Genomic DNA, 143,848 nt, shown 5'->3' with positions numbered 1-143,848 from the left:
TTTAGAAGCTTGTTTAACCAGCTTTCGCCACATCTTCCCTGTCGGGCTCCTGTACCTACCTGCTGGCCGAGGGGAGATGTCAGAGGGGTGAGCTAGTAAGTGCTACAACTAATTCCTACCTATTCTCTCTTTTTCACTCCCACTGTGGATAATGACTCTGGATGGGTTTATGAAGTGAGTTGAGTGAGAAACAGGTTTCTAGGATTTGTACGTTCTCTGCTTTAGCCAAGTAATCCCAACTAAGCCAAAGAGGCGTCACCAGGATAGCTTGTATTGCTAAAACACAATATTTTGAGATAGACTAACATGAAAAAAAGGATGTCCAATGTACTTTACCTATTAGCAAGTATGCAAAGAACAGGAGAAAAAAAGGAGAGTAAAATATGGTCAAAAGGTTTAATAGAGATGACCCCCAATTGATAGTGACAAGTTGGATCATCATAGCTCACTCCATACAATTCACACACGTTAGAACTGCCCTCTGAGATCAGTATATTTGAAGTCCTAATAAGACCACTGTAAATGCTAGAAATATATTAGTATAAACTGAGGGTATTTGATATAAATGCATAAGTCCACTGCAAAACAGAGCTTTCATTGTTTTGGGCAAATAAAAGTCGATTTTAATTATTTGTAGTAGTTAGGTTCTGTAAGTTACCTCAAACACTGACTTAACGAATCCTGAAGCACTGCTCCTAGCGGAAGTACAGGATCAGGTTCCTTTGAGACTCTGGACACATTTTCATCAACTGATCCAAGTTTTCCCACATCTTACAGCCCAAAATCAGGCCGACTCTTTTCCTCTTCTTCCTTGGGTGCTGGCATGGCCAAGCACCAAAGGCTGGACATGGTCAATTTTCCCATCATGGGCAACAAGGACTGGATGGCCAATAGGTCAGGAGAGGTCCAGGCATCTAGTAGTGAAGAAGAGTCAGGAAAAGGCCCAAGCACCCAGGTTGAAGATAGATTGGATGGCAGCCATCAAGCTAAAAATTCCCACTGGAGAACCCATTGCCTGGGCAAGCTGGTTTGCCCTTCTTCCTTCTGCACAAAACCAGAGATCTTCTAGTGTGCAAATATGATCCTGTCACCTTGTCTTTAAAACCCTTTAAGTCAGGGGTTCTTAACCTTTCTTGTTCCATGGACCCCTTTGCCAGTCATGTGAAAACCATGGACCCCTTACTAAGTCCACGGTATATTGTGCATTATTTAATAAATACATCCCACCCACACCAATATGTCCCCACAAGAATAATGTTTTTTTGAATCTCAATTCAAGCTCACGGACCCCTTGTTAAGAAGCCCTGCTTTAAGTGACTCCCCGTTCATTGTTCTAACAATTCCTTCATGACCAGGACTTTTTCTGCCTTTCATTAGCTTCCACCTTTCTACCCAATACTCCAGTCAAACGGAACTTCACTCCCCTAACTTCTGTGCCTTTGCCAGGCTGTTCCCTCTGAGTAGAATAATATCCTACCCCATCCTGCTCTGCCCGTGTCCCCATCTAAAGCTGACTAACTCCTACCCAATTTCAGGTCTTCATTTAAATGTTACTTATTTTAGATGATCTTCCCTGATGCTCTAAATCAGAGTTTCTCAAAATGTAGATCTGCAGTGCTTGTTTAAAATGGTATCTCTTGACCCATTCCATATTAACTGAATCACAATTTCTGGGGCTAGGACCCAAGAAATTGAATTTTTAGCAAGCATTGTACTTATTCTGATGTATACCAATTACACTGGCTTAGACCTTGGGATGATATTGTAATATTAAACAACCCATTTAGTACTTTATTCAACTCATCAAAATGGACATAAAAATCAACCAGAAATGATGCCATGACCAATTAGAATGGTATATATACATCAACAGCTGTATATATACTAGCGCAGACTAGCTAACTAACCAACTGCTTCCAGTATATGTTCACTGCAACCTGTCCTTCCTCTGACCTGGAATATACGGACTGATAATTATTGACTTCTTCCTTTGTGCCAGATGGTGTTCTAAGTACTGCTTACATAACCTTGCTTAACTTTCAAGACAATCCTATAAGTTAGGTGCTATTGATATATTCATTTTGTAGATGGCAGGACTGAGACACAGAAATGTCAAGTAACTTGCCCAGTGTCACACAACCAGTAAGTAGCAGAGCTGGCGTTCGAATATGGTCAGTCTCGCTCCAGAGGTCTGTCCTGCACTGCACCTACCCACAGGATGACCAAGCCTTTAGGTTAAATGCTGGTTTGGTTATTTGTCTTCCCACTACACTATCATCTCTGCAGAGCAAGCATGGTACATAACAGGCTGTCAATAAACGTGTGGAGAATGCATGAGATAACGCTAATACAGTTTAGGAACAAGGGAAGTAGAGGAATGAGAGACTGACTGATTGCTTGGACTGTCTTCTAGAGTTCTGGTGCTTGCTTTTAAGTCTTTAAGAACAAAGAGCTTGGGAGGTTGCAAGAATGTAAATGTACCAATCATCTAAGGCCACAGAAATTCATGTACCTAAAAGGTACCAGCCATAGAATTTGCTCTTTCCTGATCCAAACCTGTTCATCCAAAGTGATGAAAATGAAACTCTTGTGCATCCATATTCTTGGTCAGCAAAACCATGCCAAGACAGAGTCAACAGGTTTTCATATATTGTATTGCCTTTGTTTCCTAAGGATGCCATAAAAAACAAACTGGCTTAAAACAACAGCAATTTCTTCACTCATAGTTCTGAAGTCTAGAAGTCTGAACCAAGGTGTCAGCAAGACCAAGCTCCCTCTGAAACCTGTGTGTGGGGTAGGATCCTTCCTTGCTTCTTGCAGTTTCTGGTGTTCACCAGCAATCCTTGGCATTCTTTGGCTTGTACATGCATCACTCCAATCTTGGCCTCTGTCTTCACAGGGCCTTCTCCCCTGTGTCTGTGTTCAAATAGCCTCTTCTTTTAGGGACACCAGTCATAGTGGAACAAGACCCACCTTAATTCCTGTTTGACCTTGTCTAAACTAATTGTGTCTTTAAAGACCTTGTTTCCAAATAAGGTCACATTCATGGGTCTAGAGATTAGGAGTTGAACATATCTTTACTGGGGACTCAGAATTCAATCCACAAACATCCATGGAATTAAATTCTGAGAAAGCCTTTTCAGTATGCCTCTTAATGGAGTCAATAAGAGTCCAGGGCCTTACTATGGAAACCAGGTATATTAGTCAAGGAGCCACTGAATAAAGTCAACAGACAAACCCACCCAACATTTTTTCTCCTAAAGTATAAATTTGGCTTCTTCTCTCAGGTTGTTGCACTGTGATTGTCATTTACAATAGCCCCAGTTATTCTTTTTTTTTTTTAAGGTTTATTTTTGTTTTATTTATCCCCCCCTCCCCCATTGTGTGCTGTCTGCTCCCTGTGTCCATTCACTGTGTGTTCTCTGTGTCTGCTTATCTTCTTGTCTTTCTTTAGGAGGCACTGGGAACTGATTCTGGGACCTTCAATGTGGGAGAGAGGCAATCTCTTGAGCCACCTCAGCTCCCTGGTTTGCTATGACTCCCATTGTCCCTCCTCTGTGTTCTCCTTTTTTTGTTATCTTGTTGTACCAGCTCTCCACACAGGCCAGCTTGCTTTCACCAGGAGGTCCTGGGAATCGAACCCAGGACCTCCCAAATAGTAGACAGGAGCCCAATCACTTCAGCCACATCCACTTCCCCCCAGTCATTCTTAAATGTGGCCCTGCTTTGAACTTTCCATAATTGCTGCAACACAAAAAAAGTCTTACCTCATTTCATCATCATATCCTTCTTACCTTCTCTAGACCTAGGTCAGCCCCACCTAGATTTTTCTCCAATGTCTTCCATCAACCCCACTTTTTATACCCTCCAAACCAAACTACATTCCTGCTAGATAAATAATCTTTCTAAAAGCCTCCCTTCAATCAAGTTACAATACTTTAAAAATCAATTCAAAACAGTAAATATTGGGGAGTGTACCAATTTTCTGCAATGACTATCATTTTCATTTCCTCATTTTAAAAAAATCTAAGTATGGAAAAATGTCAGAACTCACAGCAGGCTCCAGAGAATGGTAGTGCATGCTAGCCTAGGACTGAGGCCTTTTCCCAGATTTACTCTATTTTTAAAAGGATAAAAATTTTAATTTTCTTAGCTTAAGATTTCATTTAAAATAATTAAAGTGGGAAACGGACTTTGGCCCAGTGGTTGGGGCATCCGTCTACCACATGGGAGGTCTGCGGTTCAAACCCCGGGCCTCCTTGACCCGTGTGGAGCTGGCCATGCGCAGTGCTGATGCGCGCAAGGAGTGCCTTGCCACGCAAGGGTGTCCCCCGCGTGGGGGAGCCCCACGCGCAAGGAGTGCGCCCGTGAGGAGAGCCGCCCAGCGTGAAAAGAAAGAGCAGCCTGCCCAGGAATGGCGCTGCCCACACTTCCCGTGCCGCTGACGACAACAGAAGCGGACAAAGAAACAAGACGCAGCAAATAGACACAGAGAACAGACAACCAGGGGAGGGGGGGAAATTAAATAAATAAATAAATCTTTAAAAAAATAAATAAATAAAATAAAATAAAATAATTAAAGTGCATTAGTATGTCGAAAGCCACACAGAGCTAAAGGATTACTCTACTGTTCTTGCATTAATGGATAGTCGTTTAACTCATTTAAGTTTCATTTTCTTTATCTATTAAATTGTGATGCACCCAAAAAAAATCAATTCAAAATCAATAGTTCATTATTACCTTCAATGTAAAGTTGATACTCTTCAGACTCGCTTTCAAAACCCCATATAATTTTTACCCTACATCAAATAGAGCCAAAGTTACCACCCCACCCCACCCATGAAGACTTTGCAACATGAATCCCCACTATTTGCTCCCAGCAGCTTTGGAGCCTGTGCCACTTAGAACTACGGTCTAACTCGGCGAGGATCAGGGGACATAGCTTATCTAAAAAGAGAACTTTTATGTTAGGAATAATTAATATTAGCACATTAAACTGACATAAGCGAATACCAAAATTATAGAAGTTTTTTTAAGAGTGGGACTGTGTTGCTTTCACAATTAGGAAGAGAGCATGTGCAAACTCTAACGGAATCATCCAATTAATGAAAAAAATCTAAGGAGATTTATAAGGAACATAGGTCTATCTGGAAAGATAGTTACAGTTTTTTGAGTCTGATTGTAAAGTACACATTTCCATTACAATGCTATTCACTGTTTTTAATCAATTACTTTTTTCACAGGTAGAACAAAGATTAACTGAAATTGAGCCCATGTTTAAATTGCCACAGATTTTCCATCCAAGGTCTGAATCAAAAGGCTTTCGCTCTAATAGTCAGTGAACCAGGGAAACTCAACACTGTTGTAGGGACAGTGAATAAGAAGCCCCAGTACAACTTCAGCTCTTTGGTGATTCCCTCTTCTATAATATCCACCACCATCCAGAATCTGCATCTCAAGGTTTTTCTTGCTCAACCACAACAATATTTGGCTGTCTGTTTCCAAAAGACACTTCCATTTCATACATACATTTAATATACATGTGCCTTTTCAAAAGTAAGTGGTTATAATGAAAAACTTAGATGCATACATTCAAGGAGTGCTTATGAGCTTCAAATTTCATTCCAGTAGAGGGTTGTTGACATTGCTAAACCACTCAACTTTTGCTCTTTTAGTTTACAAGGTCATTAGGCAAGTTCAGTGGAACTTCAGGCATTATGTACTGTGGCCACATTTGAAGACCTTCATAATTTGTCAATAATTAGACTCCTCCAAAGAAATATTTTACATTTATTAAGGATTTTTTCTGATTACATGATACACAGTAAGAGTAAAATCTGGGCCCTTTGTCATTGTCCCTAAGCTTTCAGCCAAGAGAATAATCTTTAAGGAAGATTAAAGATTATGAATCTTTAATTGAAAAGTGGCTCTCTTATCAGGATATCAGATGAATTGGAATTTCTAGGCTATCCATTTGAATAGAGGTACAACTGAGAATTTTTGTTGTTGTTGTTAATGAAAACCCTGGAGTATCTGAGGGAAGAGATCGAGCTAAAGGACAAAAAGTAAGACCATTTAAGACTTAAATAAATACCTAATTAATGTATGAACAATATGCTATATACATTATTGTCACATCCAGTATGGCTACTTAAATGGCAGTTTTTCCAATTGTGTTTTGGCCACTTCACTCTCTGAGATCAGAAAATCAGCTTTAACATTTAAAAGAATCACAAGTAATAAATTTAAGTTCCCTATCTTGAAAATGTAACTCCCTTTGGGGAATTCGCATGGTTTTCTTGGATTCTTGCCTTCACTGACATTTCAAAAGGGTCACATCCATGAGTAAGGTCTTGGAAATCTGGTAACCCACTGATTTTTCATGACACGCTGTAACTCCCTTAGCAATATGGTGCTAAGACCAGGAAAGTGACATTTCCTCCATCGTCTCTGGCTGTAGCTATGAGTTTCCTTTCAAAGAGACCGCAAAGCAAGATCTAACCAGTTTAAGGAGTGGAGCGAGCAATGTAATGAGCATGAGCAGAGAGGCTGGGGTGGGGGGGGGGGCGGATAGAAGAGAAAGAGGCTGACATGCGGGGGCCAAGACAGCCAGCCTCCAGCATCAATTTTACACTGTTTTATGAACCAGGATATTGGGGAAGAGGGCGAGACTGAGACTAGGGGCTGGGAGGAAGGGTTGTTTTTAATATAGTGTTTTCCTTTTAATCCTGTGGTGTTGAAAGCCCAGCTTTTTACAAAGACAGCCTGACCTGTAGTCAACATTATAAATCACTCTCCTAACCTCATAAGCTGAAGGTCTGCAATGAAGATCTGTAATCAACACTGGAACTCATTCTCCTAACCACATAAGTTAAAAACGAAAAACCCTCTAACATCCTTACGGTCAGCTCTATGAAACAAACACCAAATACCAAGACATACGGCGCTTTTTTTTTTTTTTCTTTTTCTGAGAAAACTTTGTGTGTACCACCGCTCAAAGCTATTGCATGGACATTTGGAGCTCAATATATTAAATGCGAATGCCCACTGACACTTACTAAAATCAATACATGTAGGTGCAAAGCCATGAGTATATTATTAGTCATTGGTTTATCAAACCACCTCCAAAGTTTAAAAAGAATGAAAGTTTCATTTTTAAAATTCTCAGTAATGTAGTCAGAGCTTTTCCAGTTATCTTGAGCCATTCCTGTATGCAGCCTTTACATCAACCTACCAACTGACTAGTAAATAGACCAGTCTCTGCGCTTCTCTTAATATACCAGGCAAAGCATGTATCTGTAGGACAGGCTGCAGAAAACTAAGACCCAGAGTAGCTATCACTAACATTTAATAGAAGATTTCCATACGCCATTTTTGCATGTAGGACGAAAGGGCCATAAATTTGGTTGGACTGGACCACACACAGAGGATAATTCAAATTCCCTTGCTCCTCAGACTCTCTTTTCCATGTCACTAATTAATCTACTTGGTTATCATTTTTAACATATATTTATACCCTCATTATAGACAAGGATATACTCTCTCCGTTAAATCCATGTCCTTGGATGCTAAATGTTTTAAAAGCATTACTGTCCTGCTATATCAGGCTATAGTTTTAAAAGTATTTTTCCATTGTATTTAAGGAATGACATAATGGGAAGTTATTTGAATTATTTAAATTAATTCAAGTTCTATTTGATTATTTGTTGGCAAAAGCCCCACTATCATCAACTACTGATTATATTTATTTATCCCCACATCCTAATGACTGTTCCTATAGTTGGATGCAAGCTGAAAGAACCATAAAAACCATTCATATTTAGAATATAGATGATATATATTTTTCTCTATCCCCTTGACTTGACTCATTTTTCTTCATAGCACTTATTACTTCCTGACATTTTGTGAGAGGTCCACAAAACTTTATCCAAAACTCTTAGGACCAATTGTGTTTCAGAATTCAAATTCTTATTAACAGATTTTTATACAGGTTTTATGGTAGACTCCCATCAGGGACTTGGGCAGCTCTCATAATCAAACATGAATATTTCTTCAATGTAATGCCTGAAGATTCATACTAAATGGGATAAATAGAGACTATAAATAGCTTCACCTTTCTTCAGGTCAGGCTTTGTTGCCAGATGAATTCATGTCAGGTCAGTTTTCGCTGCCAAATGAGTTAGGAAATATCTTTCAGTTCTAAGAGCTTTTTGTATTTCAGAATTGCAGATAAGAGATGATGGGTCTTAAATATTTAACTTTGTCTATTTTGTCCCTCCCCCCAGCTAGAATTTAAAAATCATGGATATCTGAATTTTTTTGTCTACCTTTTTCTTTACTGTATCTGCATAGTCTACTATAATGAATAATGCAAAGAAGGCACTCAATAAATACCTGTGGAATGAATGAATGAATGAATGAATGAATGAATGAATTATATGGCCTGGCATGAGAGCTCTGCCTAATAGGAAAACTCTATTTTGTACCAGATCCTCTCTCTTAGGGACCCTAGAGAAGGAACAGACTATTGACTGATGCGGAATTGAAAAGCAAAGAAAAGATCAATACTCAAGGAGGAAAAGGATATAAGCAAAAGCAATGATGTAATAAAAGATCTAAGTATGTAGAAGCCATAAGGTAGAAGGAAAGAAGAGAGGGTTATTGATAAGAGGTATTGGAAATAGCCAAAGCAGCAAAAGAGAGAAGGCTGAGTTCACACAGTGATGGAGTCCAGACTCTATCAGTGGAGGTGTGTACCAAGAAAAACACCAGGTGAACAGGCTGAAAGGGAGTGGCTGCGCCTAGAGCATCACCAAAGCTAGCGAGGCCACTGAGACAGTCACCTCTTTCTCTTAGAATAACTCCAAATCAAGGAATCATCAAGGCGATGCTTTCTTCCTGGAGACAGGCATTCTGGGGCTGGCTGGGGGTGGTCCTCGGTCCTCCGCTCCTCTGTCACATGGCAATGCACATAGTGGCCACTCCTGGCCCCTCCCTTCCATTCCAAGTTCCACTGACCTTCAGCCTCTTGCCTCCCATGGCTTTCTTTATCTTTCTGAATTTCATTCTGCTTATAAAGGACTCCAGTAGTAGGATTAAGACCCATCCTGATTGAGCAGGGCCACACCTTAACTGAAGTAACCTCATCAAAAAGTCCTAGTTAGAAGGGGTTCTCATTCCACCAGAATGGGTTAAGTTTAAGAACATATTTTTTGAAGGTACATATCTCTCCAAACCACTACTATTTGTTTTTTGCTTTATTTTCCTTACAATAAACTTACCGTAACTTGCCATTAACTTCTATTAACTAAGCAGTTGTATGACTTTATTCCTTGCAATGTAAAGCAACTAACACCCTAGGTAAATTGCTCAACTTCTGTGGACCTCCAATCTTCATGTATTAAAAGATCGGACTGGATAAATGATGCCGAAACTTCCTTCCAACTAGGATAACTGCATATGGCAGTGGTTCTCAAACTATACACCCGATCCGCTAAAGAATTTGTAAAAGTTCAGAATGCTGGGCCCCACTCACAGATTTCTGATTCAACAGTACTGGGCTTGGGCTTGAGGACTTATATTTCTAAGGTGAAACTGATGCTGAGGCTGCTGCTCTAGGGACCACAGTTTGAAGACCACTGGTCAACTTTATAGCAATAGTCATTTCTCAAGACATATGTGAGCCATTAACCAAATTTCAATGCCCTCTGCAAATGTTTTGAGTTTCTCCATCTGCCAAGGCATGTCTATGTTCCCATCCACTCTTGAATATTCAATTTTATTTCCAATCCTAAAATACAACCCTTCTAGGGAAAATATAAGAGAATCTCTTCTCACCCATGAGAATCTCTTTTAACCATGAAACTGAATTCACCATAAAATTAATATGTTTTGAAATTAATTGAAACTCATGTTTAATATTGGCCCACAGACACCCAGAGACAGTCCTAAAAGAAGAGAAATTTCAGTATTCCTATTCCCTTTGTACCCATTCACATAGTTGCTTATTTTTAGCTGCCGGAAGTCCTTAATTCCAAATGACATGGTCCAGGCAATCTAAGTCCCAACAGAGTTTAAGGCTCTAACAAAGCTACTCACTTTCCCAGCAGCGAGTCTTTATAAACCTAAAACTTCACAGAATAATTTTGATTGTTCTTACCAGTGCAAAAGAAAAGCCACACAGCTTGAATTTTTTTTTTTAACACTCAGACCAAAATTACCATTAGGGAAAAAAAATCTTTCAAATGTGGCAGTTTCAAAAGTCTCCGAAAATCTAGAACCACCACTAGGATCAAGTACAAAGAAGTTCTTTGGGCATAATTACACTTCAAAGAAAAGAAACATCATTACTCACAAGCAAAGACAAGAAAATAGGTGCAAATCGCTATAAGTGCTTCATAGCTCCCTGGAAAACTTATTGGAAAAATATTTTATTACCAAATGACGCCTTAGCAAAGCTATCCACCCAGCTTTCCAGTGGGAGGAAAATTGTGGGGACAGAGAAACCCTGGGGCAGTATTTAGGTGATTGATCCATGGGTGATTAATTATTATGTACAAAGATGGGTGTGACAAAGTATATAAAAGGCCTTCAAAGTGCACATCTGGGTCACTTGATGCCCTTCTAGAAATGAAGAATGGATCCCTGAAGACTGAGGTATGCATGGTGCCACAGTCAGGAAAAAGAAGATGGAAAAGGAAGGATTAAGAGGTTGTCAGTAGGGTTTTCTTTTTTTTTTCTTTTTTTTCTGAAGCTAATTTATTTTTCTTTAAGCTGAAAGGACTCTGCCTCCAGGCTGGTGTATGGCATAAAACAGCCATTCCAGGAAGCCACATTTATCACACCAAGGAAATGGACCACAAACGAGACAGCATGACAAATACCTGCTTTCAGGATCCTAGGATAGAGTGTCCAGAAATGAGGATAAGAATTTATTTATCTCCTTGAAGCCCAGGCTCCAGCTCACCTAATATTCTCAACAAAGTTCACCTCAAAATATCCCATCTATTCGTTGGTTTAAGGCATTCAATATATTAATTACTTGATGCTTCATCATATTCTAAAAAGGCTTATAGAGTTGTTCTCTGATCTAAGACACACCACACATGCAAGTTATTTGTTATGGTGATTGCTTGCTTTGCAGAGTTGGTGCCCTTGACCCAGCCCCATGGATCAATGTCAAGCAAAGTGAGGTCTCTAGCAAGGGACAATATGATCCCTGTCCCCCAAGGTTTGGCTTTTGAGACTAAAAGTTGATCCTAGATTCTGGGATCAGACTGAACTGGGTTTGAATTGTATCTCCAAACTTAAAACTTGTGTTGCTTTAAGTGACTTAACCTCTGGAAGCCTCAATTTCCTCATGTGTAAAACGAAGCTAATTATAAACCATGCCTCATAGGACGTTTGTAAGTCTGATGTGAGATGTTATATATAAAGGTCTGGTGCATGGTAAGTACTCAATAAATATTAGTCACATAATTATTTGTTTTTCCTCTTAATGATGTTCAATTAACTAATTTGCCAGTTTAACTAACCATGCTCTCTATTCCTTCTCTTAAACATATTGACTGATGTTCATAGAATTCTAAGTTCTCTCAACTGAAAATGACATCCTAGATGGCCTGTATAATACTGCTCATGCAATTAAATAAGTTTATGTAATTGATTTAATAAATATATAGTTTATACAATACATAACAATTTAATAAAGTTAAATATGTTTATTCCCAAACCTTTTTTGTGTACTATGTAATTATTATTGGAATTTCATAAATATTATGCAAACTGATGAATCATAAGAGCAAAAACAAAAAGTTGTGATCTCTATGAAAACTAAGCTGAACACCCTGGAAAGGTAAGTAGAAAAATGATTTCTGCCAAACTAAGTGTGAGGGACACAAACAAAGGTTAAGAAAATAAGCACAATAATCTAGAAAGCACAGAACTTAGGTTGCCTCATAAGTGTCTTTAGCATTTTTCTTCGTTATAAAGAACATGGAGGTGAAAAATTGTAAGGGATGCATTTTGGGTGTTGTTTAGGGAAGTAAGACACTGCAGAGCTCCACTTGGAAGGCCACTAAGCCAAGAAAAGGTGCTGGCCCTATACCGAAATATTGAAAATAGAATGTATGTCATATTCTGTAAATTAAAAGAAAATGTTTGATATAGGAATATACCATTTTTTCCCTCTTTTAAATGGCCTTTTAGAAAGTAAATGATCATTGCTGATGCCAGCTAAATCAGATAAAAAGGTTCCTGCTTCATTACACAAATACCCTTACCCACTAAGACCTTTCTTAAAGGAAGAGAAGTACTTTGGCAAGCAAGTAGGATTTGTTTTTGTGATTTATCCACAACCATCTTCAGTCACATAAAAGAGCACTTCCTGCAGTATGTAGGAGCCAGAACCAAAAAGTATGGTCATGAAGTAGGTGAGTAGAAGTTCTCAAATGTTGCTCCACTAACTGGCTGCCTCAAAATCATCTGGAGAGCTTTATAAAAGTTCAGATTCCTCAGACTCATGTCCAAGCATTCTGATTTAGGAGCTCTGGCTTGGTGCCCTGGACATTGTTGTTTTTTTAAAGTTTCTTAGATACTTCCAGTGGATAATCAGGTTTGAGAAATATTGATATAGAACAGTGCTGTCAAAAGAAATATGAAGTATGAGGCAAACTGCAAATATAAGGCACCTTTTGTAGTAGCTACATTTCAAATAGAATTTTCTAGGGACCTCATTTCAGAAAGAGAGAAAATGAATCTCAATAATCACTTTATTTAAACCAATAAACCCAAAATATTATCATTTCAACATGAAATCAATGTAAAAATTATAAATGGCATTTTCTATATACTTTTTTGTACTAAGTCTTGGAAATTTTACACTTACAGCATATCTCAGTTTGGACTAGCCCCACTGTAGGTTCTCAACAGCCATGATGACCACTGGCTACTTACACTGGGTAAGACAGATACAGAGTATAAAGGGGTAGACTGTCTTAGTGATGCAGGTTGTCTCATTGATGGTATTTTATTTGGATAGTTCACAACACCTAAGTGCTCAAGGAAAGGAGGTGATTAGGAGGGCCAAAAAGAAGAAATAAAGGGCATGGAAAATCCAGGGTGAATATCATCTTACCTGAAGATTTAGGTGTGATAAGTTAAGGAACCTCACATAAATATTCGAAGGAAAACAGGTGAAACTGATCCCAATGTGTATAAGAAGGGAGAAAGTTTGTGAACTTTAGCTAGACAAAAGTAAAAACTGTCTGCCGTGGAACTCCAGTTTCTAAACCCAAAAATAGAATTTCCAGAGTTCATGCTTACCTTTCAGAAACCCATGGGACAGTAGAGTGTGGAACACAAATACCTTTATAGAGAAAGCAAACTTCCTAGTGCAAAAGCACCTAGTAGAACCATTTCCAAATGTTTTCAGCTGCGCACACACTTCTTGCATTTAGCACACTATTATGTTAGTGAAAACACATTTTGGAGGCTGAAATAATAAGTCTGAACAAAGAGCTTAACATAGAACTGATGCACATTATCCTTTGGGAATTCAACTAATGCCGTTTTAAAGACTTCAACAGTAAAGTATTCTAACCAAGAATATCACAGCCCCAAATGCTGTAAATCAAACAAAACATTTGTGAAAGAAACCTCCTTAATTCCTCACCAAACACTTGTATCAATGAAAAAACAATCAGAATAGAACACATTCAATGTCAAAGGCTAATGGAGATGTGTGAGGTATCAGATTACAGACTTTTATTATACAATGTGCAAAAACTTCTATAGAACTCAGTGTTTAACCTCAAGCCTAAAGTTGCCCCTCAATTTACATATGAATCTAACATATTCCCTGACATAGATTTTCTCCTTTTTCCTCTTACCCAATATCTACACAGGGCACAAAAATAGGTCTCTAAAAAATGTATATTGTGGTAACATGTATACAACATAAAATGTCCCATTTTAAACACTTTCAAGTATACAATTCAGTAGTCTTGATACATTCACAGTGTTGCACCACTATCACCACCATTCCTTACCAAAACTTTTTCATCACTATGATGGTTTAGAGCTGTCGGAACCCCCAGAAAAACATGTTCTTAAACTTAATCTAATCCTGTGGGTGTGACCCCATTGTCAGTAGGACCTTTTGATGAGATTACTTCGGTTAAGTGTGGCCCAACTGGATCAGAATGGTCTTGATCCTATTGCTGAAGGCCTTATAAGGAAGGTCACAGAGAGAGAATGCCAGAGGGAGCAGACAGAAACTGAAAGTCAAAGGAATCCTGAAGGGAAAGGAGCAACCAGAAGAGGCTGACATGCGCATTGCCATGTGACAGAAAAGCCAAGCACCGAGGATCTCCAGCAGCCAGCCCCAGAACACCAGACTTCTAGGAAAAAGCATCACCTTGATGACGCCTTGATTTTGGACTTCTAGCCTCAAAACTGTGAGCCAATACATTCCCATCGTTTGAGGCAACTCATTGCATGGTATTTGCTTCGGCAACCAGAAAGCTAAAACAATCACCCAAACAGAAACTCTGCACTGATTATGCCTTAACTCCCCATTACTCTGTCTCCCTGATCCCTGGTAACCTCTAATCTACTTTCTGTCTCTATGAATTTGCTTATTCTGTTACTTTGTGGAATCATACAATATTTATATTTTGTACCTGGCTTAACAAAATTAGCTTTAAAGGCAGTTATAGGGCCATTGATGAAATTCTAACAATTAAACTTAAATCATAAATACATGAAGATGATGATAGTGACCTTCCATCTGGTGTGCATCTGTTATTTGGTCATCCAATAGAGGCATTGGGTTTTTCACTGCTCTGTCATTTAGACTTTTGCTCAGATTAGAAGTGGCCAAGGAAACTCAGGATCTAAATTAGGAACAATGAGTAACTTGACAGTAATGGCATCTGGCTTGAATATTTACATACACAAATCACAATAGCTGTATATTCTGTATATCAGTGATTAACAAATTAATAGATCAGTCTGTGATGCCTTTAGGGATAGCTCCAAAAGATATTTGGAATCCTATGAATTAACTTTCAGCAGAGTACACAAAAACTCAATTTATCTCTTTGATAGATTCAATAAATATTGCTATCAATTAATAGAGTCTAGTCACAACAACGACCATCATTTAAATAAGCAAAACAGTACCCTAAAAACAGATGTGTTAACTTATTAGTACACTGTGTTGGTGCTCACTTTCCAGTAGATGGATTTTTATTTATACTTTCAACTAATGCTTACAATTTCCACATGCAAATCCCTCTGTTCTGTGGTTCACATTACATCACACAATAATAATTACAGACCTTACAATAATTCATTCTTTATGTCCAACATGCCAGCACTGTGCATACTCACAAATATAGCCACAAGATCAATGCATGTACATTCAAAAACTATGCCATGCATTGAAAACTGTGTTAATTCCCTGGTTGCCCAGCCTGCTTTTTCCATCATGGTTGAATGTTGGATTTTCTCCAAAAAGTTACTCTGCCATAGCAGAGTTGGTGTATAAACTGCTTCCCAAATTCTGCAGCATCTCAGGCTTATTTTTTTCACCCTGTTTATTTTGGATTACTTGAGCTGAATAAGTGCCTGCTCATTTATCCTCCGCTGATGTCCTCCTGGAGCTATTTCCTTGATACAGGTGAACTGTTGGCGATATGATTGTTAATCCTATTTTACAAAATAATATCATGCATGAATATGAATCAGAGTACACAGCTGAAGGCTGGAGGTTATAAACATCACAGAAATAGAAAAAGTGAGTTACTAGCACTAGTTCATGGACCATTCACTGGGCTGGAGATCAATATTGCAGAAAGGGTATCATCAGTCTAAACTTCCTCCATATGAAAGCGAATTCATTTTTCCCCTGTTATGACTACCAGCAGGAGCTGGAACAGTCAATGCCCAGGCTGCTTTTCTCTGTTGGTTGGTGCCTAGTTCCACGAAGGTGAGAGTTTTCTGCCCAGCATGTGGATTAGCCCCTCGTTCTCCTCAGCCTTGTCTTTGGGCCTCTGTACAAGCTCCCCATAACCATCCGCCATCTCTTCTCTCTTCTTCCACTTCCTCAAATCCTGTGGCCTTATCTCAGTCTAGGTCTAACAGGAAGTGGGTCATGTACTCAAACTGAGCCGAGTGGAATAAAGGGATTGTCTACAAGAAGAGTCAGGAGGGTCTGGAGACAGTTCAGGGGATGAGGCAGGATCCCAGGGCTAGCAATAGCAGAAAGCGGTTGCAGCCCCAAGACCTGGAGAGAGAAGGGGCTGCCCTCTGATCTATGGTGAACCAGAGGGGACTGCACTCCCTGGCCGCCCCCCACCCACACTGCTGGGGCCAGTCCTTGGTAGGGCACAAGGGTGTCATACCGTCCATCCGGGCCAGTCTCTCCACAGACTCGGAGGATATTGGAGAATGGGTTTTGAAAGGCAAATAGAAAATAACCAGGACAGGTCTGATTCTAGTCCATATGACAACGCAGACCTTTTGAAAGAAAAAAAAAATTTTCCTGATGGTTTCCCTAGCACTTTCCTTCTCTCCTTGTTCAAGTCACTTCATCTAATGCTTGTTTCCGCATGCCTCAATCTTCTATCAAACCACTCCCCTCAAGGGAGGACACATCCCATCTTATTAGTTCCATCTCTTTATTTCCTTAAATGCTACATTACCAACCTCTTGATTCATGGACTACACAAAAAATTCCTCCTGCTTTGTTACAATTGTGGGCATCTGTTTTTTGGCGAATGCCCTTACCATTCTAAAATGTAACCGGAGAGGTAGCCGCCCTTATTTTGACAGATCCCACCTCCCTGATGACAAGAATCAGTTTTTAAAGGGGAGGAAGTGACCCAAGTTGGTCAGATATAGGGCTTCACCCCTCCAACTAGTCCCCTGATCCAAGAGGGCTTGTCAAAGTCCTTCCCTGCGATTTTCAAACTTTGGGTGAGAGAGATGGTCTCAGTAAGGTGAGCTGGGTCTGAGAATTGCTGGGGCCATGACCACGGCCATCGTGGGGCTTGGGTATGGAGGCCGTGAGGCCTCCTTCACTCCTGCTCACCATCCTCCCCCACGGGAGGAAGCTCTCGCCTGTGTTTTTCACTTTGGTGGAAGGATCTTCTCTTTTCTCAACATACTCAGCTCCTCTGCCATATCTCAGTTCAAGTCAAACTGAGTCTAACTGGTACTGATGAAGAACAGCAAGTAGGCTACCATGGCTAAAGAGAAGTGAGGGAGGGAGAGAAGGGGAGGAAAGATCATAGAGGAAAGAGTCAGGGCAGGTACATCTTGAGATCAATGTAAAGACCGCCTTTTACTCTAGAAATGCAGGAAAGGAGTTTGAGCAGAGGAGTGAAATGATCTAATTTAAGTTTTCAAAGGCTCACTCTAGCTGCTGTTTGGAGTACAGACTGTCGGGGTCAAAGGTGGAAACAAGGACACTGGTTAGAAAGTTACTGCAATTATCAGAGTATAAGGCGGTGATGATTAAGATCAGAATGGAAGCAGTGAAGGTGGTAAGAAATCACCACATGTTGACTACCTTTTGCAGGTAGAAACAGCAGGATTTTCTGGCAGTGCTGAATAAGGAGGATAAGAGAAGAGAGTATACAAAGATGAGTCGGGTCTGAGAAATTAGAGGGACAGAGTTGCTGGGGTGGAGAAGGATAATCTTTAGGAAAGATCAGAAGTTTGGTTAGAGAGGTCTGTTATAGACATCTAAGAAGAAGAGATGTCAAGTGGTCAGTGGGGTATGTGCCTCTGGAGTTCAGGAAAAAGATCTGGGATGGAGAAGCGTGTAAGCCCTCCACATGTACATAATGGATGAGGTCCACCAGAGAGAGTGTGGTCAGTGAAAAGAAGAGTTGCAGGGACTGAAACCTGGAGTCCTCCAATACTTAGTCAGAGACAGGCAGAAAAATTGGTAATGTAGATTAGAAGGAGGAGTCAATGCAGCAGAAGGATCTAGTAACTTAGAAGATAAGTGAAGAATGTATTTCACAGGGGAGGGCTGATCAGCTGTTGAAAGTTGCTGTGAACTCTTCTGACCAACATCTTAGCAAGGATGCTGTGGCTGCAATTAGGTACTGATACTGACTTAAAATGTTAAAACAGGATTCACACAGTGTACTGTGAAACACTATACTGATTAATTTCTCACATAACCAAAACACGTGCTTTATTCACTGCTATGTGCTGATATTGACTTACAAACTATGTTAAAACGCAGGATTCACACAGTGACTCTGAGCTTTGTGATGCTGCCCAAAGATGACAAGCAGAATGATGCCAGAAAGTTGACCAAGAAAGACAAAGACCCAGTGAACAAATCTGGAGGTAAGGCTAAAAAGAAGTGGTCCAAAGGAAAAGTTTGAGACAAGCTCAATAACTAGTCTTGCTTGACAAAGCAACTTACAACAAACTCTGTAAGGAAGTTCTCAGCTACAAGCTCCTAACTCCTGCTCTGAGAAAGTGAAGATTCGTGGTTCCCTGGCCAGGACAGCGCTTCAGGAGCTGCTTAGTAAAGGACTTCTCAAGCTGATTTCACAGCACAGAGCACAAGTAATTTACACGAGAAACAAAAAGGGTAGAGATGCCCCAGCTGCTGGTGAGGATGCATGAACAGGTCCAACCAAGTGTGCATTTTGAAAAAGAAAACTTTATTAAATAACAATTTCTTACAAGCTGCTGTGAAGTCAAGAAAGTTGGGTCCTTAGAATCAACCATTACATTTAGCAACACTTGAGTCATAAGTGACCTTGACAAGAGAAGTTTCAGAACAGAAGAGTGTTGAGAGTAAATACATGTTGGAGTGGTTTCAGGGCAGACTGATAACAGAACTGGAGAGAGGGAGCACAGACAACTCTTTTGAGGAGTGTTCTTGTAAATGGGAGTTAAAGAAACAAGAAACGCGGACAGCAGTGGAAGGGGATGTGAGAGCACATGCTTTGTCCAGTTACTCTGTCACTCTGCTGGAGATCTCCTTTCTCCTTAAATCTCCATCATCTCCCCCCTCCTCCTCATTCTGGGTGATGAGTGGGCATCCTTATTTCACTGGGAGAGAGAAACCATCAGGAGGGCACAGCCCCAGACTGGTGCCACCAGCTGCATCCTCTGTATTCCTCCGAAAGCAGCTGGCTTGGCTGTGTGCTTTTCACCAGTGGTGCTCAGCTGCAGGGGTATAGTCTGGACCAGGAGGAGTGTTATATTTCACCAGGTTGGGGTTTTGCTCAAGGAGCTTGGGACAAAACCATCAATCAAAAGCACTCAAATGATTGTAAATGAAAACGGTGGTTTTCTTTTTTTTCTTTTTTCTTTTTTAGATTTATTTATGTATTTCTTTCTCTCCCCTTCCCCTATTCCTCCCATTGTCTGCTCTGTGTCCATTCACTGTGTGTTCTTCTGTGTCCACTTGCATGCTTGTCAGTGGCACTGGAAATCTGTGTCTCTTTTTGTTGCATCATCTTGCTGTGTCAGCTCTCCGTGTGTGCCCCCACTCCTGGGCAGTCTGCGCCTTTTTCACACGGGGCAGCTCTCCTTATGGGGCGCACTTCTTGTGCATGGGGCTCCCCTACATGGGGGACACTCCTGCGTGGCACAACACTCCATGCGCACATCAGTACTGTGTGTGGACCAGGTCACCACATGGGTCAGGAGGCCCTGTGTTTGAACCCTGGACCTCCCATGTGGTAGGTAGATGCTCTATCAGTTGAGCCAAATCTTTTTCCTGTATTCTATTCTTTATGGCTCCTGAGAACATTAGAACTGCCTTACTGTCAAAGCAGGTGATGCCGGGTCAGTAGAAGGGCTCAATCCTGCCACAGAAGCCATCACCATGGCAGCTGATATTTGTCTTAAAGTTTAGAGATGATCTCAAAACACACTGCTACTTAACTATTCTTTCTACATCTTGCCTCTGGACTTACCCATATCTTTCTCTTTTCAGCCTGTATCACCTCTTAGATTAACCAGTTATCTATTCAATAGGTAGTAGCTTTCTGTTTTATTCAGTTCTTTCACAGATGAGCCTAAATGGTCATGGGAATAAGACAATGTCTGCTTAATCTCTACCATTCATGATTCTTGTTAGATTATTCAGTTGCCATCTTTCCAGACCGAGGAGCCTCCACTTTAGCTAAATGCACTTGGCAGTGCTAGCCTCCCAGGACACAAAATAGAACACAGTTCAGAGTCATTCCCTATTGTTATGGCACCTTTTGAAAAAATCCTATTGGCCATTGAGAAAAGCATTTAGGAACCAAGTTCCTTCCTTCCAGAAGCTCCTGTGGGCTGTGGAGAAGAGTGACAAGAGGAGACAATAAAGGGCAGGGGAGACAAGGCACCAGGGCAGGGAGAGCCTCACTTTACTACTCCAAGTCTTAACTGTGATGGTAGGAAAACACAAAGACCCACCAACAAAGAGCTTTCTAGGCAGAAGGTCTAGACATTGGAAGCACTTACCTGAAATATTTAAACTCATTTTGTTTCTAAGTTTAAAAAAAAAAAATCTGCAGGAAAATAAAAAAGTAAAACAATTGTGTTAAGCATCCAGTATGAAAGCCATGTGCAAAAAATCAGTGCTCTGTTTGGGAAATGCTCAGAGCAGTGCCTCTAAGAGCCACAGCAAAGTTCTGGACAAGCAGGCTCTCCCTCGGTGCATGGAGCCGCCGGTGAGCGCTGAGGCCACCGCAGGAGTCTGAAAGGCATAAACTCCCTTTGGGTAGAACAGCTTTCCATAATCTTTCCAAATAATCTTTAGACCAGCTTCTATGAACCCCTGAGGACTGGGACCCTAATAAAGTCCTGTCTATGAAGCCAATGTATAAAAGGTTACACAAATATATTGTCTCAAGCACTATAACTAAAAGCTATAATCTGTTCCTTAGGGGATATCTGCCTTTTAACAGATCTTAAAACTATCTTTATGTACGTCAGGCTTTTGCAAAGAAAAAGTAATCTGGGCATAGTCTTTTAATGCCTACACATATTCAAATCTCCTGGGACAATACTGGATCATCGTCATCATCACAACCACTGTTTGTGCTCCAGCCACGGGGGCTAAGTACTTTACACCCCCATCATCTGAGTTAATCCTCATGACACCTCCATAAGGCAGGGGTTACACATAGAATTGTGCCCCCCCCCACCCCAAAGATAAAGGGGAGTCTCACTCCCCAGGACCTAGGAATGTGACCTTGTTTGGAAATAGGCTCATTACAGATGGAATTAGGCAAGTTAAAATGGGGCCTTGCTGGAGAAGGGGGACCCTTCCTCTAATATGACTACTGTGCCTCTAAGAAGAGGATGTTTGGACACAGTCCTGGGAGAGAGACTGAGGGGAGAAGGCCACAATTGCAAGCAGGCCAGAAGAGGCATGAGACAGAGTCTTCCCTCCAGCCCTGGAAGAAAGCAAGGTACACTGACACCTTGATTTCAGACTCCTAGTCCCCAACACTGGGAGACAATAAATTTCAGCATTGAGGTTCCTGGTGTTTTGTTATGACAGCCCTAGGAGACTAAGGCAACAGGAATTATTATTCCTATCATAAAAATTGAGGCTCATATAAACAAAATGACTTCTCAAAGGACCGACTATCACAACATGGAAAAGTCAGGATTCACACCCTATGTAGCCAATCAACCACCATTTACATTTTTAAACCTAGCCATTGCATTCCCCTTCTTTGAGTCATCACCCTACAAAATGGTTCAGTATGGACACACTATAAGAGTGTGTCTACTAGGCCATTGAATGCCCAGTGGCTGGCCTCACAAATGCACCAGAGTCTCTGTCCTCAGCAACTCCCGTGGCCACTGTCTCCACATCAATGATATAATTTCTTCCATTGCTACAGTCACAATAATTCTAAAGTAGAATAAATACCAGTAAGTTCATTCTAGTCCACATGTCATTCCTCCATCCTGAGGACCCTGGGATGGCGATGCCAACTCAGCCTCTAACTCAAGACGGTCCTAGATCCCACATGGCTGATGGATGGAATTCTCCTGCTTGCAGTTGTAGACTCTCAGTTCCCTGCCATACCCCACTGAATAGACTGGGAGAGTGTGTGAACTACAATGTAAACTATAATCCATGCTGTGTAGCAGTGCTCCAAAATGTTCTCATCAAATGCAATGAATGTGCCACACTGATGAAAGAATTTGGTGTTGTGGGAGGAGTGGTGGGAGGGATTGGGGGGTGGGGGTATATGGGATTCTCCTATATTTTTTAATGTAATATTTTATATGATCTATGTATCTTTAAAAAAAATTTTTTAATCTATAAAATTAAAAATTAAATTAAAAAAGAAAGTAAAAAAAAAAAAAATAGAGTCTCTGTCAACAGTCCCATTTTCAAGTTCTTCGATAAAAAGGATGAAACCAGCCCCAGGGTCTGTGTTTACAACTATTTAACGAGGAGATTCAGTATGTTGAAAAAGAAAGGTGAAATGGATATGCCCACCCCACTCTTTTGGGAGCCCAGGATAAAGCTCTGGCTGCATCATGATTGAACATCTATGCTTTTCCTTTACTCAAACTCACACTCAGGTCATTATTTCTGATGTAGTCACCCTGCCAAGGACATAAGCCGCCAAGTGGTCAACTAAATGTCAGGTTCACCTTTGGGGCTCTGGTGAACCCATAATAGCTATATTTATGTATTTGATAGCCTTGGATTTTAATGGACAAAGAGTTAGCATATTAATAAAATGCTCTGTTTAGTACCCACAAGTCAAATTTCTGCCATTATGGAAGGACTCCTTTTTCAAAACAGGAAGAAAGGGGGGAGGGGGAATGAATCGTTGCCCAAAGCAGATTATTTGCAGGCTTGAGGAAATTAAAGCTCCAAAGTTAATGAATATGAGCAACATAAATCTATATTTTAGGGTTAGTGTTTGGGGAAATAGCTCCCGAATAAGACTTCAAAGAATAGAGAATTTTAAAATGAAGGTAAAGGAGTGCAACTTTCCAATTTACATCCATCCTTTGGATTTTTCTTTCTTAACCAGACTGAAGACCTAACATCGGCAGCAAGGAAAGTTTTCTTGTTGGGCTTTCATGGTCTCCTCTTTATTTCTCAAAGTCCATAAATTTTGATCCTCAGGGTATTATTCCCATAGCTGGTTAAAATCTCTGTGAGAAGCTAAGAAAGAATATTACATGTCCATCAAACATTTATTTACATAAGCATTTATATATTTATATATAAATTTGTTTCAGCAAAATGCATCCAGGTTATACATTACTTCAAGGATACTGAAATGGGTCTTTAAAAGGAGCTGAGTCCTTGTCACAGCCTTGCATCCCATGAATTTACCAAACCAATCTCTTGTCTCCCATGCTAAGTCATAGCAAAACATACATATATTTTTTATTGACTTGAGATCCAGATTCCTTATTCATTATTATAACATTAAGCTATATGTTTGAGAAGAAATAAGGAAGATGAGTTGCAGGCGTTCTTAAAAGTTACTACTCCATAAAGAAATAGAGATTAAAAGTCTCACAGCTGCAAAGCCAAGCTTTCTGTTATGCATGCACAGCTTTCTAAATCCCATAAAAAAATAAAAAAAAAAAGAAACCCTCAACATCTGACCCATTTCATTTTTACAAGGAAAGGGGCTATTACACTGGAAAATATGCGTAAAAATCTGCAGCATTCAGAGGCATTAAACAGTTTTATTTCACATTTGTTTCCTATGTCTCCTTCTTGATAGATGCATTGTAGCACCTGCTGCTATAACTCTCCTTTCCATCAGCTCCCAGCCTTCTCATTTGGAAGGAATCCGTTTGCGCTGCTTATTGAACAGCTGAAGTGATACTGCCATCTCCTGCTCACTTTAGAGAATGCAATGAAATTACCCTCAATTGGGAGGGGGAAAAAAGTAGAGCTGTAAAACCAGAAACTGAGGACGGTTGGCTCGTTTATAATTTTTTTCAGCCATAGATAAAAGCCAATCTTATTCAAAATGAAATGCTATAATTTTGTTTTAATTTGATAGGTGTTTAGATAGAAGTTATATTCTGGCAAAGTTTTGGAGTCTTTAAACGTTAAATTGGTAGTTCTCCTGATTTTTCTGAATATTGTTTTCATATGACCTAATGTCCATTTTGCATTTTTTACAATGTAAACATGAATGAGGCATTTTAAAACTTTAAATAATAATAATCATTTACATTGAATTTTTAGTACCAACTAAACAGCTCTCAGGAAATTGATTTCTTTCTAAAGATTCCAAATTTAGAAACCTTCATAGAGATGAAAGTACACGGAAGACAAAAGGTAACAACAGCATGGGAAATCACTGTCTTCTTTTGGAATTTTACCAAAGCATACATCCAAGAAAATAAATTAAAGTAACTTTTCAAATGTTTCTTTTCAGCTCTACATTTCAAAATCTGAAAACACATCCACAAGAGAGACCCATATCTTCAAAAAAAAAAATACATTAGTTTTTCTTTTCCTCTTGTTATTGCTGTAAATCAATAACATTGGTGCATTCATGCAACCATACTTCCCAGATTTTTGTGAACAGGAATTGCATTCTAGTCTAGTATTACTAATATGAGGGTGAGCGTCTTAAGCTCTTTTTTATTTTTATTTATTTATTTATTTGTTTGTTTATTTTGAGGTACAGGGACCTCCTACGTGGGAAGCTGGCACTCAACCACTGAGCCACATCAGCCCCCTCATTTGTTTTAAGGAATCCTGAAAAGATCCTCTCTTCTTTCACTGCAACCAACATTCTGCTAACAGCATTTCAGAAGAATGGATACCCAAACCAGTATTATTAAAAAATAGAAAAATTCCAGTGCTCGCCCAATCCATTTTCAGTGGCATCATTCCACACTTAAAGATATTTACAACCTCTAGTGCAAATTAACACTCATTCATTTAGCTTATTTGCTGGCAAAGAAAAGCAGTTGACTGTAATCTTTTGTGAAATACTCCCACATCACACACTTCAAAACGGGCTTGCTTCAAGCCAGTCTTTTCCTGACAGCTAGAGCCCCTTACCTTCTCTTCTCTTCCAGGCACCTCCTTGGACCTGTTAACTGTTTGCTCCCCTGAAGACACCCCCAGGCTCTCTGCTGTAGATCCCCATTTCCGGAGACCTCACCACTCTGCACCCCTGTTACTGGCCTGGGTGATAATGAAACAAGGGCCATTGTTTTGGGTTGCATTGTGTCCCCCCCAAAAAGATATGCTGAAGTCCTAACCCATTTATTTGGAAATGGAGTCACGCAGATGGAGTTAGTGAGATCACACAGGAGTAGGTGGGCCCTTGATCCAGCAGGACTGGTGTCCCCATAAGAAAAGAAGAGCCAGACGCTGGAAAAAGGCATGTGGGGGCGGAGGAGGCAGGGACTTGGAGTGAGGCATCTCCAAGTCAAGGAATGCAAAGGCTGGTCGGCCATCAGCAGAGGCTAGAAGAGACCAGGAACACATCTGTCTCTCCCCTCCCCCCGCCCCCCCAGGTTTCTGAGGGAGCATGGCCCTGCCAACAGCTGGATTTTGGATTTCTACCACCAGGACTGTGAGAGAATAAATTTCTGTTGTGTGAAGCCACCTAGTTTGTGGTATTTGTTATAGAAGCCCCAGGAGACGAAGACTGGCAGATCATGGAAGTTCACATGCAAAACTCCAAGTGTACAGCACTACAAATGGATGGCCAGTGGAAGATTATGCTAGTAAATGCTATCTTTCCATTGCCGTTCTCCCAAGTGTGTATGTGCCTCTGGTGGAAGTCAACTGAATCGCCACTGCTAGCTCATTTATCAGGCATGGAAAAGCAAAGCGCGCTTACAATTCTCACCCTGGTATTCTTCACAAACATACGCACATCAATTCACAAAATACAATCCGATTAATAGACAAATATATTAAACACTGAATATTTCAAACCTCCACAAAATTACAGATCTTATAATTAGTCAGTTTACCCAAAAGTCCAAGACATTTGGGAGCATGTCCTCAGACTGCAGGCCCTGTCTTCTCAGCTGCAAAAGGAGGGAATCAAACTATATTATTTCTCAGGTCCATTCCAGCTTAAAAAATTCAATTTTCTCTGTAAAAAGAAGTCTGCAATGGGAAAATACTGTCACATCAGGACTAAACCCCTGGTCCAACATGCTTTAGGCAAGAGAAAGCATCTTCTCCAGAAATATTTACTTTCCATGACATTATTAAAGAACATCATTTTGGTCATTTTGTACAACACTGTAATAGTCTGCTGGAATTCCCTAAAGTTTTTCATTTGGCAATAAGCTAACTTTGGGAGCTGATTGTGATAGATATTATAGAAATACACTGGTTTTGCTTTTGTTTTTTGTTTTTTACACTAAATGGTTAGTTTTAAATAGAGCCTTAGCATCCCTTCCCAATATACTCTTTCCTAAGGACTAAAATCAAACATGAAATGATTCAGGAATTACCTAAGACAGCAGAATTTTAGAGTAAAAGAAATATTGTTTTGCACTATTATTTAACTCTCGTGAAAAAAGAATCAAAGCTGAAATCAAAGAATAATAGAATGGCAGGGTTAAAGCCCATCCACAGGATCTCCTGCTCAGCTCACGGTGGAGTTTTCTTTTCATTATTTAAAAGTTTATATTTTGAGAGGATTTTTGGTTGGTTGTTTCCCAGTTAAGTTAAAGTAATAAAAATATTGTTAAATATACTTTTTCCTTAAATAAATATTTGCATCTCCCATGATTGACTAATGTAAATCCCCAAATTTGAATGCTTTCCTGAGAAGGTAGAGTCAAACTGCAAAGATAGGATATAATTTTTACTTTGTTGGTCTAAGCAATTTTTTTCAACATAGCAAGTACAAGTCTGTGAACTGGCACTCGTTGTAGCCACTTTCCACTTCAATAAAAAGCCATTGCAATTGAGAATCCCTGTCATCCCCAGGAAGACAACTCCTGGGGTTCTACCAAACACAATCAGAGTGGAACCAATCAGCTAATACTCAGTTCATTTATACTTATTTTCAATTAATGATTGATAACAGCAAGTGATTGCCGACCCTCCAAAATCAAAGGAGAATGCCGGCATTTGCCCTGTTTTTTAATTTCAAAAAAATTTGCTATAGAGATAGTAGTTGCCAGGGGTTCAGAGGGGAGGGGGAAGGATAGAATAGGTGGAACACAAGGCATTTTGAGGGCAGTGAAATTGTTTTGTATGATACTGTAATGATGGATACATGACATTATACATTTGTCAAAGCCTATAAAACTGTACAGCACAAAGAGTAAACCATACTGCAAACTACAGTCTTTAGTTAGTAGCAATGCTTCGACATTGGTTCATCAAGTGTAACAAGTGCACCACACTAATGTAAGATGTTAATAATAGGGGAAACCATGGATGGGGAGGGAGTGCTGTATGGGAACTCCCTATACTTTCCACATAATTTTTCTGTAAATCTTAAAACTGCTCTAAAAATAAAGCTTATTATTATTATTTTTTAAAAGTAATACATGTTCTTTGTGGGAAATTTGGAAGATACACAAAGCTGTAAAATTGAAATAAAAGTTACCTGTAATTCCACTGAAAGAAAATCACTATCAACATTTTGGTCTATTTCCTAATAAGCCTTTTTCTATGTACATATTTGTACTCATTTTTATGGATATAAACTTAAAACTCTGCATTTTTTCACTTAATATTCTGGTTATTATTTTTTTATTATTAAAGTAACCTATTGCTTCACATTTTTACTAAAGGGAAAAGGAAAAAGGAAATCAAATAATCTATAACTATCTTCCCAAAAAAATCAGTGTGAAGCAAAAATATAAATCAATAAACCCTTTATACTAATTTATAATTCCATGCACAATCTTCTCTCACACTCTCTCACTGCCTCTCTCAATCTCATTCATTCCTGCCATGCTCCTCCTTCTCTCTCTTCCCTCACTTTCCTCCGCCAGAAATACGCTTGCTTTTAAATCACGACATTTCCTTGCTGCAAATGAACTTTGCACATGTTGCTTCCAACTGGCATTATGCTGGGGTGTACCTGCATTCACAGGCCAGGCAGGTTTCCGAGTCATCACAGGTCCTGTTGCTGCCCACCGCTATGACAGGAGACACATGTCAGCAGTTTTGCTGCAGCTACAAGTTTCTATGAAGACCAGCTCATTTCTTACCTGTTTAATTTTACCATCACCCAACACAAACTAACCCAATGCCAGTTGAACTTACATGTGCCCTGTCTGCATTCTATCCCCCAACAATGAAACGCAAAATGCCGATCCTGGGCAACAGTCAAAAGAATAACAATTGTACATTTTATGCCTTGGTCATGTCATACAAAAGCCTAACAGATTGAATATGCCTGGGTTATTATTTCTTTCCTCTTCACAGGGAGCTCTGAATTTCTGCATTCTGCTTCTATATGTCAGCATCCTTCATGGTGTGTTACTTCAATGGATTCTTTTTTTCTTCTTCTTTTATTCTCTTTTTTTTTTTTTACTTTATTTCTTTATTCCCCCTCCTTGTTTGCACTCGCCGTCTGATTTCAACTCTCCGCTACGATGTGGGCCAGCCCGCCTTCACTATGAGGCTCCGGGAACAGAACCCTGGGCCTCCCATATGGTAGACATGAGCCCAGTCTCTTGAGCGACATCTGCTTCCCTTTAACAGATTCTTTTAGAGTAAAATTTTCTAGAGTCTTCACATGGCAGAATTTTGAATTATGAATTTTTGAACTAGAAACTTTTATTTCAAAATGCAGTTTGTAGGTGGAAGCAGAAAAGGTTTTAAATTCTTCCTAAAAATTGTGTGTGTATTCCCTCACAAAATAATGGTAAAACAGTATTACCTTATGACCTAAGCCTGGTTAAATACCTCCCAGCACGATACAACATGCACTCATTTAGCAAAACATTTGTTGACCTCTTGAATGCCCCAAGTATAGCCAGCATCAAATTTGAAAGAGAAGACAGGGTTGTAAATTTGTAGTATTTTGTATGTTAATATTTTATTTTCCCCTTATGAATCTCATATTTGCTTATTTTTTATGTGCATTTTGCTCCTTTTAACCTGATGGCAGCACTGTGAAATATCACAGGCCTTTTACTCAGTATTTCTCTAACAAGCCAACCAGGTACAAACAAGAATTTTATATCCGTTTGTTAATTCCAGTTGGGGGCAGTTGAGTTGAGAGAAGGAAAAATAAAGAGACAAATACTATATTTGTGCAAGGTTTATTTCACATTGCTTGAACATACTGCACTGTGGGCATATGTCTCAATAAATAGGCTTCAAAAAGAAATTATTGCAGTGTAAAAATAGTTTCCCTGAATTCACATGCTTTTTTACTGTTCCCAGGTCTCAAAATGGCTTTTAAAATTATTTTTTCAGACTCTTAGAGCAATATGGCCCCGATTGCGATAGGATCTATTTCTCTGCCCAGCTCCCCGAGTAGAGCTGGAGAGACGGGACGTGGAGACGGCTTGGCAGCACACCAGCCTAAACGAGGCCCAATTTGAGAGATTCACTTTCTTTGCCAGAGAGAAGGGGACCTGAGGAATCAAAGGATCAAAAGACATTGGGGAAGATAGGCCTGAAAACTAGTAATAATACTAATAATGAATAATAAAAGGCAGGGTCAAATCTCCTCAGCCCACAAAGCATCTCTAGGTACCTGCCACATGGGCACTGCTCCAGGCACCAGAGACGAAGCACTGCGCAGCCACTGCTTCCAGGGAGCTGCTTTGTGGAGATTATAATCTGCAGAACTATCCACAGCTGGATACTCTTTTTTTTTTTTCCAGAAAAGGCCTGTTCTGAAACTTCTTGGTCTTCAGAGAGCTTCTGACAAATTCTCAATACACGGGAAGAGAAAAGAAAGGCCTAACAAACACACAGAAGCCATTTTTCCTTTAGGACGATGTTGGAGGGTTTCAACTTCTAAGGGATATATAAAATAACTGCAGTTACCTCAGCAGACTTTCCCCCAAAGCACATGAACAAACTCCACCCTTTCATTGACCTCACCAGCTGGGACCCGTGTAGAGTTCACGTGACAACTTGGCAAGGGTCTGGTGTCCAGTTGTTTGGTCAAGCAAACACAGGCTGGATTGTTATGGTGAAGCTATTTTGTGGATTTAAATCAGTCTGTTGATTACACCTATGGCTGATTACATTTACAAAAAAACAGAGGAGATTGTCTCCAGCAATGAGAGAATTCTCATCCAAACAGCTGAAGGCCTTAAAGGGAGAACTGAAGATTTCAGTAGTTGGAAAGAATTTCTCTCTTTCAGCCAGCCACCTTCTCCAGGGGAATTCATTGAAACCTTCATTGGAGTTCCCCGATGTGGCCTGCCCTAGCGGATTCGGATTTGCCAATCCCCAGTGACCTGAGTCAATTCCTATAACAAATCTCATAATATTTACCTTATCTCTGTCTCCTATCAGTTCTCATTGCCCAGAGAACCCTGGCTAATACAACATGGAGTCTGCATTATTGAGGTAGAATGTTCAATCTGTCTTCAGTCCCTGGAATAAGTTCTCAATAGTCTGGCTTCTTCAAACCTGACAAAGTTTCCAAAATATCTAAAATGTAGATTAAGAAGTATATATTGACATTGATTAAGAAGTGGAAAAATGACCATGACACATCATTAAATGAAAAACAACAAGTTTCAGAAGCATATCTAGTTATAACCTAATTTTTGTTTTTTAAAAAAGGACAAAACCTTGTTGGAATTATCTTAAAGAGTACGAAAGGCAGAAAAACAAACAAAGAGAAAAAGTGAAAACAAAACTACACACTATTGGGTAGCAGATTTGACTCAACTGATAGAGTGTCCGCCTACCATATGGGAGGTCCAGGGTTCAAACCCAGGGCCTCCTGACCCATGTGGTGAGCTGGCCCACATACAGTGCTGATGCACGCAAGGAGTCCTGTGCCATGCAGGGGTGTCCCCCATGCAGAGGAGCCCCATGCATAAGGAGTGTGACCCGCAAGGAGAGTCGCCCCGCATGATAAAAGCATAGCCTGCCCAGAGTGGCACTGCATACATAGAGAGCTGACGCAGCAAGATGATGTAACAAAAAGAGACACAGATTCCCAGTGCTGCTGACAAGAATGCAAGCGGAGACAGAAGAACACACAGTGAACGGACACAGAGAACAGACAATGGGTCAGGGGAGGGGAGAGAAATTAAAAAAATAATAAATCTTTAAAACAAACAAACAAACAAAACTGCACATCATTTAGCCTACTATTATTTGTTGATGTTTTTAATTGTTGAATACTGTCCTTTAAAAGGATAAGAACTCTCAAAAGATTAAATAAGAAAATAGGCCAAAGAGATCTCAACAATGAGATTCACTTAATGCTCTGAATTAAGATAAGAAAGGAAAAGGGGTTGGGGATAGTATTACAGACCTAGGGAGGGAAAAGTAAAATTGACTTTCATACTGTGGTATACAACAGGCATCCACTGAAAATCAGAGGACTGTTAATATTTTTATAATTTCAAATTTTTATCTCATATGTATATATTAAGCAGAGCAAAATTAGTAATCTCTAAAGAAAGAAAATTAAAAACAGCCAATAACCCTCAGTGATTTATTGAATTCTAATTAGTATTTTATTGATAGTAAGATAATCTTTTTATTTATAAAGCTTCATTGAGCTATTTAAAATTGCATCTAGTACAAAATAGATATTCCTATGCAAGTTAAAAAATTCCAGTATCCTTTAATATTAAATTTAAATACTTAAAAGCAAATGCAACCAGTAAACTAAGGCCCAGTAATGTCTCCCAGTCTCTCTACAACTAGAATTCCCCAAGTCTTCAAAGAGAAGGGAGAAGAATCCTTTCCTGTGGGAAATCCTGGCAGTCAGCGCTTCTCACTTCATCCCTAAGCTTTTCAGGGAGAGGTCCAATGACTGGCAGCAGCTTACTGCCCTCTGCTGGCTAAGTCTGAATTCAGTCTTTCATTAGTAGGTCTGTGTTTATACAAGTGCAATTTTACTATACAAATCTATAAATACACTTGGTTCACTAAACATAAATTTTAACAACTATTATATTCATTGTACTTAAATCTCAAGAATGTACTGTATCATTATTTCATTTCTTTAGTTAAAAAGATATGTATTCCTTTTGTATATCAAAGGACTTTGTCATGAAAGTGAACAACGTACTAAATGGGAGGAAATATTTGGAATCCACATATCTTATAAGGGCTTATTATCCAGAATACATAAAGAAATTCTATAACTCAACAATAAAAAGACAACCAATTTTAAAATGGGCAAAAGACTTAAATAGACATTTCCCCAAAGAGGATATACACATGGCCAAGAAATATATGAAAAGATGCTCAACATCATTAGCTATTAGGGAAATACAAATTGAAACCACAAAGAGATACCAGCTCATACCTACTAGAATGGCTGCTATTAAAAACAAAACAAAGAGAAAATTACAAGTGTTGGAGAGGATGTGGAAAAATAGGAACCCTCATTCATTGCTGGTGAGAATGCAAAATGGTGCAGCCATGGTGGAAGACGGTTTGGCAGTTCCTCAGAAAGTTAAATACAGAATTGCCGTATGACCTGGCAATCCTACTTCTAAGTGTATATCCAAAAGAAATGAAGGCAGGAATTCGAACAAATATTTGTTCATAGTGGCATTATTCACAACTGCCAAAAGATGGAAGTAACCTGAGTGTCTATCAACCAATGAACAGATAAATAAAATGTGATATATACATATAAGGGAATATTATTCAGCCATAAAAAAGAATGAAGTTCTGATACATATGACAGCATGGATGAACCTTGAAGACATCATGCTGAGGGAAATAAGCCTGACATAAGAGGACAAATACTGTATGATCTTACCAGTATGAAATAATTAGAATAAGCAAAATCACACAGTCAGAATCTGGAGTATATTTCACTAGGGGCCAGGTTGGAGGTAGGGAATGGGGAGCTCATGCTTGACCTATACAGAGTTTCAGGGTTTACTGTAAAGTTTTGGCAACAGAGGGTAATGATGGTAGTGCAATAATATTGTCAGTGTAATTAATAATTTGGAATTATAAATGTGAATGTGGTTAAAAAGAGAAATTTTAGTTGTACATATGCTTTTATTTAAAAATTTTTTAAAAATAAAAACATAGGACTCTAAAACACAGTGAACACTATTGTAAATGAGGCACTATAGTTAACAGTACAGTTATAGTTAATAACACTTGTGGTGGTTTGAAGCTGCATGTGCCTCAGAAAAGCATGTTCTTAAATTTAAACCATTCCTGTGAGTATGGACCCATTGTAAGACCTTTTGATGAGGCTCTATCAGTGAAGATGGGACCCACCTCATTCAGGATGGCTCTTAATCCTTTTACTGGAGTTCTCAATAAGAGAATGAAATTCAGACAGAGAGAAAGCCATGGAAGCCAGAAGCTGAAGGCAACAAAACCCAGGAGAAGGGAAGGAACAGCAGATGCTGCCACGTGCCTTGCCATGTGGCAAAGGAGCCAAGGACCACCAGGGGCTGGTCTTCGGGAAGAAAGCACCACCTCGATCCTGCCTTGATTTAGATATTTATGCAGCCTCAACTGCGAGTGAATAAAGTCTCATTTTTTAAGCCAACATAGTTCATGGTATTGCTTTGTGCAGCCCAGGAAACTAAAATAGTATGATTACAAAAATGTTTCTTCATGAATTGTAACAGATATTCCATACTAATGCAAGGTGTTAATAATAGAGTGGCATATGGGAACTCTGTATTTTATGTATTTCATGCATGATTTTCTTAAACCTACAACTTCTGCAATTTTAAAAAATGATGTTTTCTTACTACAAAGCAATATATGTTTATTAGAGAGAGAGAAAAAGCAAATGAGCAAAAGGAAAACCAAAAATGTCCTAAAATCTCACCTTTCTAAGAACAGCCATTAATACCTTGCTGTATAACCTTCCAACTGCTCTTTTCTTCTCTCCTCTGCCAGCATGCTCCCTTATTTTCTTAACTAAAGACCACCTGACTTGGTGCTTCATGATTCGTTCTCTCTTCTCCATCAATAATGACAGGATCACAGACCCTCAGTGGCCCAAGAGGAACACCAGGTCTCCACCTCTGTCTTGCAACCACATTGGGTTAGTTCACATATAAAGAAGAAACTTCACAGAGACTCTTTTTCTAACAGTGAAAGCACTTCTCTCTCTTTTCCCACATTTCCTTTCAAAGCCACGGCACTGTGGAAACCCTGTCAGGAATGTCGTGAGGAGGATGGTGAGGGAGAATGGAACAAAGGGCAAAAACAAGTAGAGATATATGTCCTTAAAGGCTGTTTTATGGACACTAGGAGAGGGCTTAGAAAATTGTACCTTCCATGTAGGTGAAAAGTCCTGAGGATAATCCTCCTCCATCCAGCTTCTAGGCTTTTCCAAGCAAAAGCCATATTGTAATGCAACTTTGATCAGCAGGCTGTGATGAAGCTTGTAGGCCTTAGATGAGGCTGAATCCTCTCGCTCCGAATAAAAGATTGAATTTGGTGTGCTGATGCTATATTTGAAATGTAAGCCATGGTTTGTTTTCTAAACTTGTGATCTATTTAACACTCTGGCATGTTGAACTTTACGGTAGCCCAAGTCTTAAACACCTGATGCCCTCTGTGAGATTAAAGCTTTGGCCTCCCCACCCCGCTCCCCCAGCACCTGGCCACCAGCAGTGAGTCACACCTCACCCAGCTTGTCCCTAGGGAGGATGCGGAGACTGATGGCCTCTCTCCTGGGCCCCTCTAGCCCAGCCACGGTGCCTCCGTTGCCCTTGCTGGAACTGGGGATGGAAGTTCTAGCCCTCTTCTGGCTTGTGGTTGGGGTTTTCTGAGGCCACCTGGCTGGGAGGACAATGGCCATCCCTCTGGGCCATCAGCCTGCCCCACCCCCCCGCTGGAGCCCGTGAAAGGTGTGATCTGACTTCCCTTCTTGGCCAGTATTCTCCCCGTCCTCCTCTCCAGACCTGAGGAGTGCAGGAAGAGGCCGCCAAAGCTTGCTTATCCATTGTCTGCTCTCGCCTGTCTTGCACCTGGTGCTTCTCTTGACCCTTCTCTCTATGCCCTTTCGCTTCCCTCCTGGCTTTCCTCCTCCCTCTGGCCGCTCCACGCCCAGCTCCTTCGTGGGCTCTCCTAGTGCCAGTCGGCTGTCCCTTCTCTCCCTCTGCCTTCCTTAGCCCAGTCCCCAGCACCTCCACTTCTATCTCCAGCCCCGTATTGCCACCTGATAAATGGACAGCCTGACTGGCACATCGTGAAACCAACTCCACATACCCCAGCCTGCCCCCAGTGCCGTGACGGGCACCTCCGACCCACCTGCCACCTGCCGCCTTCCTCGCCCTGCTGCGCACTCTCCTCTCCCTTCTCTGAGCCCCGGGTCTTGTAGATTTCACTTCACAAACGTCCCTCCTCTGGCTCTCACTCCTGCCACTGCTGCCACCTGCTCCCAGGGGAGCCTCCCTCCTCTCTGCACTGCTGCAGGGAACTCCTAGCTGCCTCCTCAGCCCGGCTCTTGCCCTCCGCACACCAGCAGCCACAGGCCCTCCCGCTGTGCCCTTAGGAACCCCAAGCTCTCCACACAAGATATGGGGGTTTGTATTTTTATGCCCAAGGCAGCTATTGTAGTCAGCTTGCTGACCGTGCTCTAATACACAGATTCCTGTGTAACTTGGGGGGACGTGCTCATGCCAAAATGCCTGTCACCCCACATCTACCCACATGTGCATGTGAAAGCTACCTGTTTCCTATAAAAGTGAAGTTCCTCTTGAAGGCCATTTTCATCAAAAACATAGTATCTTTTATTTACTAAGTTGAGACATTGTGACAAGAGTCATGTGTCCCACCTGCCAAGGAGCAGAGGAGGATTCCAGGCAAGAGTAGGGTTCTCACCCTATTCACTGAAAGCCAAGGGACAGGGGACAGTGCTGTCATGGTCTGGCCCGCCATGCGTGCAATCCACAAGCCTGTGCACAAGCTGCTACTGTTTCAACAAAATATCGCCATAACTCACGTTAAATTAATTACATTAATCTAAATTATATTAGTTTTGTAGGCTTCTCCCTAGCTTGTCACTATTTTGGAGTTTCATAGTTTACAAGGGCTAAATGAAATGCATCAACTTTTATCTGGTTAACACATGTCTATATATTGAAGTTAACATTACTATAAATAAAAGTTGTCACCCAAAAAAACAAGCTTGCTTGTGCTTAGCATATTCCTTGAGCCCAAGACTGTTTAAAAGTATGCTTATCTGAAAAGGAAAAAAAAAAAAAAATACAACCTTCCGAGCTCCATCTTAGGGCTAGATAAGCCTTTACTAAGACTCATCTGTTTCTGCACTTCTCCAGGGTTCACAATACCTCTGCCATTAGAAAGCTTCCACTGCCTCAACTGTCCATAGGAAAAGGACACTTCAGGAAGAAATGCAGTGAGCTAACAGCTAAGTCAGGAAGAGCCCTGCACCATCACTTTGTTTTGTAATGACAACTCTGAGAGAAGTGTGGATGAATAACTGAAGTGAGGAGTGACTACTGGCATGAAAGCCAGTTAGGAAGCTGTTGCAATCATCTAGATGAGACACTGAGTCAAGTGCTGAAGATGTCAAGGCCCCAGTAGAGAGGAATATGTGATGTTGAGGGATAGATGATCACGTCATTTTGAAGCTTACAAAATTTGAGGTGCAAGTGGGGTGCTGATGGGGATTACAGTGCACAGGACTCGAGTTGACTTGGCAATCACTGGAATGTAATTGGACTCCAGGATGGGGGAGTCCCAAAGCACAGGGAGAAACAACAGAGGACTGAGAAGGAAGTCAGAGTTAGACGAGGCTATACAAACCAAGGTGTGTAAAGGCCAGAGAGGGGAGCAAAATTCCAAAGTGTAATGCTGGAATGAGGTCAAGAGGAAAAGGCTGTGAATGGAACCCCTGGAAGGTACTGGGTGACTGTACCAAGACCAGCTTTAGCACAGTAATGAAGTCAGAGGCCAGGTTAACATTAAAACGTGAATGACCCCACTCAGCTAACATGGAGTTGAAGGTCAACCACCACACCATGGAGCCAAGAGTGCCTACAACTGAAAGCAGGATTGCATCCAGCATCCATGTGGAATCTAAGCCCCCTCTTGACATAGATGTGGAGTGGACACAACCAATCCAAGGTTCACAGGATGGAGGAATAGAATATGGATTAGAGTGGATTTACTGATATTCTATTCATGAACTACTGTGATTAATAATTGAAAATGTGGCATTGGTGTGCAGACAGTGGCCATGGTGGCTGCTGGGTGTGAGGAATGGGAGGAAGAGATGAGATGTGGAGGCATTTTCATGGAGTTGTCCTGGGTGGTGCTGCAGGGACAATTACCAGACATTGTAGGTCCTCCCATGGCCCACTGGATGGAACATGGGAGAGTGTGGGCTATGATGTGGACCATTGACCATGAGGCGCAGCGATGCTCAGAAATGTATTCACCAAATGCAATGAATGCCTCATGATGATGGAGGAGAATGTTGCCATGAGGGGGAGTAGTGGGGTGAGGGGGGTATATGGGGACCTCATATTTTTTAATGTAATATTAAAAAAACGAATACAAAAAAACATGAATGAAAGATTTTTAGTATGATTTTGATAAACCAAGAGCAGTAGTGCTTAGGGGTAAGAGGTAAGGTCAAGGGTAGCTTTGGGTTAACACACTGGTACTTTATTAAAAAGGAAAAAAGGTAAAAGCATAGAGGGTTAGATTCAGAGGTTAGCTTCAGACTCAGGAGGGATGGGGAAAGGTTGTGACAAAAGGACCAAGTGAAAGTGAAGAGGATAACAATGTATCTTAAAAGATCAAGGAAGGTACAGACCAAATTCACTGCACAGGGATGACGAGCCAGCCAACTCCATAGAACAGGACTAGTAAGTGGCAGAAGCTGTCATTTGAATGTCATGTCAATCACCTGGTACCAGCAAAACTCCCTTCAGCTGAAGAGCTAGACTAAAAACCAAGTAGTCACTTTGATGTAGAATTGGGGATTAGAGGCAAGAGTATCACAAGGGACTTGACTATGCAAGCTTAATTTCAAAGAACTGAGGGTAATGACAAGGTCCAGCGGGTGGACATCATTACTGTCTGAAGAGATAATGGCTCTTTAAAACAGAGACCAAGGAACTGAGTTATTAAATGCAAATTCCATTCTTCTACTTCTCAAATGATTGGAAATTATTTTGCTTTCACACATACAACCTTAATATACAAGAACTGGTCGCAACTAATTTGGGTTTCTCTGTCATTTCATGTGCCCATTTGTGTACTGTTTTAAAGGAACTTGGCTTCTCTATAGTTAGTTTTTCCTAGAATACAACACTCCTAAGTCCTTAGCTAACACCTCAGTCCCAACATAGCCTCTTAACTATGACCTAAGTTTCTAATTCAACGGTCATCACAACACTCCGTTGAAGATCTTTGTGACTGGGTGACATCACTATACACTTTTTTTAAAGATTCCCTCCCCACCCCCCCAACCCCATTGTCTATTCTGTGTTCATTTGCGTTGTGTGTTATCCGCTTCTGTTGTCAGTGGCACAGGAATCTGTCTTTTTGTTGTGTCAGCTCTCCATACATGCAGTATTCCTGGGCAGCCCTCCTTTCGCATGGGGCTCCCCTATGTGGGGGACACCCGAGTGGCGCAGCACTCCTTGCACGCATCAGCACTGCACATGGCCAGCTGCACACCGGTCAAGGAGGCCCAGGGTTTGAACCACGGACCTCCCATGTGGTAGAAGGATGCCCTAACCACTGGGCCAAGTCTGCTTCCCAACATCTCCAGACACTATTGATAGAAATAATGGCCATCTTGACTTTGAGGATGACTTCTGAACATGTCATTACTTCTAGTGGCCCACACGCCAGATACAATATTGCCCCATCCTTAATCTATTTTTGCCCAGCTTTTGCCTTGACCTACTCACTGTCCTCCTTTAGGACAGCAATTTATTAATACTTACAGGTCTGACCTATTTTCCTGCCCCAAACAAAAACCCAGAGATGAAGAATGAGCAAAGTTTTTTTATTTGTTCATTTCTTGCATTTAAAATATTCTTCGATGACATCCTTGGCCTGAGATTCTTTGCCATAATCCTAAAAAGAAAAAATGATTTCTGATAAACATTTAAGAGTGTCACTGAGTTCTTGACAGTAGTTAGAGCAGTTTTAATCACACCATGCGCTGTTGCCATTTTCAGGGACCTTAATGACTTCAGTGTCCTTAAGGCTCGTAGCATGGCTTTACTATTGCCAGCCTTTTCAAAATTTCTGCAGAAACACGTTCAGGTAAGCAGAGACATTGGCTGGCTTGAAAAATTTTATTTTCGTTTTCTGATAAAGTAACTGTTTTCAAGCCTGCTGAAAGAAACTTTTTAGGGATTCTTCATTTAGCCATTTAACTTAGCATCCACACAAGATTGTGCATAGCTACCCAGGACCATTCCTTATCCCAGGGACTTACCTTAACAACCACACAACTGCAGCCAACTACTTTTCGGGGTTTGCCCTCTCTGTCGATTTTACAGAGGCCTACCCATTCGCCTAGTTTCTTGTTGTCATCAACCTATTAGAGAATACAAATTTACATCACAGTATTAGTATGAAATAATGCTACTGACAATAAAAGTAAAATCCAAAAGGTAGCTGTAAGTCAGAAATGGTGACGTGGCAGTTTTCCTCACCAGGTTCAGTAGAGGGAGCCAGTTGTCATCACGTACAGCAACAAGATCACCTATACACACTCTACCTATTTTGTACCATCAAAATTACCATCTAGTTCTGCAGGTATAAAATGTTTTTACAACCAGCTTTAGCATAGCCAACAATGTTACAGGTATGTGATTTTTTTTACACCTGCAGAGAGCAAAAGGCATGCGTCTCAGAAAAATTTGCTTTTTTGATGCAAAAATCTCTTTAACAATCCTGACACCAGTCCCTTATCTAGCCCAACTTTCATTAAGCAAATACTCTCTTGAACCTAGATAGGTAAATTACCTTAATTAGGTTGATTTGGTGCTCAGCACAAAGGGCCTCCACCAGCTTGACATACATGGGTTCATCACAGTTGGAGGCAAGCACACAAAGATGGGCTTGGCGCCTGAAATGCAAAGCTTTACTTAAGATGCCAAAATTGATGTCTCTACCAACTACTTTTGAATTGTTAGTCATCTGCACTGACCACACTGGCAAAACACATGCAAGCATACCCATAGAAAACTTAATGTACAAAACCATTTCTATCTGCTTGTTACACAGCATATTCTTTTAATTCACCCATAGAAACCCTAATCTTTATTAAACCTTGTTCAAGCTACCAGACTACTGCAAATAACTACTAGATAAAAAAGAATTTACCTTTTACTGGCCCAGACATCGTATTATTGCACAGCATTGCCAAGGTACAAATGGTGCAAAGGATTCACACCAGGACCTGCTGAAGTACATCCAATAAGGCGAGTGCTGTTTCCACTGGATTCAACTGGCCAGTCTACCAAAGTGGATTGAATTGATTTAAATTCAGCTCGTTTGAAAACCTTTAAAATTCAGTTCACATAATAACTCAGAGCATGCTGTTTTGCCAATGTAACCAGCCCAGAGTATTTCAGTAGATGAAAATATTTTTACAAAGCATACCATGTTCTAATTGGTTTCCTTATCTATAATAGCTTCAAATTCCATTATCAAAGACTCAATTTACAAACTGATAGAAAAAGGTTCCATCTGTTCTTTAATAAAAATTACTAACCCCCACCAATCTACAGGTTTGTCAGACTTCAATGTTTCACTCATTAAAAGAGTGAAGGGGTATCCGACACATAAGTCATCATACAAACGCCGTAGTTTTATTAAGTGGTCCCTCCCATTTCAAATGGGCTCTGTATATCTGAGTTCTGATGCCTCTTCCTAGATTTCCCGTAGAACGGATGCTATTCAGAACACTTTTGCTAACACCATTAACACTACAGGCTTTCCTCCTTTGGCTGAAATTTTGTTCCGATTGCAACAACCGAGAGAATTGAGACTGATACACGTACTTGTCTAAGGCTTTGGCAGCTTCGCGGATCCCACGTGCTAGGCCATCGTGGATGAGGGCAGTTTTTAGCACCTCTTGTAATGCAGTGTTGACGTCCATTACACCTCCAGCAACAATGCTGAAAAGCAAGAGAACGTCAATTTTTACCAACCCAGGAGAGACCCCGTCCTCTAACGTCTCAGACTGCAGAGCAGTGGCTTGGTTTGATCGAACGCCCTTAGACTGCCTCACCGGACAGCACAGCCCCCCCCACACCCGTCCCCATGGCTCACCCTTCCTCGGCCATGGCGGTGGGTTACGGGTGGAGCCGAATTTTGAAACCCCTACAAGAAAAGCAAAACGTTAATCAACTAAACGATCCCGCTGAGACTCAAAGACCAATCTCCGAACACAGCCCGAGATGACCAAATCAGTATCAGACAGCCGCATGTCGCGCGCCTTCTCACCTACCCCGAGCCTCCGCCTCCTCCGCGGCGGCAGGGAAAAAGAGTGCTCACGGTCGCAGAACGATATTTAAGGCTCTTCAGGACCCCCGGACGCATGTGCACTCCTGCCCACGAAAAAGGTGGCTCTCGCGGTGCCGGACCTCGGAACGCCCGTTTCCGAATCGAAGAGGTTCTGGAGTCGTCTGTCTTTGCTCGGCCCGTCATTGGGGCCGTAACAGGCATCGCAAGGGCAGCCCCAAGCATCATGGGTCCCTGCCGGGGGCGGGGCCTGTGGAAGCCCGTAGAGCACGTTCTACGGTGAGCGAGAAGGGCCGAGCGCGCGTGTGCGTGTGGGGTGGTAAGGACCCTGTACCAGGTTCCGGGTTGGCGGGGCTGTTTTACTGTGTAGCTGACCCCGCTAGGCTGGGGCTTGCAGAGCGGTACGCACTCTTCCTTCGCTTTGTAAATCCCACTTAGTCACTCCAGATGACCCTGAGTGTCGTTATGTGGCGAGCGTCATCTCTCTTTTCAAGAAAGCAAGCAATCAACGTTTCCTCTGCTCTCACGCAGAAGACGCTTTCCTCGGCTCCGGGTTTGTTCGGAAGTTGTTGGTAAAGGAAACCAGCCAGCCAGTTCCTTGGTTCTGGTGTCCAAGTAGTCGGTTCTAAACGGATTGTTCCCGCCTCTAGATAGTGTCCGGAATTCGTAGTTCAGTGCAAAACAGGATTCGTAAACCCAGTGTGCTAGGCACGGGCATACGCTCTGGGAACATAGAGCTGAAAAACGCAGTTTTAAGAAATCCGTCATTAATTCGGCATCTCGACTTTTAACCAAAGCAACGTCTTGAATTTACAGGGCGTGGTTGGATTATTCCCTGGCCCCGCTCCCAAAGCGAGCGCATGAAAGCCAGCAGAAAGTAACCGGTACGGTCTTTTTTTTAAACTTTTTTTTAGACTTCCACTTCCTACAAGGTGCGGAGCCGGTCAGCAATTATTAAGCACGTGATGAATGTCAATATTGTAGCTAGAACCGTACGCAAGAGAATGTCGGACCCAGCTGTGAAGAAAAACAAAAATGCGTGACATGAGTGCTGGGCAGAGTTGACCAGAGCAGAGCCATACTGAAATAGTAATAATTGATATGGTTCAATTTAACTCTTGCTCATGCTTTCTAATATACTGTTTTATTTGAAATGTGTTAAACTTGTGTCTTTCCATTCATCACTCATCCCCCAAAATTGCTTAATTAAGCAAATGTTTGTTAAATTTTTGCTTTAAAAAACAAAAAACAGGCCGCAGGATTTATAGAGATGAAAAGACGTACTTCTGCAGCTCTAGATTCTTGTAGTGGAATTAAGATTTGAGCCAAAGATTAGAGAAGGGCTACAGGGGAGGTATATAATGGCAAGGGAGTGAGAGAGAAGACTTCAGGCTAGTGGCAGAGTTTGAAATGGTCTAAAAAAAAAAAAAAAATGAGAGGATTCCAAGCAGGTGAGGATCAAGGAGAGAGTATTTTAATGAAATAAGGATGAAGGCAGGGTTGCCTCCTTGGCTGTTTTAGAAGTTACCTTAACAGTGTACTTGGGGTGGGAATTGAACTTGAGACCTCGTTTATGAGAGGTTTGATTAATATCCTTCAGGGAACTAATACAAAGAGAAAGCTTCTAAAATTGGATTAATAGAAACCAGTTCAATTAGTTTTAGAATTTTCAGAGCTCCTTAAGTAAAGAACATTTAATAAGCACCTTTCCAGCTATCACTCTTACAATCAGTAGATTATAGTATTTACATTATATACACAAATGTGAGCCTGAAATTAATATGAAAATGAATTTTAAAGTTTATTTTAGGGACAATAATGATAATTATAGGTAATTTTGTTTAGCACTTTTTATGTACCGGGTGATCTGCTAAATTCTTAACATGTATTTTCTTCCTTGATCATCCTACAGACCATATGCTAGTGCTGTTACCATATAAAAAGTAAAGGGTATATTATTGAAATAATAAAAATGCTCTAATAATGATTGAAGTGATGAATGCACAACTATGTGTGATTAAACCAGATACCATTGGTTGTACATTTGGATGAATTGTATGCCTTATTAGTATTTATCAATAAAATTGATTTGTTTAAAAAAAAAAAGTAATGGGCAACGGGTATAGCTCAGTGTTTTGAGTGCCTGTTTCCCATATACGAGGTCCTGGGTTCAATCCCTAGGACCTCCTGGAAAAAAAAAAAAAAGGCTTAGTGAGTTGACCAAGATCACACACGAGCAAAACTGGGAATTGATATCTGAGCCCAGTCAGACTTCAGAGCACATGTTCCTAACCCTTAAACCATTCAGACGATTACTCAAATACGGGATCACTAAGAATTCAAGAAGGAAACTTTTATTTTCTTGTTTGGCAATAAAGATGACTGGTTCTGTCCCACTGTGCTAAAAGTGTTGTATACATGCAGAAAGGGAATATTGCTGTGTTAGGCAAAAAAAGAGAGCCATGGAAATCTGTGTTTCTGAATCATCTAAGTATAGATGTCAAAGAAGAAAGAGACGTAGAACAGATTAAATGATAAAGGATCCTTGAACTGAACTGCAAAAGCTTACTTGGAAGACCAAAGCTGCAGAGGGAAGCTGGGCCAGGGCAAATCAAGGATATGTTATATCTTGGAGTGGTTGGGGCCAGCTAAGTTGAGTTCAAATTCCAGCTCACTTCCTGATCTGTGGCAAACTAATTACTCTTGAGTTTGTAAAATGGTGATAATAATGCATATTGCTGCAAGGATAAAATGAGATGGTGGTTTAAAAATGCTTTCCCTTTGTCTGTGAAGTAATTTACTCTCTGAAGAACATAATAAAATACATGGAAAGATTCTTAAATATTTCTCCTGTCCTAAACCACCCAGCACTTAATACAGTAACTTCCATATTGAGGCACTAAACAAGTATGTACCAAATGAATTCATTTAACGAAATAAGATTAAAGCAGCATCCAGGTAGATGACAGATTTCAAGGAAAGCTTGTTGATAAGCACTGTCACGTTAATGGCTGTTGTAATTTAGAGACTTTAGGTATTCCAGAAAACCATTTTTTATTTGAAAACTTTGCCCTTGCCCTTGGGGGTAGAGGCTAAATACAATAGATGGAAATGGGTGTTAAGAAATAGGAGAAAATTAAAAATAATATCCTGCTGCAGCTCTGAAGTATACAGGTCTAGCCCTATACTTACGTAGCATGTAGTTTTAAATGTGCTGAAGAAAGATTCATTAGCTGAAGGAGCATTTTGAGCCAAAGAAGATGGAATCCCAGGAGAAAAAGTAGTTGGTAAGAGAATAGAATAAAAAAGAAAGTAGATGGATTAAAAAGAGGGCAATAGTTTAATAGTAAGTAGTGGCTTGTAAAGTTAAGAGGTAAGTAAGGCTTTTAATTAGAAAACTCAATTTACTAAAGGAAAAAAAGGTTGTAGGAGAGAGTGGGACTAAATTATATAGCCAAGTATAAAGCCCATTTGTGTAATTCTTATTTAAGTTTTCATGTGTCTTAATAAAAATGTTTCCTCGTCCCTTTGTTTTTATTGTTAGCGGGTGCTGCCCAGAGCAATGTGTGTGTTATGGCTGCTAACTAAAGGGCTACTTCAGAATTTGTGGAAATTAGACATACTGAAGAAGAGTATTAGAAATGATATTTAAAGTTATGAATACCTGTGTTAGACCAGTAACAGGGAATTTATAAATGACATAAAGAAATCCTAAATTAACTTTAAATTATTCACTAGGGATACAGGGAGGGCTGTGCTTCATACAGAATAGCTCCGTTACTACCTGTATGACATTTCTTTTGAAAAACGTGTCCTAATGGTCTAAAATACGTTTGAAAGCCAAAGTTCTTATTACAGAAGCATTGGAATGGCATCAATAGCTCTGAGTTGTGATACAGGTTCTACTGTTTTCTAACTGTAGCTGTGGACAAAATATTTCCAGTCACTAGGCCTCAAGTACCTCATTTGTAAAATAAAGGATTTGGATGAGATTCTCTTAAGCATTCCTTGAGTATAGACATTCAGTGTAGTTGTTTTAAAACAATTATTTTAACTATTAATAAAAATTGAATGTCCATACTGAGTGCCATATTAATTTTCTTATACCACTGAACTTCAACCACATGGCTCTGGACTGTCATTGGCACCAGCTTGCCTGTCTCCAGGTTACAGGTGATCTCTTTTATTTGTCAATGACTGCTTTTATTATTTTGGGAAAAGTAAACATTTTTATTTTTATTTTATTTTATTTTTTAGGAGGTACCAGGGATTGAACTGGGGACCTTGCACATGGGAAGCAGGTGCTCAACCATCAAGCTACACCTCTTCCCCATCATGTTCATTTTAGAAAACTTGGATAATACTATATCGATTATAATTCTTTGCATGCAACAGAATGAGCTATAGCCAACATAAACCAAGGGAGGAGAAAAGGAATTTATTGGAATGCTACTGGATGACTCATGGAAGACTTTGCAGAGCAGTCAGGTCCAGGGAATGGTAGGATTAGGTTGGCTCCAGGGAATCTTGGTTAAAGGAACTCCTAAAAAGTCTGTTACGGCAGTGCTTCTTTAACTATTTGACTATATGACTATATATATCTGAGGAGTTTTCACCCAATCCATCACATATCATACAGATAACCATAACATTAACATTTAAAAAAACATGTGAAGACACTGGAGAGGGACCAAAAGCAGACATAAAAGTGGAGAGTGAAAAAAGGACTCTACTAATCCAGATCAAAAACTCAGCCTTATTTAGTTGGGCCATACCTTAAACTGAAGTAACATCTTGAAGAGTACTAGTTTACAATGGTTCTACAGCCCCTAAGAATGCAGATGAAGGAAAGAACATGTCCAAATGGGTACACAATTCAATCTGTCACATATATCGCCAGTAAGCATAAAAAGTCTGGAGTGGTTATGTTAACATCAGATAAAGTATACTTCAAGAGTATTACCAGTGATAGCATTTCACGATGATAAATAGTAAATTTGCTAGGGAAATGCAACAGTTATAAAATATAGGGAAACGGACTTTGGCCCAGTGGTTAGGGCGTCCGTCTACCATATGGGAGGTCCGTGGTTCAAACCCCGGGCCTCCTTGACCCGTGTGGAGCTGGCCATGCGCAGTGCTGATGCGCGCAAGGAGTGCCGTGCCACGCAAAGGTGTCCCCCGCGTAGGGGAGCCCCACGCACAAGGGGTGCGCCCGTGAGGAGAGCCGCCCAGCGTGATAAGAAAGAGCAGCCTGCCCAAGAATGGCGCCGCCCACACTTCCCGTGCCGCTGACGACAAGAGAAGCGGATAAAGAAACAAGACACAGCAAACAGACAGCCAGGGGATGGGGGGGAATTAAATAAATAAATAAATCTTTAAAAAATAAATAAATAAATAAAATAAAATAAAATATAACTTATGGGGAGTCAGTGAGCAGTGGTTTTAGCACCTGTTTCCCATGTATGAGGTTGCAGGTTCAATCCCCAGTAACCTGTGAGATAAAAAAGTATAATCCTTGAGTGGATGTAGCTCAATGATTGAGCACCTGCCTCCCATCTAATATATATAAATACACACATTTTATAACAGAGCTTCAAAAACTGACAGATGGCATAATCTCAATCATCATTGGCGATTTGAATACCTCACAGATATTGATAGAACAGTTAGACAAAATCAGTAAGGTCTAGAAGATATAAACAAAACTACCAATCACTTGGGCCTAACTGCTATTTTTTTGAGGTACCCAGGTCAAGGATTGAGCCTGGGGTCTTCTTATGAGGGAACCAGTGCTCAACCACTTGGGCCACATCCATATCACTTAATTGACTTTGATAAAACATTACAGGATATTCTTATTTTCAAGTGCATTTGGTACTGTTTACAAAGATGGAGTGCATGCTGGGCCATGAAACAATGTACAATAAATTTTTTAAAATTGAAATCTAGAATGTATTCCTTTATTACAGTAGAATTAAATTAGAAATAATTAACAGATCCAAAATACCACCAAATAATTTGAAGTTAGAAACACTCTTCTTACTAAGCCATGACTAATAGAAGAAATAACATTGGAAATAAAATATTTCGAACTGAATGACTGTAACATTACATATCAAAATGTGTGTGATGTAGCTACAACAGTATTTAGAGGAAAATTTAAAGCCTTACATCCTAATGTTAGAAAAGACCAAGGGCTCAAATTGATGATCTAAGCTTCTACCATAAGAAACTTGAAAAATACATGCAAATTAAGCCAAAAGAAGAAAAAAAACAAAGGCAAGAGCAGAATTCAATGAGCTGGGAAAGCAAATAGTTTAGAAAATTTTAAAAGCCAAAGATTATCAGAGGAGATCAACAAGATTTGATTCTGCTAGCTAGACTAAGAAAAAGGGAAGAGAATTGGATTAGTCTTCCCAAGAAAAACAACTGTACTACACTCATTCCCTGTCAATAAATAAGAGATTTATTATAGAAATTGACTCATGCAACTGCAGGAATTGGCAAGTCCAAATTTTGTAGGGCATTCTACAAGTTGGGAACTGAAGAAGGTTCCCCCAGGAGAATTCCCTAGGAATTCCCCAGGAAAAACTGGCTGGCTGAGATAGAGAAAGAAATTCTTCCTTCTGACTGCTGAAATCATCAGGTTTTCCTTAAAGGACTTAGATGCTTGAAAGAGACTTCTCTCATTGCTAAAGGCAATCTCTTTTGTTGACTTTAATGTAATCAGCCATAGATGGAATTGTGATGAGTCCTACCCCCTCGAGATGGCTCCCTCCTCTGTCTACTCGTTGCCTGCTCACTGTGTCTGCTTGTCTGTTGTGTCTGCTCCTTTTGCTGATCTTTATGAGGCACCAGGAATCGAGCCCAGGAACTCCCTTGTGGGAGGTGGGCACCCAGCTGCTTAAGCCAGATCCACTCCCTGCTCATTGTGTCTACTTGCTTGGTCTGCCCATTGCATCTGCTTGTTGCATCTGGTCATCGTCTTTAGGAGGCAGCAGGAACCGAACACAGGATCTCCCATGTGGGAGGCAAGTACCGAACTGCTGGAGCCACATCCACTCTCTTGACTAACAATTTCATCTACAAAATATCCGCAGTATCAATCAGGCCAATGTTGCTTGACCACACAACCAGACACCATAACCTAGCTAACTTGATACAAGAATCTATCACAAGAACACAAAAATATGAGGAAAGGGGGGGAGGGGAGAAGTATCACTACAGAATTATATACTTTTGAAAAAAAATAAAATGAACAATTTTAAATTCAATAAATTCAACAAAGATGAAATGGAAAATTACCCTAAATACTTAAAACTTGGCAACTGCTGGGAAGATAGCACACTAGAAAGACACAGAATTCTCTTCTCTCCCAGAAAAATAGCTAGAGGATAGGCAGAAACAGCCCAGAAAAAAATCTAGAGTTTAGGGCACCAGGGGAAGGCTGGACACCGCCCAGAAAAGAGGGAACAAAGGAAAATAATCATGATGGCAAAACTGATTGAAAAGCTGCAGCTGCTATTGCCAGCACCCTCCCTCACACTATGGATACTTGAATTCTCCGGCCTCGGGCATGGTGGCTACAGACAAAGGGGTCCCCAGGGATCCACCTACCCAGGAAAGGGAGGGGGGGGGACGACACAACCTAAGCCTGACTCAGCCTTTTTTTTTTTTAAGATTTTATTTATTTATCCCCTGCTCTTGTTCTTTGTACTCACTGTCTGCTCTGAGTGTCCTTTCACTGTGAGCTCTCTGTGTCTACTCATCTCTTTTGGAGGTTCTGGGACCTACCAGCTCAATCACTTGAGCTGCCTCTGCTTCCTGCTTTGCTGTGTATATCTTTGTGTTTCCTCTTTGTTTCTCCTTGTGGCATCAGCTCATCGTGCCAGCCCATCACACCAGCTTGCCGTCTTCCTTGTCTTCTCCAGGAGGCACCAGGAATGGAACCTGGACCTCCCATGTTGTGGGTGGGAGCTGAGTCATTTGAGCCACATCTACTTCCTGATGAGCTTTTGACCCAGAAATTTGGTCTATTGTGTCCCATGAGCCAGTACCATTATTTGCCTTGGGAGCCAGCTTAGTACTAAGAGATCCAACCCTCTCAATCTCCCCCTCTACTGACCAGGACTGGTTGTTGAGGCTGCCAAAGGGGGTGGAATTGTTTCCAACTCAGTAAATGGGAGGGAACTGCCAGCAAAGTTTGGAGAACTGCCTCTGAGAAAGTTTGAAATACGAGGCTCTTAACCTCCAGGCAGGAACCTCTAGCACACTGAGCTGGTCTGTGTTGCAGCAAACACACTTCAACCAGGCACTAAAGTGAGAGGGCTGTGAAAGACCACCATCTGCTGGCAGACCAAGGAAATGCATGTGAGGAAATTAAAAATAAGTAAGAAACTTTTTCTGGCCTTTACAGCTGCCTTCCCCAAGACCCTACAAAGTGGGTCTGCAACCCATTACTGAGTCCAGAGCCCAGTTTTGAGCTATAAGCAGGGAAAATCCAAAAGACCCAGAACAGGTTGAACCAAAAACCAAAGAATAGCAGTAACACACACATTCCCATCACTAAATCCCTACGAAAGAGAGAGATTTAGCATCTGAGTAAATGCACCATCCTAATCAGATGCCTAGACATCAGCAAAAAATTATGAGCTATGCTAAGAAAATGGAAGACATGGTCCCAGAAATGGAATATATCAAAGGCCCAGGAGAGACAAAGGAGTTGAGACAACTAATCAATGAGATGCACACAAATTTCCAAAATCAAATTAACTTGTTGAAAGACAATATGGCTAAAAAGATAAGTGACATCAGGAAAACATTGAGGGAGCAGATGTGACTCAAGCAATTGGGCACCCGCCTCCCAAATGGGAGGTCCTGGAATTGGTTCCTGGTGCTTCCTAAAGAAGATGAGCAGAAGCCACAACCAGCAGATGCTGCAACCAGCAGGTGCTACAACCATTGCAATGAGCAGATGCTGCAACCACTGCAACTGCCACAACCAGCAGTTGCCACTGCAGACAATGCAACCAGCAGGAATGGAAATGACTCAGGTGGTCCCTGGTGCTTCCTAAAGAGGATGAGCAAACAGGCAGACAGATGAAGAAGCCATCTGGGGGAGGAGGGATAAAAAACAACAACAAAAAAGAAAACACTGAGCAAACACAAAGAAGAATTTGAAAACCTGAAGAGAAAAGTAACAGCTCATTGGAATGAAAGACACTGTAGGTGAGACCAAAACACACTGGAGGCATCAACAGCAAATCTGAAATGATAGAAGAAAGAATAAGTGATACCAAAGACAGGTGAATTTGAAGAGAGAAAAGAATGGAAAATATTGAGCAGGGGCTCAGGGAGTTGAATGGTAACAGAAATGCAATTCATAGGTATCATGGGTGTCATGGGAGAAGAGAAGGGAAAGTGAGCAGAAAGAGTATTTGAGGAAATAATAGCTGAAAATTTCTCAACTCTCATGAAAGAAATGAATTTACATGTCTGAGAAGAGCATACTCAATCAGAATAAATGTGAATAGACCTACTCCAAGATGTATACTACTCAGAAAGTCAGACATCAAAGATACAGAGAAAATTCTGAGAGTAGCAAGGGAGAAGCAAACCATCACATAAAAGGGATGCCCTGTATGTGTTTGAGATGACAACACAGTTGTTATGATACATTAGGATGCTGAAAGAGGAAAAACTGCCAGCTGAGAATTCTTTATCCAGCAGAACTGCCTTTCAAATATGAAGATGAGTTTAAAATATTCATAAGCAAACAGAAACTAAGACAATTCATAAATAAGTATCTGCCTTTGCAGGAAATATTAAAGGAAGCCTTAGAGACTGAAAGAAAAAAGAGAGAGAGACTTGAAGGGGAGTATAGAAGAAAGAATATCAGAAAAGATAACCAAAAGAGTAAAAAGACAGATGAAAATAAGATATGACATATGAAAACCAAAGAATAAAATGATAGAAGTAAATAACGCAATTACAGTAATGTCATTGAATGTGAACATATTAAACTCCCCAATCAAAATATTTGGACTGACAGAATGAATACAAAACTTGAGCCATCCATATGCTGCCTACAAGGGACTCACCTTAGACCCAGGGATAAAAACCAGCTGAAAGTGAAAGGTTGGAAAAAGATACTCCACACAAACAATAACCAAAAAAGAGCTGGACGAAACAGACTTTAAATGCAGAAAAAGTTATAAGAGATACAGAGTGCCATTATATATTAATAAAAGGGACACTCCACCAGGAAAAAATAACAGTCATAAATATCTATGCACATAATTCATGTGCCCCAAATTACAATGAAATTTTGGCAAAACTGAAGGGAGAAATAAACATCTCTATAATTATAGTTGGGGACTTCAACACACCACTCACATCATTAGTTAGAACAACTAGACAGAAGATCAACAAGGAAACAGAACTTAAATGTTATGACTTAGATAAGTGAGTAAGACCTAACAGACATATCAGAATGCTGCACCCAAACTCAGCTGTTTATACATTTTTCTCAAGTGCTCATGGATCTTTCTTCAGGATAGACCACATGTTAGGTCACAATGCAAATCTCAATAAATATAAAAAGATTGAAATTATACAAAATACCTTCTTAGTTCACAATGCAATGAAACTGGAAACCAATAATAGGAAAGAGGTAAGTTCTCAAATGTGTGGAGGCTGAACAACACACTCCTAAATAATCAGTGGGTCAAAGAAGAAATTATAAGTAAAATTAGTAAATATATTAAGATGAATGAAAATGAGAACACAATTTACCAAAATTTATGGGATACATTGATTGCAGCCCTGAGAGGGAAATTTATAGCTCTAAATGCCTATATTTAAAAAGAAGAGGGAGTGGATGTGGTTCAAAGAGTTGAGCACCCACCTCACACATGGGAGGTCCCGGGTCTGCTTCAGGTGCCTCCTAAACAGAACAAACAACAAGCAGACAGTGAGCAAATAATAAGCAGACAATGAGCAAACAATGAGCAAAACCAGACAAGGACACCAACTCACAAGAGCCGATGTGGCTCAGTGGTTGAGTACTGGCCTCCCACATATGAGGTCCTGGCTGCAATCCCCAGTCCAAGCACATCAAAAAAGTGTATATATATATATATATAAATACGAGAGAGCTAAACTGAAAGATCTAACTGAACAGCTGGAGAAACTAGGTAAAACAGAAAACCATTTCCAAAGCAAGCAAAAGGAAATAAAAAATAAAAATTAGAGCAGGAATAAATGAAATTGATACCAAAATAACAATAGAGGAAATCAACAAACCAAAATCTGGTTCTTTGAGAAGATCAATAAAATTGACAAACCCCTTGCTAGATTAACAAAGAAAAAAAAGAAAGAAAGAAAGAAGATGCAAATAAATACAAACAGAAATGAAAGGAGGGAAGTTACGACTGATGGCACAGAAATAAAAAGGATCATAAGAGGATATTAAGAGAATCAGTATGCCGACAAACTAGACAACCTGATGAAATGGACGAATTCCTAGAAATGCACACCAACCTACTCTGATGCTACAAGAAATACAAGAACTTAACAAACTAATCACATTTAAAGAGATTCAATCAGTCATCAAAAATCTCCCAAAGAGTAAAAGCCCAGGACCAGATGACTTCTCAGGTGAATTCTACTAAGCATTTTGAGAAGAATTAGCATCATTCCAGTTTAAACTCTTCCAAAAAAATTGAAGAGGAGGGAAAATTACCTAACACATTTTATAAAACTAACATCACCCTAATACCAAATACAAATAAAGACAATACATGAAAAGAAAATTACAGACCAATCTCTCTAATGAACATAGATGCAAAAATTCTAAACAAAATTCTTGCAAATAGAATCCAATAGCATATCAAAAGACTTATACATTAATATGAAGTGGGATTTATTCTTGGTATGCAAGACTGGTTCAACGTAAGAAAATCAATTAATGCACTATACTACATTAACAAATTGAAAGGAAAAAAAAAACATATAATCATCTTGATTGATGCAAAAAAAAGCATTTGACAAAATCCAGCATCATTTTGTGATAGAAGCATTTTAAAAGATAAGAATAGAAAGAAAATTCCTCAATATGATAAAAGGTATATATGAAAAACCCAGGGCCAACATCATACTCAGTAGGAAAAGGTTGAAAGCTTTTGCTCTAAGATTGGGAACAAGACAAGGATGCCCACTGTCACCATTGTTATTCAACATTATGCTAGAAGTTCTAGCTAGAGCAATTAGACAAAAAAAAATAAAAGGCATCCAAATAGGAAAAGAACTATTTGTGGATGATATGGTCCTATATTTAGAAAATTCTGAAATGTCTACAACAAAGCTACTTGAGCTAATAAATAAGTTCAGCGAAGTGGCAAGATACAAGATCAACATGCAAAAATCAGTAATGTTTCTGTACACTAGTATTGAACAATCTGAGAAAGAAATCAGGGGGAATATTCCATTTACAATAGCAACAAAAAAATCTGAAATACCTAGGAATCAATTTAACCAAAGAATTACAGGACCCATATGAAGAAAACTACAAAGCAATGATAAAAGAAATTTAAAAATAAGACCTAAACAAGTGGAAAGACATCCCATATTCATGAATTGAAAGACTAAATATTCTTAAGATGTCAATCCCACCCAAACTGATTTATAGAGTCAATACAATACCAATCAAAATTCCAACAGCCTACTTTCCAGAAATAGAAAAGGCAATTACCAAATTCACTTGGAAGGGAATATGCACCCAAATAGCCAAAAGCTTTCTAAAAACCAAGAACGACATGGGAGGAATTTCACTGCCTGACCCTGAAATATATTACAAAGCTACAATGATCAAAACAGCATGACATTTGTGTAAAGATAGATGCATCGATCAGTGGAATAGAATTGAAAATCCAGAAATAAACCCTCACCTCTATAACCAACTGATTTTCGACAAACCTGCCAAAGCCATCCCCCCCACCCACTGAAAATGTCTCCCTTGTGACCTTATTTGTTTGTTTGTTTGCTAGTTGTTTGTGCTCATTGTCTGCTCATTGTTTTTTCTCTTACAAGTCACCAGGACCTGTACCCAGGACCTCCCATGTAAGAGGTGGGTGCCCACCTACTTGAGCCACATCCACTTCCTGCTTGTTTGTTTTTGCTCATTTTCTGCTCATTGTTTTTCTCACTATCTTGCTCATTGTTTTTTTGCTCACTGTTGTTTTTGTTTGTTGTCTGCTTATTGTTTTTGCTTGTCTGCTCATTGTTTGTCATCTTTAGGAGGCACTGGGAACTGAAGCTGGGATCTCCCAAGTGGGAGCCAGGCACCCAACTACTTGAGCCATATCTGCTCCCCAAAGCCATGTTAACAGGACAAAACATTTTCTTCAACAAATGATGCTGGAAGAACTGGATAAGCATAACTAAAAGAATGAAAAAGGACCCCTAACTCACCCACTATACAAGAATCAACTCAAAATGGGTCAAAGACTTAAATGTGAAAGCCAGGTCCATAGAACTACTTGAAGAAAATGTAGGGTAGCATCTTAAAGACCTTTTGGTAGGTTGTGGTTTCTTGGACCTTGCACCCAAAGCATGTGCAATAAAGAAATAATAGATAAATGGGACCTTGTCAAAATTAAACACGTTTGCACCTCAAAGGACTTGATCAAAAGGATGAAAATCCAGCCAACTCAATGGGAGAAAATATTTGGAAATCACATATCCATTAAGAGTTTATTATCCATGATATATAGGGAGATGCTACAATTCAACAATAAAAAGACTAATGACCCAGTTAACAAATGGGCAAAAGACATGACTAGACTTTTGTCCAAAGAAGAAATACAAATGGCAAAGAAATACATGAAAAAGTGTTCATCATCACTAGCAATTAGGGAAATGTAAATCAAAACTACAATGAGATATCAAATAACATCTATTAGAAGGGCCACTATTAAAAAGCTGGAGAACTACAAGTGTTGGAGAGGATTTGGAATGATAGGAATGCTTATTCACTGTTTGTGGGAATGAAGAATGGTACAGCTGCTGTGGAGGACGGTTTGACAGTTCCTAAGGAAGTTGAATATAGATTTGCCATGATTTAGCAATAGCACTAATTGCTATATACCCAGAAGAACTGAGAACAGTGACAAAAACAGGCATTTGCACACCAATGTTCATAATGGCATTATTCATGATTGCCAAAATTTGGAAACAAACCAGGTGTCCATCAACTGATGAATGGATAAACAAATTGTGGGGTATACACACAATGGGATATAATGCAGCTTTAAGAAGAAATGAAGTCACAAAGCCTGTAACAACATGCATGAACCTGGAGGACATTATGTTGAGTGAAGCAAGCCAGACACAAAAGGGCAAATGTTGTATGATTGTGCTACTGTGAACTTAATATATTGTGTAATATCATGGAGTTAATACTTTGAATATGAGTCGCTAGAAAATAAAATGAGGTTAGAGAATGGAAAGCTGAGGGTTAACTTGTGCAGAATTGATAAAAATTATGTGTGTTAATCTATGGAGATGAACAGAAAAGGTGAAAACCCAACATAATGTCTGTAACTAACAGCATTATTATGTGGGTATGAAAGAGGTTTAAAGGCAAAAGTCTAAAGTCATGTATATTACTAAAAGGAAAGATTAAAAATGTAACATGTAACTGTATAGCATAGTAAAACTGCATGTGAAATATGAATAGAGTAAAATTGAATATATAAGACTGTTTTTCTTAGAAACTGAACAAAATATATGTTAACACTACATGATGTTAATATCATACAAAAAAGACATTGTGCTAAGTGAAAGAAACCAGACATGAAGTACTACATATTGTATGATTCCATGTATATAAAATATAAATATAAATTAATTTTTAAAGATGAAGTTAGATTAGTAGTTATGTAGGGCTGGGGAAAGACTGCTAAAGCCTGTGGTTTTTCTTTTTGGAATAATGAAATTGTTCTAAACTTTTTTGTGTTAATGAATGCACAACATTGAGATCATACTAAAAACCATTGATTATATACTTTGGATAGATTGTATGATATAAGAATATATCTCAATAAAACTGCTTAATAAATAAATGCAAGAATAGCAAGAAATAGCAGCTGTGTACAGCAGGGGAGCATAGAGAGATCAAGGAGTGGAGAATTTTCTTCTTTGTTTTTTGTTTATTATTATTATTGAAATAATGAAAATGCTGTAATGATGATTTAAGTGATGAATGTACAACTGTGTGATTATACCAAATACCATTGATTGTACACTTTGGATGCTTTATTAGTATGTATTCATAAAATTGATTTGTTTTAAAAAAATTTATAATTTACCAAATCTGCCACAAGATGAAATAGAAAATCCAAATAGTATTATATCGAGTAATGAAATAAAATTCATTATCAACAACATTCTCCCAAAGAAAACTCCATACCCCAATAGTTTCACTAGTGAATTCTGTCACACATTAAAGGATAAAATAGCACCACCCCTTTAAAATGCCTCCAGAAAACACAGGAGGAGGGAAAACTTCTCACTTATTTTTTGTCCAGAATTACCCTGATATTAAAATCCAACAAAAGAAAAGACAAGTACAGATTGAAATTACTCACAACTAAAGACAGAAAAATGTTTAACAAGATATTAGCAAACTGAATCCAGCAATATATGAAAAGACCATATCTCTCACTGAGTTGTGTTCATCTCAAGAATGCAGGTTGTGTTAACATTAAAAAATTGATCAATGTAATTCATATTGACAGAATAAAGAAGAAAGACAATTTTAATAAAATGTAATGCCAAGTCATGTGAAAATCTCTCAACAGTTAGAAATAGAAGAGAACTTCCTCAATCTGATAAAAGGCACATATGAAAAGCTTACAGCTAAAATCATACATAACAGTGAGTGTTTTCTCCTTAGGATTAGGAAAAAAAGTGAGGTTCTCCACTCTTATGACTTCTCTTCATCACTTTACTTGTCATCCTAGCCAGTGCAATAAAGTAGGTGAAAGAAATATAAGCATACATTTCAGAAGGGAAGGAATAAAACTATCTCTATTCACAGAAAACATGATTGTTTACATAGAAAATCTAAAGAATCTATAAAACAATTACTAAAACTAACAGGAATTTAGCAAGTTTACAGACTACAGGATTACTATAAAAATTACTTATCTGCATATATAACCAGCAAATTATTGGAAATTTAAATATAAGAAATACCATTTTAATAGCCTCAAAACCCCAAATACTTAGAAAATAAATTTAACCTAAGGCAGGTAATACCTCTAGAATGAAAAATGCAAACCATTCCGAAGAGATATTGAAGACGTGTTAAATTAATGGAGAGATATACCATGTTCATGGATTAGAAGGCTCAGTACTTATTAGGTGTCCATTTTTTCCAAAGTGATTTATAGATTCAACAAAATCCTGATAACTATCATTCCAGGTTTTTGGAAATTGGGAGTTGATTCTAAAATTCCTATAGAAATACAAAGGACCTAGAATATTCAAACTACTCTTGAAAAAGAAGAACAAAATAAGAGAATTTTTACTACTTCAAGCATAGCAGCCTCTGGTATGTGATGGAAGCAAGTGAGGGAAGAGACTGGCTCTCCCTAAATCCACTCTTGTGAAGATGGCAGCATTCCAGAGTAGTCAGGACAAGGGGCTAGCACCAGAATTCAGTGCCTTGCTCCAGTGCGTTGGCAGTGCCTGCTACAATATGCGTGTCAAGCAGTCCTGTGGAGTTATGTGTACTGGGCATACTACATGTGTGATTTTAGGCATGGTAGCCTCTAAGTGCTGTGTATGGTCCTTCTTATGATTCTATGTACACATAACTAGTCTATAACAGATTCATTTTCTGCTTAAATTAGCAATAGTTGTGCCTGGAAATTCTGACTGTGGCAGTTTGAGATTATTTATGAATACTAAAATGAGAAAGATTATGTTTTTAAAACTATTCTTTTGTATTGTGATATCCTTTTATTATATTAAATTCAGTTGAGGGGTCTCTAATTAGATTACCTGTTAAGATTGCTTTTAGCACTTTTTGATTTGACCATTTCAGTAGGGCATGACTCAAATTGAATCCCTGCCCCCTTGCTGGGTCTGATATAAGTGGACACTCATACAGACACACACAAGAGAACTCTGTCACTTTTTATTCAGCCATGTGACAGAAAGAAGAAGGCTCAAATAGCTGAGGCTCTGGGATGAGCCATTTGCCTGATAGCTTACAGGTGACCTTGTGATGAAAGCAGGATAGCCAAGACTGATATAGGAAGCCCTAAGAGACAAGCCCTGTGCCAGCTTGCAGACGAAATCAGGAAGAAGTGGAGCAGCTGAGCCTAAGTGAGGAAACTTAGAGGGAAGGCTGAAACCTCACAGAGATGTCCCATCATCTTGCTTCAACATGTGGCAGCCGACTTTGGTGAGAAATCACCTTTTATGCTACCTTGAGTTGGACTTTCCATGGCCTTGGGACTGTAAGCTTTTACCCCAAATAAATACCATTTATAAAAGCCAGCAGATTTCTTGTACTTTGCATCAGCACCACTTTGGCAGGCTAATACACTCACTGATAGTTGTAAAAATGAAAATAAAGAAGGATGAAGGGGCAAAGAGTGGCCAGGAATGTATTTTGAATAAGGAGATTAGAATAAACTTTTCTGAGGAGGTGGCATTTGACCGAGACCAGATCCTCCCATTTTAGTTTTTAAAGAAAAAAACTCCCATGTGTGTATCCAGGTCTAGATGAGCATAAAAAGTATTAGTCGATAATTGTGGTAGGCTGCTGATGACTCCCAAAGTATGTCTACATCCTAATCCCTGGAACCTGTAAACAGTACCTTTTTTGGAGGAAAGTTCTATGCAGAAGTGATTAGACTAAAGATTTTGAGATGAAGAGACCACTCTGGATTATCTGGGTGGGCCTTAAGTGTCATCACAAGTATTCTTCAAAAGACGGAGGCAGAGGGAAATCATGTACAGAGAAGAGGAGAAGGCCCTGTGGCCATGGAGGCTGAGACTGGAGTGATGTAGCCACCTGTCCAGGAACGCAGGCAGTTGCCAGAGTTGGGAGAAGCAAGGAAGGCTGCTCTCTCAGAGCCTCTGGAGAGTGTGGCTTTGCCAACACTTTGATTTTGGCTCAGTAAAAATGATGCTGAACTTCCAGCCTCCAGAACTGTGAGAGGGTACATTTCTGTTGTTTTTAAGCCATCAGATTTATGGTAATTTGTTTCAGTAGCCTTAGGAAACTAATGTAAAAATGTATCTAACTGACACACTCATCATTTGGGGGAAAGGGAATGGAAGTAGGAGGTCACAAGTGGAAAAGATGATAGGAATATGAATATATATACCTCACAATACCCTTTATGTAAATTAAAACCTGTGAACAAAACACAAGAACATAAATATGAGAGCATATAAAATAAAAGGATATGCATTAAACATGCAAGAATAGTTGCTAATGGAGTAGGAGAATGGGAATGGGGATAGAGGGAAATAGATTGATGACAACAGAAATGAAAAATTCAGTTGAAGGATTGGAAGATAAAGTTGGGGAAGCTTCCAGTAAGATGGAGCCAAAAGAGAAAGATTTAGGAGAGAAAAAGAGTCACTCAACACCTGCCTGATGTGTTCCAGGAAGAGAGAACTGAAAAAGGGAATAATCATCAAGAAATAATTCAAAGAAAATTCCCTCTATGTTGGACGTTAGATTGGAGAGGGAATGAAGAGTTAAATGAGTTTGGAGAAGCTGGCAGGAGGCAGATCATAAAAATTCTGGAAAGCCACTTTCAGAAGCCTTCATTGGCGTTCTTACCTACTTGTCCACCCAAGAATTTTTACTTATCTTTCAAGACACAAGGTAACAAAACTACCTTGAGAAGTCATCCCAAATTCATGCTGCCAAAATAAACAGTCTTTCCAACGTGTTTCTGATACAGCACTTAACCCATTGCAATACAGTAGATTATTAAACAGGGTGTGGTTTATCTGCTGGGAGGAGGGACACTACTTGAGGGGCAGAGAATGGTTGGGGCTCATTTATCTTTGAATTCAGACTGCCTGGCACAAGGTAGTAACCCAATAGTCTTTTGTTTTGCCTTGGCCCTTAATCAAGAATTCCCTAGTCCAGAAAGGAACTTTAACCACTCCTGGATAATAAATACGGTGAAATAGATTTCGGTTATCTTCATACCTAATTTTGTGCCAGAAAATGATGTATGGGAACAAGAAGGCAGCTCTCTCATGCCCGCTTGCCAACTGCTGCCAAGCACTTGCACACCTCTTCACTAATGCTCACCTATTCACTAATCCAAGCTGCACAAATGGGGACACTGAAGTGACACACAGTTAATAAGTGCCCTAGACTGAAGCCCAGGCATCTGCCTCCAGAAGTAGTGCTTCCTCAATGTTCATAATAATTGTTACGAAGATAGATCTGGGTCAGATACTTGGCATCAGTTAATTCATTTAATCCATCACCAGTTCACTAATGTATGGTTTCGGTGGTTACAAACTGTAAAAAATAATGCACTTTTCAAAATATTCGGCAAGAGCCTAATTTTCTAATTCATCTTTGTGGCTTTCAGGATAGGAACTCCCTACCTTTTCTGCTTCTGCACGAGCTTCCTTTCTTCCTTTTAGAATAATTTATATTCATTTAAAGTTTAGGGTTTCAGCTATTTGGAATATGAACTCGTCTTTTATTTACCTAAATGGACAGCCACGATGGTTCATTAGGATAATACACTGAGCCTTAAAAACGAAAAACAGAAAAAAAAACACGAGAAAACCTGCCTAGGCCCCGCCCCAGGCTCTGCCCCCACCCCCCGCACCACGCCCCCAATGCGTCCCGACCCTGCCACACCCCACATGCCGGCCTCGCCTCCAGCCCTGTCCTTGCCCCGCCCCGCCCCGCCCCTTCTTCATCATGCCACGCCCACCCCTTCTGTGCCACGCCCCCCTCCACCCCGCCACGCCTCTTCTCCGACAGGACACGCCCCCGCCTCCGTCCCGGTCTCCCCAGACGCTCCAGGGTCGCGTGGTCCGGGCCTAGCGGGAGCAGACTGCAGCGGGCGGGGGATCGAGGATGCCAGGGCCGCGCTGAGCTGCTGTTCCCCGCGCGTCCGCGCGTCCTCGCGTCCGAAGTCGAGTCCGAGGCGCGAGCTGGAGCCGGGAGCGGCGGCCCGAGTCCGCGCTGTGCGCATGGACGCGCCCGGGGACCCCGAGGGCCCACGGCCCGCTGGAGGTGACGGGGGCTTTGGTCTCCTTCTCAGAGGCTGAATTAGCTGGGCTCGGTTTGCTTCCGCGGGGCTCGGAAAGGCCGGGCCCTGGTCGTGAGAGCCAGGTCAGCCTTTCCTTACGCCTGGCAAGGGCCTAAAGTTCGGGGACTGGGCATGGTCTCTAATGACGCTCTTCCTGTCGCTCTGCTTTTAGTACTGTGTCTAAGAGCTCCTTCGGACTGGTATGCCAGTAGAAAAACGTAAAACATTCCTTTTCAGTTCTCTTGTTGTTCCCAGCTCTTTTCGCTTCCTCTTCTCCTCCAAAAATGTTCACGGATTCTTCAGTCTTCCTTGTGTTGTACAGATTTTTCCCCCTTTCCTTGTGTTGTACAGATTTTTTTCCCCTGAATTGCAATGGCAACCTCTGAAACAATGAGAAATCTAGTATCCTTAATTCTTAATTTTTTTCCTCCCAAAACCATTTAATTTAAAAATGGCTAATGGATTTGCTGGATGTTTGATATGTCAAAGGAATTTTAGCCCAGGGAATAAATGTTAAATGAATTTATGGAAACAGTCAGTAGGTGGTGTAAAAAAAGTATTAATTTATGGATTTGTGGGGCTTATTTTCCAACAGCATACCATTCTAGGTATAAATTCACCAGTTGAGTGATTTAGCTTGTTTTTCCTATGTACATTTCGCTTACCACCAGATACTGCCCTAAAATGTGTATTAAACAGCTAACATTAAATGCTTAAAGCATTACTGAGTCCATGTAGCAAATTGAGAAAACAAGAGACACTATAACTTAGAGAGCAAACATCCTTTGGGGATCACTCTGCCCCCTCATTCTTCTTGAAAGGAATTCTTTAAAAACAAAAGAATAGGCCTTAGGTAGAAGGCAAAACAGATCAAGTGGTTTATGTTCTGCATTAAAAATCTAATAGTGGATGGTATGTGAATGAAAACAATGTATTCAAAATTGCAGGTTTATGATGTTCTGCTTGATCAAACGTGCTTTTTTGAAACTAGCCCTTAGCTCAGCAAATGTTATCTTCAGTGTGCATGGTCCTTGATCAGGAATGACCCCTGTGTACTTTGACCGGTTGTACCCATTACTTGCTTGTAATTGTAGCACATTTACATTCAAGATGACGGCCTTTCAGGAACATCAAGAGATTCTCCCAGGCGACTTTCAAGAGAACAGCTTTTCGTACTGATATCGGCTGCTTCCATTAATTTGGGTTCCATGATGTGCTATTCTATCCTTGGACCCTTTTTCCCCAAGGAGGTAAGAACTTTTTATATTCCTAAAAACTCTAAATTTTGAAAAAGCTGGAATTATTTCATTTTACAGTATGTACTATATAAAAACCTGAATATAGTGAAAATGCTGTGTAGAACTTTAGACAGCAGAGTTACTTCTTACAGAATATTTTCTACCAGGAAAAAACAAAACAAAAAAACCAGAACATCTTCTTGGAGGGTAAATGATCTAGATATAGTTGATCTTCTGAAGATTACTTCAGGTTATCAGGTACTTTGATTCATCTTTACTTGGTTTCTGTAATTGAAACGAAAGAGGGTACACTGAATAGCTGAGACTTAAAGTGTCATTGCAAATTAGACTTCTGGTCATCTAAGTTAGTGGCATAAGATGGTCCAAGGTGCTGTTCTGCCACAAAATCTTTGAAGAATAGAAATTGGCAGAGCCATTTTCCTCAGAATTCCAGAAGGGAATTAAAGGGTTGCAGTAACTGGGCTAGTGATGAATCACGAAAACGCAACTTTAGAAATGGTAGAAGGGGAGCGGATGTGGCTCAGGTGGTTGAGCACCTGCTTCTCACATGGGAGGTCCCAGGTTTGGTGCCTCCTAAAAACAAACAGACAAAAACCAAACAATAAGCAAACAAAGCAAAAACAAACCATTAGTAAAAAGGTGTGTAAGTGCTTGGCAGCAGTTGGCACTCAGGGGAACCAACATGGCACAGTGGTTGAGTGCTGGCTTCCCACATAGGTGGTAAAAAAAATGGTGGGGAAGGGAAGAGGACTTGGCCCAGTGGTTAGGGCGTCTGTCTACCACATGGGAGGTCTGTGGTTCAAACCCCGGGCCTCCTTGACCTGTGTGGAGCTGGCCCATGTGCAGTGCTGATGTGCACAAGGAGTGCCGTGCCACTCAGGGGTGTCCCCTGTGTAGGGCAGCCCCACGTGCAAGGAGTGTGCCCTGTAAGGAGAGCCGCCCAGCGCGAAAGATAGTGCAGCCTGCCTAAGAATGGCGCCGCCCGCATGGAGAGCTGACACAACAAGATGATGCAACAAAAAGAAACACAGATTCCCATGCAGCTGACAACAACAGAAGCGGACAAAGAAGACGCAGCAAATAGACGCAGAGAATAGACAACCGGGGCGGGGGGGGAAGGAAAGAGAAATAAATAAATAAATAATCTTAAAAAAAAATGGTGGGACAAGTTTCTGGCACCCATCCTGACCCCTCACCTATGCTTTCCCTGTGCAGTATCGGTCACTGGCTCTGTTCTGGAGGAAGCAGGGTAGCCTCTGTGCACATACTGAGCTGCCTATATGTCGTTGACAATCAATTGGGTGACTGCCTGAAAGTCTGAATCAGGAAATTCCTCCTCTTTGGTTTCTTCTCTAAGAACCTGGCCTGCAGAGAGAAGCAGCTTGCAGAGAGTTAAAGTACTGTAAGAAACAATTAAGTCAATGCAACCTTGGTTAAAGAGTTACTTGCTTAAATTAATACAGTAGAGCACACAGGATGGGGCAGCAGTGGGTGAGGGGTGGGGATTTCATAGGGAGTAGAAAGGGCATTGGAATTCCTATAAATGGGGAAATTCCTAAAGCCAAGAGCTAGCACAAGGCCAGAAAAAGACACATGCTCAGAAATGAAAGACAATCCTGCACTTCCCTTTCTCCTTGGGCTGATCTGCTTGATAAGAGCGCTGAACTCTGAAGGAAAGTGCCTGCCAAGGAAGAGACAATTTAAAAAGACTGAAAGATGTTTTATTGCCTTTGTTTTTGTTAGCTCCAGACACTCAAAGAAATTTCTGTCATATTAGTACCTGGATAGAAACTTACAGAAAATGCAGATTAGAGACTAAACCCCAGAATTAACACTTTCAAATATTAAAATGTACAGTGTGCAACAAAGGATAACAAGATGAACAAAGAAACAGGAAATGATCGCTCATCCAAAGAAATGAGATAAAAATCCAGAAACCATCAATAAAGAAGTCTAGACTTAACATTCTGGACAAAGCCAAAAAGAAAAACAGAAGTTCCTTAATAAGCCCAAAGAGATAAAAGAAAACATGGAGAAAGAACTAAAGGAAAACAATGAATAAACAATATAAGGAAATCTCAATAAGGAGACTGAAATTTTTTTTAAAAAGCCAAACAGAAATACTGGAATTAAAGACCAAAATAACTAAAATGAAAAATTACCTAGAGGGTTTCAGTAGCAGGTTAGAGCTGGCAGAAGAAAGAAATAGTAAATTCAAGGACAAGATAATTTATATGATTCAGGCTGAGAAGCAGAAAGAAAAAAGAAAGAAAAAAAGTGAACAGAGTCTAAGAGACTGTGGGACACCATCAAGCATACCAATACACACTGTGGAAGTGCCAGAAGAAAAAGAAAGAGAGAAAGGGGCAGAAGGAATAGTCAAAGAAATAATGGCATGAAAATTTATAGAAAGGCATATTCATGTTCAAGAATCACAGTGAAATCTAAACAGGATAAACTCAAAGAGAACTATGTCCAGAAACATAGTAGTCAAACTGTTGAATGCTACCGACAAGGAAAGAGTTCTGAAAACTGCAAGAGAAAAGCAACATGTTATGTACAAAGGAGTTCCAATAAGATTAAGTGCTAATTTCTCATCAGAGAACATGGAGGCAAAGAGACAGTGGAACAAAATATTTCAAGTACTGAAAGAAACCAAGATTTTGTATCTGGTGAGATATAAGTGAGGAAGGGATTAGGACATTCCTAGATAAAAAAAGATGACGGAGTTTGTCACCACTGAATGTGCCTTACAAGCAATGCACAAGCATTGTAATTCTTCCCACTGAAAGGAAAGGACACTGGAGTGTGGAGCAGCACAGCATAAAAATAAAGAGGTCTTTATTTTTTAAAGGTTACTATACAGGTAATTATAATGCCAGTGCTATAGTATTGTATTGTTTGGTATATAACTCCAATTTTTACATCTTCAAGGTTCTAAAATGCAGATGCACAAAGAGTTATATATCCATGGTTCTGGACATTCAATATATGAGGATATAGTTTGTAACAAGTCAACAAAAAGGTGGAGGGATGGAGGGATGGTAACCATGCATATGTATGCTATTGAAGTTGAGTTAATATCAAATCAAGCGTGATTGTTGTAGACTTAGAAGTTAAATTTAAGCCCCTTGGTAAGCACAAAGAAAATATCTGAAAAATGTATACAAAAGGGAATGAGAAGGTACTCAAAATGGTACAATAAAAAGTCAAATAAATATGAAAGTAGACATTAATGGAAGAATTGAGGAACCAAAGAAATGTCAGACAAAGACAAATAGCACAATGGCAGAGAGAAAGTCCTGCATTATCAGTAGTAACTTTAAATGTAAATGGACTAAATGTTCCAGTCAAAATGCAGAAATTGGTAGAATGGATGAAAAAGCATGATCCAACTATATGCTGTTTATAAGAGACTTACCTTAAATTCAGAAACACAAGTAGGTTAAAAGTGAAAGGATGAAAAAATATACCATGCAAACAATAACCAAAAGAGCTGGTGTAGCTATAAAATAGACTTTAAGTAAAAAACTGTTAGGAGGGACAAATAAGGCCACTATATATTTTAAAATGGGCCTACATGGGGTGCAGCGATGCCCAGAGATGTACTCACCAGATGCAATGGATGTGTCATGATAATGGGGGAGAGTGTTGCTGTGGGAGGAGTGGTGGGGTGGGGGCGGTGGGGGTGAATGGGGACCTCATATTTTTCTAATGTAATATTTTTTTTAAAAAATGAATAAATTGAGCAGAATTTGAAAAAAAAAAATGGGCCTAGTCACCAAGAACACATAATATTAATTACTATATATGCACCTAGAGGCAGAGCCCCAAAATACACGAAGCATATTAACAGATTTAAAGGTGGGAGTATATGTGGCTCAAGCAGCTGAGTGCCTGCTTCCCATATGGGAGGTCTCATATTCAGTCTGTGGTGCCTCCTAAAAAAAACAACAAACAAAACAATAAACAAAAACAAAACCAGCTCAGGGCAATCAGTGTGGCTCAGTGGTTGAGCACTTGCTTCCCATATAAGAGGTCCCAGGTTCATTCCCCAGCCCTGGTACCTCAAAAAAAAAAAAAACAAAAACCACATACACACACACACACAAAACAGAATTGAAGGGAGAAATAGATAGTTCTACATTAATAGTAGGACTTTAATACCACTTTCAATAATGCGTAGAACTTCTAGACAGAAGATCAACAAGGAAATAGAAGATTTTACCTAACAACACATATAGAACCCTTCACCCAATAGCAGCAGAGACCATATTCTTCTTTAATGCAGATGGGCCATTCTTCAGGATTGACCATATGTATGTTAGGTCACAAAATAAATCCCATTACATTAGAAAATATTGAAATCATACTATCTGTCATCTCCCTTCCCCCCCCCCCAATGGAATGAAGCTAGACGTTAATAACAGGGAAAACTGGAAAATTTCACAAATATGTAGAAATCAAACAGCACACTCTTGTACAGCCAATAGGTCAAAGAAGAAAACACAAGGTAAATTAGGAAATAGCTCAAGGTGAATGAAAACAAAAACATAACAAAACTTATGGGAAAGGTGATGCTGAGGGGGAAATTATAGCTTTAAAGAGGAAGAAAGATCTCAAAGTAGAGATCCAGCCTTATAACTGGATGAGCTAGAAAAAGAACAGCAAACTAAAAACAAAGTAAGCAGAAGGAAGGAAATAGGTTTTGAATGGAGATAAATAAAATAGAGGATAAAAAAATAAAATGAATGAAAACATCAAGAAAAAAAAAAGTTTAGTCTGACAAGGAAAAAGAGAAAGGACACAACTAATATCAGAAATGAAAGGAAGGATGTTATACTGACCCCAAATAAATAAAAAGGATTATAAGAGGATAATCTAAACAACTGTAGATTGTTGTTTAGATAACTTAGATAAAATGAAAAAATTCCTTGAATCACACAAGCTACCTACAGTGACTAAAGATGAAATAGAAGATCTCAAAAGGCCAATAATAAGTAAAGAGATTGAATCAGTAATCAGAAACCTCCTCATAAAGAAAAGCCTAGGACCAAATGACTTTACTTTTGAATTTTACCAAACTATCCAAGAAGAATTAACACTGATCCTGCTTAAATTCTTCCAAAAAATTTGAAGAGAAGGGGATACTTTCTAACTCATTCTATGAAGTCAACATCAACCTCATATCAAAGCCAGGTAGAGATACCACAGGAAAAGAGAATTACAGACCAAAATCCCTTATTAATATTGGTGGCTAAATCCTCAACAAAATATTAGCAAACCAAAACCAAACAGCACATTCAAAGAATTATGTGAAATTTATCCTAGGTATGCAAGGGTGTTTCAACATAAGAAAATAAATTAGTTTAATACAACACATAAACAGAAAAATGGAATAAACATGATCATCTCAATTGTCAAAAGGCATGTGAAAACATCCAGAACCCCTTCTGGATTAAAAAAAAACCAGAAAGCTAGAAACAGAAGGAGACTTCCTCAATATAGTAAAGGGTATATATGAAAATCCCACAGTTAACATCTTACTCCAGGGTCAAAGACTGAAAGCTTTCTCTCTAAGATCAGGAAAAGGACAAGGATACCCACTGCCACCACTGTTACTCAACAGTGCACTGCAAGTTCTAGCCAAAGCAATTAGGCAAAAAAAGAAATAAAAGGCATCCAAATTGGGAAGGAGCAAAGCTTTCTCTATTTGCAGACAATTTGGTCTTATAAATAGAAAAAACTCCCCCCAAAATATAATAAAACTAATAGAGATAATAAACAAATTCAACAATATGGTGGGGTGCAAGATCAATATGCAAAAATCAGTATTGTTTCAATATACTGAACAGCCTGAAGAGGAAATTAAGAAAAATATTTTGTTTACAAGACAACTAACAGAATGAAATATCTGGGAATAAATTTAACTGAGTATTTAATGGTCTTGTCCATGGAAAACTACAAAATATTGCTGAAATAAATCAGATAGGACCTAAATAAATGGAAAGATATTTGGTGTTCATATGATAATTTGGAAGACTAAATGTTATTAAGATGCCAGTTCAACTCAAAGTAATTTACAGATTCAACATGATCCCAACCAAAATTCCAGCATCCTTCTTTGCAGAAATGGAAAGACATTCATCAAGTTTATATGGAAGGGGTCCCAAATATCCAAAACGATTTTGAAAAAGAAAGATGTTATAGGACTTAGATTTCTCAATTTTGAAACTTACTACAAAGCTGCCGTAATCAAACAGCGTGTTACTGGTACAAGGGCAGACCTGTAGTCCAATGGAATCTAATTGAGAATTATAAAATAAACCTTCACATGTATGGTCAACTGATTTTTGACAAGGGTGTCAAGTCCATTTGATGGGAAAAGAACAGTTCTTCAACAAATGGTGCTGGGAATACTGGATATCCATATGCAAAAGAATGTAGGTGGACTCCTGCCTCATAAAAAATTATACATCATAGTTTTACGAAAGTTATGATGCAGCGAGATGAGGCGACAAAGAGACATAGTGAGGAAACACAATGAAAGACATTGTAGCTTAAGTGATTGGGTGCTCCTGGGTTCAGGTCCTTATGCCTTCTAAAAAGAAGATGAAGAGAGAGCATACAGCACAAAACAACATGGGGGAGGGAATAAATAAATCTTTAAAAAAAAATTAACCCCAAATGGATCAAAGACTTAAATACAAGAACCAAATATAAAACTCCTAGGAGAGGGACGTGGATGTGGCTCAAGTGCTAAGGCCTCTGCCTACCATATGGGAGGACCCGGGTTCAATCCCTGGGGCCTCCTGGTGAAAAAAAAGAAGAGAAATCGTGCTGAGCTGAGTGCCCATGTGGTGACCCAAGTGCCCATGAGGTGAGCTGAGTGCCCATGTGGGTGCCTGCTTGGCAAGCCAAGTGCCACATGGTAAGCCTAGTGCCCATGTGAGTGCCTGTGTGGTGAGCCAAGTGTCCATGTGGCAAGATGAGTGCCTGTGCAGTGAAATGAGTGCCTGCACGTGTGCCTGTGTGGCGAGCCGAGTGCCCGTGAGTGCCCGTGTGGTGAGTCAGTGTCTGCGCAGTGAGCCAAGTGCCTGTGTGAGTGCCCGGGTGGCAAGCCGAGTGCCTGCCTGGTGAGCTGTGTGCCCGCATGAGTCGTGGTGAGCCAAGTGCCTGCGCGGTGAGCCAGTGCCTGTATGATGAGCTGAGTGCCTGCACAGTAAGCCAAGTGCCCATGTGGTGAGCCAGTGCCTGCACAAGTGAGTCACACAGAAAGATGATGACACAACAGAAGAGCGACAATGGGGAGAGTCAAGTTGAAGCACAGCAGAGACCAGAAACTAAGGTGGCACAATTGACTGGGAATATCTCTCCACATCAGAGGTCCCCAGGATCAAATCCTGGTGAATCCTAGAGAAAGACAAGAGGAAAAGACAAAAAAGGGGAAAGGATACAGAAGATCACACAGTAAATGTGCACAGACAGTAGAAACAGCAGGGCAGGTGGGAGGGGGGCAGGGACGAAAAATAAATGAAGTGCATTTCTTTAAACAAACAAAAAAAAAAAAACCTAGGAGAAAACCTAGGGAAACAGCTACAGGATTTTGTGTTAGGAAATGGTTTCTTAGCCTTTACCACAAAAGTACAAGCACCCCCCCAAAAAAGAGGCAAATGGGACTTCGTCAAAAGTGAAAATGGGGCAATTGCCAGACCTTTTCATCCTCCACTGTCATCTCCTACTCCAATACGGGGGATGGTGCCCCCAAAGTCTACCAGGAGACATCAGAGATGCGCTCAGCACCAGGAGGGATCCGGGAGACACGGAGGACTGTACGGGACTCAGACAGTGGCCTAGAGCAGATGTCCATTGGGCATCACATCCGAGACAGGGCTCACATCCTGCAGCGCTCCCGAAACCACCGTACAGGGGACCAGGAGGAGCGGCAGGACTACATCAACCTGGATGAGAGTGAGGCTGCAGCATTTGATGATGAGTGGCAGAGGGAGACTTCCCGATTCCGGCAGCAGCGCCCTCTGGAATTTCGACGGCATGAGGCTTCAGGGGGTGGGGGCCGAAGGGCTGAGGGGCCTCCCCGCCTGGCTATACAGGGACCTGAGGACTCCCCCTCCCAACAGTCCCGCCGCTATGACTGGTGAGGGCCCTAGGCCCTCAGCCTCTCTTGTACAGACTGTGAGAGGCTGAGAAATCATCCCCTGAAATAACTTTTCCCTCTCCAACTCCTGCCCCCAATTTAATATTAAATTAACAGGCAAGCTGGCCCTCACCTCTCCCTGGGGGTCTCAGGGAGAACTTCTCACTGCCCCCTTTACCTACTTCTTCCTTCTTTAATCCCCATTACCATGATGATTCCACTTCTCCTGTATCCGCTAACTTGATTTTTTATTTTGCTGCTCCATCTTTGAACCTCCTCACCTCCCCCATTCTGCCTCTGCCATGCATTGAGGGAAGGTCTTTGGGATGAGCTCTGGTTGTAGGGCCTCCTCCAACCCTCAGCTACCCTGGGCCTTTGCCCACCTCTTCCTCAGAGCTCCTGCCACAGAGGCCTAGCCCCTGCCCGAGGCTGTGGAGGGAGAGGACTGGTCTCGTTCCCAATTCTTTCCCTCCCACCAACCAACCACATTCATCACAAAAATCTTCCCTACACCCTCCCCTGCCTTTATTTTTGATTTGTGCAACTTGTTAACTAGGTGTTTATGGAATAAAGGAGAATGGAAAAAAAGAAAAAAAAAAGTGAAAATGTTGGCACATCAAGGATTTCATCACGAAAGTCAAAGGACAGTCTACATACAGCATAGCAGAAAAAAATTGAAATCCACATATCCCATAAGAGTTTAATATCCAGAATATGTAAAGAAATTCTGTAACTCAAAAACAAAAAGACAATCCAATTAAAAAATGGGCCAAAGACTTGAATAGACATTTCTCCAAAGAAGATATACAGATAGTCAATAAGCACATTAAAAGATGCATAACACTGTTTGCCATTAGGGAAAGGCAAATCAAAGCCAGGAGATACCATTTCACACCCACTAGAATGGCTGCTATTAAAAAAACTACAACAACAGAAAATAACAAGTGTTGGAGAGGATGTGGGGTAATAGGAACACTTGTTCATTTTTCTTGGTGGGAATGTACAATGGTGCAGCTGCTGTGTAAATCAGTTTGGTGGTTCCTCAGAAGATTAAGGATAAACTTATATGACCTGGCAATCCCACTACTAGGTATAAACTCAAAAGAATTAAAAGCAGGCCTTAAGCAGATATTTGCATACTGGTGTTCATTGTAGCATTATTCACAATTGTGCAATGATGGAAGCAACCCGTTTGTTGAACAACAGATGAATGGTAAACAAAACATGGTATATATACATACAATGTACTTAGTCATAAAAAAGAATGAAGTTCTGATACATGTGACAACATGGATGAACACTGAAGACATTATGTTGGGTGAAATAAGCCTTTTGTATAAAAGGACAAATACTGTAAGATCTCACTGATATGAAATAATTAGAATTAGCAAATCCATAGTCTTGGAAATGAGAATACTGGTTACCAGTGGCTGGGATGGGGGTAGATGAGGAGTTAATATTAATTGGTACACAGTTTCTGGTTAGGATGATAGAAAAGTTTTTGTAATGATGGTACTGATGGTAGCACACATTGTGCATATAATTAACTCCACTGAATTACATATTTTAATGCGGTTAAAGGAGAAATTTTAGGTTGTTTATATGTTACTATAATAAAATAGAAAGCCCACACAAGACAGTGAGTCCTAGAGTAAACTGTGAACCATAATTAATAGTATAATTATAATAGTATTATTTCATCCATTGTAACCAAGTTACCACACTAATGCAAAATCTTAATTATAGAGAAAACTGTGTGTGTGAGGTGGAATATCCAGGAATTCTAAATTTTCTGCATGATTTTTCTGTAAGCTTACAACTTCTCTAATAAAAAATAAACTTTTAAAAGTCAATATTAAGATAGTCTCCTGGAATTTCTGATTTATTAATAGTTTGGAATATGGAATATGTGATCGACCAGATTTCCTTTTCTGTTGTGAATTTCTGATGCAGTCTAGTGGCCATGTTTGCCCAAAGGAGAAACTCTGATTAATATTGCCTAGCTCCCTTGTAATATGGTATTAGGTCTGGAAAAATAGTGCTCTGTACCTGCACTGTGCTTGCTAGATTTCAGTTCACTTTTGCACACATTTATCCCCTTTGATCCCCACAGCAACCTGTGGCAGTTTGAGATTATTTTATGAATCCCGAAAAGAGAAAGATTATACTTTTAAACTAATCTATTCCTGTGGGTATGATACCTTTTGATTGCATTAAATTTGGTTGAGGGGCCTATATTAGTCAGCCAAAGGGGTGCTGATGCAACGTACCAGAACTCTGTGGCTCTTATAAAGGGTATTTATTTGGTAGAAGTTTACAGTCACAAGGACCTAGAGAGTCCAACTCAAGGTACCATAACAGGTGCTTTCTTAACCACAGTCCTTGCCACATGTTGACTCACGATGGCAGGCAACATCTGCGAGGGTTCAGCCTTCCTCTTTCCTCTTAAGGCTCGGTGGGTCCAGCTTCTTCTGATCTCAGCTGTAGGCTGGCTTAAGGCTTGTCTCTCTTCCCAGGGCTTCTTTATTTTCAGGCTCAGCTGCTCTGGTCTCTTCATAAGGTCAGCTGTAGACTATCAGGCTCATCTCTCTTCCTGGGACCTATGTTGTTTCTATTGAGTTGTCTCTCATTCTCTGTGTTCTTCTTTTTTGTGTATCTGCTTCTGTGTGAGAGTCTGTTTTATCAACCCACCAAGGTGGTGGAGACTCAACCCTGCATGCCCTAATGACATGGTTGGATCAAAGCCCTAATCTTAACATAACTTTATCAAAGAAATCTTAGCTGAATCTAATACAGTCAAAGGGTATCACACCCAGAGGAATAGACCAGCTTACAAAATAATCAAATGTCTTTTTTGGAATTCATAAATAATATCAAACTGCTATTCTCCACCCTCTGAATTCCACAAAAGACATTACAATATTCCAAAAAACTTTAAATCAGTAAGACTGCTCAGCACAAAATCATATCACAATCAGTTAAATACTGTTTGTCTTGGGGCAAAGTCCCATCTGGTTGTAGACCTCTGAAACTTACAAAACAATTTTATCTGCTTCCATTATACAAAGGGACAGACAAAGGATAAAAATTTGCATTAGCATAAGGAGAATGTGGGAGGAAAACATGAGTCAGGGGTCCCCTACAGTTCCATAAACCTTCAAGACAAAGTTCATTAGACTTCAAAGTCTGAGAGTCATTCTCAAGAGATGGTTTCTTCTCCTTGGGCCCTCATGGGGACCCACCCTTTCCACAGGCTTGCCCACCAGCCATTTTCTTGGTTCTACCTTTATCAAGCATCTGGGTGGCAACTGAGTTTCAGACCTCACCCTCTAAGAACACTGGGGTGATGGCCACATTTTACCCAATCTTTGGGCTAGAGACTCAACCTCCTTAGTAAAGTGAGGGGGAGGCAACATGCTCCCTAATCTCTGGCCTACAGGCCCAACCCTCTCAGAGCAGTGAATTGGTGACCTGGTCTTCTCTAATTTATAGGGGGCAGGCCCACCCCTCTGAGACTTATGGGGTGTTGACCTCACTCTCCCCAACCCTTGGGGAATGTGCTCCACACTCTCTGTAGACGGGGGCTGCAAAACTCTCTCTGAATAGTGTGCTGGGACATCCACCCTCTTCAACTGCCAGGGCAAACTCACCCTCTCTGTACACATGGGTGGGGTCCATCTCTTGGCCCAAGGAGAAGTCTTAATTCCAGCCCTCAGCTTCTGTGGTTTTCTTCTTAAAGCTGTTTTCCCTTCCTTATCTCCCCTCCATGTCCCCTTTAGTCCAGGCTGAAAATGGTTTTGCTCCTACAACTCTCACTAAAAGCTTGTTGGCTTCGCATGCAAGGAGCTGGGTTCCAAGCCATCAGTCAGTAAGACTTTCCACAAGTCTTTCCTAGATAACTGCATTTCCAATCCTGATTTACAAGTTCCATGTTTAGTCAATTCCTTAAATGGGGCACTATTGTGTGGGGGCTTAATTTCCAGAGGCTTGGAATTTCTGAAATCAGTTTCTGGTTTTGTTGTGTCCAATAATTTAGTTCTCAGCTTCTCTCTCTGGTCAGGCATTTTACTGTAAGCTGCAAGGAGAAGCCAAACTGTATTCTCTGAGTTTACTTTGGAAAGTTTTTCAGCTAAATGCTCAGGCTCACCATTTTCAAATTCTGCCTTCCACAAAACATCAGGAGTTAATCTTGCTAAGTTCTCTGCAACTTTATAACATAGATCATCTTTCCTTCAGTTTCCAATATTAATTTCACCATTTACTTCTAAGTTCCTGTAAAAAGTCTTTTAGTATCCATATTCCCACCAACAGTCTCTTCAAAACATTCTAGGCCTTTTCTATCAAGCATCTCATAATTCTTCCAAGACATACTACTTTCTCATTTATAAAACCATTCCAGCATTTTGATCATTGCAAAAGCACCACCCCACTTTCCAGTACCAAATTATGTATTAGTCAGCAAAAGGGGTGCTGAATGCAAAGTACCAGAAATTGTTGGCTTTTATAAAGGGTATTTATTTGGAGTAGAACCTTACAGTCACAAGGCCCTAAAGAGTCCAATTCAAGGCACCATAAAAGGTACTTTCTCACCCAAAGTCATTGCTACATGTTGACTCAAGATGGCAGATGATATCTGTGAGGGTTCAGCCTTCCTCTTTCCTCTTAAGGCTCTGTGGGTACAGCTTCTTCCAATCTAAGCTGTAGGCTGGCATAAGGCTTGCCTCTCTTCCTGGGGCTCATTTCTTTCCAGGCTTAGCTGTTCTATCCTCTTCACAAGGTTGATTATAGACTAGCAGGCTCATCTCTCTTCCCAGGGCCTCTGCTATGTCTATTCAGCTGTCTTTTCCCTCTCTGTTCTTCTTTCCATGTATCTACTTCTGTGTGAGAGTATGTTTTATCAGTGCACCAAGAGGGTAGGGACTCAATCCTACATGCCCTAATAAACTGAGGCCCTAATCTTAGCATAATTTAATCAAAGACATCTCAGCTGAATCTAATACAATCAAAGGGTATCCCACCCAGAGGAACAGACCAGCTTATAAACATAATCAAATACCTTTTTTTGGAGTTCATAAATAATATCAAACTGCTACAGGGCCTTTGATTAGATTTCTTGATAAGATCATTTTGGGTTTTTCATTGGACTCTGTCAATGGGGTGGGATTCAAGCTGAATCTCCATCCTCTTGCTGGGTGTGATAAAAATGGAGACACAGAGAGGAAGACACAGGCAGACATAGGAAAAGGAAGCCATCATTTTTGATCCTGCCATGTGAGAGAGGACTAGAGGTGCACTTAAGCACGAAGTCCCCAAGAGGCTGGGCCCAGGGAGTAGCTAAAGAGGAGACAGGGAGCCCAGAGAGGAAGACTGAGACCTCAGCAGAGAACAGCCTCCATCTTGCTTTGCCACTTGCCAGGACAACAGAATCAAGAGTAGCTGACCTTCGTGAGAGGGAAACTCTTATGTGCCTCTGTTGAGACTTTTCACAGCCTTGGAACTATAAGCTTTTACCCCCAATAAATCCCCTTTATAAAAGCTAACCCATTTCTGGTACTTTGTATCGGCAGACCTTTGGCAACTAAAACACTACCTATAAGGAAGACAGAGTAGTGGTAGTCTTCTCATGTTGCACATGGAGAAACAGGCTGAGAAGCTCAGTGCCCTGTTCATTTCAGAGCTCTTTGGTACAGGTTTCATGAGTTCCCCTGTAGAGTGTGCCAGGTTTTGGGTGTGTTAGGGCAGGAAGAAAGGCAAGCAAAATGGCCCTGTCTTCTCTGCCCATTGGAAGAGAAAAAATACGAGAAAAAAAAAATAGTTGCAGACTCTTTGGACATCTTCTAAGAAAAGAATTATGTCCAAAATGTTAAGAGACTCCAGAGATATGAATAGTTAATTCTGTCTGGAGGAGTACAGACAGGGACGTCACAGCATAAATCTAAGGTGGTCTTGAGGGAGGGTAGTTCCCAGGATGAATAACAGAGGAAATGGTTTCCTATGTAAGAGAACAGTATGAACCCGTCACAGGAGTTAGCAGCTCCCATGGATTAAATGTTAATCCCATTGTAAATAGGATCTTCTGGCAAGGAGAAACTTGATTTAAGGTGTGACTCATCTCACTCAAGGTGGGTTTTAATCCTCTTACTGGACTACTTTATAAAAAGAGGAATAAAAAGCCACAGGCACAGAAGGAGAGGTCCTGGAGGCTGGAATCTGCAGAGGAGTGGGGAGAGGCGAGCAGACCCCCATTTGCCTGCCCTTTGTCAGATCACCCACAGTTGCAACTTAGTGAGAAAGCGTCTCTTGATGAGGTCTTGATTTGGACACTTATATAGCCTCAGAACTATAAGCTGTTTTTTTTTAAAGATTTATTTTTAAAATTTTATTTCTCTCTCCCCTTCTCCCACCCCCCAGTTGTCTGCTCTGTGTCCATTCACTGTGTGTGTTCTTCTGTGTCCGCTTGGATTCTTGTCAATGGCACCGGGAATCTGTGTTTCTTTTTATTGTGTCATCTTGATGCATCAACTCTTCGTGTGTGCGACACCACTCCTGGGCAGGCTGCACTTTTTTCACGCAGGGCGGCTCTCCTTGAGGGGTGCACGCCTTGTGTGGGGGGCTCCCCTATGCCAGGGACAACCCTATGTGGTAGTGCACTCCTTGCATGCTTCAGCACTGCGCATGGGCCAGCTCACCACATGGGTCAGGAGGCCCTGGGTTTGAACCCTAGACCTCCCATGTGGTAGGCAGACGCTGTATCCGTTGAGCCAAATCCACTTCCCAGAACTATAAGCTTTTGATCTAATAAATGTCCATTATGAAAGCCAACACATTTCTGGTATATTGCATTGGCAGCCTTTAGCAAACTCAGACAGCAATTGTCAGTATAAGACTTCAATTAAAAATGTATAGGAAGGGAAGCAGCTGTGGCTCAATCAGCTGGGCTCCCGTCTACCATATGGGAGGCACTGGGTTTGCGTCCCAGAGCCTCCTTGTGAAGGCAGGCTTGCCTGCACACCATGGAGAGCCACCGGCCAGCAAGCGCCATGGAGAGCCGACTCAGCAAGGTGACACAACAAAAAGGGACAAGTGAAATTACAGAAGTGCGTGCAGCAAATGGACACAGAGAACAAACAACAAGCAAGCCGCAAAGCGGGGGGAATAAAAAAAAATGTACAGGAAGAGCCCACTCTTCATATTATAGCTTTTAAAGTTAAAATGCCCTCTCTACCACCTCTCTGTCTTTCCTTTAATCTTCCCTCCTGTAAGCAAAAACTAAATTGGAAACTTAAAAAAAACACACACACACACCCAAGCCTGGTTTTCCTTCCTCCACGGCACCAAGAGGAAGCTAATATTTTAGCTGCGCTTGCTGAGTCCCAGCCAAGCCAGCAAATGCCCCCGACTGGTTGATCTGCTTCCTCTAGTTCTTCTCTGTCTCAATTTCACAGGCTTTTGAACCTAAATCTGCTCTGTATTTTGATAACCTCAATCTGGTCAGGTTGCTCTGTCTTGCTCACACCCCTCTGATGACAGCCCGTTGCCTAAATCCTTGTCATGCTACGGAGCGCCTCTGACGTCCCCCTTAGAGCCTCTGCCTCCCATTGGCCTCCCCCCACCGTAAGTTCCAGTCACACCACACTCTCTGCTGTGCCTTTTGTGGGGAACAGGATTCATGCCCCAACAATATTGCATTAAGAGCTGTTCCTGCTTTCCTAGTGGAAGTAGGTTCCTGTTCCAAAGGTGGCCCTCAGTGGCGGCTGAGGCCCGTGGTTCTAGGACATCATATGTCACCACCCCATTTCTGCAGTAAATGTGGGAACAGGCACAAGAGGGAAACCAGTGACTACAGTGATGTGTGTAAAGCTTCCCAAGTCTGTGCTCTCGTCAAGAAAAGAAAGCCAGTAGAAAATACATCCCACATTTAATTAATTGAAGATCATTGATTTTGAATGAAGTGTGTATATATAATTGTTGTCTGTGAAAGATCTGAAGCCCTGGCTAAAGGTTGGCCCTACCTTGGGCTCTTCTGGCCATCAGTATTTACTGCTGACTACATGGTACAAAAGAAGGATATCCTTATGGAAAGATTTCTAGGGTTTAAAATTTTCTTCAATCTTCTTTGCATTTATGTGCATGAATTAAGTTGTACATCACAACTGAGAAGAGCTTGAAGTTCAAAAGAGGTATATTTAGTATACTTAGTATATCATATTTTAGGTAACCTCTAGCAAATTAAGGAGCTCCCTTTAAGCATTAATGGTGAAAATAGATGGAAAGAAAACTTTGTCTTCTCCAAACTGTCAGGAAGTAGGCACTGTGTCAGAAAGAAAAGACTGCAGTGAAAGGCCTTAGGGAACTATGCTAGGCAGCCGAAGGGTGCTGATACAAAGTACTGGCAAGCTGTTGGTTTTTATAAAGGGTATATATTTGGGGTAAAAGCTTACAGTCACAAGGCCCTAAAGAGTCCAACGCAAGGTACCATAAGAGATATTTTCTCACCCAAAGTCTGTCACCACGTGTTGACGCAAGATGGCGGGCAATATCTGTGAGGGTTCAGCCTTCCTCTTTCCTCTTAAGGCTCTGTAGGCCCAGCTTCTTCCCATCTCAGCTGTAGGCTGGCCTAGGGCTGAGCTGCTCTGTTCTCTTCAGCTGCAAACTATCAGGCAAATGGCTCATCTCTCTTCCCAGGGCCGCAGGATCCTCCTCCATGTCTGTGGAGCTGCCTTCCTCTTTTCTTGCCTATCTGCTTCTATCTCCTGATTAAGTCTCTATATAGCCCACCAAGGGGCAGGGACTCAACTCTGCATGCCCTAATGATGTGGCTGAATCAAAGCCCTAATCTTGATTTAATCAAGTAAACATGAAGTCTTTGAATTTAAATCAAAGGTATCACACCAAGAGGAACAGACCAGTTTACAAACATAATCTATATCTCTTTTCAGAATTCATAAATAATACCAAACTGCCACAGGTACAAACCATGTGTCAGCTCACAGAGCCTCTTTTTGAGCTTGTTGACCATCAACATAACAGAGTACCACAAAGTCAGTGGCTTTAAACAATAGAAATTGATTGCATCTCAGTTCTGGGGGTTAGAAGTCTAAAATCAAACTCTGACACCTGTAGATGAAGAGGCTTCCTTGCCTCTTCTAGCACCTGCAGGTTGCTGGCAGCCCCTGGCATTCTAGCGTCATAGCCACAGCACTCTGCCTCTGTCTTCACCTGGACTCTCCTCCTCTTCTCATAAGGACACCCATTTCGTTGGGTTTAGGGCCCACCCTAAACCAGTATGACCTCTTCTCACACGGCTACATCTGCCCAGAGCCTATTTCCAAATAAGGTTGCATTCTGCCCTCCCGGGGGCTCGGGCTTCTGCCTGTCTTTGGGGAGGATACGACTCAACCCATACACTCTCCAGGTCTGAGTGTTGTCTGCTATAAGGCTTGGTGAAGAGTTTCATGTCACAGACCTGTTTATACTATGGTTTCCCTTCCTTCCCTCCCCTATTATTTTAAAATAATGATCTTTGTAAAATTGCTACACAGATGTGGGTTGCAAAGAGATGATGCTTTGATCTAAGAGTTCCATTTTTCCATACTGATGCTCATCTTTCTTTCAAACTTTGTTTCCTTTCTTAAAGGCTGTAAAGAAGGGAGCTAGCAACACAGTCATTGGTATGATTTTTGGATGTTATGCTCTGTTTGACTTGTTGTCATCTTTGATATTTGGAAAATACGTAAGTATGAAAGTTTAAATGCACAATTTAATTTTTTTAAAATGGGTGAATTATTCTAATTCACTGGTCTAGAATTTCCATTAATACAAAGTAACCATTGTTATATTTTAACATCGTGCCACTGTTGGCAGTTCTTTGCTTATTACATTGCTTCCATGTTTGTAAGCCATGTCTGTTGTCATTCCACAAAGATGTTTGAATTTCAAAGGAAAAACGATGTAGGGAAAGTGGTTCTGCAGAGTTCTTGTACTTATGGCTCTGGTCAGAGAAGATTTTAAGCATGTAAGTAGCATGTGTGGAGTTTTTAATAAATTTTTAGTTGAATTATAATATCATATTGACTCTACTTATTTTCCCAGGATCTTTTATTTCCTGGCAGTGGATTTGTTTATGTTAATACTGACTTGTAACAATCATCAATTTACTACTCATATCTGATGTTTATTACAGCTCGTGCATATTGGAGCGAAATTCATGTTTGTAGCAGGAATGTTTGTCTCAGGAGGAGTTACGATTCTTTTTGGGTAAGTCATTTTCTGATGCATTTGGCAGTTCAAACAGATTTCATAATCTGCCTTCAGTTTAAAATATTTACAGCAGGGGAGCAGCTGTACCTCAAGTGGTTGAGTACCTGCTTCCCATGTACAAGGTCCTGAGTTCAATCCCCCGATCTCCTATTAAAAAAAAAATATATATATATATATATATATATATATATATATATATATGGCATTTTAAAATCAGTATCACTGTCCATTGAGTGCCTGGCCTGTGCTAGAAACTAGTAGCAAAGGGTGAAGAACAGGAATGAGTATCACTGACTTTAAGGAAGGGGTCAGGGGATTGCAGTTAAGCTGGCTACTAAATCTAATCATTAGGGCTTTCGTGATCATGTGTGACAGCAACTTAACTCAAACTGGCTTCAGCAAAAAAATGATTTTTTTACCTAAAGAATCAGCTGAAGAACATCAGGATACAGATGTTGAGACAATGTCATCAGAAATCTTTCTCAGCTTCGCAATTTTGCTTTCCTCTTTGTGTGCTTTATTTTTGGGCAGACTCTCCCCTTGGGGTGGCAAGATGGCTCCTAGGAGCTCCGGGGGAAGTGAGTTCTGCTCCTCTAGCAGCTTCTTGGAGTCCCAGGATGGAGTCTGCTGGCCTGATCTTAGTGGATGGCCCATCCCCGCATCAGCCACTGTGGCCAGGGGGAGAGAATGCTGTGATTGGTCAGCCTTGGGTCACATGCTCACTTTTGAGAGCAGGAGCAGGAAGAGGGAAAAGAAGTGTCAGCGGATGGTTTTAAGTGCTACGGAGGACCTTAAGCTTAGAGTTTCTTAAGCCAGCACCACAGTGGCAAGTGATATGGAGGAGCTCAAACAAGTACTTGGGAAATGTGGAGGAATGATCAGCATTTCATTTAGGAGATTATTTGATGAAATAGGCTTAGGAAAACCTTCCTATCAAACATACTTTGGTGGGGTTTCCCTTCTCTTTCTTTTTCTTTTTTTGGTGGGGGGAGATGAGTTCTTCTGTTTCCTGTATTCATTCTTTTTCTGAAGGCTGAAGACCTAGGCATGGGACCTGGATCCATTCTAGGTCCTTTCTTCTGTACAAGTTCTTGTCAATATGATTCTACACATTCCCCAAAGACTTAAGGCTTATTAAGCATTATCATCTGGGGGCCAATTATATGAGCAGAAAATGATAACCAAGCCGTCAGTATGGTTTAAATTGTAGCAAAAAAAAAAAAAAAAAGTTCCTCTTACTGGAAGTGTGACTAAGCAACTCTTTCAAAAACTCATTCTTTAAGGTGATTTATTCTGATAATTGACATGCTCAACTGCTGTTGAATATAATTAAGAGGAAAAAAACGAAGAACCAGCCTGCTGTTTGCTAATTATCTCCTTTCTCTTCAGCGTGTTGGACCAAGTTCCAGAAGGATCAGTATTTATTGCTATGTGTTTTCTGGTCAGAGTGATGGATGCAGTAAGCTTTGCTGCTGCAATAACTGCGTCTTTCTCTATCCTTGCAAAGGCTTTTCCAAATAACATGGCTACAGTATTGGTAGGTATTTATAAAATTTCCCTATTGTCCTTTTCATGAAGGCTGAGATAATTAACCTTCAGAAAAGCTGAGTCCATCCTCTACACCTGTTTCTCTCTTCTCTGTGCTTTTGTTGTCCTGTCCCCTCATTTCTACTTCTAGCAGCAGGCTGTCAGTCTCAATCAATGCCCCATTCCCGGTACTTGGTGAATGGGAAGTTTGAGGGGTAACCATGGTCAAACCAAAAAGTCTTTTGCCACTTTTTTTTTTCACCTTTCTAGTAGTTTTTTATTATCACTGTAGCCTAGCTTGTGGCTGAGATGCCTGAAGCATTCCTTTACTTCAGAAAAGAGTTATCCCTTGTGGCAAAAAACTCAGTCTATGCCAGAACCTCTCCTCTACTCTTCCTCGGTAGAGGAGCCCCAGAGATCACCTCGAGGTCCTCAAGCTCTTCTGTGCTCTCTGCCTGGGAAGCACCCTCTTATTTGCCATGAAAGTCCAGAGCCTGGTGGCATCGTATTAATTTATGCTCTTTGCTGAAATGCATGCAGGCCCTGGGTCTTAGTTTCCGAGGGCTGTTCCACCAGCTGGGTGGCTTAAAACAATGGAGATTAGGGCCTCACGGTCCTGGAGGCTCCAAGTCTGGAATCAAGGCGTTGGCAGGACCACGCTGCCCCCGAAACCTGGAGGGGAGAATCCGTCCTTGCTTCTTCCCAGCTTGTGGTGCTTGCAGGTGGTCCTGGCTTTCACTGACTTGCAGCTGCAGCATTTCACTTTATACCTCCAGTGTCCCATGGCATTCTCCACGGTGTCTGTGCGTCTAGCTGTGTCTGTGCATCTAGCTGTGTCTGAATTTCTCTCTTCTATGGGCACAGGGTATATTCCATCAGGGCCCCCCAAATCTAGTTTGGTTTCATTCAAACTAAGCACAGCTTCAAAGACCCTATTTCCAAATAAGGTACATTCCTGGGACCAGGGATTGGGATTTGAACGTATCTTTTGGTGGGGACACGTTTCATCCCATAACACCTGTTACTGGTGACTTACTAGCTTCTTGCCCCAGCTCTGGGCTGCTGCCTCCCTGACCCCATGACAGGAATGCCATTTATATTTCCCAAAAATGCCCTTCTCAGAGAGGGTTCAGTAGAACACTAGTACCTTAACATGCTCCAGAGAACAAAGTTTCGTGACTAAACGTGTTTGGGATGTGCAATATCCTGTCCCCGCCACTTAGAAAAGTCTAGTTCACATTAGGCTTTAAGGCCCTGAGAAATCCTGGAGTAAAGATATGCATTTACCTTTATTCAATATTTCACAACTCAGTTTGACCTTGGAACTAGTTTTTTCAAACATCACCCATTGATTCCTAAAGAACTGGTGTTTTGTGGAACATTCTGGAAAGTGCTGCCCAAGAAATTCCTTTACAGTCAGTCAAAGTCCATTGGATCTTCTGCCCAGCAGGGAGAAATCAGGTCAGGATATTGGCCAGGGTTCTCTGGAGAAACAGAACTGACAGGTTCTTAAGAATATTTCCTCTTAATACATATTAAGAGATTTATTGTAGGAATTGGCTCACGCAACTGTGGGGATTGGCAAGTCTGAATTCCAGAGGGTAGGCCACAAGCTGGAAACTCCAATGAAGATGAAGTTGTATTCCCCAAAAGAAGCTGGCTGGCTGAAGAGGCAGTAATTCTTTTCTGATTTTTGAAATTCTTAGTTCTGGCTTTAAGACCTCTGACTGATTAGATGACGGGACTCCTCTCATAGTAGAAGACAATCTGCCATGTTGATTGTGGATGCAATCAGTTATAGATGCAATCAATTGCCTAAGGATGTAAATCCATATGCAAAATACCCTTACAGTAGCAGTCAAGCCAAGCCTTGCATAGCAAAACAACTGGATACTGTAAACTAGCCAAACTGACACATGAAATTAACCATCACAGCAGGGCTGCCATTCCACATTCTATATAAAATTGCAGCCAAAAGCCCAGTATTCTTGACATGATACCTGATTGGGTTTGCCTTAGTATATTCATTATGAAATGTTGAAAGTCATTAATGGATTGTTGTTATAACTCACCTTTGTGTTCACTGTGGGGTCTGAGGATGGATCTCAGTTTGAAGCCTCAGGAAACTAGGTTTATGTAAAATGGTGCAGTTTCTGTAGTAATTCTATAATAGTAAACAGTTTTCTTTCATTGTACCGTTTTGCTTAATTTAAATTTAATTAACAACAAAAAATAATTTTATATACAAAACTCAAAATTACAAAAAGAAATAGAGTGAAAAGTTCTCCTCCCATAACTGCCTAGTCACTCTGTTACTCTCTTCCCCCTCCCAGAAGGCAACAGATGTTGCAGGTTTCTTCTAGAGAAATCCCATGTATGTATGTACACACACACACAACACAGACAATGCATGACTCCCCTTCCCCTACATTTCTTTACACAAATGGTAGCCTCCTATATACACCATTCGGTGCCTTGAAGGTTTCACTACAATGCATCTTGGAGAGCTTTCTCTGCCTACACATGCTTTCTTACTCTTCTCATTAAAGACTCTATATCCTTTCACTGTATAGATGTCACCTAATCTATTTAAACAGTTCCCCTCAATATCCAACAGTCCAGTTGATGAATATTTGGATTGTTTACCTCTTTTGCTATTATAAACAGGGCTCCAGTGCAGAGCTTGTACATATACCCTGTCATATCTGCATGGCTGCATCTGTCAGATTCCTACAAAGTGACGTTCTGGATCAGAGGGTGTATTAGTCAGGGTTCTCTAGGGGAAGAGTCAACAAGAGATACCTGTCAATAGTGTGTGATTCTCTGCAACCATGGGGATGCACAAGTCCAGGTTCCGCAGGCAGGTACAACCAGAGGCTCCAATGAAAGTCCCATGAAGGTTCTTGACAAGTTCTGGGAGATGTTGGTTGTCCAAAGATGAGCTGTTCAAATGCTGGAATCACTTCCCCTTTTAAGGCATTCAACTGACTGGGCTAAGTTTCACTCATTGCTGATGGCATTCTCCCTGATTGATGTAATTATAACCAGCTATCTATGATTTACCACTGCAGTAAAGTCAGTGGTGACCGAAGTCTGTAAATGCCCTTGTATCACAGTTAGCCCAGCGCTTGCTGGACCAAACAAGTGGGCACAATTACCTGGCCGAGTTGATACAATAGCCTAACCATCACAGAGGGTATGTGTATTTGTAATTTTGGTGGATATTGGCAAATTGCTCTCTGTCATTCACAGCAGTATATGAGAGTGCTCCTTTTCTCACATTCTTGGCAGCATGGAATTTCAGCCCTTTAAATTCACACTAATTTAATAGGTGAAAACCAATATGTTCATTTCTTTTAAAACTGAGGTTGAGATTCTTTTTACATGACACATTTAATTTTAAGTGTCAACAGTTTATTTATATCCTTCATCCATTTTCCTATTGGGTTTTGTGTTTTTTTTAAAGGTTTATTTGTTTTTATCTGCCCACCCCCACCTCCCACTCCCACCGCTGTGTCCATTTGCTGTGCATTCTTCTGTGTCTGCTTGTCTTCACATCTAGTCTTCTCTATAGGAGGCACTGGGAATCAATCCTGGGACCTCTGATGTGGGAGAGAGGCATTCAAGCCCTTGAGCCACTCAGCTCCCTGGTTGTTGTGTCTCATTGTCTTTCCTCTGTGTCTCTTATTTGTTGCAATATCTTGTTGCATCAGCTCATGGTGTGGGCCAGCTCTTCTTCACCAGGAGGAGGCCCTGGGAACGGAACCTGGGACCCTCCATATGGTAGACAGGAGCCCAATTGCTTGAGCCACATCTGCTTCCCTCCTGTTGGGATCTTAATTTTTTTTTTCTCATTGATTAATAGTAGCTCTCTCTTGCATTTGGAAAATTAGTTCTTTTGTTGGTGTTTTTTCTCTATTCGTCTTTTGTCTTTTGACTTTGTTAAAGGTGTGTTTTGCCATGCATAGATTTTTCATATTTTCATATAGTCAGATGTCTCAAACTTTTCTTTTATGTCTTCTGAGTTTTAGATCATAATTAGAAAACCTTGCCTACCGTAAAAATGAAAAAAGAAAAACACTCCCATATTTTCTTTGTCTAGTCCTTTTATGTTTTCAGGATGTATGTTTAAATTTTTGGTCGACCTTGAATATTTTTATTTTTCGGGGATGTGAATTGTGAAATGGGTAGAATTTTTTCAGATGAAGTCCATTAAATATTTATTAATTCCTCAAATAAATATATTAACAACAATTCCTTTTGTTTTCCAATTTTAGGGGAGTCTTGAGATTTTTTCTGGACTGGGACTAGTACTAGGACCTCCTTTTGGAGGCTTTCTGTATCAATCCTTTGGCTATGAGGTGCCTTTTATTTTTCTGGGATGCGTAGTTCTGCTGATGGTACCACTCAACATGTATATTTTACCGAATTATGGTAAGAGCACACTCATTACTCATTTCAAAAATCATAAATATAAGTATTTTTGTGCCTTTGTGGAAGACCAATTTTCTATGACCTCACTCTTATAGAATGAATAATAAAGATTGTTTGAGCCTCCTGAAAGAATTAATTCTCTTTTCAGAAGTGTTGCCAGCGATCTGTTTATCTCAATTTCTGTATATCACAGATTCTTTCTGACCTTGAGAACCAGCAAGGTCAAAAAACCCATCACCATTTGTGATGGCCACTCTACAGAGGCACACGAGACCTCGGGCTACCCGTGGCACGGGTCTTCTTAGGAGGCCTGCCTCCCCAGGGGTCCGTGCAGCAGTCCGGGAAGCGCAGTCCAGGTGCATGGACCCAGCACCAGCCCCGGCAGGGACAGCGGGCCTCCTGGCCTCGAAGGTTCAGGCCGCAGGCGCCCACCTGCCCAGCAGCTCCGCGGGCTTAGCTTCCAGGCCCCGCACGAGGGTCAGCATGAAAGTGTGGCATCCTCGTCACGTTCTTATGGTTCATTTCCAGTTGTGTCTGTCCTGATTCACCAATCGGGTTATTTTATCATAAGTAATATTGCTCAATAACAGAGTTGGCATTTTATCCTCACCAGCTGACTAGAGGAAAGTTAGAAAGTTAGCAGGAAAGTAAGACTCTCACGCAGGAGGAGAAAAGAGTTTTGTTCACCCTTTACCACACCATATAATCCAAAAAGACTTTTACTAAGACTTCCTAATTAATGATAGGACCTGGTGTTTAGAGCTTATGTGTTTAGGTCCTGAACTGGCTCCAGCCTTTCTTAATACCTGAGGCCTTGCTGTTTGTCTACTGAGGGATCTTTTCATAAGACTGAGTGGGAAAAACAACAACAACAACAACGACAACAAAAACTAGAATTTTAAAAATCCCTGATTGATAATGAGAAGGTTGTATATGTAGATTTAGATGTTCCCATTAAGGGGTAATTTGTTTTATTATTATTTTAAGAGAGCTTATAAATAGAAGCTAGAAAATTGAACATTTTATTTTGATGATATTGACCGAATTTCATAATCCACGAATTCTTCCCCCTTTCTTACCTCTTCTTAGACCCACAGGCAATGTGGCCACAGCTCACCTCTGGTCCCTCCCTCTCTCTCATCCTTTTTGTCTGGTGAGTCAGGCAACAAGTCCCTGGCCCTGTATTACTCCAAAGAAATACATGTCAATCCCCTTATTGAAATCCTTCTACCCATGAAATGGGAGCTTTATCCTGAAAGCTGGGAGGAACTGCTCTTAGATTTAAGTACTGGAATCGCACGATTTGGAATAGCTTCTCCTCATCCCTCCCCCACCTACCTACCCCTTCCTCATCCCTCAAAACCTAATTTGTGGGGAGTGGGTATAGCTCAGTGCTTGAGCATCTGCTTCATATGTTCAAGATCCCAGGTTCAATCCCCAGTACCTCCTAAAAAAATTAAAATTAAAAACAAAAAAATCTAATTTGTGTCACCTCCTCTGGGAAGGGTCTTTGGCCTTCTCAATTATCAGACTAGCTGTTGGGTGACGAGCTCCTATGCCACCAGCTCCCCACACACTTTCCCATCTCTAGCAGTAGCTTACCATGCTAGAGAGTGCCAGTTGGGGTCATGGGCCCCCAAGAAGAATGTATCGGTATTCCTTGGGAGCAGAGGGAGTACCTAAATAACCTGGACAAGCCCCCCTGGTGACTCTATGTCCACCACAAAGTTTCCTTCCTAGCGCTTCTTCAACAGCTTAAGTAAACTCACTGTATGCTCATTTTTATGGACCTCGCTGTATATTCTTATTGTGGTAACTCCTTTTCCTTGGATTTTAGGGGAGGGGATGATTGATGCCATGATTGTATGTCTGATATTGTAAATATGTAATACCTTTCATATGCACAAAAAATATAACCTTTATAATTTAAAATGTTAAAGGTGACCACCAGCTTTATTACAGAATTCAAAATGCAGTCTCCCTGCTGGCATTCCCACAGGAAGCCACACGGTGGCGCTCCTCCTCTTTCTACCTGTACCCACCCACTGTGTAGTTGGCATCCTGGACTGTGCACTGAGTTGGTTCACAGTTGAGTTGGATATTTGCCGAGAATAAAGAGGCTGACACCAAAGTTTACCTTTGACCCTCAAATAATGAGAAAAAATAAATGCAGCACCTAAGATAGTTGAATTACACTTGTTGACTTTGTTCTGTACCTTGCCCCATACTTTATTATTAGGCAACAAATCAAGTACTGTGGGGGCGCTATGGGAGAAGTGAGGACAAAAACAGGTGCTGATCTGGGGCCCGCAAAGAGTTCCACGTTCAAACCCGGCCATTATCATCCTTGCCCTGGATCACTGAAGCAGCCACGTAACTGGTCTCCCGCCTCCATTTTCCATATGGCAACTGAGAGCTCTCTCTAAGCCCCCAAATCTGATTCTCATTCCCTGCTTGAAGTTACCACGGTGATTCCTCAGCCTTCTTAGCATGCCTCACAAGGTCCTGCAGGAGCTGATGGCTACCTCCTTCTGCGGTGTGAATCCTTCCCATTTCCCTGGCGCCCCCAACGTCCTGCCCCACCCAATCTCAATCCTGCAACTTCTCTTCTTTTGTTTCCTCGTATACAGACCCATTTCAGGATCTCCGAACATATCATTCCTGGAATAATATGCCTGCATTATTCCTTCCCCCGCTTTTTGCATATTCATCTCAAGCTTGTCCTTTAGGCTCCAGCTTAGATATTCTAGAAAGTCTTTCCCTGTATAACTTGTATAAGTCAGATTCTCTGGAAAAACACAACCAATAGGATATAAGTATAGTTGTGTGTATATATATGGAGATGTCTTGCTTTATTTTAAGGAATTGGCTCATGACTTTATGGGAGCTGGCCAGTCCAAAACCCGCAGGGCAGGCTGGCAGTCTAGAAAATCAGGCAAGAGTTGACATTGCAGTCTTGAGACAGAATTCTGTCTTTTTTGGGAAACTGTTTACTCCTAAAGCTTTCAGTTGACCGGATGAGGCCTATTAGCATGATGGAAGGAGATTTCCTTTACTTAAAGCCAACTGATTGGAGATGCTAATCCCATCTACAAGATGCCGCCACTGCATCTAGACTAGAGTTTGACCATGTAAATGGGCACCAAGGCCTGGCTAAGTTGATACAGAAAGCAAGCCATCTCCATGCCCTCTCTGGGTTTTTAGCTCCCCTCATCCAGTTCTGGTTCTCTCCACTCTTCTCTGCAAGGACAGGATCTGAACCTCTCTTGTTACCTTCGTTTGCCCAGCATTTTGCATGGTGCCTGGCTCAGCAAAGATTTTGTTTATTAAATTAAACCAAAGACAGGGACATTATCAAACAAGAGTAAATAATGTAAGGCGGAGTAGAATTTAGGTGCTAAAGTATGTAGTATAGACTAGAAATGCAGTGTGAAGCTGCAGAAAGGTAAAATTTGTGGAAGCATTAGGGCTGGAGATAGACCTTACAGAATGAACAGAATTTGGAAAATTAGCAGGGGAAAGAGAACGATGTCATATAACACGACTGGAGGCTTAGAAACAGCCGGGCTTGATGCGTGGATCAGTGAAGAGGTTGGGTTAGACGTGAGGGAGCGGTAGGAAGGAAGGTTGGCTTTCACCTGACCCTGACTCAACTGCAGTTTATGCAGGAGTCAGTAGCACCCTTGCAACCCAGGGTTTTCTTTGCCAGCAGGAAAAATGGGTTTGTGCTCTGGTTGCCTCAGGTTGCTCCTACACGCACACACTTTGTTCCTTGGTAAAGCTCTGGCATGCCTCTCCAGGGCCCCGAATCCAACGTCACAGTGCTCTACCATCCTCCCCCACACTTGGGGAAGTCATCTTTTACTTCTAGGTTATATAGATGCCAAGAACCCTTCCCTCCCCTCCCACTCAAATTCCAGTTGATTCTTACTGAATTGGAGAAGTTATTTTTCAGAAAATTGAATGTGGGCGCCAGGTCTGAATAACTCATATGCAAATATAGATGCTATCCAATTTCTGGCAAAACTCAAGAGGTCCAGTTAAAATTGGCCTTAGTGACTTGATGTTTGTAAGTTAAATGATTTTAATGACTAAGATTTCTTTCTTTCTCTTCCCATCTTACCCCAAAGAGTCTGATCCGAGTGAGCACTCATTCTGGAAACTGATTTCTTTGCCCAAGGTTGCCCTCATCGCCTTTGTCATCAATTCGCTCAGCGCGTGTCTTGGTTTCCTCGATCCTACGCTGTCTCTCTTTGTTTTGGAGAAGGTAAGTCGCCTGACAGTTGAGGAGCTCTGTGTTGTAGCAGGCAGACACAATTGCTTCCTCTACTGCCCTGCTTTGTGGAAGGACCTGCGTGGCTGTGAGTGAAGAGGCAGAAGGAGACCTCGGCGCTGCGTGGCCTGAGCCGTCCCTCTGTCGTCCCTGGGAATCGGGACCTAGATCAGCATAAACACAAGAGCCTTTCCTAAGTGTCTTCTTGCCCAGACCTTGCTCGTGTCATTGTAGATCTGCCTCGGTCACCATTCATGCTGCTTCTCAAGGGGCACTTTCCTGTCTGAATTTCAGTGAGGCATTTGGGGAATTCATTTAAAATGAGGCGTTCTTCACTAATGAATCACCTGTAGGCCCACTTACTCTTTAGGCTATTGGATATAATTTTATGACTTGACTGTATTAATCTGGGGTGGGAGAAAGGACTCACGAATCTCCCCTTTTCTAGGGCTGAAAAATCAATATTGAATTCTAAAAGCTGGATGCCATGGAAATTTGTCCTTAGATACTTTTGAAAAAGACTGTGATGTAATAAAGGTCTTTACCAAGACTTGTAGTTAACTATACTGGAGAATTAATATATGTCTATAGACAAAAATATTCCCTGAGGCCCATACCGACTTTCTTTGGAGGCAATAGAATTAAAGCAGCATAGTTGCCTCCACTTAAGTTTCAATCAAGTTTTTAATATGGTAATTTCCAATGCCTTCTGAACTTTGACCTATCATATAATGTAAGGATTACAATTAATTTTTCTTGCAATTTCACACTACCTCTTGAGATCATGAAAGACATGCTGGGTATTTCACAGTTCAGCCTCAGAATTATAATTTTAGTGCCCGGCCCAAGCTGTCGAAGATAATATAATATCTCACTTAAACAGATAGCCTCCACGAGATGGCACAGGATAACAATATTCCATTTGCATCAACAATGAATGTCTTTAAGCGTCATTTTTCTGTGCTGATACAAAGTTATGTCCAAATAGTGAAAAAAGTCTGTAACCAATCTCTAGACAACTCAAGATGCTCATGGAAATCTCATAAGAAATCTGTAAAAATGTACTTTCTTCACAGTTTTTATATCAAGTTATTATATCCTGTTCCCCTTCTGACTCAGCCTTGCCAGTTGTTTATTTGGCATTTGCTAGAAGGACTAGTAATCTAGCCACTTAGGCTTCCCTGTTTCCAGCTGTCTCCTTCTAGTTGGAAAATCAGAACAGGACATTTCTGACTTTTGTATCTTGCTACAGTTTTTTTTAGGAGGTACCAGGGATTGTACCTGGGACCTCATACATGCGAAGCAGGTGCTCAGCCACTGAGCTATACCTGCTCCACTTGCTGCAGTTTTTAAAGAACTAATTTATTAGCAAGAGTTAATATTTGTCATAAAACTGTTAAACTATATACTGACCCATAAATAAATCATATGGGTTTGGGCTAATTAAGAAAGGTAGTTGAAACTAATTAAGAAAAATGGGAACAATTCAGATAGCAAAAAAGTAGTTATATCATGTTAATAATAGTAACTGTATGTGATTGTTTGTTTTAAAAACCCTCTAAAATTTATGTTGTCTAATTCTTTATTTAGACCTTAGTATTCCTTTGAGGTAGAGTAGCTATTATCATCAGTATTTTAGACCAAGGCTACTCAAAAGTGTGGTCCAAGGAGCGTAAGCATCACCTGGGAGCTTACTAAAAATGAAAACTCTTGGACTCCATCCCAGACTTTCTGAATTAGAAACTGGGGGTGGGGCCCAAGAACCTCTTTATACAAGCTCCCTGGGTAACTTGTATGCACACTAAAGTATGCATTACATGGAGAAATGGTAGAAGGAAACGACGGGTGTTTCTTTTAAAAATGACTTGACCATGTTACTTTAACACAGGATTTCTTTTACAGTTTAATTTACCAGCAGGATATGTGGGCCTGGTATTCCTGGGTTTGGCACTCTCCTATGCCATTTTTTCCCCGCTGTTTGGTCTGCTAAGCGACAAGATGCCAGTACGTACACCTAATTCTTATTTCAGAATTGTTTTTGCATGTTTAGATTAGTGGTTTTGCAACTGCACCGCTGAAACCCTAGGGGTCCGTTGGTTAGAATCGACATGTTATTTGAATGCCAGAAAGGTTACTGTGTCTTCCAACCTGACATCGCCCTGAGCAGATTGACTCCTAACTGCTTCACTGGGAAAAGAGGCAGAAATAGTGAAAAGCCATGGGATTAGATTTTCTTTAGGAAAAAAGTACCCTTGTTGTAGATATTACAGGTGACACAGTAACACTGAATCGTAATAATTAAGACAGAGGCCTAGGAGTAATTAGGGAACTTGATCAAATTGAGAGTCTACCTTGGGAGAAAATAGTTTAGGTTTTCTGAGAGAGTGAAAAGGATTGGTCGCGCAAATACACATCGCTTATCCCATAGCCATCTCAGCAGAAAAGCCTAATTGCTCTCCTTTAACTGGATCTAAACCACATGATCTAGATTACTAGCATACGGAACTAGTACTGTTAGTCAAATCTCAAACTTACTCGCTTTAGTGCTTATTTTTGCGTTTCCCCTCTCATTAAATTTGCGTATAAATTTAACTAGACCTATTTCATTGTGATGACTTAGTAATTGCAGGTGAAATAACGTGTCTTAAAAGTGTTTGCAACTTGGTTTTAAGCCAAAGTCTTATGTCACTGGGCAGTTATTGTGCCCATGAAATGTTTAGCCTGCTTTCAAGTAGTTTATAAGGCACCACTTTATTGGGTGCTTTATAATAATGGTCTTCCTAGGATTTTACTTACTTACCATTACTCTCACTGTTTAAATTGTGTGACTAGTTCATCATGTGCAAAACTTGCCATTCTTCTCCTTTCCAAAGACTCTGTGTACTTTGCTCATTTCTGTCTTGTGGTTTAGCGGTTAATACCACACACCTCTATCCTGGCTTTCGAGTATACCATCTGCTTATTTTCTCTTCCATGTAAAGTTTGTTTTCTGTGATGCATTTGGAGCTTTCAGTGGCGTGATTTGTGTCCTTTTGTTTTTTGTGTTTTTTTTACATTCTTTTGTTAATAGAGAGTCTCTACCACTAAGAGTTTCTTTGTCCTCTGGTTTCTCTTCACTAGCATCTAAGGAAATGGCTTCTGGTTTTTGGAAACTTAATCACTGCAGGGTGCTATATGCTCTTAGGACCTGTCCCAATCTTGCACATTAAAAGGTAATTTTTGTTTCCTCTGTATTTTTTTGACAAATAGCAATTAAGAATCACTTTTTAAAATGTTGGTGTAAAAATTTTTTATCTTAGTATTTTGCATCTTATTATTTAAAAAATTTAGATTTAGGCCTTCATTGAATTGTTTCTAAAACTGATAGTCTTTTACCTTACTAGAAGCTAGCACTGGTGCAAGCAAACGGGAATGTATAAAATCTGTATCAACAAAGGAAAACATTTGTTTGTGCTTTTTAAACAATAGAATTTGTTACTACCAACTTTTATTTGATAGTATGTATTTTTGTTTTTTCTATTCCTTCTTGTTCTTTGAGGCACTAACCAAATCTTTTTTGCCCCTTTGTCATCCTTAACATGTAATAAAGGCTAATTAAAATTTGTTTAAAGTTTATTCGCTAAAATAGAGTGAGCTTCTTAGAATTTTTTCAGGTACTTCGGAGATAAAGCATGATATCTTGGAAAGAGCAGGATTTCAGAATCCTTCAGTCTTGGATTTGCAATCAGGCTTTGCCACTAAAAGATGTAAACTTAGGCAAAACAACTTCCAATAGCCTCCGTTTTCTTGCTTACTAAGTTCTACCAGGAGCTGCTGATACTACTTTTATCACAGTGTCATGCAAGGATTAATTGAGGGAATGTGTCTAGAGTGACAGGCACGTGTTCCTTTCCTGTCTTCCTTCACCCCTTCCCTTCCATCTGAATTTCGGTCCATTTTCAGTCCGTTGAATATCAAAGTCAAGCCAACTGAAGGATCAGCATTAGTGCTGACATTTTAGCCAATCTGAAAGGAGCTGATATGGTGGGAAGAGGGCAGGATGGCTCCAGGCACATGATATGAATCCCCGCAGGGACTGACTCTCACGTATTTGGATGGATTGATTTTCCACCCCCCAGAATGTAATGAGCTAAAAGGTGCCAGACTGGAATAAAATGTGATCAGATGGGCATGAGAACTACAAAGAAAATAAAAGGGCCCTTTTGGGTTACCAAAAAATGTTTACATTTATCATCTATTTTTGAATTTTAATTTATAATAGATACTCCATATGATTGCTTCCTATCTGTTAACCTGTGAGACTAGTCTCTCAATCTGGAACACTAACTTCTCTGGGATCATGCCTCCCTTAGCATCATGCTTTTGTGTTTCTTAAGATGCTAATCTTCCTCTTTTTTTTTAACCTCCAAAACTCTTTTGCAGTCAGCTCTGGATGCTGGTGCTGGTATTGGTCGTCAATGGCATCTCTGCTGGGATGAGTATAATTCCAACTTTCCCGGAGATCCTCAGCTGTGCATAGTAAGTGATTCGCATTGCTTGGAAGAGCTGTGCTGTGAATAGCAGTGAGCACCGCAGGCTTTCTTGAATTTCTCAATTTTGATGGGAAGACAGCATGTTACGTATTTTTCTCCTAATATGAAGACTTAAGGATTTTATATCACAGAATATTGCAATATAAGTAGCATAAATAAATAATAAAATAATACAAATGACTATACAGAGTAAGATTAATACAGTAATAGGTAAAATGGGCTGTGGATAGAGGCTTAGGTAGGTTTATGCTTTGGTATATAGATATAATTTTAAAGAGCCAAAGCGAAACAAAAAGTTCTCAACATTGTTTGTTTCTTAAGGATGAGGTCATAAAAGAGCATAGAGTGACCAGCTGTCTGTCACTTGCCTACCTGTCTTCTGTTTGATAAGGCACAATGATGAAGAACACAAAAAAAGGAAGCTTGAGCAGTGTTTCAGTTTTGCAGCTGCTAAAACAAACACCATATAATGTTGAAGCCAGTGGGTTGGCTTAAACAATGGGAATGTATTAGCTCATGGTTTTGAGGCTAGGAGAGGTGCAAAACTGAGACCTCAGCAAGGCAGTCCTTTCTCCCTAACGACTGTGGTTCTGGGCTGGCTGCTGGTGATCCTTGGTCCTTAGCTTTTCTGTCACATTTCAGTGCATTTGACTGCATCTTTTCCTTTCTCTTTGGGGGTTCTGTTGACTTCCAGCTTCTGACTGCTCCCTGTGGCTTTTCTTTCTGTGTCCAATTTCCTTTGTGTGTAAGACTTCACCATATATGATTAAGGCCCGTCCTCGTTCAGTTTGGGCACACCTTAACAAATAATATTGTCAAAGCTCCTACTTACAATTGGGCTCACACCCACGGGACCAGGGATTGGGACCTGAGCCTGCCTTTTGTGGGGGACACGATTTAATTCTCAACAAGCAGGTAGAGCATTGTCTTAGTTTGCTAGGGCTGCTCTATCAAAGTACCACAGACTGGTCGACTTACCAACAGCAATGGATTGTGTCACAGTCCTGCAGGACAGAAGTCTGAATCAAGATTCTGACAGGGTCATGTTCCCCCTGAAGTTTATAGGGTTCTGGCAGTGGCCACCAATCCACGGTGTTCCTTGGCTTTGGCGGCATAACTCAATCTCTGCCTCCAACACGTGGCCATCTGTCTCTATGTCCAAATTTCTTCTGATAAGGACACCTGTCATATTGGTGTCATACTGAATCATATTGGATCAGGGCTCATCTTAACTAGTCACATTTTCAAAGACCCTATTTATAAATTGCTTCATAGTCACCTGGCCAAAGGTTAGGACTTGAACATCTTTTTAGGGGACACAATTCAATCCATAGCAAGTATCAATGTGTATTAGTTTGCCAGAGCTGCTCTCCCAAATGCCATAAACTGGTTTTGGCTGAACAACAGGAATTTATTGGCTTACAGTTTTGAGACTAGAGGAAGCCTTAAATGAAGATACTGGCAAGGAAAGCAGATGTGTCTCCATCAATTGGGCTCCAGTCTACCATATGGGAGGCCCTGGGTTTGCATCGGCAGGCTTGCTCGCGCCCGCAGAGAGCTGACAGCCCATGCCCGCGGAGAGCTGGGTGGCCCATGCTGGTGGAGAGCTGGTGCAACGAGATGACACAACAAGGGGAGACAAGCAGACACAGAAGAGCACACAGCAAATGGACACAGAGAGCAGACAGCAAGCAAGCAGCAAGCGGGGGGAAATAAATTTTTAAAAAAAGATACTGGCAAGGCTTGCTTTCTCCTTGAGTCTGTAGAGTTCTAGTGCTGGCTGCTGTCAGTCATTAGGGTTCCTTGGGTTGTGTCACTACCGCTCATCACATAGCGATATCTTCTCCTGCCTGTGTTTCTCTTCTAGTTTCTGCTGACTTCTGGTTCCTCTTTGTGACTGTCTCTGAACTCTGGATCCCAGTTTCTTCTCCTTATAAGGCCTCCAGTACAGATTAATGGCCACCCTGATTCAGTTGGCCACAACTTAACTAATAATAACATCTTCAGAAGGTCTATTTACAAATAAAATCGCACTCACAGAAGCACAGATCAAGATTAAGAACATGGCTTTTGGGGGTACATCGTTCATTCTACCACACTATGACTCCACTGTGGCAATAATGCTCATTGGAGTAAGAAGCTGCCTGGTGTTTTCTAAAAGTTACCAGTTGTATTAGTCAGGGTTCTCTAGGGAAACAGAATCAACAGGAGAGATCTGTAAATATACGAGATTTCATAAAAGTCTCTCATGTGACCATGGAGATGCACAAGACCGGATTCTGCAGACAGGCTGCAAACCAGGGGCTCCCATGAAGGTCTGCTGGGGGTCTCTGATGGACAAGCTAGAAAATTCTCTGAATGCTGAAGTCACTTGCCCTTTTAACGCATTCAACTGATTGGATAAAACATCACTCATTGCTGATGGCAATCTCCCTAACTGATCATAGATGTAATCAGCCCTCTACACAATAAACTCACTGATGACTAAAGTCCACACATGTTCTTGTATTACAGTTAGCCCAGTGCTCCTTGACCAAACAAACTGGCACAATTACCTGGTCAAGTTGACACATTAGACTAACAACCACACCTTTTGTTCCCCTTTATATGAACATCTCATTTTAAGAATTTTATGTTTTTATGAGCATTTCCGGTGAATGGGTCATGATTCTTAATATCATAAATGTGTATCTTATATAGATAGTAGAATAATTTTTAGAAAAGCTTGATGTAAAAGTAACTATGAAAAAGCCTTCAGGTTAGATTAGCTTTTCATCTTAGAAATGGGGTGTTTTGTCCAATTCTCTCTGGCTTATTTTCATTTACTATTACATGACTTTCAGTTTTTGTCTTTTATTAATGAATTTGCTCATGTTTCACTTTGCAGTGAAAATGGATTTGAAGAAGGATTGAGTACACTGGGACTTGTGTCAGGTCTTTTGGGTGCAATGTGGTCAGTTGGGTGAGTAGCTGTTGAATTTCATTCAAACCTGCATGATGGAAAATACTATCCCCACTTGACCGAAGAAGAACTTAAGGTGCTAAGAGGTTTGATGGGTTGCCCAGACACACATAGTTCATATGGGGCAGATCTGGCTCCAAAATCAGTGATTATACCAGTGGGTTTAATGCTAATCAAAAGAGCCTTATATACTTTGTCTTAACTAAATGATATTTTTTAGTTCCTTTGGCAGGTGCATCTCAGATTTTAAAAAATTTATTCACTCATCCATTTATTAATTTTTTGACTTCTATGTCAGAGAGGTAACTGTATGCTGGCAACATAGTATATCTTCAATGACTATGTACTGATTGTTATTTTATTTTTATTTATTTATTTATTTATTTTTAAAGATTTATTTATTTATTTAATTTCCACCACCACCCCTCCCCCGGTTATCTGTTCTCTGTGTCTATTTGCTGCGTCTTGTTTCTTTGTCCACTTCTGTTGTCAGTGGCACAGGAAGTGTGGGCGGCGCCATTCCTCAGCAGGCTGCACTTTGTTTCGCACTGGGTGGCTCTCCTTAGGGGCGCACTCCTTGCGAGTGGGGCTCCTCTACGCGGGGGACACCCCTGCATGGCACAGCACTCCTTGAGCGCATCAGCACTGTGTATGGGCCAGCTCCACACGGGTCAAGGAGGCCTGGGGTTTGAACCGCGGACCTCCCATGTGGTAGACGGACGCCCTAACCACTGGGCCAAGTCCGCTTCCCTGATTGTTATTTTAAATGCAAATACTGAATGGAAGCAACTTATTTTTCATCTAAACAAGTGTAGAGAAATAATATAAAGATGTCTTTGAATGAATGTCTTTTAAATTTTTTATGTTATATAAGGCATCAAATTTTCAGAAGCAGTTAAAATTTCAGAATTGTTTTAATATTGTAAAACTGTTATCAGGTAGGATTACTTTTTAAAAGACTTTATTTCAACTTCAAAGCATAAAATAACAGACAAAAGGCAGCTTAAATTATGGAAGCGTTACTTTAAAAAATCCTGTCCAGGCACATTTATCTTATTTAATCCTAAAAACAAACTCAGTTGTTTCTTCAGTGTTCTGAAAGATGAATAAATGAGCACAGGTTGGTTAAATGACATGACCAAGGTCTCCTTGTTAATGAAGAAAATGAAAAGACAAATGCTTGATCATATCCATATCTCATAAAACTAAACCCATATTCTTTTTTTGATCTTTAGCATTGATATAGTACCTTCTTAGTCTTTGCTACAAAAATATTACAATATTACTGTTAACTATAGTCTATGATATAATTTTTAAATATCTAATGCTATGCTCAAAAATTGGCTTTTTTTTCTTTAGTACTTGTACTTCCAATTTAGTGAAGATCTATAATTGAGGGTTCATACTGGCTTTTTTTTTTTTTAAAAGAAAGTACCAGAGATTGAACCCAGGATCTCTTAAGTGATAGGCAGGCACTCAACCACTGGGCTACATCCTCTCCCCCAATACTGGCTTTTAAGAAGTCGTTCTTTCTTGTGCTATTTAATATTATTTCTTCTTTCCTTTGTTAGTGCCTTTATAGGACCAGTGCTGGGTGGATTTCTGTATGAAAAAATTGGTTTTGAATGGGCAGCAGGTGTTCAGGGTCTGTGGGCTCTGGCAAGTGTGAGTAACCAGGCTTTTATTTTAATTTTCCTTATATTTGTAGAGAAACGTGACTGACCAGGTTTACATTAACCAATACCTTCTCTTGTGTTAAAGGGGTTAGCCATGGGCTCGTATTACCTGCTGGAGCACTCAAGGAGACGAAGAAGGTATGGTCGCCCCGGGCTTTCTTCCCCCCTTTCAAAGCTGGCCTGTGGGAGTGAGAAAGACGTGTGCTCTTACATCCGTCCTTCCAGCCAGCGGATTTCTTGAGCCTCATCACCTGGCAGACACTTTTAAGGAGATGGTTGGGTGGCATGTGAGGGCTGGGGGGTTCTAAGATGAGAAATCCTGAGGTTCTTCCCTTTGCCCCAATGTAGATCTAAGCCTGAAAACCTTGGCCCAGAGGACGAACGAACTGCTCTCTTGTCTAATGAAATCGAGCCCCAGCACCCCGGCTGACCCGGGGTTGGGAGATGGATGCTCTTAGCTCAAGCACCACGGCTGGAAAAGTGTTCAGTCTCATGCACAGAACTCCAGGGACCCCTCACCAGCATCCTGCTGCATTTTCAGATGATCCTACATCGGGCTGCACTGTCATCCCGAAAAGATGGCCTGCTGAATGAGCCAGATTTGAAACACTAAGCATGAGAAGAGTAAGTGAAAATCAGCCAAGTTTCTGTTTTTACAGGGCCACTCTTGTCCTTGAAGATGGTTTTTCTCCACCTAGGCCTCCTGCTTTCTCTGTTTACTTTTTATTCTCAGTGCACTGAATCCGTGAATGTATCTTTTTTTGTAAACAGGGTAAGAAATTAATTGATATCCTTAAAAATATATAAACATAATTCAAAATATATAAAATACGTAATGTGAAATAAATTTAAAAATATACACTTTATCTGTGTGCTGAGATTTATTTTCTTGTTCAAAGGGCAAAATTCTTGCAGGTCATGCAGGAACTCTATAACATTGCTTGGCTTTCAGCTTTTCTTAGAGTTTTTTGTTTGTGTGAAAGGTTTGAGAGTGATATTGTTTATGACTTCCATTTTTGGGATGTGTTTCCAGTTATAACCTGGATGTATAAGCATTTCTGTTAGACTATTATTCATTTCCCTTAGTGCCTCTGGTTTTGCTTCACTTTTGCCATCTTTTTTCCCCTTCTTCTTTCTCTTGGGCGAGGTATCCCATTCTTAAAGCAAGTGACCCCACAGGAGTGCTTGTATGTTAGAGGAGGTGTTTATTTTACTTTCTTCTTTGCTAAAGCAAATATCATGCAGCCAGTTGGCTTAAACAATGGGAATTTATTGGCTTACGGTTTTTAGGCTAGAAGTCCAAATCAAGATGTCATCAAGGCGATGCTTTCTTCATGAAGACTGGTGTTCTGGGGCTGGCTGTTGGTAATCTTTGGTCCTTGGCTCCTCTGTCACCTGTGAGGCACATGGCAGCCTCTCCTGGGCTCTCCCTTCTCTTCTGGGTTTTGTTGCATTCCAGCCTCTGGCTGCTCCCTCTGTGGCTTTTTTTTTTTCTTTTTTTCCCCCTCTCTCTCTGTGATCTTCCCTATTAGGTCTTCAGTAGTAGGACTAAGTAGTAGGACTAAAGTAGGGCCACACCTTTTCTGAAGTAACCTCTTTAAAAGGTCCATTCAAGGGTTCACACCCACAAGAAAAGATGAACTTTAAGCACGTTTTTCTGGAGTATTGTTTTAGTTTCCTAGGCTGCTCATAAGAAATACCATTAGTGAGTCAGGTTAAACCATGGGAATTTTTATTTTTATTTATTTATTTTATTTTATTTCTTTCTTCCTCCACCCCCCCATGCCCCCAGTTGTCTGCTCTCTATGTCTCCTTGCTGTGTTTTCTTCTGTGTCTGCTTGTATTCTCATTAGGCAGCTGCAGGAACCGATTCTGGGACCTCTAGAGTGGGAGAGAGGTGACTACTCTCTTGCACCACCTCAGCTCCCTGTTCTGCTACGTCTTCTTACTTTCTCTCCTCTGTGTCTCTTGTTGCATCATCTTGCTGCACCAGCTCTCTGCGTTGGCTGGCACCCCTGTGCGGCGCAGCTTTCCCAAGAGAGTAGCATTGCCATGCAGGGTGGCACCCCTGCGTGGGGCTACATTCCCACATGGGCCGGCACTCTGCGTGGGCCAGCTTGCCCTCACCAGGAGGCCCTGGGCATCGAACCCTGGACCTCTTATATGGTAGATAAGAGCCCAACTGGTTGAGCCACATCCATTTCCCAAACCATGGGAATTTATTCTCTCACAGTTTTGAGGCTGGGAAAATGTCCAAATCAAGATATCATCAAGGTAATGCATTCTTCCTGAAGACTGACGGCCAGTGATCCTTGGCTCTTCTGTCACATGGCAAGATGCATGGTGGTGTCTGCTGGTCTCTCCCTTCTCTTCTGAGTGCTTGCTTCCATGGCTTTCTCTCTGTCTGAATTTCATTCTTTTATAAAGGACTCCAGTAATAGGCTTAAGACTCATCCTGAGTGAGGTGGGTCACACCTTAACTGAAGTAACCTCGTCAAAAGGGCCTACTTATAATGGGTTCCTACCCACAGGAATGGATTAAATTTAAGCACATGTTTTTCCGGGGTACATACAGCTTCAAACCACCACACTCCCACTCTCTGGACTCCAAAAAGACCTGTACTTCCTATATGCAAAATACGTTCATTCCATCACAACATTCCAAAGCCTTAAGTCCTTTCAGAAGCAATGCATAGTACAAATTCTCATCAAAATCAGATATGGGTGTGGTCTGTCCGGGGGCCTGTGAAACCTAGAGAACAAGTTATCCACTGCCAATATACAAAGAAGGGAAAGGCATAGGACCAACATTTCCGTTCCCATATGGAGAAACTGGAAAGAAAACATGGGTCACAAGTCCCAAACACTTGTGAAACCCAGCCGGGCATACTCCAGCAGATCTCAAGGTCTGCGAGTCATCTATGAAATGCTGTTTTGTCCTCCTGGCCTGATGACGTGGCAACCCCACTTTTCCAAGTGCTTGCATGTGGCCGTGCTCTCAGCAAATGCTGGGGTGAAGGCTCCATCCTCTTCAAGCCCTGGGATGGTAGCCAGGCTCTCTAATGCCCCGGCATAGGCTCCACCCTCTGTGGGCACTAGGGTGGCAACACTCTTCCTGAACATTGGGGCAGGAGTCCTGCCTTCTCCACACACCAAGGCAGACTTACCCTTTACCCACACCCGGGTGGGTCTGCTCTCTTGGCCTGACAAGAAGTCTTTGACCCAGACCTCAGTTTCCATGGGTCTGCCCTTGAAGTGACCTTTCCTTTTTGTTTCTTATAGTCCAGGCTGGCAGTGGTTCTGTTCATATAACTATCACAAAATACCTGTCAGTTTTGCATGTAGTACACAGGAGTCCTAACCATCAGACAGTAGGACTTTCCACAGATCCTTCCTGGATAACTGCACTGCCAATCCTGAATTGCACAGAAATTGCTAATTGGGTCCATGTTCAGTTAAACCCTCACAATGAGCACTGGTCTCTGGGGACTCACATTCCAGAAACTCTGTTTTCCAAATCATCAATTTCTGGTTTCTTTGTGCCCAGGAATTCTCTATCTGCATGACTGGAGGTTCTAAGTTCCACAGAAACATTTTTTGTCTCTTGGTATCCATGGCATGGCTCTGTCCATCGAGCTGGCACCCACACAGGACGTTCTCTGTCTCCTGGGGAAATACAGTCAAACCCTGGAGGACTTCGAAGGCTTTCCAAACCACTCAGGGCTCTGTGCCATTACACCAACTTTAGTTTTGCTCGAGGCGATCCTTCTTCCCTTCCAGCCCTTGTTTGGATCCTCACGTTGGGTGCCAGTTGCTGCAATCAGCTCACAATAAGTTGGCTTGAAGGGAAGGCAATGCAAAACTTTACAAAATAAAGGGACAGAGAGAAAGGCATGAGAGGAGATACAGCTGGGTACCAGGGAACTCACAGTTTCTGGAACTCAGAGTCTTGACAGTCGTTTCCACCTCATATTTATTGGAAACTATCAAGCAACTGTTTGCTATTAGAACTGCAACATCATCTATAATAGGGAACACTGCAACATTTAACAACTGCAACATCTACAATAGAACAGGTGTAACATTTACAATAAGGAACAGGTAAGCCAGTTTCCCACAACAACTGCTTAAGGCCTGAGTTGCGAAAATCCTACCTTCCTCACCAAATGTGAACAATCACTTTGGCTATACCTAATCTGCATCCACATAACAGATTATTTCTCTTTCAAAATAAGGTAAGGAATTCATCACATATAAGACATCCTACTGAACCAGCCTCTCAAAGAAGGAAGTTAGGACTTTGGAATCTTCAAGTTTTTCTACCACCAAAGCACCTGCACATTAACACCACACACAGAAAAAAGAAGAGATTCTCCTACAGAAATAAAACAATTAGTTAATGTATTAGTCAAAGGGGGTGCTGATATAAAATACCAGAAATTGGATGGTTTTTATAAAGGGTATTTATTTGGGATAGAAACTTACAGATACCAGACCATAAAGCATGTTACTTCCCTCACCAAAGTCTATTTGGAGCAAGACGGCTGCCGAGGTCTGGGAGGGCTCAGGCTTCCTGGGTTCCTACATTCCCCGGGCTTGGTTTTCTCTGGGTTCAAGGTTCCTTCCTTCCTGGGGCTGACTTCTTTTTCCTCTGTGAGCTGAATTCCCAGGGCCCCAGCTTAAAGCTTCAGCATCAAACTCCAACATGAGAAACCCTCGCATCAAAAGCTCCAACTCTGTTCTTTGCCACGCCTTCTATCTGTGAGTCCCCGCCCACCAAGGGGCGGGGAGTCAATGCCCTAACCATAACTCAATCATGCCCAGGTACAGATCAGATTACAAGCAAAATGCAATATTTCTTTTTGAAATTCATCAATAATATTAAACTGCTACAGTTAATGAGGGCATTGTTACACATCTCTGGTTTATTTGTATTACGTTTCCCCAAATCATGCCTTTCCCGTGGCTTGTCGTCGCCCCTCGGACACTTTGGACCTAAATCTTCACCCATCCCCTAAATCACACACGGTATGACAGGGTGCAGTGCAAATAAAAAGTAATCTCAACAATTCGTCAGACTTCAAGCCTGTGACCTCAGCATGGATGGTTTTCAGCCGTCCCTGAAAAGCCATGCCTTGGAATGCTTTCTCCCTCTGTGCCTAACCTCGGGGCGCCACTGCTCAGGTTCTGTCTCTTCGCTACCAGGCGCAAAGCATCTGAATTCCTTGGACCCCCGAGGACACGGGGTGAGAATGAGAAGAGGTTCACACCAAGCAGTTCAAGCCAGAGGCCGGTGAGCACGTGCACCGACCCTCCACGTGGGGGACACGCCCGCCAGGTCCTCCCCAGGGCGGGGGCGGGGGCAGGGCCGAGGGGAGGGCCTGCAGGGAAGACAGGAAGTCCAGTCTGGGGGGCACCAGGGAACTCGCGAGGCCCCTCGTGCAAGAGCGCGCTCCTCTCAGCCTGCGGCGCCCCCGCCCGGATGCTGGGTTTTGGAAGCGCACTTGTCCAGAGAGGGTCTTCACTCCTCCTCCTTTCCACTCCCTGCCACCTCCACCCACGAATGGAGAACCCTTGGAATGGATGTGCATGGCCCCCAAAGCCCCAGGATAATCGAGTGACAAGCGTCAGCGCAGGGGCTGCCGGTGTCATCTGCTCACCCAGCCTTTGGGGACTGCCTGGATCTGAACAGGAGTTGCAGGCTCCCAGTAAATCCAGTAAAACCCCAAGGCTTGTTTAAGGTTCCCTGTACAGGCATCTCGGGCTCCGGCTCAGAGGAGAGCGCAGCAGCCTGGCTGGGGGCAGGAGGCCGCCGCAAGCCGCAAGCCGCGCTCTGCTCCGGGGGAGGGCGGGGGACCGGCGGGTGGCAAGGGCCTGTCCCGCGGGCGCTGGGGCACGCTGGCCCCAGGTGCAGTCCCACACAGGCTCGTCAGGCCGGGCAGATACACTTCCTCACCGCTTGGCTCCAGCAACTGAAAGTGGTTTTAGCTTCCTGGGCTGTAGTGTGGGGCTTTCCCTTCCTCTTCTACCCCTCAAAGACTTCCATTTCACCGATACAGACCACAGCGCCAAACTGAGGTTTCAAAGAAGGGATGTGCTGTGGGGGCATTTTGGGGACTTTGGAGTTGTCCTAAATGCTATTGCAGGGTCAGATGCTGGGCTTTATATATCCTGCCTTAACCTACTGAATTACTGGGGGAGAGTGTCAACTACAGGGTAAACCATTACCTACGTGGTGCAGCAGTGCTCCAAAATGTGTTCACCCGGTGCGACGAGCTTGCCACAATGATGGGGGAGGTCGTTGGTGGGGGAGGAGTGGGGGATGTATGGGAAACTCTTCAGTTTTTTAATGTAACTTTTTTTTTCTTTAAGAAAATACAATTTACAAAAAGAATGGGGTGGGGGGAGTGGGGAGTGGGTTATATGGGGACCTCTTAGGTTTTTTATCTTTTTTTATGTTTTTTTTTAAAGCAACATTCTTTGTGATCTATTAACTTTAATTTAAAAAGTGTAAAAAAAAAAAACCAAAAAACCAAAAAGCGAATCCACTGGCTTGGGGAAGACATGGTCTTTGAGTAACCTAGACCAGGGCACAGCTGCCTGCTGCTCATCACCAGCGTTACCCAGGTAGGACTCTAATTCTATTAGGTCTTTAGATCGACTGCAGCTTTGAATGGTGCAAGTGGTCAAAAAAGCTGGGGTTTAATGTATCCCCAGGGGACCTGAACCTCTGGACTGTCCATGTGATAGCCAGGCCCTGAGCCTCAACAGACTCGCAACTCCTGCACTCTGGTTTATTGGACTTACCCCACTCAGCTAACAGGGAGGTGAAGAAGGTCAACCACCACACCAGGGAGCCAAGAGTGCCTACAACTGAAAGCAGGAGGATTGCATCCAGCATCCATGTCTAAGCCCCCTCTTTTTTTTTTAAAGATTTATTTATTTAATCCCCCCCCCCCCACTTCCCCGGTTGTCTGCTCTCTGTGTCAATTTGCTGCGTCTTGTTTCTTTGTCCGCTTCTGTTGTCAGCGGCATGGGAAGTGTGGGCGGCGCCATTTCTGGGCAGGCTGCACATTCTTTCGCGCTGGGCGGCTCTCCTTGCGCATGGGGCTCCCCTACTTGGGGGACACCCCTGCGTGGCACGGCACTCCTTGCGCGCATCAGCACTGCGCATGGGCCAGCTCCACACGGGTCAAGGAGGCCTGGGGTTTGAACCGCGGACCTCCCATGTGGTAGACGGACGCCCTAACCAATGGGCCAAGTCCATTTCCCTAAGCCCCCTCTTGATATAGAGGTGGAGTGGACACAACCATTCCAAGGTCCACAGAATGGAGGAATAGAGTATGGATTAGAGTGGACTTACTGATATTCTATTCATGAACTATTGTGATTAGTAATCGAAGAAAATGTGGCATTGGTGTGGAGAAAGTGGCCATGGTGGCTGCTGGGGGTAGGGAGTGGGAGGAAGAGATGTGATGTGGATGCATTTTTGGGTGTTGGAGTTGTCCTGGGTGATGCTGCAGGGACAGTTACCAGACATTGTATGTCCTCCCATGACCCACTGGGTGAACTGTGGGAGAGTGTGGGCTATGATATGGACCATTGACCATGAGGTGCAGTGGTGCTCAGAGATGTATTCACCAAATGCAATGAATGTCTCATGATGATGGAGGAGGTTGTTGTTATGGGGGGAGGAGTGGGGTGAGGGGGGTGGGGGGGTATATGGGGACCTCCTATTTTTTTAATGTAATATTAAAAAAAAAAAAAACACACACACACACACATGAGAAAATCACCCATCACGCCAGGTTAAAGATCTGAAGACCCAAGAGCCCCAGAGCCTCAGAGCCGCGCCACCCCATCTTCCTCGTAGCGATGGACTCCATGCTAGAGGAGACCGGTTTTGCAGCATATTTGTCACCAAAAAGTAGATTTCGAAAGATCTGGCTTGGGACATCACGGCCACTGCCGGATGTGCTCAACTGCAAGTCATCTCTGAGGGTGTTCCTGATCTGCTTCCTGGCCAGCTGGCTCTGCTGGCGCCTGTGGCCTGCTGCCGTGGGGCTCCTCGTGTAGAGGCTGTGGCTGAGAGGCCGGCGCTGTGCTCGCCTCGGCGGCTGGGGCTGTCGTCCTCGCCGCCCGAGTTGCTCTCGCTGCTGCGGCTCGTCTGCTCCGCCGTGTCCACTTCAGCCCTCAGCTCTCTTTTAATGCCATCCAGTGGAGGCTCAGGTGAGGGGTTATCTTTCAAGGGAGCAGTCTGGGGTCCAATCGGAGGCTTTGTTGGAGCTCTGAATGGCATAGGTGGCGGAGGTGGCGGCGGCTGCAATGGCAGCTGTCATGGCAGCTACAATGGCTTTAGGAGGGCTAGTGGGCTGCTGATCCATTTAGGCCTGGATTTTACTGCTGCCCTCAGCTCTTGTGCTCTTGACCTGAATGCTGCTACTGAGTTTTTTCCAGCACATGTTCACCAGTGTCATGATTAATAATAAGCTCAGAGTCTTTTTGATAAAGTCATTTGTTCCCCTTGAACAGTCACGGACGGTGTGTACCCAGGGATAGTGGCTGGGTAATTGTGGCTTCATCTCCTTGGCCAGTTTGAAGCTCTCCTTCACAGGCAGTGTCTAGAGATTCTGGCTTGAAATCATAGTGAATGGTGTGGAAGGCCCGTGGGAAGCTTCTCGAAGCTCCCCCGAGCAGCAGGCAGTGCTGTTTGCCATCCGGTACTGGGTTCACGGTCCTGTTTGTGACCCTGTACAGGCCTCGTGCCAGGCCCAGAGCTCTCCTCCAACTGCCTTTTAATTAGGACATTTACAAGGCACTCGTCAATTTTCCTTATTCCCCTCCACCCCAATTTACCTTCTCAGTAGAGATTTGCAAGTGCATAGATCTTTCTCCCAAAAGGGAGGAAATTAATTTGGAGCTCTTAGGCCCAGATTCAACAGACCAGGATAAAGAATCAAGACCCATACATATTCCCGTCCTTTCAGTCAAAGAGATAAAATTTAAACACCACCCTCTTTGCCACGCGGCTCCAACCCGTTGTTGGTCCACATGGCCTAGGGATACGGGCCACATTCTTCCTGCCCCACCTACCCCTGCCCTCAGGAACTTCTCCTAGACCTTGACCTCCAAAACATTCTAACTTTCCCTCCTTCCAGGACTATGTGTCAATCAAGGGCACTTTTCGGGCTTGTGGGAATGGGATTCCCGATTTTTCTATGGTGGCTCAACTTTATATATCTTGCTTAAAGCTAAACCAATGGAGCCCTTTATTTGGGATGAAACTAGTCAAAATTCTTTTAAGGAAATAAAACAGTTTGCTCTACTCTCCGCCTCTAAGACACACTAATTATAAATTGCTTGCTTTCTCCTTGTGCATGAAGGAGAAGGGAATGCCTTAGGTTTCCTTATGCAAAAGCAGGGAAGCTACCATAGACCTCTGGGATACAATAGTCAGTAATGGGTGCCCTAGCCAAGGGACACGCCCTTGCATGAGGTCCATTGCTGCGATGGCAAAACTTTCAATTGAAGAAGTAATTGTGAGATCTCCCTTAACTATTGTTTATGTCCCTCATTCTGCTGAAGACCTTTCTACAATTAGATTAACTTCTTACCAAGTTCTGTTGCTTTCCCCTCCCAATGTCGACATCCTCTGTTCACTGTCACAGCCTTAATCCTGCTACTTCCTACTGTTCACCGGTCATAAACAACTTACATAATCTTGTTTTTCTTTAAAAATCTTTGCCTGAGGGAGTTGGGTGTAGCTCAGCGGTTGAGTGCCTGCTTCACATAGATGAAATCAAGGTCCCAGGTTCAATCCCCGGCACCATCTTAAATATATATATATATACACCCTTTTCTGGAAGACACTAGATGAGATATGTTGCTTGAATCCATGCTCCCTGAATTGCAATTCTTTTATTATTATTATTATTTTATTTACTTCTCTCCCCTCCCCCCCCCCATCGAATTGCAATTCTAAGACCCCAAATTAACACCTTTATTTCTGCAGCTTAGTTTGTGTTTGATATTTCTTGGTTAACACATGCCTTATGATTTTGCAAGTATTAAAACAAATGACAAAAAAGTTTAAAATATGTGACAACGGTAGCAGAAATACTTTGAACAAAGAAAAAGAATAAGTCAAAACTATCAAAGGAAATATGAGTATACGTTTATTATTTTAAAATATGTATTTGTATTCTTCTAAATGAATTGAGAATTAATATTTTATGCAGATGAGTTTAGAATATTAGAATTAAAAATAAGTTATCCTTCGTGCTAAAATTATATTGTACCCTATACATATATTATATGACCTACACAGTAAGCCAAAGGAAAAATAAAAAGGGCAACTTCAAAAATCACACATAGATTACACCAATGCAAGGCATTACTGAAAGGGCAGTGTAAAAAAACTCACACACAGGTTTTATTTTATTATTAAACTTTTTACCTTGAGATAATTGTAGAGTCACACACAGTTGTGAGAGATAAAACAAAGAGGCTCCTGTGCATCCTTTACCCGGTTCCACCTGGCAATATCACAATACCTTGGTGGGTCACCGATACCACCCAGACAGCCAAAGTACAGAACATTCTCCTCAGCACAGGTCTTTCAACAGCCACACCCACTTCCCTTCCATTGCCACCCACTCCTTAATCGCTGGCAACCACTCATTTCTGTTTTTCGATTTTGTCAATTCAAGAATGTTGATGGAATTAACAGTATGTTATATTTCAGGTTTGGCTTTTTTCACTGAGGGTCACACCCTCGAGGCCCTTGCAAGTTGCTGCTCGGGTCACTAGTTCATTTCTTTGTATTGTGGAGTAGTGTTTACCCCCTGGTGTAATGTTTCCTGTGTTGCAAGATACCTGAGTTGGTTCTGGTTTTCAGCTATTACAAATAAAGCTTGTGTCCAGGATTTTGTGTGACACTTGTGTCCAGGATTTTGTGTGAACCTAAGCCTTCATTTCCCTGGATAAATGCCTCTACCTGGTGGGAAATGAGGCAGTAAAAGTAATGATGATAATGGCAAGTATTATTAGGCACATAGGATGTGCTGAGTACTATTATTACCATCAGTTTGCACATGAGGGAAACTGAGGCATGATAGGTTCCACGTAACTTGCCCACAATCCCACAGGGCGGAAGTGGTTCCAACCCAGGCTCTGGTTCGGGGCTGTGTCCTCAGCCATTCCCCCAAATTGCCTCTTGTAACTATTGTGAGCAAAAAACTCATACTGATGGATGTAGGATGACTGAATACCTGAAAGTAACTTGTTTCTATCCCTGTTGCTAAGCTACAAAGAAAAGAATTGTATGTAAATCAGAAGGTAATGAAATGCAACCCTCTCTTTGGGCCAAATTCCGCTTTCGGTGGTCAAGAATATCCTGTTGAAGCAGTGAAGTATGAAAACCAGCTTCAACCAGTTGGCGCGACCTGTGCGAGCAGCCCCTCGCTGTCCTCACTTCTACTTGCTTAATTAACATAGTAAAATCGCCACCCAGGGGTGGAGTTGTCTGCCCCTTTCTTGATCATGCAATGTATGTGCAAGCGTGATTTCCTGAATATGCTAATCATACAATTATTATAACCAGCTATGTGTGTTCATCCATATGTATAAAAACGAATGCATAATCAAAGCAAATGCTAAGTAGTAACTTGGGTATTTAAACAAGAGTGAAACTGCAGCACGGGGAGTCGGGTCTGAGTCACTTTGGACTGGCCTTGGTGCCTTACCTCTGCAGACGTAGTGAATATGAGTTTGCCTAACTCTCGTGTTGAAGTTTTCTTCATGCCGTCTCTGGTTATCCATAAAGGCCTTGCTTCGAGGCCTAACAATACCACCAAGTTAACATGAACTAGATGCCGGATCGTTCGGAATTCCATTATCTCCCCCTTGGGGAAAGGTCTAGAGTGGGAGCCACATTACAGTCCAAGAATAATATGCTAAAGAGAAAGACGTTTACATGTGCTTGAGAAGTAACAGGCTTGCAGGTGAGAGGCCAGGGTGGGTGCCTGTCTTGCTGAACGTGCTCACAGCCAGTAGAAATGTCAGCATTCCACCTGGCTTGTGTCCCCTGGCCCTGGGGCTGCTTGATAGCAAATCCCAGAAATGAGAATTGCTTGGCTCGGCTAAGCAGCCGCTGGCTCCCACTCCTGGCTGCTGCCAAGGGCTCTGAGTGCTCTGAGCAGCTGCTGCTGGGATTGTCCCCCTGTCGGCCTGTCACCCCAGAAGGGCCGGCCAGAAAGCGAAAGCAAAACACAGTCGGCCGGGGTGGCCGCAAGCGCGCAGGCCTTGCAAAGCCAAAGCCGATGGGACCCAGGGCGGTGGAGGGCTTCACCCGGACAGCAGCTGGAAGCACGTTTCCTCACCTCAAACGTGCATTTTAGGTAACGGAGGGCGTAATGATAGCGCGGCATTGTGAACATAATTAACAGCACTGGATATATATTTGAATGTGTTTAAAAGGGGGAAATTTGGGGTTGTATATATATTAGAAGAAAATTTTTTAAAAAATCTGTAGGACTGTACAACACAGTGAACCCTAAACCACAGACTATAATTAATAGTACAATTCTACATATGTCCTTTCTTCCATTGCAATATAAACTACACTAATGCAAGGTGTTATTGATAGGGTGGTATATGCGGGCTCTGAATTTTATGCAAGGTTTTTCTGTACCTACAACTTTTCTAATAAAAAATAAGTAGGGAAGCAGAAGAGGCTTAAGCAGTTGAGTGCCACATGGATGGTCCTGGGTTCAGTTCCTGGTGCCTCCTAAATAAGACAAACAAACAATGAGCAGACATCAAGCAAGAACAATGAGCAGGCATCAAGCAAAAACAAAATGAGCAGGGAGCAGATGTGGCTCAAGCAGTTGACTACCTGCTTCCCACACGGGAGATCTTGGGTTCAGTTCCCAGTGTTCCTAAAGGAAAAAAAACAAACAGATAACAAGCCGACAATGAACGAAATACAATAAGTGTATAGTACAAGTTGTGAACTTACAAAACAAACATGCATATCATGATACAGGACTCCCATATATCACCCCACCCCTAGCACCCTGCATTGTTGTGAAACATTTGTAACAAATTATAATATGAAAGCGCATCATCAAAGTGTTACTGCTAACTATGGTTACTCTTGTCATTTGGTGTATTTTTCCTCAAACTCACCCTATTTTTTTTTGTATGTGTTCATAAATCATACAATTTCTCTAAACAGTACAATCAATGACATTTGGTATAAATCACAGACTTGTGCACTCACCACACTTCAATCAATATCAGAGCATTTTCATTACTCCAAAAAAAGAGAAAAAAAACAACAATAAACAAACCACTATCATACACATGTGTTAGATTTCCACTTATTTTTGAATCTTAGAAGAACCTTGTGAAGGAGGCAGTGTAGATACAATCGCCTGAACTTTTATTTATTTATTTATTTTTAGGAGGTACTGGCAATTGAACTCAGGAATCTTGTACATGGGAAGCAGGAGCTCAACCACTGAGCTACACCTGCTCCTCTACCTGAACTTTTAGAGAATAAAAGTTCAAAGAAGTGGAGTCACATGAAAATACACCCCTCATAAGTACAAGCTGAAACTATACCTCTCGTCTTCCTACTCTTGAGAAATTAGAGGAAATAAGATTTATCAAATTGCAAGTTTACACACCAGTACAACTGAGGGATGATCAGATTTCCAATTAAACAAATATTTGGGTTTTGGCTGTTTTTATAGTGACTCTTTGGTCAAATAATTTTTAATCGCTTTTAACTTTTCACCTTTGTAATGAATCTCATTAATCCTAAAATATAAAATAGGGTGTAGGACTTATTAGCAAAGGCAGAATCAATCATTATTCTTTGAGGTAAAGTAACTACTGTATTTTCTAACTGAGATAAACTTTGGACTTGAAGCCTCACATCGCCAATCACCTTTATGAACATGAAACTGCAAACTTTTGAAGTTCTCTGGCCTGAATTAGTTTTCTGCTTCTGAAGATTAAAAAAGAAGTCAATTCCTTCTATGGCAAATGTTGGTGAAGATCATGTTTTTCTTTACCTTTCACAGATCATCACATCTTTTAAACTGTTGCTTCATTTACTGGCTTCTGGTTCTTCCATGCAATTTCCTTTGTTACTCAGAATTTCAGTTGCTATGACAGGATCTTGAAATGCTGCCAAGAGAAAAACAAGAACTTGCTCATCTTGACTTCACATCACCTTCCTTTTTTCCTACAGCCCAAAGGCCCTAATAAATTACCATCCTGTCTTTGACAACCACAAGGTGAGAAAAACATCCAGATGAATTGAGGAAATTAAGAAGTGAAAGGAAAAGTCCCTGGTGGTCCCTGATGGTTCCTTGAAGTCTGGGGCCACCCACCTTTTCTCCTCTGGCCCCATCCTAGAGAGCAGCACCTGGAGAGGCCATGCTTCAGATAATAGGGACGCAGCAGTGAGGAAAGGAGATGCAAGCATCCTGCAAGCATCCTGCTCTCCCGGTGCGAAGGTTCTTAGTCTTCAATGACAAAAGGAAAGTCAGAACAGAGTGTCACTCGGTGAATTTTGTTCTGTAGTACATTCTCCTAAGAGTAAACGATTTTTGAAGTTTACCCTCTCCTAAAAACAAATAGGATATATCATTCAACAGAGCTAAAATAAATTGTTGCCTAGTTTTTGTTAAAAAAAAAAAGTTTGTGGCAATAGGATTTTTAACATGAGAATTGATTTAGGGACTACATTCTTTCTATTATGAAAAAGACCCAATTGTATTATTTTTGAATTTTGGTTTTTAAAAATTTGGCTCCGTCGTATCAAGAGTACATGCTGTTAAAGCCTTAGCATTCTTTTTGACTGTACTCATTGAACTGCAAGATTATTTTCCCCAGAAATTGTCAGGCTTATAATGTATTCATAAGAGTATAAAGTACAAACCTAATTCTAGCAAGTGATACGTTATAGAAACCTTCCCCCTTCTATAAATACTGCAAGGATGTTACTTTCATTTTCAGAAATCTCTAAACTTCGGCCATGATCACGTCACCTTTTCTACCTTCGGCAGTAGTTTTGGCCCTAATCATTCTGAATGTCGGTGCACTGGGCACTTTTAAAGCTGCCGTGTACGAGCATGCTGTGATATTGCCAAACCAAACACTCAGAGTTGTTTCTCAGGAAGATGCGCTGCTCTTGATGAACAAGAATCTAGATATCCTGGAGGCAGAGATAAAGCAGGCAGCTCAGCAGGTATTTTCTTTCTGCTGGTCAGAACTTGTGAGAGAGAATGAGAGCTGGTGGAGCCTGGCGTGTTGAGTTGTCTCTTTGTACGTGAAGGAATTATTTTGATTTGTCTTGCTCTGAACAGGGTGCTCAAATCATTGTGACTCCAGAAGATGCCCTTTATGGTTGGACTTTCACCAGGGAGACTGTTTTCCCTTATCTGGAGGACATCCCAGACCCCCAGGAGAACTGGATTCCATGTCAGAACCCCCAGAGGTAGTTTAATTATTTGTGGGTTGTTTAATTATCCTGGCTATTTGGGGAGGGGCGGGGCGGGGGAGTTGTAATTCTCTAAAATGTACATAGGGTAATTTATCCTGAGTTATCATTATCCTGTATGTGATGTCTTGTTACATTAATCTTGGCAGTTGTTATATATTAAAGAAACATACATGTATAACTTTTAATACTATTTTATGATTGAAAATATTAAATTTGGAGAACTATGTAAATGGGGTATATAGTACTAGGAAAACTAAGGGGAAGAGAACCTCATGGATACATGTAGGGTCTTCATTTTTGAAGTGAACAATGAGTTGTATTTGGAAACTATTCCATGGTCTCTACTGAATGGACCTCATTTCAATTTCCTAGAGTCTGTTTCCCAGGCAAAAATGCCTCACAAGGTACTTTGTAGGAATTCCAAGTCCTTCTGCTTTGACACTTTGTATTTTCCTGGGCCTGTGAAGATACTTTTCCATGAAAAAGGGGATCTGGAAACCTTCTAGTTAGAAATTTTAATAAAAATGTAAAGCCTTTACTATATAAGTATATTCATAATACATAAACCCTACTGAAGATTATTTAAGTACAGACTGCCCACTTCCAAACTGTAAGTAATAGGGACCTCACTCTTTCACACTCATTCCCTCTCTTTCCCTCTCTTACACTTGTTCTCATTCCTTTACCTCAAGAGAAGTTTATCAAACATACTGTTGTTATGTTCTTGTTGGAGGACTTTGGATATCACACTTTTTCTTCATTTCTAATGTTTCTGAAGCTCTGGAGAGATTGACTACACAAAGAAAGCACGTTGGGTGACTTGGTGGTGGACATTTCTACCTCCCCATCCTTCCTGTTCTAAGCAGTCTCCTTATGGTGCTTGTAAGAAACTTTCTATCTTTTGGGTGAGAAGAGAAGTCAATAACTGGAGTCTCTCTTCACAGAAAAGTTTTGAGAATTGGGACAATCCAGTTTTTTGTTTTTGTTTTTGTTTTTTATCTCCTAGTAGGCTTGAGTTCTGGATTTTCTGTTACAAACAGCAAATGTTGCAAATTTGTGGAAGAGTCAATGATCATGGTAATAAGGGAGCTAGTGAAGGCTGGGGTGAAAGTGGTGCCAGGGGTTTGTTTATAGTTAGTTAAACCTTTCTTGGTAGCTCCAGAATGAAGGAACAAGCTCTGATTGCTGAGATGGGAAGCTGCAGAGCGTTTGGAGCTGAGGAGTGACTTGCTCTGACTCCTGTCCTCAAAGGCTGTCCTTGGGTTTTTTGGGGAGAGGACTCATGAGGCCAGGGCAAAGCAGAGAGACCATTTGGGAAGCTGTTGTGATCACCCTGGCTAGAGAAGATTGGACCTTGAGTAGGATGGAAGAAGTGGAGGTGTAAGGAGTGGTCAGATTATAGAATCATTTTAGATGTCAAGGGGTCAGGATTTGCTGCCAGATTGGTTGTAGAGCATGAGAGGTAGACAAACATCCCGTGTGCTTTGGCCTGAGCAGTTTTGAGGCATGGAATTGCCATTTACAAGACAGGGAGCCCAGAGGGAGTAGCAGATTTGGGGATGGCAACTGGAATTTGATCCTGGGTGTGTTAATTTTGAGCTGCCCTTTAGGTATCCAAGTGGAGCTGTCAAGTGGGCCGTTACATATGCCACATGGCATGAAAGGAGCAGGGTAGGGTTGGTGACAGAATTGGAAGTCGGTTTACAGATGGCGTTTTACACTATGAGACTGAATGACTTCGGCTACACATGGAGTGAGTGTGGTTAGAGAAAAGAAAAAGTCTAAGAATCGAATTCTGGACAGTTCCAATGTTTAGACTTGGGTTGATGAGGAGGAAGCTGCAAAGGACACAGAGAAAACCAGCCAGGAGTGGGAGAATCATGAGAAAGTGCAGGAAGCCAGGAAGTGTTTGCAGGAGGAGCGTGTGACACACAATGTCAGCTGCTGCAGTAGAAAAGTAAGATGAGAACAGGATAGAGGTGGAGGTCGTTGTTGACTTTCCTAAGAGTTGTCAGGTGGCATTGGAATGACAGACGAAAGCTGATTGGAGGGCTTCAAAGGAGCAGGGAGGAGGTTGGAGTGGGGATGGCAAGATGACAGCTCTTTGAAGACGCTTTGTCTTACAAGGGGAGCTGAGAAATGGAACTATTTGGAAGGGCATGTAAGGTCAAGAGAGGTTTTTTTATTCTGTTACATTTTCATGCTGATGGAGTGATCCAGTAAAGAGACAATTGATGACACAGGGGAGTGAATTAAGGAACTGCTGGAACAACAAATAAGGTGTAGGAAAAATTCATGAAGTTTAAGTATAATTTGTGACTTTCATAATGTGATTTTTTAATGAGTACTTATGGCTATGTCACACTTTGGCTCTTGCTATTGCTATTTTGATTTCTGTATGAAATGACTACAATACTAAAATACTTGTGAAAATGAAATGTCTGAATTAAAACTTCACTTAGATTTGGTCACACACCAATACAAAAAAGACTCAGCTGCCTGGCCAAGGACAACTCTATATATATCCTGGCAAATATTGGGGACAAAAAGCAGTGCGATTCCCGGAACTCCGCCTGTCCTCGCAATGGTTATTATCAATACAATACCAACGTTGTGTATGATAAAGAGGGAAAACTGGTGGCGCGTTACCATAAGGTAAGAAGCTCTTCTACCAGAGCAACTGATCAATTGGTCGGCATTTGTCTATTTAGTGTCTGATCTCTGGAAGCTTTGGGATTGTTTGGGAACTTAGAGTATGTACAGTCAGTTAAGATATAATGCAATGTGTTATATATGATTATATAAGATTAATTTTTTAAAAAGAATCGTGTGTCCCAAAATGCATTTTGAAATAGAAAACTTTAACAGTATTAAGAGGGATTGGAAACAGCCTTGGGGAGGATCTGGCTGAAAGTTAGTAAGACTGACTGACCCTGGGCTGGTCTAGGGATGTTTAATACAGAATAGCAGGGGAGCGCAGGGTATCCCCAGCCACCCCAATATGAGCACACACACATACCTTAATGTATATGTTTAAATAAGTCAAGTTTATTAATGTATACTAATAAAGTACACAATTCGTCCAAAGTGTACCATCAGTGGTATTTGGTATAATCATAGTTGTGAGTTCATCACTTCAATGATTATTAGAGCATTTTCATTATTTCAATAATTATAATAAACAAAAAACAGACAAACAAGAAAATTCCTCACTTCTCAATCTCTGTGTGTTACCCCCACTGTACATAGCTAGTGTTTCTGGCTATTTGATCCAAAGTGTATACTGAATAGCTTTTAGTATAATCACGATGTTATATATTCATCACCTTAATGTGTTTTTGATGGCTTGTTAACTGTCCTGGCCCTGTGCGAGGCACTCTGTACACATGTTCTCATCTAAATCTACATTTAACACTCTGAGATGAGCTGTTTTATCTCCTAGTAAATGAATGCTCAGAGAAGTTAGGTAATTTGTCCAAGGTCACAAAGCTAGTGCAGAAGAGTGGGAATTTAGATCTGAATTAGTCAGGCTCTAACATTCCACATTTTTCTACCAAATTATTATGACCTTTGAACTTGTTTCCTCTTTAGTAAAAGATTTATAATCATGCTTTATGTAAAGCACTCGAGGTCTAAGTGAGGTAATGCTGTAGGAACTTGCTTCATAAGCTGTAATGCATTATGTAAATGTTGCTTTGGTTTATTAGTTGAAGCTCCGCAGTGGTGTGTGTGTGTGTGTGTGTGTGTGTGTTTCCGGGAGGGGTGTAGAGAACTTGCTGGGCAGCAGAAAGTGTGACCGAACCCTCTGGGTAGGCAGACTGACTGGCCGTGGGCAGTGGGGCCTAGACCCGAGGCTGGCGAGGTCTGTCTTAGGAATCTGCATTTCACTCCCTATATAACAAGGCGTCTCTAGAGATTCTTATCAAAGGGAGGAATAAAGTGGCATTTTAGAAAAAATCAAACCTGTTTTAGAATGTAGCCTCAACCCTATTGGAAAGACGTAATAATGGCCCAGGGCTGAGATAATTTTGTTGTATGTCTGTAGTAAGTAATTTTAATATTGATACAAAAGATACCAAGGAGACTGTAATCCAGATTCCATCTTGCATTGAAATGGTAGAAAGTTGCTTTCAAAACGGTGTGAATAAGTTTCATATGAATGAATTGCTTTGCTTTACATCAAGTCATAAAAATGCTCTCACTATTTTCTATAATGGTTATTACCCTCGTATAGATTTAATTTGCAGTCATAATATTTTTAGTTTTATCTATGAATTGAAAAAGAGTAAAACATTCCATAGATCACCATTTTCTACTAGACTGGGCAGGGAGATAGGTTGGCCTTTTATATAGACTTGTGATGTGGTCAAAGTGACTGTTATTTGTTTACCCATACGGAATCAGGGAGAATTAGAGATAAATACTCTTTTCATCGGTAATATTTTAGAGCTGTTTTACTGAGATATATTCACATACCATACAATCCATCCAAAGTGTACAATCAATGGCTTTTAGTGTAATCACAGTGTTGTGCACTCATCACCACAATCAATTTTAAAACATTTTCATTACTCCAAAGTCATCAGTAATTTGGGAAGCGGAGTAAGAGCCCTGCAATTACTTTGGGTAGAACATTGTAAAGAAAGAGGTGGCATCCTTTATTCAATGAACAGATATTTATTAAACATCTATTATATTTTTAGGTATTGGGAATTCAAAGACAAGTAAGACGTGTTCACGTTTCAAGAAGCTCATAGTCTTTGCCATTTATGAGGAGTCTTTAGCTCCTTATTGAGAGAGAGAAAGGGAGAGAGAGAGAGGTGAGAGATGCTGTTGACACATGTGGTTTATTCCTTCATGTTTTCCTTGAAAGGTTGTTCCCAGTGGTTAGATTGATTTATTTCCCAGGAGATTTCCTGCTGTGCTTTTACCTAAAGCCAAGTCTATTACTCACTGTGAAAGGTTCTTATAAGTAATCTCTTCAATAAAAAAAAAAAACCCTTTACTGATTTCTGCTATGTGCATTTGTTATAGTACCATCTCTACAATGAGCCTCAGTTTAACGCCCCTAAAAGGCCGGAATTGGTGACCTTCAACACTGATTTTGGAAAGTTTGGCATTTTCACGTGCTTTGATATACTCTTTAAAGAGCCTGCAGTGACCCTGGTGGAAGAATTACAAGTGGACACCATACTGTTTGCCACAGCTTGGATGAATGTCTTGCCCTTTTTGACAGCTATTGAATTCCACTCGGCTTGGGCAATGGGAATGAGAGTCAATGTTCTTGCAGCCAACATACACAATCCCAGCCTAAATATGACAGGTAATTCATGATGGGGTGATGTTTGCAGCTTATAATTCTGGAATGTAGGGAAAATAATGCCGCTGGTATGAGCTGTCTTTATTTTTTTCCTCCTCTTTGTCAGGACTCCTCACTCTCACACAAAAGCGAGTGTTTTATTATAACAGTGGTGGTTGTGCTGAGAGCTTTTGTGTATTATGTCATTTAATCCCCATAACAGCCTTCTGAGATGAGATGGTTATTCTCATCCCAACTTTGCAGATTAGAAAACTGAGACTCAGAGAATGCAAGTAACATGCCAAAGTCTCCCTAATTAGAAAGTGGCAAAGCAGGAAACTGAGAAGAGTGATACCAGCAGAGGGTCAGGAAAGCACGTAATAGTGCTGGTTGGTGGTTAACAAATGACCCTAAAAGTTGGTTTCTTGAAACAACAAAGATTTATGATCTCACAGTTTCTATTGCTCAGGAATTTGGGAGAGGCTTAACTGGGTGGCTCTGGCTGGGGCTTCTCATGAGGTTGCGGTTAAGCTGTAGACCAGACTTGCTGTCACCAAAGGCTTGATAGAGCTGGAGAATCTCCATCACTCCCACCAGTCCTATCAATTTAGAAGGGAGTCCGTTAGGCTAGTCCACACCCAAAGAAAAAGGAATTAGATCCACCTGTTGGAAAGAGGAGTATTGAAGAAGTTAGGGGCATATTTGGAAACCACCACAATGGGGGAACAGGAGAGAATTTTGCATCACCTTTCTCTACCATTCAGGTAGAGAATGCACAGGATTTTATATTTAGTTTAATTTTCCATAATGCTAACAAATAGTCCAATTATATTAAAAGTTTATTTGAAATGAGACTATTGCATATCTATTTTGATCTCTTCCAATAGAGGGTAGAAGACATTCTTAGATGTTTAGCGTTACCAGAAGCTTGTGTTTTGTCTCAATGTGATTAACGTGTGTCGTGATAGCTTGCCCAGCTCTGACAGCAAATCAGGCAGTGTTGGTTTTTGTGCTAAAAAGTGTTGTCTTCCGTTCACAGGGAGTGGTATCTACTCACCACATTCCCCCAAAGCATACCATTATGATATGAAAACAAAGTTTGGAAGGCTCCTTCTTTCAGAGTTGGATTCACATCCCCGAGGTTCTGTATCTTACCCACCAGCTGTGAGCTGGACAACCTACGCCAAGTCCATCAAACCATTCCCAGTACAGAAACCCGCCTTCCTGAGAAGTATTTCCAGAGACGAGTTCAACTTCACGGAACTTTTTGAAAGTGCAGGAAATCTTACAGTCTGTCAAAAAGAGCTCTGCTGTCATTTAAGCTACAGAATGTTAGAAAAAGACACAAAAGAATCCTACGTTCTCGGAGCATTTACAGGACTTCACGGCAGAAGGCAACAAGAGTACTGGGAGGTAATTTCAACTCAGGTGAAAGGGAATGTTTAGGTACTAGTGGATACCAGGGTTAACTTTTCATATTTGTCCCAGGGACCTGGTGCTTTTTCTTGAGATGAAGTCCATTCACTGAGAATGTGATGACTAGAGTGATGAGAGAGAAAGAGAGAGAGATCAGGATATGGAGATAGATAGATAGATAGATAGATAGATAGATAGATAGATAGATAGATAGATAGATAGATACACACGTACATACATACATTCACTCTCTAGGATTAAGCAGATGTATTTGTAATGGGAGTTAAGTATAATCTGGTTGCTTGGTTTGAGCATTTTTTTATATTGTTAACATGACCGTGGTTGACTCTCCATTTAACTAACGAACTACCTTGCATACTGTGGGGAATTTCAAGAAGAAGGCTTACCTCACTAGCTTTGCTGACCTGTCTGAATAGAAACATCACTGTTTCCTTAGTTTCTCTGGTAATCAGATGTCCTGGTCCTTATATTCTCTTCCAATGACAAATTTTAAAAATTTCTTTTTTGGTGTTGGCTGTGAATTTGTATTTCCTGATTTTTTTTTTTGTATCCTGCTAAAGAAAAGGAGATGGGAAAAAGAGGTCAGGTGCAGGGGTATTCAAAATTATAATCATCCCTTCAGCTTCAGTGCTACTTTCTCCACTTCTTTGGGCTCACTGCCACAATTGATCTGCCAAACTAATAGTTTCAATCTAACTCTAAACTGGCCCCTATCTTTCAATCTATTTATTTTCTATGAAGCTGTTTTTCTAACCATTTGTCATTTCTAATAAAGCAGGTAATTATAAAAGTAACATGGTCCAAATCCCATTATCAAAGGGAGAAAGAACATACTTGCCGTGCTGTGAACAAACCCAATGCAGCAGTCCCAGGACAAGTAATATACACAGAGGGTATTATATTTTGTCCTCATCTCTTCCATATAGGTATGTACAATACTGAAATGTGAAGCTAATAATTTCATGACTTGTGGACGGACAGGGGAAACTGCTTCTACAAGATTTGAAATGTTCTCCCTAAGTGGCACATTTAAAACAGAGTATGTCTTTCCTGAAGTGTTACTTGATAAAATTCACCTGTCACCCGGAAAATTTGAGGTAGGAGGATTTTAAGAGTATTTGCATTTTATCTGTCCTCTGATGTCAAGTGAAAATGGCATTAGCAACTGAATCAGTCAATGTTTTGCTTTGTAATAAACTACCTCAAAACTGAATTACTTTAAACAGTAACTATTTATTTAGCCAAGGTTTTATGGATTGGTAGTTTGAATTGGATGTAGCCACAGTGTTCTAGGGCTGACTCAGTTGACCTTGGCTGGGCTGGTCCTTGGGTCTGCTATCAGTTGGTGGGTTGGTTGGGGCTGGAGGTTTGTGATGGATAGCAGTGTTGGAATCTGGGATAATTGGGGCCACTTTCTCCATTTGGTCTAGTCACTCATCTTCCAACAAGCCTGGGCCTGTTCACTTGTCAGTCAAAGGATTCTGAGAGTATCAAGAGGGAAAATCACAATGTGCAAATTCTTTTTCAAGTCTCTCTTTGCATCGTGTTTGCAAATATCTCATTGACCAATGCATGTCACATGAGCAGGGCAGATTCAAGGCGTGGAGAAATAAATGATGCAGACCTCTCAGTGAGAAGAGCTCCAAAATCACATTGCAAAAGGGCCTGGAAACAAGAAAGGGGAAATTTCATGACTATTTTTACAACATAAGCAGCTAATTATAAAGGATAACATTGTGTTAGAATAACAGAAGATACCTAGAATTTATGAGCCTGATGCACAATTCATTGAAGAATGTTTGTTTATCTATTTTTAAAATTTCTTTTAACCACTTGTGGAGCCAAGCAGAAAACTTGATATTTATTTCACAAATTCTCGTGACTGTATCACAAATTAAATTGTTCTCAAATTAGGATTAAGGCGCTGTAGGTTTATATCTGCTAGTACATTCACATGTACCCACATATACTCACACACACATAACCCACCAGTTTGGACTTTATTAATATCTTCTCTCAATTGTGGTAAACAATTGAGGGTCTCAGCAACTTGTGTGAAATCAGTGATGATTATTTAGATTTTTCAGTCGCCAAAACTCAAATCCTGGGCCCCTAGAATACCGTTAGTCTTCATTACGAATAAAATAACTGTTTCCCTTCCTCTCCTGCCTGTTTCACACTCCTCAAGCAAAAACAACTTGAGCAACAGTTATATCTAGGACTGTTTCAACATAATTAATCTGCTTAATATATTATTTTAATACAGCTGACCCTACCTTTCCCACCTTCTTTTTCTCTAGGTACTAAAGGATGGCCGTTTGGTAAACAAGAATGGGACATCTGGGCAGATCCTAACAGTGTCACTGTTTGGCAGGTGGTATGCCAAGGATGAGCTTTCCAACTCAGGCAAGACCCACAGTTCAGCAGTGCCAACGCTGGCATTAGTAATGATAGTAGCTTTGATGTATGATGTGTGATGATGGCTTAGGACATCCCTTTATCACATTTAGTTTTGCACCATATATTTTGCTATTTGTGTTGATCAGGGTCCCAAGTTTATTAAGAGACTTTGGAGGATGATCTCAGTAGTCTATGTCAGTGATTCCTAAATATTTTCATTTGTCTCAAGGATTATTTTGAAGTGATAGAGTAATCTCCGCTACCCCCTGCTCTTGTGTACTCTGAAGTGCTGCAGTGTGGTATAGTGGGAAGCATGGGTGCTTGAGTCAGCCCCTAGCTTTGTATGTGCGCATGTGTGTGTGAATGAAGCGCTTTAGGGAGAACCCATAGGCCCACTGTAAACACAGCTGTGCCCTTTGATGAGAGCAGCAGTGACTGTAATTGAGGGGTTTGTTAATGCATTGCATTTGACATTCAAGACAATTCAAACTCACCTGGCTTTCTGTGCTAATGATTAGAGGAAAGTTTGTTTCCCAATCAGATGGTGATGATGCAAGTTGTTTGAGATGTGCTAGAACGAGTATCACTTATTCTAGGTTCATATCAAAGGAGACCTGGCCCAGGGCATTTATTCCTCCAAACGATCCCACCCGGAGCCTGTGGTGTAATTTAATAAGCACACATCCCATAGCACAAAGACAGTCATGGGTAATGAGAACACAGTTTGCAATATTAGGCAGTCTACTTTGTCAAAATGGGTATATCCCATGCCACTTGAAATGTAATAGTGTATTCATTACTGATCATTTTATGCAGATATTCTGAAATGAGATATGTCTTTGAATTTTCAGATTTTTTATCTTATAGTGCCAAAATTGTCTGATAGTATTGCATTAAAAATAATAAACCTCAATAAAACTGTTTAAAAATCACAAAGTATTTATGTTTTATTTTTATATATTGCATAAGTCTATTCCTTTGGGTTCAATTTTTATATTCTACTCAAATGCACAAGGAAATTAAAACTACTTTTCTAATCAAGAGGTTACTGTTAAAAGAAGGGATATGGAGGGTATGCCCCTCTTTGTTTTTAATTTTGAGAAGATCTCATATGTTTCCTGTATCCATCAAATGGGACGTGAAGATGGTCATTTTAAGAGTGTGGTGAATGTACATGTATAGCTATAGTTCAAGTTCATCATCATCAGAATTGTGTATTCTTTTGTCTTGTCACAAAGTATGGAACATTGTTTACTCGGGGAAAGTAGACATTGTGCAATTGTTTTGCTGTGTGTACTGTCACTCCTAGACAAGGAGTTTTCACTCCCAGAAGCTTAAATTTTGATCAAAAGTCAACAGCTGCTCCTTAGCACATTGGTTTGGTAAGATACACACGAGGGACTTGTTGCAGATGCAGAGGGACAGTTCTTCTGATTCTAGCTTAGAGCTGTGCCTCAGCATGTCAAAAAATGGCCAAGGACAAAGGGAAGTATCCGTCCCTCTCCAGGAAGATAAACAGTACTTAGCACACCAGTTAGCCCACCCCCCCTCGGGCCCTCCAGCTAGCCTCTGGGCCCTCAGGCCCCATTCCCCGCTGGTCTCTAACACTCGGATCCAGCAAGTACGATCTCAGTGTTACCCCTGTGCTCCTTCTGCCTTCCACTCATCAAATTCCTTTGTAACCAAATCATTACATTAAATTCTTTTAAAATAACTGGTGTGGAGTTTGTTTTCTAGGTTGTAGCTTGCCTGATACAATGGCTATACCATTCTTCATTTGTCCACGCGTCTTCTGGTGGTTATGGTGATGATGGCCAGGCCTGCTGCGCTGGGATCCTGGGTAAGCCTGAGGACGTGCTAGCAAATAAGCCACGGATACGTCTAACTGCAGAGGCAGCCGTGTGGTCAGTGGAAGAAGCTGCATACCCATGGTCTGCAGTCCCTGACCTTGGATGCCCTTCACTCTGGAAGAGCTGGACCTTTGGGCGCACCTCTGTGAGAACACAGACAGGATGACCACGTTCTTACAGTCTTAGTCTTTTTTTCCCCCAGTGTTAAAAAAATACTATTTATTTGAAAGAAAACTTTGAATTTAGGAAAGAAGTAGCAATAACTGGCACATACATTAAGTTTCTTTTCCCTAGGTCCCAAGTAGAATAGTTCCCAGTCTTTCTACCAAGGAACCCCTCATTAGTGAAAGATTTGTCTAAAACCTAATCAGTTCAAGTTTTCCTCAAGTAATCTAAAACTGCCAATCAGAGCTTCTACTTATCGGGAGATAACCTGGTTGACAGCCTGAAATGATAGGTAACGTGAGCAAAAACAACTTTTAAAAACTTTGTTTTTAATTGAGGAGGTATGTTCCATTTTTTCAGCATCCAGAATCAGTGAATAAGTATTGTTACCTTTGCCAGGTGTTCTTTGGCCTCAGGCTGAGAATCTCAGGTCTATACACCAGACGCTGCGTAGACACACACCCAAATGAGTCACAGGATTAAGTATACTAGGTAAATAACATGGCCCCATAGATTCAAAAAGGAATAATGCATATGAGAACACGGGCTTCAGCCTGGCAAGGGGCAGAGACACAAATCACTAAAGCACAAGGGAGAACCAAGCAGGGGGGGACCAGAGAGAAAAAGGGCAGAGCCCTGGGAAGGCAGAGGAGAGGACTTTGGAGGCTTCCCGGATGAGGTAGCAACCGAGCCAGACCAGGGATGGCGAGCGGGATGTCCAGTGTGTGGGAAGGCGCCTTCAGGAGTGGAGAAAACAAACAAGCCATGTCACCATGTCACAGACGCCCAGCCCATTCGGAAGACAATGGAGGTTTGTTTTCCGTAGAAGGATATAATCTAATGAGATTATATGAAACAGAGAACCAAAACCTTCAGCTAGGCACAAGAACAGTGCTGCTTTCCATTTCTCCACAGCAACTCTATGGAGAACCTGAGAGGGCCTAGAAAACAAGAAGAGGGTAAGGCGGCTCCCAAATGCTGGTGTGATTCTGTGGCAGTGAGAGAGCTGAGGGCCACCTGCTGCCCAACTCCTGGCCGGGGGCCCCAGTCCATTGGTGCCAATACCATCCATTAGCGGGAAACTTTGTTAATGAAACTGCCTCTGAGGGGTCTGGCTCCTGACCAAAATCGTGGATTCAGACCCGATCACGGGGAATTAAGGGACTGTACCAGGCAGACCTCATGGGTCGAGGCTGTTCTCTCCACACTGGACTTGGAGCATGGCTGGTCCACTGTGGTCTCTGAGGGGAGGGGTAGTCATGGACTCGGGCCCCTGGCTGGCCACGCTCCTTGCTTAGCTGTATTCCTAGCCCAGGTGCCTCATCCAGAGGACCCCTCACCCAAAGCCTTCCCAGGAGGCTCTGCTGAGACCTTCTTGTGGGGAAAGGGGGCCCCTGAGTTTAGAGTATTCTTCCTCATTCTGACTCAGCACTCAGTACTTCTCCACTCCCAGCCCTTCCTCCTCCCTCTTCCCCTGGGTACAAAAAGTGGCAGGAGTCTTTTGTATGGGGCTTGCTCAGCAGTGAGAGCTCCCCATATCTGTGCCGATCCATCTGACCCTTGCCCAGGGCCATTCCATGTGGAAAAATGAGCCCCTGGAGGAGCTGGTGCTTCTGGTCTAGCCTCTTGCTTATACTACCACAGAAAGTGATGAGAGCTTTGACTGCTGCCTTCACTGGCGGTTGTTATCAGAATCACCCCCCGCGACACTGACAGCTGCGCTCTCTCCATTCTGCTCAGCTCTTGACAAATGGGCACAGTGATCAGAGTGGTGGGTCTGGACAGCTTGTACTCCAAAGAAGAAAAAAGACTAAACTAAAGTAAAATGGACTAACGCAGCAACTTTAATCCTTCATGTACACCTGTGCTTCAAATGCCATCCAATGTGTGAACTGTGTCCGCCACATACCTTAAACTGATTCATTGAGCATAACAAAATTGAGCACATCACCTCTTTTACACTTTCCCCCTTCACCCAAAATTAAACACCACCCAGAATAAACTCACCCCAGATAAAATGATCAACTTGAGGATCCTACCGTAAATCTACTACACTAATTCAAGATATTACAATATTCCTTTTACCTAGTAACAAAATAGTTTCATTATGAGAAATATTATAAACACTGTTAAATTAGATTCTTCTTCCTGGGGTAGTTCAAAGTCCAAAAACAGCAAATGTGTGTATTTTTCTACATTACCCTGAAAGAATAATTATCATAAAAGGTCTAGAACCTATATCCTCCTCTTCTGATTCTCCTTCAGATCAGCCAAAATAATCTAAAAGGTAGAAATACAAACAAAGAGATGAGAAGTCACACAAAAACCAGGAAATAAAAACAAAAAACAAGAAAAACAAAAGGAAATCTATAAGTGGCTTCACACTAACAATCCAAAATTAACTGGAGACAAAAAAAAATTTACTTGGTTTGCCAAAACTATAGGCATTTTAGAAAGTACCAGAGAAATTAATAGGCAGCACCTGTACTTAAAAACTCTGCCTCCTTCCTCTTACTACAAATGACGGGTCATGCTCCCCTCCCCCCGCCAAGTCCATGCCCTATCCTTGAATACTAGATCCCAGGGACACTGCTCTAGCAGTTCCTCTCTCTTCCACCTTATCATCAATTTTTCTTTGTCTATTGGATTATTACTATCAGTATACAAAATCTTGCAATATCTTCTAACTAACTATCTCTTGATTCTTGATCTTACATCCCTTTTCAACCCCTGCCTTAGCTCTCAGCTCTATTTTAAAACAAAACCCCTTTAAAGGAGTGTCTATCCTCCCTGTCTCCAGTTGTTTCCCTCACCCCAGGACTTTGTTCCCTGACTTTGGGGCCTTGTCTTGGTCACCTATGCCACCCACATTACTAAATCTGATGGTCAACTCAGTCCCATCTGACTTCTTGGCAGCAACACAGGTACCACACCACTAGCCCACCCTTGGTGCACTTTCTTCCCACTATCTCCTGGATTTCCTCCTTTCTCCTTCTGAAATTTTTGTTATTTATCACTCTCTCTGCTCTGCTTTTTTGGGCTTGATGCTTGGTGGATACATGTGGAAGATGCTTCTAGCTGGATTAATAGACCGGGAGTTCAGGAGAGAAGTTTGAGCTAAGGAGAGAGGCATAGTAGTTATCAGTTTCTGGAAAGTAGTTGAAGATATAAAGGAAGAAAGAGATCTTCTATATGGGGAGAGAGTGTAGAGTAAGGTCAAAGAACAATTGACGAAATGTGTCTTTTGATCGTAAGTGCATTAAGAGATGAAACTATCAATAAGGACTGGAGATGTGAAGTGGGCTGAAGAGGCAGGATTGTCTGAGGAATCATTCCAAAGCAGGCTGGTCATGATCATGTTTAAATATAGTAAGAGTAGGGGACTTAGCTAAGAACAGGGAAGGTAAAGTAGAACTAGTTTCCTAACTGCTAAATCAAATATCATACAGTGGGTTGGCTTAACAACAGGTCTTTATTGGTTCATGGTTTCAAAGGCTAGAATGCTTGTTTCCTCTTGGGCCAGTACCTTCTGGCTCACCTACAATCTTTGGGGTTCCTTGACTTTTCCATCACATGGCAATGCCCACGGAGGCACCTTCTCCTTTCTTTTCTGGGATCCGCTGACTTCAAGCTTCTGGCTGCCCCATGTGGCTTCTCCTTTTGTGGCCTTCTCTTTAAGGACTCCAGGAGTATTAAAATTCATCCTGGTTCTCTTGGACCACACCTTAATTGACATAACCTCCTCAGAAGTTTTACTTACAAAGGCTCCACACCCAAAGGAACGGATTCATATTAAGAACATGTTTTTCTGGGGTACATCATCTAAGTAACCACAAGGACCAAGTTGGGGAGAGCCCTGATCGTTCGTCTTGTTTCAGCATACATGTGGGAAGGATTTTGATTAATAACAGTAATTTGTGGTCCTCAGTATTGACGGAGGGTTGGGCTGGGGGGAGAGGGATCAGAGAAGATGAGGGATGGAGAACTTGTGAGAGCAGTTCGTGGCCTCAGAGGCAGTCGCCTGACTAGGAATGGAGAGAAGGTTTTAGATTGGATATTGGAAATAGAACTTGGGGAGGGCTAAAGAACCCCTACAGATTTTATCCCAGCCCACACCACTTTAAAACTTGTCCCTGACATATTTAAAAGCAGAATTAGATTTATTTTCATGCAAATCCTCGGACGCTGAACTTTCTAATCACCCCCAAATTACAAACTGTCATTCAAGTTATATGCACATGCTTTCTTTCAAATAACTTGCATCTGGAATCCTGATACTTTATACCCTTATGGAGCAAAAGTATTACTGACCACATTTGACAATTCAATAATTTAATCTCAGTTTCTATTGATTTCAACATAATAAAATTCGGCATATCCCTGTCATTAGGGACTGGGAAAATGAAAGGGAATTCCCATGTTATTTCCTTTTGCTTCTAGGCAGAAAGTCAGGTTGTGGCGGTTTGGCATTGTTGATGAATTCCAAAGAGAGATATTGCATTGTCTTTGTAAACTGGCCCATTCTCTGGGTATATTCTAGTGTATTAGATTCAGAGGTTTTCCTTCTGATTAAATTAAAATTAGGGCATGCAGGGCTGAGTTCCCACCTCCTTGGTGGGAATAAACAGACTCATACAAAGAAATAAGCACACAAAGAAGAAGAACACGTGAAAGAGAGGCAACTCATTACATATGGCAGTGGCCCCGGAAGGAGAGCTGAGCCTGAGAGTCCACGGCTGACCTTGTGAAAAGAAGAGAGCAGCTATATGTGGAAAGACATGAGCCCTGGGGAGAGAAACGGGCCTTATGTCTGTCTACACTGAGATAGGTAGAAGTTGTGTCCATGGAGTCTTAAGAGGAAAGAGGAAGGCTGAACCCTCACCCACCATCTTGCTTCAGTGCATGGCAACAGAGTTTGGTGAGGAAGTAACTTTGAGTTGTACTCTTTAGGGTCTTGTAACTGTAAGCTTCCACCCCAAATAAATATCTTATATAAAAGCCAACAAATTTCTTGTACTTTGCATCAGCACCCCTTTTGGCTGACTAATACAAACAAGAGTTAGAATTTCGATATAAAATACGAAAGTGGTTTCTTTCATCTCATCTTAAAGTAATATCCTCTTCTGATACAATTTCTATTTTTTGTCTTCAGATACTTTTTTCTAAAATGAATTTTTGTCTGACGGGTCACATCACACCTGGAGCCTTGTAGAAAGAAGGCATTTTAGGCTAAGGGGATATGTCATTGAATCAAGTGACTGAATTATATATACAAAACAAAACAAAAACACAGAGATCTCCAAACCCACCACTCATTCTAGATGAGGTGAGGATTAGAAAGAATCCTAAGAGAGACAACAATATTAATGAGTCTAGAATCAGAGATTTAAACCTGAAAAGAAACTCTTTACATTTGAAATCAACTCACATTTACACAAAGGAGTTTGATATAAAACCAGGGTAGGAAATTAAGTGTAACAAATCAGAAAATAGTTTTTCTGAGCTCTAAAAAATTCCAAAGGTGCAATGGAGAATTTTGATGCAGCCCCTGTTCTTAGGGAATTTACAAGGATGATATGTTTGAAAAATATAAAATTTAAGAGGAAATTTAGAACTCTTTATGAATTATCTAATAGTCTGTCATGTGGAAGGGGGGTTGGAGGTACTGTTTTAAACTGTAGAAGATACACAAAGTAAATTTCATCTCAACAAGAAAGAATGTTCTAGAAATTAGTAATATTCAAATATGGAATAGACTGACATGTCAGGTGTGGACTCCTCCACTTACCACTCATGTTTGTATTGGCTCCCGCTATGGGTAAGACAATGAGTGGGGACAATGGACTTCAGCAGTGAGCAGGACCCTTCCTCTTCCACCAGGGATCATACCTTACAGGATGCATAATCCTTGGATAAGTATCAAACATGAATGTTTTGGAAGGAATCCATTAAGAATCCGTTCAAACTCTTTAAGGGGATAAAACACACACAGGGCAACAGTAAGCAGCAAGAGGCTTACTGCACAGAAAAAATGTTTTCTATCAAAGTTCAGAAATACCACTAAGGAATGGGGTGGATTTGGGCTCAACATAGAGCTGGAGTTAAGATGATAGAAAACAACAGCATTTCAGAGAGAAATGTGCAGACATTCATCCAGTTAGGGTATTGCACAGTGTTCAGTGGGCATAAAGGAGTCAGTGTTGCTGGAACAATGAGTCTAAATAGACAACGTTGTAGAAATAAATCCAGACCAGTATGTTTAATTCAGATTGTGGGAGAACTTGAACAAGGTCAGCATTTCCCAAATTTCAGTTCGGGTCATTATCTTCATGATTTTTGCATTAACCATATACCATTCATTACTTACTTAATATTTTTTTAAGATGGATGGATGTCTTTTATGTAGTCTTATTTTAAGCCCTCTTATCCATAGGTTTGATGAAACAGTTATAAATCTTTCTAATAAAAAGTGTTTGTATATCTTGCAAAGTCAATTTGCTTACCACTTGTGGTGCATGGACCACACTTGGGGAAATAGTGTTTTATATAATAGAGAGCCATGGACTGTTTCGGAGTCTAAGTGACATAATAGGAGTTGTAATTTAGGGAGACTTCATCTGTGGATGGAATGACCAACTTCGGCCATTGTGTGAGAAATGAAGGTAAATTAGAAAGCAAATGTCTGGTTTAGCATAATAAATCAGATTAGAAAGACAGATTTTTTTCCCCTTAATATATTTTTATTGAAAGATATCTTTCATACATGGGCATACATAAACTTGAAGTATAAAGTAAAAACTGTAAACTTAGAAAATAAACAGGCATAACAACATGCAAGGGTCCCATACATCTCATCTCCACCAACACCTTGAGTTGTTGTGATCCATTTGTTATGAATCAGGCTAGAGCATCATTGCAATATTACTAATAACTGTAGACCATGTATCACGTTTTATGTATTTTTCCAGGCATATCCCCTATTTTTCATAACAAATCTATTTTACTCATACATGAATTGGCCACATATCCAAAGTAGAAAGACAGATTTTAAAGAAATTTTAGAATGGATTGGATGTGGGAGCAGAGGGAGAGGAAGAAGCTAGAGATTCAGTTTGGATAAATTACAGAATTTGGATGTTACCAGTTGTGGGTTGAGTTTTATCCCCAAAAAGACATGTTCAAGTTCTAACTCCTGGTACTTGTGAATGGGACCTTATTTGGGAAGAAGGTCATTGCATCTGGAATTAAATGTCCTTATAAGACATTTGGACACAGATGGAGACACAGACACAGGAAGAAGGCAGCTATGTGAAGGCAGAAGCAGGGACTGGGGTGATGCAGCCACAGCCAGGGAACACGCGGGGCGGTGGGAAGCTGAAACAGGAAGGGAAGCTTCTTCCCTAGAGCTTTCAGAGGGAGCATGGTCCTGCTGACCCCTTGACTTTGGACTTTCTGCCTCCAGAACTATAAGGGAGTACATTTCTTGATTTAAGACACCCAATTTGCAGTAATTTGTTAAGGCAATCTGAGGAAACGAATACATATCTATCTATATCTAATACATTACTTTAGAACACTCAGCTTTTTCAAAGGTGCAAGGAAACAACCTCCTGAAAATAAGCTTTTGCCATACAATTTAGGGAAGAGGTTTTCACTTTAAAAAGAGCTCATTCTATAGAGATGAAGTGCTTGTGTGACCCTGAAGCCTTGAAACCTTGGTTTTCAGCACCTGAATTTAGTAGCATCAGCTGGGATCCAGGGACCCAGAGACTCCGCCCAGTGGGTGCTCACCATCCTTGGTCATGTTGTTACCCACCTATTTTTTTACAAAGATGACGAGGCAGTCTTTCCAAGAGAAACCAGCAACTGTGTGTGGCTGCCAGCACCTTTAATAAAACGTTGAGAGCCATCAGTGAGGAACAAATGTGTCCTAACTTTGGCACGTCTCTACTACTCTCCTTTGCTATTTTGTGAACTCTGTGAAAACTAGGACTTACACTTTGTGTTCTGTATCTGTCATGGCTATATACCTATCAAGTTGTCAACAAATTGGCAGCCTTCTAGAACAGTTCAGTGTTGGCCCTATTAGTGAAAACATTGATTTACCAGGAAAATACATTTTCTTTATTAAAAGAGAAAGAATTCATTCAACTGCCAATGTGTTTTGACTGCAGTGGTTGACTCATTATTTGCACACTTGATTCAACTTCTGAGCCATGTCAACAGGAGCACAGGATGCTTGAGTCAATTCAATTATGACCTTAGTTCTGACTGCCAGTTTTCTTGCCCAACATCTTTCTCAATACTTTGTTGCACAATGTATTCATGAGGAAATATAAGTAGTTGATAGCTGGCAGTGCTGTGGAATAAAAGTTTTTCCAATCTTAGAACACTTGAGTCTTAGCTTGATTTTTTAAAGATCACTTCATCTTAACAATGATTACATCATATTTTCCAAAATTCGTGGTGGGTTTTGCCTTCTTTGTGCTGAGTGTCAGTGCTCTGGATACCTTCATTGCTGCCGTGTATGAGCATGCTGTGATATTACCAAACAGAACGGAGACACCCGTTTCAAAAGATGAGGCTTTGGTCCTGATGAACAAGAATATAGATGTTTTGGAGAAAGCAGTTAAGCTGGCAGCCACGCAGGTATTGCTCTTTCTATACTAGCTGGGATATTCTGAAGGAGATTTGGGGATTTATGAGAACCATTTTGCTCCACTTGTTTTGAGCAGGGTGCACATATCATTGTGACTCCAGAAGATGGAATTTATGGCTGGGTCTTCACAAGGGAGACCATTTACCCATACCTGGAGGATATCCCAGACCCAGAAGTGAACTGGATTCCATGTAGAGACCCCCAGAGGTATTGTCAGTCTCCTTTGATTTTTGAACAAATGGTTGTGCTACTGTAAAATACCAGTAACAATTTTACCGTACTTGACTAGCAATCTTGTTGACAAGAAGTCAGTCTATGTCACTGCACTCAGACACTGAGGGTGCTCCATAATGTCTAACATCTGGCTTGTCTCGAGTTTGGTAAGTAACTAGGGATGGTGAAGACTGGTTATTTGTTGTAGTTTTCTTTAAAGAATGGTATGCATATGCACAATTTTTATAATAAATATGTGTAATAAAGTTTCAACAAAACAAGAAAGTTGTGAAGTCAAGGACCTGTGTTACCAAACGCTAGTAACTTGTTTCATCTGTGAACACCCACCTCCTTTGTAAGACTGGGGAAAAGATGAATGACTCTATGTTTCTAAAGAACTTTGATTTCACTATTATTTACAATGTAATGAGTCTGATGAGCATGGAAGTTGTGTGGGACTTGAGAAAGGAAGAGCTGTCTCTGAGACCATATTCTACCACCTGCTAGCTACGTGATGTGGGGCATATAACTTAACTGCTTGCCATCTCTGCTTTTCTGTAAAACAGGGATAATAAAATGTCCTTTCCTACTTCCCTTCCCCTAAGAGTGTCGAATGAAGGACTGCACATGGAATCTGTACACTGTAGAGTTCTCTCCAATGTTAGCTGTCACTATTACCTTTTGGAACCAGGTCTACATTGTTTTGTTTTCTTGTTCTTTGGGAGATTTTATTTATTATTACTAGCAGTAGTTTCTATATACCTTTATGAAAGAAACTGTACAATAAATTTAAAAAATTTATGAAATGGATTATTTTAGTTGTAGTGAGTTTCCTTTGAAACTAGTTCACATGTAATTCTTTTATATGGCAAAATAAGTGCATTAAAATAATTTAATTTGCTGTTTCAGAGCTATAAAATGAGAGAATTTCTTTAATAATTTAATAATTTTTACCATTTGAAAGTCTAGTCCAGTGCTACAACACGAGAGCTATGCCACGTAAGCCAAGCTTTGTCTTGGGGTTTCCCCAGTGGAAACAAAGTCTCTAAACGTTGCATGCTCCCAGTTTACAGGTGCCATGGAACTATGACCCAACACCTGCTTGCTTATGAAACTTTTCCCAGAACAAGAAGAACCAACTATTTACAGTAATTCTAGAGGTGTATGCCAGAAATATACTCTATTTGCCTGGGATGATAACTAGCTTTCCCAGAAGTGTGTACATAAGTCTGATAATAAGATGATTTTAGGAGATTATTTAAAGGAAAGGTAGGTGACAGATGAAACTTCAGTGTTTCTGAGTCTTTGCAGACAGGGGTACAAATGTAAAGCTCTCGGTTTTGGGTTAAAAAAAAAAACAAGAGAAATCCAGTATTCAACATTATGGTAACGCTGCTAAAGAAATTCACTCCTTCTTTCCTAATAATACTCATCCCTAAGGGGGCTAACAGGGGGCCACGTGGTCATCCTCGTGTGTCTAAAAGCTAGCATTTAGAGTAGTGACGGCTTCCTCGGGCTTTCCTCAGGAGAAACCAACAGGAAATATAAAGTACATTACTTTGAAAAGCAATACTGCAGCCTACATTTCAGGAGTTCTCACTTCTAAAGCAGAAAGGAAACTACTGTGCTGCTTCCGACAGATAGGGAAACTGAGCTGGCACAGCCAAGGGCTTTTACTGACATTCCCACTGGAGCAGGCTGCATTTGTTTTCTATAGAAGTTTCTGACCACACCTCCTCGCATCAGCAAACTTGCAGCTTTATTGCTTGGTCCATAGAAGAATTCCTCCCCATAAGCAGAGGCTGTTGAAATTTCGAGTCCTTCGTTTACCTGCTTCCTGGGATCCCTTTATAAGAGAAAGTGTTGCTGCTCCTTCCCCTGCTTTATCGTCTATCTTTTCTGTGCTTCGGTCTTGATAGCTGCTCTGCAATCTGAAGGCTGGTGCATTAAAATAGGTTGGAGTTCATAAAGATGTAGACTCCATTATTACATGAGCTATGCAACATTTTTTGTATGTATGTATGTATGTATGTAAGTATTTTTAGGAGGTATTGGGGATTGATCCTGGGACCCTGTAAATGGGAAGCAGGCACTCAATTACTGAGCTACACCTACACTCTTCTGTTTACTTTTAACCTAGAGCTGTTGTGTTATAGTAACAGTCAAATAAAGAACCACATTCATGTTTCAGAAATCCCCGAACTACAGTGAGGTTAAGGCAATATTTATTCAATTAGGTTTGGCCACGCCCCTGTGCAAGAAAGGCTCAGCTGCCTGGCCAAGGACAACTCTATCTACGTTGTGGCAAATATTGGGGACAAGAAACCCTGCAATGCCAGTGACCCTCAGTGTCCCCGTGACGGCCGTTACCAGTACAATACTGATGTGGTGTTTGATTCTGAGGGCAGGCTGGTGGCCCGCTACCACAAGGTGAGAATCACTTACTCATGCCTGAGCTGAATATGGGGCATGTCTTCTTTTGTTTGCCTGTGGTATGTGTATTTCTTTGTTGATTGTTGGGGAGAGAACTGCTATGGATGCATCTTTCAATGATCACATTCTACATTCTAGTTGAAACCTCTCCATTCTAGCTGAAAAAGTATTTAACTTACTTCAGTCCCATGTAAGGGTTCTGAGGTTGATTAGTTATAAAATAGAATATTAAAATGGATATGATATCAGCCTCATAAAGATTTTAATATTTTCTATGTAGGAAGGGAAAATACTCTGCTTCACTCATGGTTTACTTTGAGTTAGTTTTTTGGTCTAATATTTTAACATTTTGTACTAAGCTACCACTTAATTCCATTAGGACTGGATTGATGACAATGATGGAAAACCCCAACTGAAAATGGGAATTTCTTTACTATGAATCTGAAAATAGATCATAGAAAGAGTAGACCTGGATTAAGGTGCAGTCTGCCTCAGAAGCCTCAAAGATGCCATCTTTCCTCTAGCTCTCTCAGCCCTTCACTGTAGCTTTTTCTCAGGCTAATTCTCCTTTTAGAAGCCACATGGCTGCATCAACACAAAGCTCACATCCTCATAGTGGCAAAATCTGGAGGAAGAGAGCATTTGTCCCTCCTGTGCATCCTACAAAGCCTTCTCTTCCTGCATCTTGACTGCCACGTACCCCATGCCTTCTCTGAGCCAAACACAGGACGAAGGATGGAAAGTAGGGGAGCGGGGTCCCCTCAAGGATGGCAGGGCACGGGAGTGGCTGTTTTCAGGACACACACAGGCACACAAAAGGTCAAATAAAAACCTGAGCCAAATGCACGTGGTACTCCTAAGCCCAAGTGAGGTGGAGTTTGGGAGCAACAAACAGACTGAAAAGCATCGCTAATGGGTCACTAGTTCACACTACTAGCTATGGCATTGTCTAAGTAAACTTTAAATCTACTTCCTTCATTTATAGAAGCCTAGCAGTACCGTAGGGAGACAAGACAAAGTCAATTTTTATAATTTATTATTCTTTACCTGGGCTGGGCTGCTGGTATTTAAAGAACAAGGGGAAAACCATTGGAAATTTGTAAGCTTCCAAATTTCAACTTGTGATTTTTTAAGGTAGAAATACCCACATTTTAGCTTATCATTTAGAGGTATGATTTTGTTCATTGACTGTGGGAAAATGAAGTTTTGAAATTAATATCACAGTAAGAAAATGCACATAGAAAGTGGTGTACTGGCTAAGATTTACACAAATACATGTGTCACAGTTTGAAAGATGCACCTCAACATTCATGGGAGAAAAGATGTGTGGGTCCTGATCACATCTGTAGGGCAATTTTCTGACTAATTTCCCCCTTCTTTCCTTTTTGTTCACAGTACAATCTTTTTGCACCCGAAGTACAGTTTGATTTCCCCAAGGCCTCAGAACTTGTAACTTTTGATACTCCCTTTGGAAAGCTTGGCGTCTTCACTTGCTTTGACATTTTTTCTCATGACCCTGCCGTGGTGGTGGTGGATGAGCTGCAAGTGGACAGTGTCCTCCTCCCCACAGCCTGGTACAACACGCTGCCTCTCCTCTCAGCAGTTCCCTTCCATTCGGCGTGGGCCAAGGCCCTGCGAGTCAACCTGCTTGCTGCAAATACCCACAACACCACCATGCACATGACTGGTAATGCCAGCCTTGGGGCCTCTTAATTCATGTGTAAGCTGTACTTTCCTTTACAGTTTCTTTTATTAACTCTACTATCACAAGACTAACTGTAGCATGTAGTGGATGTTGTTTAAAGAGCATCATCCCTGTGAGAGACGAAAAAAGCAATAGCATCATTCCAGTTTCACATGGGTGGAAACTGGAATTAGACAGAAATCAAGTCACCAAAACGATCTCTTAGGAACTACGAAGCCGACGTCCATTTCATTAGCAACAGTAAAGTAATTCTTGTTGCCGAGAAGATGACAGCATGTTAGATTCAATCAGGTTTTGCAGGTTTTTATGTTTTAGAGTATCCGTGTTCAAGATAATGCAGGCTAAGTTCTTCTCGTCCTTGACTGCTTTGTTATTTGTTTATCCAAATGCAAATAAATGAAATAGGTAGGCAGAGAGCTAAAGTGACACTTCAAATCTGAGGAATTATCTAGTTTGTCACTAGCTCAGTTAAAGGGAACTTAAGCCATAAATAAGCCATTGTGAAGACCTCAATGAAAGTTTAGGTGGATGTAACAGCTATCTCCCTAACTATCTTGTAAATGCTTATACTTTAATATGTGTATATTTAATTTCTCCCGGGAATAATTCAATTAGTCTGTGACCATGAAACATTTCGAAACCTGTATTTATGCTTCCTTATGTTGCCTGTAGGGAGTGGGATCTATGCCCCGGAAGCAGTCAAGGTGTACCACTACGACATGGAAACAGAAAGTGGCCAGCTGATGCTGTCAGAACTGAAGTCCCGGCCTCGTCGCGAGCCCACCTACCCCGAGGCAGTTGACTGGCGTGCTTATGCCAGCAGCATCGAGCCGTTTTTGTCTGAACAGTCAGAATTTCAGGGAATGATTTATTTTGATAAGTTCACCTTCACTGAGCTTAAGAAAAATAGAGGAAATTACACAGTTTGTCAGAAAGACCTGTGTTGTCACTTGACTTACCAGATGTCTGAGAAGCGATCGGATGAGGCGTTTGTACTAGGTGCTTTCGATGGGCTGCACGTAGTCGAAGGCCAATATTACTTACAGGTAGAGATGTTTAATTGTTTAGATGTTGGAATGGCTTGGCTGCTTGTTTTTCTTTGAGGTCATCATCGCATTTCTTTCAAGATTGGGCTGGATTCAGTTAATTGGTATAATACTACATTTATCAGAAATCCCCCTGCCCCTGCCAAAACACTTTGTTCAGCTTGACAAGATGAGAATTGGTTCTTTTTGGTTGCAAGGTAAAAACATAAAGCAGATTGACCGGTCCCTGGCAGGCCAGGTTCAAGTTTAAAACACTGCAACTTCCATGCATCCTTTTTTTCCCTTCAAGCAGTGCTTTTCCTACTGTCTTCAATGGGAGTCCAGATGGCGATGTCCATTCACATCCTGACCTAGGGCAGTGGGTGTGTGAGGGAGTTAGAGCTATTTCACTGAAGCATACATTTTATGAAATCATCCAAACTACAGTTAGAAATGGCTGTCATTCTGAACAATGCACTCTGATTCCTAAAATGGTAGTCTATTCTACTCGGTTATATTTTAAAAAGGTGCTCAACTTGACCCAAAAAATTGATTTCACTAGTAGATTATGACCGGCAGATTGAAAAACCCTGCTGAAGACGTGGCTTCACGAATACTCCACTGTTTTTTTTGAAATAGTGCAACTTAGCATAGAGAAGTCATATTTTTTTCATTGTTCTGATACTTTCTAATCACATCTTTTCTCTTTTCCTACCTAGATATGTACCTTACTGAAATGCCAAACCACTGACTTGGGAACCTGTGGGGAGCCTGTGGGATCAGCTTTTACCACATTTGAAGAATTTTCCCTCAGTGGTACATTTGGGACGAGCTACGTTTTCCCCCAGCTTGTTCTAAGTGGGAGTCAACTTGCCCCCGAAAGACATTATGAGGTGAGAGGTTTTCAGGATGGCAAATTCCTTTGAAGGATGGAATAGGTTGGCATAAAGAAAATTTTTGAAATACTGAGGCAGTTTTGCAGTACTGCAGTTTGCGTTCTATAAGCAATGCTTTAACCATGTGGGCACAATGACACAGAATACAAGTTGTGGTTCTAGATTGGATTGTCTTTAGGCTGAGGGAGAGAATTGAGGGCTCATTTTTCTAAATAAATGTGACATTGAGATCCAAGGCAATGATAGGTCATATAGAAGATTTGGGCAAAGGAAAAATAAATATGAAAATATTGGTTTCTGATAATGACAACCGAAGTTCTTTTCATTTGCATGGTGGGAAAGGTCCAAGTCAAATGTACTGAATAATGTTTTGACATGTGGGTGTGTTATTTTGAGAAGTTGTTATACTCACAGTAATAGTGCTTTGTATGGGTTTTGTGAGTTTAAAGAATGCATTTTTTTAAAGCCAGTTTATTGGATTTTGACCACCTGGTGCAACAGAATTATTTGCTGCACTTTCTTCCAAAGTTCTTCTGCTAGTAGAGCAGGCCCGGGGATCTGGGTCTCTGACACTGGACCTGGGGACTCTTCACTCTTCTCCACTGCCTTTAGAATGCTGTGGCCTGAGACGTCCTCCAGGCTGCACACCAGGCCCTGCATTGGAGGTAACCCTTTGCTTTCTTTGATCAGGTGTCAAGAGATGGTCGTCTGAGGAACCGAAGTGGAGCCCCTTTGCCTGTCCTAGTTACTGCTCTGTATGGCAGAGTGTTTGAGAAGGACCCTCCTCGCTTAGGGCAGGGGCCTGGGAAGCTTCAGTGTTCTCCTTCCGAGCACTTTCAGGATTAGCCTTGCAAAGAGAGGGAGAAAACAAGGAGAGACCTTTGTATCTGCTGAGAATCGATATCACAAATTTATTGGAACAACAAACAAAACTTTTGAAGATTTAAAAAGCGATGGATGTGAGTTCAAATTCTACAGGTCACACTGTTTGGTTTAGCACAGATTCATTTATGGGAACTGCATTCCTCTTCCATGTAAGTGTGTTTAACTATGTTTATGTATATATTTACATGGAGGGGGCCTAGAAAAATCCTTTTCTGTTAACTGCTTCTATATGCGCAAATGCAGTTTCCATCATTTGTAAATACTTGCTCGGAATTAAGATTTCAGTTGGACTTTGGTGAACTTTGCATCTGCCTAGGGTACTTGATTTGATCCTTATCAATCAATATATGGAAGCTGTGAAAGGACAATGCATCTTTAAAA

The 143,848-nt window shown here is 41.1% G+C and overlaps 4 protein-coding genes, 1 long non-coding RNA gene, 3 other non-coding genes and 2 pseudogenes across 12 annotated transcripts in view; 5 read left to right on the top strand and 5 right to left on the bottom strand.

Annotated features, from left to right (window-relative positions):
- Window positions 1–39,095: 39,095 nt before the first annotated feature.
- RPS12 (ribosomal protein S12) lies at window positions 39,096–41,699 on the bottom strand. Its single transcript, XM_004483636.5, has 6 exons — window positions 41,577–41,699; window positions 41,399–41,449; window positions 41,128–41,244; window positions 40,088–40,190; window positions 39,555–39,656; window positions 39,096–39,187 (listed from the first exon to the last, which is right to left on the bottom strand). Exons 2-6 carry the CDS (start codon window positions 41,410–41,412, stop codon window positions 39,125–39,127), a joined length of 399 nt encoding a protein of 132 aa, XP_004483693.1. The 5' UTR covers window positions 41,413–41,449; window positions 41,577–41,699; the 3' UTR covers window positions 39,096–39,124.
- LOC111761977 (small nucleolar RNA SNORA33) lies at window positions 39,274–39,403 on the bottom strand. The gene has a single exon (XR_002795199.1). It is a non-coding gene; the product is annotated as a small nucleolar RNA SNORA33 (small nucleolar RNA).
- On the bottom strand, window positions 39,736–39,813 carry LOC111761973 (small nucleolar RNA SNORD100). The gene has a single exon (XR_002795195.1). It is a non-coding gene; the product is annotated as a small nucleolar RNA SNORD100 (small nucleolar RNA).
- LOC111761976 (small nucleolar RNA SNORD101) lies at window positions 40,855–40,926 on the bottom strand. Its single transcript, XR_002795198.2, has one exon. It is a non-coding gene; the product is annotated as a small nucleolar RNA SNORD101 (small nucleolar RNA).
- A 116-nt stretch (window positions 41,700–41,815) lies between the features above and the next one.
- Window positions 41,816–47,534, top strand: LOC131280461 (uncharacterized). The gene is made up of 2 exons (XR_009188062.1): window positions 41,816–42,474; window positions 45,848–47,534. It is a non-coding gene; the product is annotated as an uncharacterized lncRNA (long non-coding RNA).
- A 14,123-nt stretch (window positions 47,535–61,657) lies between these two features.
- SLC18B1 (solute carrier family 18 member B1) lies at window positions 61,658–101,849 on the top strand. Of its 3 annotated transcripts, none has more exons than XM_058307478.2 (14): window positions 61,674–61,988; window positions 63,016–63,155; window positions 80,957–81,052; window positions 81,503–81,576; window positions 82,969–83,116; window positions 87,384–87,540; window positions 91,671–91,807; window positions 93,716–93,817; window positions 94,934–95,025; window positions 96,236–96,331; window positions 99,233–99,307; window positions 100,879–100,972; window positions 101,069–101,121; window positions 101,332–101,849. In XM_058307478.2, exons 2-14 carry the CDS (start codon window positions 63,114–63,116, stop codon window positions 101,411–101,413), a joined length of 1,248 nt encoding a protein of 415 aa, XP_058163461.1. In that variant the 5' UTR covers window positions 61,674–61,988; window positions 63,016–63,113; the 3' UTR covers window positions 101,414–101,849. The 3 variants fall into 3 exon arrangements, with proteins under 3 accessions (XP_058163460.1, XP_058163461.1, XP_058163459.1); XM_058307476.2 differs by having other exon boundaries at window positions 61,722–61,889; window positions 101,332–101,549; XM_058307477.1 differs by lacking the exon at window positions 80,957–81,052 and having other exon boundaries at window positions 61,658–61,889.
- LOC105745212 (myeloid leukemia factor 2 pseudogene) lies at window positions 70,839–71,447 on the top strand (annotated as a pseudogene).
- A 6,933-nt stretch (window positions 101,850–108,782) lies between the features above and the next one.
- On the bottom strand, window positions 108,783–112,877 carry LOC101435802 (ELL-associated factor 1-like; annotated as a pseudogene).
- On the top strand, window positions 109,112–126,572 carry VNN2 (vanin 2). Of its 3 annotated transcripts, XM_004483638.4 has the most exons (9): window positions 113,217–113,381; window positions 115,074–115,289; window positions 116,014–116,245; window positions 116,364–116,494; window positions 118,963–119,155; window positions 121,535–121,823; window positions 122,839–123,212; window positions 124,163–124,333; window positions 125,537–126,572. In XM_004483638.4, the coding sequence occupies exons 3-9, from the start codon at window positions 116,033–116,035 to the stop codon at window positions 125,711–125,713; spliced, it is 1,548 nt and encodes a 515-aa protein (XP_004483695.1). In that variant the 5' UTR covers window positions 113,217–113,381; window positions 115,074–115,289; window positions 116,014–116,032; the 3' UTR covers window positions 125,714–126,572. The 3 variants fall into 3 exon arrangements, with proteins under 3 accessions (XP_004483698.1, XP_004483695.1, XP_004483697.1); XM_004483641.4 differs by lacking the exons at window positions 113,217–113,381; window positions 115,074–115,289 and adding an exon at window positions 109,112–109,212; XM_004483640.4 differs by lacking the exon at window positions 115,074–115,289 and having other exon boundaries at window positions 113,233–113,381.
- A 9,438-nt stretch (window positions 126,573–136,010) lies between these two features.
- Window positions 136,011–143,848, top strand: part of LOC101432321 (vascular non-inflammatory molecule 3) — an 8,420-nt gene continuing 582 nt past the window's right edge. The window contains exons 1-7 of the mRNA XM_004483642.4: window positions 136,011–136,300; window positions 136,387–136,517; window positions 138,761–138,953; window positions 140,352–140,643; window positions 141,334–141,707; window positions 142,406–142,579; window positions 143,273–143,848. The exon at window positions 143,273–143,848 is cut by the window's right edge and continues 582 nt beyond it. Coding sequence (XP_004483699.1) covers window positions 136,088–136,300; window positions 136,387–136,517; window positions 138,761–138,953; window positions 140,352–140,643; window positions 141,334–141,707; window positions 142,406–142,579; window positions 143,273–143,428 — 1,533 coding nt within the window. The 5' untranslated portion in view covers window positions 136,011–136,087 and the 3' untranslated portion in view covers window positions 143,429–143,848. The remainder of the gene's footprint in view (window positions 136,301–136,386; window positions 136,518–138,760; window positions 138,954–140,351; window positions 140,644–141,333; window positions 141,708–142,405; window positions 142,580–143,272) is intronic.

The sequence above is a fragment of the Dasypus novemcinctus genome, chromosome 11, assembly GCF_030445035.2.
Source record: "Dasypus novemcinctus isolate mDasNov1 chromosome 11, mDasNov1.1.hap2, whole genome shotgun sequence".
NCBI lineage: Eukaryota > Metazoa > Chordata > Mammalia > Cingulata > Dasypodidae > Dasypus > Dasypus novemcinctus.
This window is presented reverse-complemented; position numbering and strand designations above follow the sequence as displayed.

Bases quoted from the DNA above. Each gene is read 5' to 3' on its own strand.
- VNN2 (XM_004483641.4), top strand. From the start codon at position 116,033: ATGATCACGTCACCTTTTCTACCTTCGGCAGTAGTTTTGGCCCTAATC. The intron at 119,156-121,534 runs GTAAGAAGCTCT...CATTTGTTATAG, and splicing joins TGGTGGCGCGTTACCATAAG to TACCATCTCTACAATGAGCC. The intron at 124,334-125,536 runs GTAGGAGGATTT...CTTTTTCTCTAG, and splicing joins TGTCACCCGGAAAATTTGAG to GTACTAAAGGATGGCCGTTT.
- SLC18B1 (XM_058307476.2), top strand. From the start codon at position 61,847: ATGGACGCGCCCGGGGACCCCGAGGGCCCACGGCCCGCTGGAG. The intron at 61,890-63,015 runs GTGACGGGGGCT...TTTACATTCAAG, and splicing joins GGGCCCACGGCCCGCTGGAG to ATGACGGCCTTTCAGGAACA. The intron at 91,808-93,715 runs GTAAGTCGCCTG...TTTCTTTTACAG, and splicing joins CTCTCTTTGTTTTGGAGAAG to TTTAATTTACCAGCAGGATA.
- RPS12 (XM_004483636.5), bottom strand. The intron at 40,191-41,127 runs GTACGTGTATCA...TTTGCATTTCAG, and splicing joins GCTGCCAAAGCCTTAGACAA to GCGCCAAGCCCATCTTTGTG. The intron at 39,188-39,554 runs GTAAGTCCCTGG...TTTTCTTTTTAG, and splicing joins GCAGTTGTGTGGTTGTTAAG to GATTATGGCAAAGAATCTCA.